At 44.9% G+C, this 119,418-nt stretch overlaps 3 protein-coding genes across 5 annotated transcripts; 2 read left to right on the top strand and 1 right to left on the bottom strand.

The window, feature by feature from the left end:
* The first annotated feature begins 22,432 nt into the window (after window positions 1-22,432).
* Window positions 22,433-93,677, top strand: LOC311148424 (C3 and PZP-like alpha-2-macroglobulin domain-containing protein 8). The gene is made up of 43 exons (XM_084185392.1): window positions 22,433-22,561; window positions 35,825-35,976; window positions 36,826-36,848; window positions 37,357-37,522; window positions 37,730-37,782; window positions 38,336-38,353; window positions 39,145-39,199; window positions 39,301-39,414; window positions 41,786-41,870; window positions 42,010-42,118; window positions 42,251-42,478; window positions 42,623-42,793; window positions 43,176-43,304; window positions 54,487-54,679; window positions 54,873-55,048; window positions 56,388-56,537; window positions 56,643-56,804; window positions 56,895-57,037; window positions 57,274-57,336; window positions 58,162-58,393; window positions 59,007-59,160; window positions 60,018-60,157; window positions 60,288-60,339; window positions 60,474-60,772; window positions 63,741-63,966; window positions 64,270-64,446; window positions 64,707-64,788; window positions 72,953-73,109; window positions 73,278-73,352; window positions 74,821-74,986; window positions 75,149-75,235; window positions 75,365-75,501; window positions 75,729-75,884; window positions 78,675-78,737; window positions 83,040-83,293; window positions 83,450-83,537; window positions 85,398-85,472; window positions 85,583-85,688; window positions 85,909-86,019; window positions 86,783-86,995; window positions 89,840-89,914; window positions 92,149-92,332; window positions 92,759-93,677. Coding segments are annotated over exons 1-43 (5,577 nt in total). The 5' UTR covers window positions 22,433-22,484; the 3' UTR covers window positions 92,760-93,677.
* Window positions 93,678-95,066: 1,389 nt separating this feature from the next.
* Window positions 95,067-97,469, top strand: LOC311148463 (protein CIMAP1D-like; the record flags this gene model as incomplete). 3 transcript variants are annotated; one of them, XM_084185438.1, is made up of 4 exons in its annotated part: window positions 95,067-95,250; window positions 96,042-96,152; window positions 96,459-96,629; window positions 96,982-97,469. In XM_084185438.1, the coding sequence occupies 4 exons, from the start codon at window positions 95,067-95,069 to the stop codon at window positions 97,467-97,469; spliced, it is 954 nt and encodes a 317-aa protein (XP_084041564.1). The 3 variants fall into 3 exon arrangements, with proteins under 3 accessions (XP_084041564.1, XP_084041565.1, XP_084041566.1); XM_084185439.1 differs by having other exon boundaries at window positions 95,202-95,250; window positions 96,459-96,575; XM_084185440.1 differs by having other exon boundaries at window positions 95,202-95,250; window positions 96,459-96,575; window positions 96,985-97,469.
* A 169-nt stretch (window positions 97,470-97,638) lies between these two features.
* Window positions 97,639-99,498, bottom strand: LOC311148934 (cyclin-dependent kinases regulatory subunit 1-like). Its single transcript, XM_084185969.1, has 3 exons — window positions 99,225-99,498; window positions 98,630-98,757; window positions 97,639-98,235 (listed from the first exon to the last, which is right to left on the bottom strand). The coding sequence occupies exons 1-3, from the start codon at window positions 99,281-99,283 to the stop codon at window positions 98,192-98,194; spliced, it is 231 nt and encodes a 76-aa protein (XP_084042095.1). The 5' UTR covers window positions 99,284-99,498; the 3' UTR covers window positions 97,639-98,191.
* Window positions 99,499-119,418: the final 19,920 nt, after the last annotated feature.

Raw genomic sequence — 119,418 nt, forward strand, 5'->3', positions numbered from 1 at the left:
GCTGTTTCGACTTAGGAGGTGCGCACACCACCCACCGCTTCCAAGTATACTACTCGCTAATGTTCTGTCTTTGGTTAACAAGATCAACGAACTCCGGGCAAGGATTTCTTTCCAGCGAGACATCAAGGCCTGTAACATACTTTGTTTCACGGAAACTTGGCTCTCTTGGGATATTCTGTCGAAATCGGTCCAGCCAGAGGGGTTCTCAGTTCATTGCGCAGACAGGAATAAATATCTCTCCGGGAAGCAAAGGGCGGAGGTGTGTGTTTCATGATTAACGACTCATGGTGTAATTGTAGTAACATACAGGATCTCGAGTCCTTTTGTTCACCCAACCTAGAATATCTCACAATCAAATGCAGACCGTATTATCTCCCAAGATAATTTTCTTCGGTTATAGTCACGGCCGTGTATATCCCCCCTCAAGCCGATACCACGACGGCCCTCAAAGAACTTCACTGGACTTTATGCAAACTGGAAACCACATATCCTGAGGCTGCATTTATTGTAGCCGGGGATTTTAACAAAGCAAATTTGAGGACTAGGCTGCCAAAGTTCTATCAACATATCGACTGTTGTACTCGCGCTGCCAAAATCCTCGACCATTGCTATTCGAACTTCCGGGATGGTAATACGGCCCTCCCCCATCCTCCTTTCGGCAAATCTGACCACGACTCCATTTTGCTCCTCCCTTCCTATAGGCAGAAACTCAAACAGGAAATACCAGTGCTAAGGACTATTCAACGCTGGTCTGACCAATCGGAATCCACGCTTCAAGATTGTTTTGATCACGCGGACTGGGATATGTTCTGGGTAGCTTCCGAAAATAATTTAGACGAATACACTGAAACGTTGACTGAGTTTATCAGGAAGTGTATAGGTGATGTTGTGCCCACTGTGACTATTAAAACCTACCCTAACCAGAAACCGTGGACAGATGGCAGCATTCGCGCCAATCTGAAAGCGCGAACCACCGCATTCAACCATGGCAAGGTGACTGGGAATATGGCAGAATACAAACAGTGTAGCTACTCACTCCGCAAGACAATTAAACTGGCAAAACATCAGTATAGAGACAAAGTGGAGTCGCATTTCAACGGCTCAGACACGAGACGTATGTGGCAGGGTCTACAGACAATCACAGACTACAAAAGGAAAACCAGCCACGTCGCCAACACCGCCGTCTCGCTTCCAGACAAGCTAAACACCATCTTCGCCCGCTTTGAGGATAACACAGTGCCACTGACGAGGCCCACAAGCAAGGACTGTAGCCTCTCCTTCTCCGTGGCCGACGTGATTAAGACATTTAAGCATGTTAACCCCCGCAAGGCTGACGGCCCTGTCGGTATCCCCTGCATGCGCAGACCAGCTGGCTGGTGTGTTTATGGACATATTCAATCTCTCCCTATCCCAGTCTGCTGTTCCCACATGCACAGAAAGCAAAGGTAACTGAACTAAATGACTATCGCCCTGTAGCACTCACCTCTGTCATCATGAAGTGCTTTGAGAGACTAGTCAAGGATCATATCACCTCTACCTTACCTGTCACCCTAGACCCACTTCAATTTGCTTACCGCCCCAATAGATCCACAGACGATGCAATCGCCATCACACTGCACACTGCTCTATCCCATCTGGACAAGAGGAATACCTATGAAAGAATGCTGTTCATTGACTATAGCTCAGTATTCAACACCATAGTACCCTCCAAGCTTATCATCAAGCTCGAGGTCCTGGGTTTGAACCCCGCCCTGTGCAACTGGGTACTGGACTTCCTGATGGGCCGCCCCCCAGGTGGTGAAGGTAGGAAACAACATCTCCACTTCGCTGATCCTCAACACTGGGGCCCTACAAGGGTGCGTGCTTAGCCCCCTCCTGTACTCCCTGTTCACCCATGACTGCGTGGCCAAGCACGCCTCCAACTCAATCATCAAGTTTGCAGACGACACAACTGTAGTAGGCTTGATTACCAATAATGACGAGACCGCCTACAGGGAGGAGGTGAGGGCTCTGGGAGTGTGGTGCCAGGAAAATAACCTCTCACTCAACGTCAACAAAACAAAGGAGATGATCGTGGACTTCAGGAAAAAGCAGAGGGTGCACCCCCCTATCCACATCGACGGGACCGCAGTGGAGAAGGTGGAAAGCTTAAAGTTCCTTAGCGTACACATCACAGACAAACTGAAATGGTCCACCCACGTAGACAGTGTGGTGAAGAAGATGCAACAGAGCCTCTTTAACATCAGGAGGCTGAAGAAATTTGGCTTGTCACCTAAAACCCTCACAAACTTTTACAGATGCACAATTGAGAGCATCCTGTCGGGCTGTATCACCACCTAGTACGGCAACTGCACTGCCCGCAACCGCAGGGCTCTCCAGAGGGTGGTGCGGTCTGCCGAACGCAATATTGGGGGCAAACTACCCACCCTCCAAGACACATACAGCACCCGATGTCACAGGAAGGCCAAAAAGATCATCAAGGACATCAACCACCCGAGCCACTGCCTGTTCACCCCGCTATCATCCAGAAAGCGAGGTCAGTACAGGTGCATCAAAGCTGGGACCGAGAGAATGAAAGAAGCTGTTTATCTCAAGGCCATCAGACTGTTAAATAGCCATCACTAGCACATTAGAGGCTGCTGCTGCCTATTGAAATCATTGGCCACTTTAAGAAATGGAACACTAGTCACTTTAATAATGTTTACATATCTTGCACTACTCATCTCATATGTATATACTGCATTCTATTCTATAATATTCTACTGTATCTTAGTCCATGCCGCTCTGTCATTGCTTGTCCATATACAGTGGGGAGAAAAAGTATTTGATACACTGCCGATTTTGCAGGTATTCCTACTTACAAAGCATGTAGAGGTCTGTAATTTTTATCATAGGTACACTTCAACTGTGAGAGACGGAATCTAAAACAAAAATCCAGAAAATCACATTGTATGATTTTTAAGTAATTAATTTGCATTTTATTGCATGACATAAGTATTTGATCACCTACCAACCAGTAAGAATTCCGGCTCTCACAGACCTGTTAGTTTTTCTTTAAGAAGCCCTCCTGTTCTCCACTCATTACCTGTATTAACTGCACCTGTTTGAACTCGTTACCTGTATAAAAGACACCTGTCCACACACTCAATCAAACAGACTCCAACCTCTCCACAATGGCCAAGACCAGAGAGCTGTGTAAGGACATCAGGGATGAAATTGTAGACCTGCACAAGGCTGGGATGGGCTACAGGACAATAGGCAAGCAGCTTGGTGAGAAGGCAACAACTGTTGGCGCAATTATTAGAAAATGGAAGAAGTTCAAGATGACGGTCAATCACCCTCGGTCTGGGGCTCCATGCAAGATCTCACCTCGTGGGGCATCAATGATCATGAGGAAGGTGAGGATCAGCCCAGAACTACACGGCAGGACCTGGTCAATGACCTGAAGAGAACTGGGACCACAGTCTCAAAGAAAACCATTAGTAACACACTACGCCGTCATGGATTAAAATCCTGCAGCGCACGCAAGGTCCCCCTGCTCAAGCCAGCGCATGTCCAGGCCTGTCTGAAGTTTGCCAATGACCATCTGGATGATCCAGAGAAGGAATGGGAGAAGGTCATGTGGTCTGATGAGACAAAAATATAGCATTTTGGTCTAAACTCCACTCGCCGTGTTTGGAGGAAGAAGAAGGATGAGTACAACCCCAAGAACACCATCCCAACCGTGAAGCATGGAGTTGGAAACATCATTCTTTGGGGATGCTTTTCTGCAAAGGGGACAGGACAACTGCACCGTATTTAGGGGAGGATGGATGGGGCCATGTATCGCGAGATCTTGGCCAACAACCTCCTTCCCTCAGTAAGAGCATTGAAGATGGGTCGTGGCTGGGTCTTCCAGAATGACAACGACCCGAAACACACAGCCAGGGCAACTAAGGAGTGGCTCCGTAAGAAGCATCTCAAGGTCCTGGAGTGGCCTAGCCAGTCTCCAGACCTGAACCCAATAGAAAATCTTTGGAGGGAGCTGAAAGTCCGTATTGCCCAGCGACAGCCCCGAAACCTGAAGAATCTGGAGAAGGTCTGTATGGAGGAGTGGGCCAAAATCCCTGCTGCAGTGTGTGCAAACCTGGTCAAGACCTACAGGAAACGTATGATCTCTGTAATTGCAAACAAAGGTTTCTGTACCAAATACTAAGTTCTGCTTTTCTGATGTATCAAATACTTATGTCATGCAATAAAATGCAAATTAATTACTTAAAAATCATACAATGTGATTTTCTGGATTTTTGTTTTAGATTCCGTCTCTCACAGTTGAAGTGTACCTATGATAAAAATTACAGACCTCTACATGCTTTGTAAGTAGGAAAACCTGCAAAATCGGCAGTGTATCAAATACTTGTTCTCCCCACTGTATGTATATTTTCTTAAATTCCATTCCTTACTAGTTTTGTGTGGATTAGGTATATGTTGTGAAATTGTTAGATATTACTTGTTAGATATTACTCCACTGTCGGAGCTAGAAGCACAAGCATTTCGCTACGCCCGCTATAACATCTGCTAAACACGTGTATGTGACAAATAACATTTGATTTGATTTAGTTAATTGCAGTGTTAATTCAGATAGCTGACATACAGAGCACGACTCTTAAATAGAATTGAATCACAAGAACATGAGCTCTCGCATATTTCACAGCAAAGAAAGAGCAAGCTAGCGAGGGAGAGAGAGATGGGAGGGGCACGGTCAGGCATAGGTAAGCATGTCGGCCACCAGGCAGACAGTCAGAACCATGCATCGTTAATCAAAAGATGTAGGCTATAGCTATCACAATGCTGTATTTTGCAATTTATTGGCTTGCAATGTCTTGCGCAATTTCACTAAAGGAGAGGCTATCGATGAGTAGGCTGAGCTATTCTACACTCAACAGACCGAACACCAAACATACTAGCATGTTTCATAGCGAAGAGAAAGAGGAGCAGGTGAGGAAGAGAGAGGATCGGGGCAGAGAGACAGTCAGAACCGTGTGCATAGGCTACAGTGCATTCGGAAAGTATTCAGACCCCTTGACTTTTTCCACATTCTGTTACGTTACATCCTTATTGTAAAATTGATTACATTGTTTTTTCCCCTCAACAATCTACACACAATACCACATAATGACAAAGCAAAAACAGGCTTTTTGAATAAAAACCTGAAATATGACACTTACATAAGTGTTTACAGCCTTGAGTCTTCTTGGGTATGACGCTACAAGCTTGGTACACCTGTATTTGGGGAGTTTCTCCCATTCTTCTCTGCAGATCCTCTCAAGCTCTGTCAGGTTGGATGGGGAGCGTTGCTGTACAACTATTTTCAGGTATCTCCAGATATGTTAGATCGGGTTCAAGTCCGGGCTCTGGCTGAGCCACTCAAGGACATTCAAAGACTTGTCCGGAAGCCACTCCTGCGCTGTCTTGGCTGTGTGCTTAGGGTCGTTGTCCTGTTGGAAGGTGAACCTTCGCCACAGTCTGAGGTCCTTAGCGCTCTGGAGCAGGTTTTCATCAAGGATCTCTCTATACTTTGCTCCGTTCATCTTTGCCTCGATCCTGACTAGTCTCCGAGTCCCTGCCGCTGAAAAACATCCACACAGCATGATGTTGCCACCACCATGCTTCACCGTAGGGATGGTGCCAGGTTTCCTCCAGACGTGACGCTTGGCATTCAGGCCAAAGAGTTCAATCTTGGTTTCATCAGACGAGAGAATCTTGTTTCTCATGGTCTGAGAGTCCTTTAGGTGCCTTTTGGCAAACTCCAAGCGGGCTGTCATGTGCCTTTTACTGAGGAGTGGCTTCCGTCTGGCCACTCTACCATAAAGGCCTGATTGGTGGAGTGCTGCAGAGATGGTTGTCTTTCTGGAAGGTTCTCCCATCTCCACAGAGGAACTCTAGAGCTCTGTCAGAGTGACCATTGGGTTCTTGGTCACCTCCCTGACCAAGGCCCTTCTCCACCAATTGCTCAGTTTGGCCGGGCGGCCAGCTCTAGGAAGAGTCTTGGGGGGTCCCAAACTTCTTCCATTTAAGAATGATGGAGGCCACTGTGTTCTTGGGGACCTTCAATGCTGCAGAAATGTTTTGGTACCCTTCCCCAGATCTGTGCCTCGATACAATCCTGTCTCGGAGCTCTACGGACAATTCCTTCGACCTCATGGCTTGGATTTTGCTCTGACATGCATTGTCAACTGTGGGACCTTTTATATAGACAGGTGTGTGCCTTTCCAAATCATGTCCAATCAATTGAATTGACCACAGGTGGACTCCAATCAAGTGGAGAAACATCTCAAGGATGATCAATGGAAATTTCGAGTCTCATCGCAAAGGATCTGAATACTTATGTAAATAAGGTATTTCTGTTTTTAATTTGTAATAAATGTGCAAGAATTTCTAAGAACCTGTTTTTGCTTTATCATTATGGGTTATTGTGTGTAGATTGCTGAGGATTTTTATTTAAGAAATTTTAGAATAAGGCTGTAATGTAACAAAATGTGGAAAAGGTCAAGGGGTCTGAATACTTTCCGAAGGCACTGTAGATCTTGGTAATCTGTATCTAGCAATGCCTCGTACATTCACCAAAAGTATATTAAAGTATATACAGTATTAGGCTATCAATGAGTATGGCTAAGCTTTTCTTCATTGTGCCAGTGTATTGAAGTTAAACATCGCCAAATGCGTCAGTTTAATTAGGCGTAAATGTGCAATAAAAAGTATTGCCTATAGCTTATTTAATGAAACCCTGGCTGGCTGTTGGTGTCCTAGGTCAGGGCTCTCCAAACATGTTCCTGGAGAGCTACCTTCCTGTAGTTCATATAAGGAAATCGGTCAATTGAAATAAATTCATTAGGCCCTAATCTATGGATTTCAAATGAATGGGCAGGGGTGCAGCCAAGGCCTGAGTGGGCCTACTGGGGAGCCAGGCCCAGCTTATCAGAATTAGTTTTTCCCCACAAAAGGGCTTTATTACAGACAGAAATACTCCTCAGATCCCACGGATGTGGAGGTCCTGGGCTGGCGTGGTTACACGTGGTCTGCGGTTCTGAGGCCGGTTGGATGTATTGCCAAATTATCTAAAATGACGTAAACGCAGCTGATGGTAGAGAAATTAACATTACATTCTCTGACAATAGCTCTGGTGGACATTCCTGCAGTCAGCATGCCAATTGCACGCTCCCTCAAAACTTAAGACATCTGTGGCATTGTGTTATGTGACAACTGCACATTTTCAAGTGGCCTTTTATTGTCCCCAGCACAAGGTGCACCTGTGTAATGATCATGCTGTTTAATCAGCTTCTTGTTATGCCACACCTGTCAGGTGGATGGATTATCTTGGCAAAGGAGAAATGCTCACTAACAGGGATATAAACACATTTGTGGACAAAATTTGAGAGAAATAATGTTTTTGTGAGTGAAACATTTCTGGGATTTTTTATTTCAGCTCATGAAACATGGGACCAACACTTTTGTTCAGTATAGAATGGTTTTGGATTTCTCCCTTACCCCATTCTGGAACTTTGAGGGTTTATGACATAGCCCCTATAGTAATTTTAATAGGATCTCTATTAGAGAAACTGACAGCAGAGTGTACTGAAAATCAACAGATTATCGCCCTCTAACCACAGAACATCGTATGACGATTCTACTGTGCAATACCTGCATTCGTTATGGTGTGTCTTCTCTCCAAGCAGACTTACATTTCTATACAATTCCTGTATCATCCATCCAGGTTCAGTCTATACCACAAAGCACACAATGGAGCTGCCAGAGCGGATCCGCTCCACCCTGCCGTGTGTCTGGCCCTATCAGTTAGCCGGTCCTTCATGGATCGCAACCATGTATGACTCCTCCAATTGGCCCACAGACTGGACTTCCTGCAGAGCTGTGCCCTGCGCCGGCACCTGGAGGCCTGTCGCATTGACCTGCTGCTACTCCACAGCCACAGCAGCAAGAACTGCAGCTTCCCCCTCCACAAGATGGCCTACATCCTGGCCCTGGATGTCCCCCTCAACACCCAGCTGTGCCAGGCCCACGGTGTGGACGTCAAAGGGGACTCGGTGGTATTCTCCAAGACCTTCATTGAGATCGAGGCTGGGTTACGGTGTCCACACTGTCATGTCATGAACTGTAGAACAATATATTTTTTATTAGAAAAAATATATAGATATTTTTTGAAATTTTGTTTGCTTTTCCACAGTTATTTTTATTTATTTAGTTATACATTTTTAATTTGGAGAAGACAGATTTTGGGCCGAGTTGGGCCTCTTTTTTAAAATTATAATATTCTTTTTGCAGAAACATCAGTATACATACAAGAAGTATACAAACAGACAATGATAACATATGCTCTGGGGTACAACAAAGTACAGATTATACAAAGACCTTAAAAGATACACATGCATTGATTGTTTTAACAGCTTTCTTATTGGAAGAATGTAGAATGGTCTTAATGTACTGCTCGAATTCCTTATAGAAAACATGGAAGAGGGTTTTTTTATTAGTGAATTTACATTTATGAATATACCATTTTACCATTAGCACAATTAGATTTATGAGGTAAAAAAATAAATATTTATCCTTATTATAGTTAAGGAAACCGAGCAGCACGTTGTCCCATAATAAACAAAAGTCATCAATAATATTTACAATTATAAAACTAGAAATATCTTGCCATAATTTCTTTACTTGTAGACAGCACCAAAATAAATGCAAAACTGTTTCTGGATGCTCAACACAAAAAGTACAGTTAATGTTAATGTATTTTTGGAGTTTCTTCAGGTAATGATTCGCAGGGTAATACTTATGGATAATTCTGAAAGAGACCTCTGACCTTGTTAACAAGCAGGTATTTGTGTGGTGATAACCAGGGTTTTTTCCAACAGATATTATTGACAAATGTATTCCAGTAAGTTGTGACATCATAAGCAATAGATACAATATCCCTTTGAAATAAAGCACGTATAGACCTGTTGTTCTGAGGGAGCATGGAGAAACAAATTTTTCCTATTGGAGTCAACTGGATTAAGTGAGGGTAGCTCAAGAATGTAGGTTCTGGTTACACCTCTAAACAACATGAGAGTTCCAGATGGAATAGCATCAGAGACTATTGCGAACTCTAGGTGTAACAGGGATATTGTAACGAGATAAAAATTCCTCATAATTGAGTAACAATCCTTCTGCATTAAAAAGTTGACTCACCAGCAGGATATGATTATTAAACCAGTTCTTAAAAAATAAAGACTTGTTTCTATACAAAATATCCTTATTGTTCCAAATGAAATACCTATACGTGGATTTGTTTTTATATACAGTTGAAGTCGGAAGTTTACATACACCTTAGCCAAATACATTTAAACTCAGTTTTAAAACAATTCCTGACATTTAATCCTAGTAAGAATTCCCTCTTTTAGGTCAGTTAGGACCACCACTTTATTTTAAGTAAGTGAAATGTCAGAATAATAGTAGAGAGAATGATTTATTTCAACTTTTATTTCTTTCATCACATTCCGAGTGGGTCAAAAGTTTACATACACTCAATTAGTATTTGGTAGCATTGCCTTTAAATTGTTTAACTTGGGTCAAATGTTTCGGCTAGCCTTCCACAAGCTTCCCACAATAAGTTGGGTGAATTTTGGCCCATTCCTCCTGACAGAGCTGGTGTAACTGAGTCAGGTTTGAAGGCCTCCTTGCTCACGCATGCTTTTTCAGTTCTGCCCACAAATGTTCTATAGGATTGAGGCCACTCCAATACCTTGACTTTGTTGTCCTTAAGCCATTTTGCCACAACTTTGGAAGTATGCTTGGTTCATTGTCCATTTGGAAGACCCATTTGCGACCAAGCTTTAACTTCCTGACTGATGTCTTGAGATGTTGCTTCAATATAATTGTCCTTCCTCATGATGCCATCTATTTTGTGAAATGCACCAGTCCCCCCTGCAGCAAAGTACCCCCACAGCATGAGGCTGCCACCCCTGTGCTTCAAGGTTGGGATGGTGTTTTTTCGGCTTGCAAGAGACCCCCTTTTTCCTCCAAACATAATGATGGTCATTATGGCCAAACGGTTATCTTTTTGTTTCATCAGACCAGAGGACATTTCTCCAAAAAGTACGATCTTTGTCCCCATGTGCAGTTGCAAACTGTAGTCTGTCGTTTTTATGGTGGTTTTGGAGCAGTGGCTTCTTCCTTGCTGAGCGGCCTTGCAGGTTATGTCGATAAAGGAATAATTTTACTGTGGATATAGATACTTTTGTACCTGTTTCCTCCAGCATCTTCACAAGGTCATTTGCTGTTGTTCTGGGATTGATTTGCACTTTTCGCTCCAAAGTACGTTCATCTCTAGGAGACAGAATGCGTCTCCTTCCTGAGCGGTATGACGGTTGCGTGGTCCCATGGTGTTTATGCTTGCGTACTATTGTTTGTACAGATGAACGTGGTACCTTCAGGCATTTGGAAATTGTTCCCAAGGATGAACCAGACTTGTGTAGGTCTACACTTTTTTTTCTGAGGTCTTGGCTGATTTCTTTTGATTTTCCCATGATGTCAAGCAAAGAAGCACTGAGTTTGAAGGTAGGCCTTGAAATACATCCACAGGTACACCTCCAATTGACTCAAATGATGTCAATTAGCCTATCAGAAGCTTCTAAAGCCATGACATCATTTTCTGGAATTTTCCAAGCTGTTTAAAGGCACAGTCAACTTAGTGTATGTAAACGTCTGACCCACTGGAATTGTGATACAGTGAATTATAAGTGAAATAATCTGTCTGTAAACAATTGTTGGTAAAATGACTTGTGTCATGCACAAAGTAGATGTCCTAACCGACTTGCCAAAACGATAGTTTGTTAACAAGAAATTTGTGGAGTGCTTGAAAAACAAGTTTTAATGACTCCAACCTAAGTGTATATAAACTTCCGACTTCAACTGTATTAATGACCACACTAAGAATACTTGTCTATGAAAAGCAGATCATTTTGTAGGAATCTTATCAATGTTATAGTTACAAAGTAACATAAAATTGAAGCCACCAAAACGGGAGAAGATATGAGGGATGAAATTCCAAATTGAAGTTGGATTCTTTAAGAAATGTTTAGCCCAATTTATCTTAAAAGTATTATTCAAAGTAGGAAAATCTAAAGAAATTGAGACCACCATATTCATACAGGTTGATGTAGGGACTGAGCTGCGTAAGTAAGTCTGGAGATACCTTCAGCTTTAAAAAGCAATACTCGACCTTTCAAGGATAAGTCCCTCTGCAACCAATGGTTCAACTTCTTTTTTTTTTTTTTTTTCAATAATAATGAGCATCTTTCCTGTTGATCCTTAGATACAGTGAGGGGAAAAAAGTATTTGATCCCCTGCTGATTTTGTATGTTTGCCCACTGACAAAGAAATGATCAGTCTATAATTTTAATGGTAGGTTTATTTGAACAGTGAGAGACAGAATAACAACAACAAAATTCCAGAAAAACACATGTCAAAAATGTTATAAATTAATTTGCATTTTAATGAGGGAAATAAGTATTTGACCCCTCTGCAAAACATGACTTAGTACTTGGTGGCAACACCCTTGTTGGCAATCACAGAGGTCAGAAGTTTCTTGTAGTTGGCCACCAGGTTGCACACATCTCAGGAGGGATTTTGTCCCACTCCTCTTTGCAGATCTTCTCCAAGTCATTAAGGTTTCGAGGCTGACGTTTGGCAACTCGAACCTTCAGCTCCCTCCACAGATTTTCTATGGGATTAAGGTCTGGAGATGGGCTAGGCCACTCCAGGACCTTAATGTGCTTCTTCTTGAGCCACTCCTTTGTTGCCTTGGCCGTGTGTTTTGGGTCATTGTCATGCTGGAATACCCATCCACGACCCATTTTCAATGCCCTGGCAGAGGGAAGGAGATTCTCACCCAAGATTTGACGGTACATGGCTCCGTCCATCATCCCTTTTGATGCGGTGAAGTTGTCCTGTCCCCTTAGCAGAAAACACCCCCAAAGCATAATGTTTCCACCTCCATGTTTGACGGTGGGGATGGTGTTCTTGGGGTCATAGGCAGCATTCCTCCTCCTCCAAACACGGCGAGTTGAGTTGATTCCAAAGAGCTCGATTTTGGTCTCATCTGACCACAACACTTTCACCCAGTTCTCCTCTGAATCATTCAGATGTTCATTGGCAAACTTCAGACGGCCTGTATATGTGCTTTATTGAGCAGGGGGACCTTGCGGGCGCTGCAGGATTTCAGTCCTTCACGGCATAGTGTGTTACCAATTGTTTTCTTGGTGACTATGGTCCCAGCTGCCTTGATCATTGACAAGATCCTCCCGTGTAGTTCTGGGCTGATTCGTCACCGTTCTCATGATCATTGCAACGCCACGAGGTGAGATCTTGCATGGAGCCCCAGGCCGAGGGAGATTGACAGTTATTTTGTGTTTCTTCCATTTGCGAATATTCGCACCAACTGTTGTCACCTTCTCACCAAGCTGCTTGGCAATGGTCTTGTAGCCCATTCCAGCCTTGTGTAGGTCTACAATCTTGTCCCTGACATCCTTAGAGAGCTCTTTGGTCTTGGCCATGGTGGAGAGTTTGGAATCTGATTGATTGATAGCTTCTGTGGACAGGTGTCTTTTATACAGGTAACAAGCTGAGGTTAAGAGCACTCCCTTTAAGAGTGTGCTCCTAATCTCAGCTCGTTACCTGTATAAAAGACACCTGGGAGCCAGAAAGCTTTCTGATTGAGAGGGGGTCAAATACTTATTTCCCTCATTAAAATGCAAATCAATTTATAACATTTTTGACATGTGTTTTTCTGGATTTTTTTGTTGTTATTCTGTCTCTCACTGTTCAAATAAACCTACCATTAAAATTATAGACTGATCATTTCTTTGTCAGTGGGCAAACATACAAAATCAGCAGGGGATCAAATACTTTTTTCCCTCACTGTATGGTAATCCCAAGGTATGTTACTTTTTCCTTGACTGGAATATTGCAGATAGAGGGTATCACAGTCTTTAACAGCAAACAATTCACACGTATTAAGGTTTAGGCAAAAACCAGATGCTTTGGAAAAGAGGGTGGTGTCATCTGCAAGCTGACTTATGATAATATCTCTGTCAGCAAAAGAGATCCCTCGTATATCGCTGGATTTAACAAAACTTGTAAGTTGGGTTGCAAGCAGGAAGAGATGTGGTGAAATTGGGCAACCTTGCCTAATTCCTCTTTTCAAATCAAATCTATGAGAAGTGCCATGCTTTAATTTAATGGAACTGTTCCCATTCATATAAAGTGTTTTAATAGTCCTACAAAAGAATTCTCCAAAACCAAATTTCTCAAGGGAGAGAAATAGAAAGTCATGTTCCACTGTATCGAAGGCTTTATAAAAGTCTAAGAAGACAATAAAACTATCTTTAAAGATTAGATCAGAATAGTCAATAAGGTCTAACACCAGTCGGATATTATTAGATATACAGTACCAGTCAAAAGTTTGGACACACATACTCATTCCAGGGTTTTTCTTACTTTTTATTATTTTCTACATTGTAGAATAATAGTGAAGACATCAAATCTATGAAATAACACATATGGAATCATGTAGTAACCCAAAAAGTGTTAAACAAAGCTAAATATATTTTATATTTGAGATTATTCAAAGTAGCCATCCTTTGCCTTGATGACAGCTTTGCACACTCTTGGCATTCTCTCAACCAGCTTCATGAGGTAGTCACTTGGGACGCATTTCAATTAACAGGTGTGCCTTGTTAAAAGTTAATTTGTGGAATTTATTTCCTTCTTAATGCGTTTGAGCCAATCAGTTGTGTTGTGACAAGGTAGAGGTGGTATACAGAAGATAGCCCTATTTGGAAAAAGACCAAGTCCATATTAATAATATGCCATTTAGCAGACGCTTTTATCCAAAGCGACTTACAGTCATGCGTGCATACATTTTTGTGTATGGGTGGTCCCGGGGATCGAACCCACTACCTTGGCGTTACAAGCGCCGTGCTCTACCAGCTGAGCTACAGAGGACCACATATTATGGCAAGAACAGCTCAAATAAGCAAAGAGAAACGGCAGTCCATCATTACTTTAAGACATGCTGCAGAGGATAAGTTCATTAGTTAACAGCCTCAGAAATTGCAGCCCAAATAAATGCTTCAGAGTTCAAGTAACAGACACATCTCAACATCAACTGTTCAGAGGAGACTGCATGAATCAGGCCTTCATGGTCGGATTGCTGCAAAGAAACCACTACTAAAGGACACCAATAATAAGAAGAGACTTGCTTGGGCCAAGAAACACGAGCAATGGACATTAGACCGGTGGAAATCTGTCCTTTGGTCTGATGAGTCCAACTGTGAGATTTTTGGTTCCAACCGCCGTGTCTTTGTGAGACGCAGAGTAGGTGAATGGATAATCTCTGCATGTGTAGTTCCCACCGTGAAGCATGGAGGAGGAGGTGTGGGGATGCTTTGCTGGTGACACATTTATTTAGAATTCAATGCTGTCATCAACACTTTTTTGGTTACTACATGATTCCATGTGTTATTTCATAGTTTTGATGTCTTCACTATTATTCTACAATGTAGAAAATAGTGAAAATAAATAAATAACCCTTGAATGAGTAGGTGTGTCCAAACCTTTGACTGGTACTGTATGTCTATTCCTTATGAAGCCAGATTGGGTCTCCTCTATAATTGAGTCCAATACTGCCTTCATTCTTTTTGCAAATATAGAGGCTAATATTTTGTAGTCGTTATTGAGCAGACAAATTGGACGCCAATTATCGAGGAGATGCGATTCTTTCTTAGGCTTAGGGATTCATGTAATCAGACCTTGAGTCAAACTGGTAGGGAGAGCATTACAGTGGGGAAAAAAGTATTTAGTCAGCCACCAATTGTGCAAGTTCTCCCACTTAAAAAGATGAGAGAGGCCTGTAATTTTCACCATAGGTACACGTCAACTATGACAGACAAAATGAGATTTTTTTTCTCCAGAAAATCACATTGTAGGATTTTTAATGAATTTATTTGCATATTATGGTGGAAATTAAGTATTTGGTCAATAACAAAAGTTTCTCAATACTTTGTTATATACCCTTTGTTGGCAATGACACAGGTCAAACATTTTCTGTAAGTCTTCACAAGGTTTTCACACACTGTTGCTGGTATTTTGGCCCATTCCTCCATGCAGATCTCCTCTAGAGCAGTGATGTTTTGGGGCTGTCGCTGGGCAACACGGACTTTCAACTCCCTCCAAAGATTTTCTATGGGGTTGAGATCTGGAGACTGGCTAGGCCACTCCAGGACCTTGAAATGCTTCTTACGAAGCCACTCCTTCGTTGCCCGGGTGGTGTGTTTGGGATCATTGTCATGCTGAAAGACCCAGCCACGTTTCATCTTCAATGCCCTTGTTGATGGAAGGAGGTTTTCACTCAAAATCTCACGATACATGGCCCCATTCATTCTTTCCTTTACACGGATCAGTCGTCCTGGTCCCTTTGCAGAAAAACAGCCCCAAAGCATGATGTTTCCACCCCCATGCTTCACAGTAGGTATGGTGTTCTTTGGATGCAACTCAGCATTCTTTGTCCTCCAAACACGACGAGTTGAGTTTTTACCAAAAAGTTATATTTTGGTTTCATCTGACCATATGACATTCTCCCAATCCTCTTCTGGATCATCCAAATGCACTCTAGCAAACTTCAGACGGGACATGTACTTAAGCAGGGGGACACGTCTTGCACTGCAGGATTTGAGTCCCTGGCGGCGTAGTGTGTTACTGATGGTAGGTTTTGTTACTTTGGTCCCAGCTCTCTGCAGGTCATTCACTAGGTCCCCCCGTGTGGTTCTGGGATTTTTGCTCACCGTTCTTGTGATCATTTTGACCCCACGGGGTGAGATCTTGCATGGAGCCCCAGATCGAGGGAGATTATCAGTGGTCTTGTATGTCTTCCATTTCCTAATAATTGCTCCCACAGTTGATTTCTTCAAACCAAGCTGCTTACCTATTGCAGAGTCAGTCTTCCCAGCCTGGTGCAGGTCTACAATTTTGTTTCTGGTGTCCTTTGACAGCTCTTTGGTCTTGGCCATAGTGGAGTTTGGAGTGTGACTGTTTGAGGTTGTGGACAGGTATCTTTTATACTGATAACAAGTTCAAACAGGTGCCATTAATACAGGTAACGAGTGGAGGACAGAGGAGCCTCTTAAAGAAGAAGTTACAGGTCTGTGAGAGCCAGAAATCTTGCTTGTTTGTAGGTGACCAAATACTTATTTTCCACCATAATTTGCAAATAAATTCTAAAACCTATGATGAAAATTACAGGCCTCTCTCATCTTTTTAAGTGGGAGAACTTGCACAATTGGTGGCTGACTAAATACTTTTTTCCCCCACTGTATTTGCAATGCTTTCATAAAAGACCTCCAACAGAAAAGGGGCTAACTGTTGAGAAAAGTTTTGTAAACCTCAGCAGATAAACCATCAGTCCCAGGAGACTTATTTTAAAGGTCTTCAATATAATAAATTATATATTCAACTATAATAGGGTCATCACACTTCCCTCTCAGCCTCCCCAATTGATTTCACATCCCCCAGAGAATACAAAAAAAAAAGAGTTGAGGACACCTCACAATAGTTAGAACTATATAAATTCCTGTAGAAGTTGCAACTAAAGATAGAGATTAATTTGGGATCATCTGTGATGAGACCATTTTGATATTTAATTGTTAAATTGTATTATTTGTAGTGGTATTTTTCTAACCTGAAAAATAAGATGAATTTTGTTCACTCTCTAGCCATTTCTTCCTAGATCTGACAAAGGCTCCTTCTGCTTTCAGTTTATACATGTCATCCAACTTGTGTTGTAGCTCAAACAGAACAGATTTGTCCTCCTCTAAAAGACTTTCAACATGCTTTTGAACAAGAGAGGTGATCTTTGCAATTACACCTTCTTCAGCTCTCCTTGTCTTGGCAGGAATACTCCCATATTTTCTTTAATATTTTCCAACCTCATATTTTAAAAGCTCCCAGTTTTACTCTATGAATTGTCATTTATAGCTTTGTTCCAGAAGTGTGTAATTAAATTGTTTATCTCCATCTTGACCAACTGTTTTAATTTAGAGCTATTAAGCTTTCAATAGGATGCTCTACCAAGGCCATTATCAGAGATAAAAAGTGTGTCAATATAAATAGCTCTATGATCAGTAAGGGGAGTGGCAAGGATGTTAACAGAAATACCCTGTTTACCAAAACATTTAGACACCAGCCAAAAATCTATGCGTGATTGTCTGGAGCGTGCCTTATTACTCCAAGTGAAAGACTTGTCATTAGGAAACTTTACTCTCCAAATATCTATAATATCAAACCTTTCCATAAACTGCCTCAAACTTGTATTCATAGAAGTGTACTGTCCCGGAGAAATATTAAAATCCCCACCTACTATAAGTAAAGCATTAGGGAACTTGGTTAGCCAATGGAGAATACGCTTTTCCAAAGATTCAAGTAACTGATCGTTTTCAAGTTTGGAATTGCACCCATAAATGTTGATGATAATAATAATAATAATAATAATAATAATAATAATAACGATGTTGTTACAGTTGATAACAAGACAAAGAACGTGACCAAAAGGGTCACAGTCAGAGTGCAAATTACTTCCATTTAAATTATGATTTAGTGATAACTCCAGCAGAGAGTTCAGAATCATGAGAGCCATAAATCATTTCCCCACTGAGATTTCCAGAAGTTGACGTCGGTAGAAATTGAGTGAGACTCTTGAAAAAAACATACATCTGTTTTAAGCTGTTTGGCAAATAAAAATAAGGCTTTGCGATTTACATTATTTATTAACACCCTAGCATTGAGTGAAACAAATATATAACAGAAAGTATTACGAGCTAAACAACAATAGCACATCGAGTAAAAATGAAAAGAAACCAGAGCTGCACACCACATAGATTTAAATGATTGAGTGAGAATAGTTTAAGCATAACAAAGATAACTGCCAGCCCAAGAAACAACAAAGAGCTTGCTCACTGCCTATACTGCAGGTAAAAATAAATACATAATACATATCCATTACTCCAGTAGTTAGCTGTGCAGTTAGAACGAAAGTTAAATCACCTTAGAACCGGGAGTGAGATCTGCTCACATCAGAGGTAACGTTAGCTATCTAGGTAGCCTATGTTGAGCATCAGGTAAAGTCTTTGACAGCCCTAAAGGAGGAAGGCTGATTTCGGATCCGTTGATGCAAGCGCGCCCTCGGATGAAGTAAGCCGCTTTCCCCTCTTTTCGTGCTTTTTCCACAGCTGGCCACAGCTTCTCTCTCCGCTTTCGAGAGGTCTTCAGCAAACCGCAGGTTGTTCTCGCGTAGGAAGATAGATTTATTTGCTGCTTTCCAAGTGGCATCCCTGTAGATCAGTGATGGGAACTGGAGAATGACACCTCTGGGTCGACAACATCTGCTAGTTTAGCCTTCTCCTCAGGTAGTACAGCTTGGCAGACACTGTTAGTGTCATAGTCTGTCAGGCCAGTATAGTTGTGGCAGTTGTCAACAAAGCATTTGCCTCCTGTATAACGATATTGGATGACGCCCGAGCATTGCTAGCTGAGGAGGTAGCCATAAGATTTACATTTACATTTTAGTCATTTAGCAGACGCTCTTATCCAGAGCGACTTACAGTTAGTGAATACATATTTTTTTATACTGGCCCCCCGTGGGAATCGAACCCACAACCCTGGCGTTGCAAACGCCATGCTCTATCAACGGAGCTACATCCCTGCCGGCCATTCCCTCCCCTACCCTGGACGACGCTGGGCCAATTGTGCGCCGCCCATGAGTCTCCCGGTCGCGGCCGGCTGCGACAGAACCTGGATTCGAACCAGGATCTAGTGGCACAGTTAGCACTGCGATGCAGTGCCTTAGACCACTGCGCCACTCAGGAGTACCACTGATTTGATTTCTCTTTATGTCAGCGCGCTGTGACATTTTGAAAAATACAATCTTAAATCATCAATTACCTGGTGTTTTTAGCAAGCGACGTATTCATTTGGTAGTTCAAAATAATACACTATTCACTATCTTTCAAAAGTTGGTATGCAGAGCTCTGTAGGAAGCGTGTGCTCAAGCTGCAATCTTGGAGCCACGCACTGTTGGACAAGAAGCAGAGTGATCTTTCTGTTGATGGTGTCATTCATGGCTGCGCTTGATTTGAACAGACATTGACTTTAGATAAACTGCGGCGTGCCTGCTCCAAGAGGGGTGCCAAGAATACTGAGATGTACTTGATTTGACAGAATTATTATTATTATTTATATAAAATTGGTTTAATGTGAATGATGAATGTTACAGTTGAATGGTGTTCCCATAACATTTTTACAGGTTACATTGTTACACATAACGTTATCATGTGTTTGATTATAAAGTTGCTATTTTGGACAAATCCAACATTTCATGGTCCTTGAAATGAAATAATTCACAGCACTGTAAATTCAGTATGACCGAGATCACCGATCATACAAGAGATTTGTTTCATGTACAGAACCAAAAAAAGTGTGTTTTACAGTGGGGGAAAAAAGTATTTAGTCAGCCAACAATTGTGCAAGTTCTCCCACTTAAAAAGATGAGAGAGGCCTGTAATTTTCATCATAGGTACACGTCAACTATGACAGACAAATTGAGAATTTTTTTATCCAGAAAATCACATTGTAGGATTTTTAATGAATTTATTTGCAAATTATGGTGGAAAATAAGTATTTGGTCACCTACAAACAAGCAAGATTTCTGGCTCTCACAGACCTGTAACTTCTTCTTTAAGAGGCTCCTCTGTCCTCCACTCGTTACCTGTATGGCACCTGTTTGAACTTGTTATCAGTATAAAAGACACCTGTCCACAACCTCAAACAGTCACACTCCAAACTCCACTATGGCCAAGACCAAAGAGCTGTCAAAGGAACCGGAAACAAAATTGTAGACCTGCACCAGCATGGGAAGACTGAATCTGCAATAGGTAAGCAGCTTGGTTTGAAGAAATCAACTGTGGGAGCAATTATTATGAAATGGAAGACACACAAGACCACTGATAATCTCCCTCGATCTGGGGCTCCACGCAAGATCTCACCCCGTGGGGTCAAAATGATCACAAGAACGGTGAGCAAAAATCCCAGAACCACACGGGGGGACCTAGTGAATGACCTGCAGAGAGCTGGGACCAAAGTAACAAAGCCTACCATCAGTAACACACTACACCGCCAGGGACTCAAATCCTGCAGTGCCAGACGTGTCCCCCTGCTTAAGCCAGTACATGTCCAGGCCCGTCTGAAGTTTGCTAGAGTGCATTTGGATGATCCAGAAGAGGATTGGGAGAATGTCATATGGTCAGATGAAACCAAAATATAACTTTTTGGTAAAAACTCAACTTGTCGTGTTTGGAGGACAAAGAATGCTGAGTTGCATCCAAAGAACACCATACCTACTGTGAAGCATGGGGGTGGAAACATCATGCTTTTGGGCTGTTTTTCTGCAAAGGGACCAGGACGACTGATCCGTGTAAAGGAAAGAATGAATGGGGCCATGTATCGTGAGATTTTGAGTGAAAACCTCCTTCCATCAGCAAGGGCATTGAAGATGAAACGTGGCTGGGTCTTTCAGCATGACAATGATCCCAAACACACCGCCCGGGCAACGAAGGAGTGGCTTCGTAAGAAGCATTTCAAGGTCCTGGAGTGGCCTAGCCAGTCTCCAGATCTCAACCCCATAGAAAATCTTTGGAGGGAGTTGAAAGTCCGTGTTGCCCAGCGACAGCCCCAAAACATCACTGCTCTAGAGGAGATCTGCATGGAGGAATGGGCCAAAATACCAGCAACAGTGTGTGAAAACCTTGTGAAGACTTACAGAAAACGTTTGACCTGTGTCATTGCCAACAAAGGGTATATAACAAAGTATTGAGTAACTTTTGTAATTGACCAAATACTTATTTTCCACCATAATTTGCAAATAAATTCATAAAAAATCCTACAATGTGATTTTCTGGATTTTTTTCTTCTCATTTTGTCTGTCATAGTTGACGTGTACCTATGATGAAAATTACAGGCCTCTCTCATCTTTTTAAGTGGGAGAACTTGCACAATTGGTGGCTGACTAAATACTTTTTTCCCCCACTGTATGTACCCTACCTATATACTGTTTTTTTTGTTACTTCTGCTGCCTATGGTTTTCAAATAAATCTACTATTTTTGAATAATTTAATCTGTTTTCTTTCATGCATTTTTAGTTCACTACTCTGCCAGCTCTATTGATATTTGAGTGTTGCCTCGGACGTCAGGCTTCTCACACTCGTCAACGAGACGACATTTGGAAGGATGAACACGCGAGGCTAGAGTGGGTGTGACAGGCTGCTTCCCTTTAATACAATCGGTGTTTCTCATTAATCGTTGTGAATTGTATGAAGCGCTGATCGAATGAATGGAAGTATGGAAGTGCTCATTCAGGGGAGATTATTGTACCGATTTCTATTACAGTTGTCAGTGCTGATAATTTGCCACTTGAGGGGGCCAAAGGTTTATCTGCACGGTGTGAGCACTCCACAAGCATTGAAACCCAGATTATGAATGTGACAGAGGTTAATTTGAAATACCCTGATATTTCTTTTAACACTATTTATTACACATCCCCAAGTTGATGTTTTTCATGCAATATTGCATGCAGGCAACGTTAAATCAAATTCATAGTTAGCTCTATTATTATTTCAGATTAATCAAAGATCATGCCTGGGGTAATTAGGCTGCTAAGTAAACTGAACACTGATTCGTACAAAATGTAATGCCAACTGCCAGGAGATTTTACTCCAGACAGGACACTTACATGATGGAAAGGAGTTTAGCTGTAATGTATTGGTGTTAAGGCCACCGAGGCCAGGGCTATGAGTGACTTGTCTGCATGAACTAGGCTACTAGGAGCTGTTCTGACTCGCACCAGCAGGAACAAAAGCTTTGAAAAGCAGGAACAAAAGCTTTGAACCTTCAAAGAGGCGAGGAGGCAAAATTGGAGACAAAAATGACAACAGTAGGCCAATAAATTGATAAACATGATATAACATCTATTTCTATCGTGCGACATTTCAGGTGGTGGGAGGACACTAATAATTTGTAATGCTGAAATATGAGAGAAGGGAATTGAGGCGGATGAATAAAGCACGCAAAAAGAGGACTGACTATGTGCGTTGAGGTCTGAAGAAAAAAGCCAATTGCCCCGAAACTGGATTTCTCGAAGTGGGACGATAACTTGATCCTCGCTTGCCGATTCGAGGCAAGAATTGGCGCTCACACATCAGAGTGCCTCAATGGATAGGCTACGCAAGAATGATAGCCTGTTCGAAGCTACTGTACATTTGAAGATTTGAGAGAAAGTTAAGTCTGAACTCTCGAGAGCGACTTTATAACCCACGCCATGGGAAACTGAATGTAGGCTACTATTGAAAATGTGGAGGTCCTATTGGACAGCGTTGAGTCTGTCGTGGACTTTATTCATCTGTAGAAGTTATGCACAAGAAAGACAGTAAGTGGTTGACCTAATTTTATTGTAAATGAACATATGTTGCCATTTTTACTGTAATAAGCAAAACCACCATGCTTCACCTCTGTTCACCCTAAGTTTAACAGACCAATCACTGCCTAGGGTATTGCACTATTTGTTACTTTTACAAATAGCATTGTTTTGTATTTGTATCGTTTTGTTCATTTAACGAATGGAATTACATGCATTTATAAAGGGTGTTTGTTCATTATGCCATGAATGTGAAACAATATATTAAACTCACTTTAGTGGTCCTCTGTAGCTCAGCTGGTAGAGCACGGCGCTTGTAACGCCAAGGTAGTGGGTTCGATCCCCGGGACCACCCATACACAAAAAAAATGTTTGCACGCATGACTGTAAGTCGCTTTGGATAAAAGCGTCTGCTAAATGGCATATTATTATTATTATTACTTTACACGTTCAGCTTCCTAGTTGCGGTTGGATTGATGGTGCTGTCCACGCGTTTTCACATGGAGTATGGGACCATCATTTCTTTAAAACAATTTATATTACAACGCTTTATTAATGATGCTCTGCAAAGTATGTCCAATAAGCAGACGACATTTGGGTTATGATGCAAATCAACATTTGGTAAATTTTTCAATTTTGGGGTAGGCTCATTTGTGGTACTTTGCAGAAAATATCAACCCTCATAAAAGTTGGTGTTTTTCTATTTAGTTTTCACCTATCCTATTTGCACAAACAACTGGATTTTAAACAGTTAAAAATAAAGTAGTTTGTATATGTCCCCCATGACTGCTCTTCTGCTGCAAGAAGTGTTTTAGAGCTCATTTACAAAAAGATCATCAGATTTGCAACTTTTCTGTTTAGGCTAGCCTTGGATGTGTTTTCACTAGTTACCGCAGCCACAAGTCAAAACGTGTTATATCCTAAAAATTCATGAAAACAAAAAGTATCTTTTTTTTTTTTTTAGGGTAGGGATTAGACATAATGTTAGCAGTGTGTTAGTCAGTGCTAGACTTGGACTGAAATAGGTGCCGGTACACATTTTCGGTGCCGGTACTGTTTATATTTAGGTGCAGGAACTCCACAATACTTTTGAGCTAATATTCTATAAGAGGAACAGGAGCTCAAGCAGTTTAACATTTGAGATGCCGGTACTCCACTCCTGTGAGCTCCTGCCCAAGTCGAGCACTGGAATTTAGGGTTAAGGTTAGGTTTAAAATTAGATTTTAAAAAGATAAAATTGCAGAAATAGGTTTAGCCATAATTATGACTTTGTGGCTATGGTAACTAGTGACGATCCTTGATGTGGTGTGGCCAAAGACTAATTCCTGCTTCATGTGAGTGCAGCTATTAGCATACCGTAAATACCATAGTATATAGACAAACAAAATAAGGATAGAAATTCTAACTATACAGGAGCTTCTCATCTTTAAACCATATTGCACAAAGTGTTGCACACTTGATTAATGCAATGATTCACAAATGTGTGGGTATTTTAAGCCTTTAATTTTCAATTTGGCTAACAGAGCAAAAATGATGTGTACTGGTATTGAAAAAATATGGGTTGTTTATGAATTTGAAGGACCAATAAAAAGGGATAAAAAACGTATGTGCTGGATTTTAGGCCGGTAGCAACCACCACAGGGTGTCCGTTCAGAACACTAGGAAGCAGTAGTTCCAGTTCAAGGTTTAATGAAGATCCACACACACACACATACAATACCACTCTCTCTGATACTAATTGTGGTTCTGTAAAGAAAAGAGGAGAACTTAGGCTATAGCACAGTATGGGAAAAATATGCCTATTTGCATGTCAACAAACTAAACAGGCTATGTGGACCCAAACACCTGCTAGATGCACAAAGAAACAATAGAGCACTGTAGAAATATGTACACATTATATAACATAATAAGCATGAGCGATCTACAACCGAAAATAGCCTAGCACCACAGACAAATGCTAATAAGCATGTTAAATTGTAATGCATTCCGGATGACAATGCTAATGCTAACGCTAGTGGGAGTACGCGAGCTAGCTAGCTAGCAAGTTTAACACAAATAGTACATATTTACAACAGACGCTATTTAGCTCCAAACAACAAGACATCAAGATTTTGGCACTTACATTTAGCTGCACACACAATAAAACATCAGAAAGAAAATAATTATTTTCTAAGGAGGTAGAATAAGCAGGAGAGAAAAACCTGGTGGTCATCAGACTGCCTGAGGCTCTGCCTGGTCGGGTATTATGCTAAGTCCCGGAAAAAAGGCTGCTGATTGACTAATAAGATTTAGATGATTGGCGTGACCTTATTTCAATAAGAAAACCAAAAGAATGTTGGGGTCTTGGAAAGGAGATGAGCTGGCCGTTTTTACAGCCGCCCTCAAATGTGTTGTACATATTTGCTTCAACTGACAAGCCAGCTATGGGTCAGTAGCTTCTTGAGGAAGGGTGGGCAGCTAGAGGAGTCGAGCAACAGGCCTGACGTAGGTTCTGTCCTTGACTTCGATCTCTGCTGTCCTCACTTTCCTGTCTGCTCCAGGGATAACTGACTTGACAGTTCCAACTTGCCATAGTGCCCTAGGAGACTGATCATCCACGATCATCACAACGGTCCCAAATACAAGGTCTTCCTTATCCTTGTGCTACTTATGGCGGCATTGAAGTGCAGGTAAGTAGTTCTGTGTGAAGCAGTGCCAGAAATGGTCGGCTAGAACCTGGCTGTGTCTCCATCTGTTGCGACTGAGCAGTTCAGACTCTGGGTAGACCACCTGTGGTAGTGAAGAGTCTGGCTGCCCCATGAGAAGAGAGTTAGGAGTGATTGGATCCGGATCCGCGATGTCTGACGACACATATCCCAAAGGCTTGGAGTTCAAGATCCCTTCTATTTCCATTAGGATAGTCCTCAGCACCTCTTCGGAGATGGTCTGCGCGCCAAGGGTGGTTTGCAGGACAGTCTTGATTGATCTGATTTCCCTCTCCCAGCATCCTCCAGTGTGGCACACTTGGTGGGTTGAAGGCGAAGCAAATCTTCTGACTGGCTAACTGTTCCTGGAGCTGTGGGTGGAGAGTCATCAAGGCCTCCTGTAGCTCTCTTTCCCCTCCCTTGAAATTTGTTCCTCGATCAGACAGGATCTCAAAGGGCTTTCCTCCTCGAGCGATGAAGCGTCTCAACGCCAGTAGGAACGAATCGGAATCCATGTTCGTCAGTAGATCCACATGTACAGCCCGGGTGGTCACGTACTTAAAGATGATGCCCCATCTCTTTTCATTTCTTTGGCCAATCTTTATGATATACGGTCCAAAGCAGTCCATGCCTGTAGAATAGAATGCAGACTTGTGGAGCCGCAGTCGGGCTGGAGGCAGGTCAGCCATCCTAGGCACAGCTGGCAGGCCTGACCACTAACCGCATTCGTTGCAACCAAGCTGAAAACGGCAAATAGCTGCCCTCCATCTCAGAATCCAGAACCTTCAACGTAACTCAGCAAACACCCTCTCTGGGCCCGGATGCCTCAGCTGCTCATCATATTTCCATGTCGGGGCTGACGTAACACCTTGGCAGTGTGACCTGAGACAGCTGTGGAAGTTTGTTCTCCCAAATAAGCCACGCTTGGAGAAGATCTTCAGGTAGGTCTGGGTCATCCCACCCTCTTTTCTTATTCCAGAGCCTCTGGACCACAACCTTGGCCCGTGTGGTGTATAGGACAATGAAGCCGAGTGGATCATACTGGCTGGTAAGGATCCGACATATGTTGCGCATGGTGGGTTCAACTTTCTCCATGTGACCGTGCTTGTATCCAAGAGTGTCAGTCAGACATTGCCATCGTAATCCAAGGGTGCGCTCTTGGGGTTCCACGCCATCCTGGGTAAACCACAGCTCACTGCTCTCCGACCTGGACTCTTGAGGTAGGTGTTCGATGACTGCTTGAAGTTTGCTGGCCCACTGGAGTAGCTTGAATCCTCCCTCAGCAAGAAGGTGCTTCAGCTTGTCCACCAGTTTCTTGTCTTCATCCGCAGACGGGAGGCTTTGTAGACAGTTGTCTACATAGAAACAGCATTCTACAGAGAAGTGCACATCTTCTTTGGCCTCACTGTGGTCGAACACATGCTTCTGAAGAGCAAACGTGGCGCAGCAGGGGCTACATGTCGTCCCAAAGGGAAGAACGTGCGACTCATAGACATCAGGGTAATCATCACGGTTTAGGTTTCGCCACAGAAACCGGAGAAGAGGCTGGTCTTTGGGTAGCATGCGGACTTGATGGAACATCCCCTTTATGTCACTGCTGATGGCCAGAGAGTGTTCCCGGAAACGGAGAAGGTCTCCAAGCAGAGTAGCTCCCAAGGTAGGTCCGGGAAAGAGTTGTTTGTTCAAGCTGTTGCCCCTGTAGTTGAAGGAACAGTTGAAGACGACTCTGTTTTTCCCATTCTGATGGACCATATGATGGGGAATGTACCAGCCTTGGTACTCTTCGACTGCTACTGGGGATACCTTCTGAACTTGGCCGGGCTCCACCAACTTGTGAACCTCTGCGTTGAACACTGCTGCTTTGTCTGGATCCTTGGACAGACGCTTCTCTGTCCCTCGCCAATGAGCCAGTACTGCCTCTTTCGGAGCTTCCAAGGGAGGAAGGTTCTTATTCCACAAAAGGGGAGTGGCGTACCTTTGAACCCCATCCACTTCGACCCTGACTGTCTTCTCCTCCAGTAGATGCCGTGTGACAAGCTTCTCACTCCTGTACGGCAGCGTATCCAACTGCCAGAGCTTCTCTACATGGCTGAAGAGCTCTGAAGATGGAGAGACAAGGGATGTATGAAGGCACTGTTATGGAGCAAGACTTTGCTGCAGGAACTTTGAAGGGCCTTGAAGGGTCAATACGAGCTGAGTTTTGATGTTGGCAGGTCCACCAGGGGGACCCAAACGCACTGGATCTGTTGGGGTGATTAGATGGGGATAGTCTGATCTGATGAGCAGTAGCGGCTGCGCCTGATCCAGCGGTTGAAGGGGAATGCCTTTGAGGTGCCCATACCTTTTCTGAAGGGCTTTAACAGGGTAGGTACAGTGGGGAAAAAAAGTATTTAGTCAGCCACCAATTGTGCAAGTTCTCCCACTTAAAAAGATGAGAGAGGCCTGTAATTTTCATCATAGGTACACGTCAACTATGACAGACAAAATGAGGAAAAAAATTCCAGAAAATCACATTGTAGGATTTTTTATGAATTTATTTGCAACTTATGGTGGAAAATAAGTATTTGGTCACCTACAAACAAGCAAGATTTCTGGCTCTCACAGACCTGTAACTTCTTCTTTAAGAGGCTCCTCTGTCCTCCACTCGTTACCTGTATTAATGGCACCTGTTTGAACTTGTTATCAGTATAAAAGACACCTGTCCACAACCTCAAACAGTCACACTCCAAACTCCACTATGGCCAAGACCAAAGAGCTGTCAAAGGACACCAGAAACAAAATTGTAGACCTGCACCAGGCTGGGAAGACTGAATCTGCAATAGGTAAGCAGCTTGGTTTGAAGAAATCAACTGTGGAAGCAATTATTAGGAAATGGAAGACATACAAGACCACTGATAATCTCCCTCGATCTGGGGCTCCACGCAAGATCTCACCCCGTGGGGTCAAAATGATCACAAGAACGGTGAGCAAAAATCCCAGAACCACACGGGGGGACCTAGTGAATGACCTGCAGAGAGCTGGGACCAAAGTAACAAAGCCTACCATCAGTAACACACTACGCTGCCAGGGACTCAAATCCTGCAGTGCCAGACGTGTCCCCCTGCTTAAGCCAGTACATGTCCAGGCCCGTCTGAAGTTTGCTAGAGTGCATTTGGATGATCCAGAAGAGGATTGGGAGAATGTCATATGGTCAGATGAAACCAAAATATAACTTTTTGGTAAAAACTCAACTCGTCGTGTTTGGAGGACAAAGAATGTTGAGTTGCATCCAAAGAACACCATACCTACTGTGAAGCATGGGGGTGGAAACATCATGCTTTGGGGCTGTTTTTCTGCAAAGGGACCAGGACGACTGATCCGTGTAAAGGAAAGAATGAATGGGGCCATGTATCATGAGATTTTGAGTGAAAGCCTCCTTCCATCAGCAAGGGCATTGAAGATGAAACGTGGCTGGGTCTTTCAGCATGACAATGATCCCAAACACACCGCCCGGGCAACGAAGGAGTGGCTTCGTAAGAAGCATTTCAAGGTCCTGGAGTGGCCTAGCCAGTCTCCAGATCTCAACCCCATGGAAAATCTTTGGAGGGAGTTGAAAGTCCGTGTTGCCCAGCGACAGCCCCAAAACATCACTGCTCTAGAGGAGATCTGCATGGAGGAATGGGCCAAAATACCAGCAACAGTGTGTGAAAACCTTGTGAAGACTTACAGAAAACGTTTGACCTGTGTCATTGCCAACAAAGGGTATATAACAAAGTATTGAGAAACTTTTGTTATTGACCAAATACTTATTTTCCACCATCATTTGCAAATAAATTCATAAAAAATCCTACAATGTGATTTTCTGGATTTTTTTCCCTAATTTTGTCTGTCATAGTTGACGTGTACCTATGATGAAAATTACAGGCCTCTCTCATCTTTTTAAGTGGGAGAACTTGCACAATTGGTGGCTGACTAAATACTTTCTTCCCCCACTGTATACAGTGAGGTAATTAAGTATTTGATCCCCTGCTAATTTTGTATGTTTACCCGCTGACAAAGACATGATCAGTCTATACATTTAATGGTAGGTTTATTTGAACAGTGAGAGACAGAATAACAACAAAAAAATCCAGAAAAACGCATGTAAAAATTTAATAAATTGATTTGCATTTTAATGAGAGAAATAAGTATTTGACCCCTCTGCAAAACATGACTTAGTACTTGGTGGCAAAACCCTTGTTGGCAATCACAGAGGTCAGACGTTTCTTGTAGTTGGCCACCAGGTTTGCACACATCTCAGGAGGGATTTTGTCCCACTCCTCTTTGCAGATCTTCTCCAAGTCATTAAGGTTTCGAGGCTGACGTTTGGCAACTCGAACCTTCAGTTCCCTCCACATATTTTCTATGTGATTAAGGTCTGGAGACTGGCTAGGCCACTCCAGGACCTTAATGTGCTTCTTCTTGAGCCACTCCTTTGTTGCCTTGGCCGTGTGTTTTGGGTCATTGTAATGCTGGAATACCCATCCACCCATTTTCAATGCCCTGGCTGAGGGAAGGAGGTTCTCACCCAAGATTTGATGTTACATGGCCCTGTCCATCATCCCTTTGATGTGGTGAAGTTGTCCTGTCCCCTTAGCAGAAAAACACCCCCAAAGCATAATGTTTCCACCATGTTTGACGGTGGGGATGGTGTTCTTGGGGTCATAGGCAGCATTCCTACTCCTCCAAACACGGCGAGTTGAGTTGATGCCAAAGAGCTCCATTTTGGTCTCATCTGACCACAACACTTTCACCCAGTTCTCCTCTGAATCATTCAGATGTTCATTGGCAAACTTCAGACGGGCCTGTATATGTGGTTTCTTGAGCAGGGGGACCTTGCGGGCGCTGCAGGATTTCAGTCCTTCACGGTGTTGTGTGTTACCAATTGTTTTCTTGGTGACTGTGGTCCCAGCTGCCTTGAGATCATTGACAAGATCCTCCCGTGTAGTTCTGGGCTGATTCCTCACCATTCTCATGATCATTGCAACTCCACGAGGTGAGATCTTGCATGGAGCCCCAGGCCGAGGGAGATTGACAGTTATTTTGTGTTTCTTCCATTTGCGAATAATCGCACCAACTGTTGTCACCTTCTCACCAAGCTGCTTGGCGATGGTCTTGTAGCCCATTCCAGCCTTGTGTAGGTCTACAATCTTGTCCCTGACATCCTTGGAGAGCTCTTTGATCTGGGACATGGTGGAGAGTTTGGAATCTGATTGATTGATTGCTTCTGTGGACAGGTGTCTTTTATACAGGTAACAAGCTGAGATTAGGAGCACTCCCTTTAAGAGTGTGCTCCTAATCTCAGCTCGTTACCTGCATAAAAGACACCTGGGAGCCAGAAATCTTTCTGATTGAGAGGGGGTCAAATACTTATTTCCCTCATTAAAATGTAAAATAAATTTACAACATTTTTGACATGCGTTTCTCTGGATTTTGTTGTTGTTATTCTGTCTCTCACTGTTCAAATAAACCTACCATTAAAATTATAGACTGATCATTTATATGTCAGTGGGCAAATGTAGAAAATCAGCAGGGGATCAAATACTTTTTTCCCACACTGTACGGTGCAAGGCCCAACTCTTCAGCTGTGAAGGCTCTGTGGATGTCAAAGGACCTGTTTGGTTGAGTAACAGGGGCCACAGAGAATGACACAGAAGCTCCATGGATGACTTGGATATCTTGACGCACCGCACGAAGTGCTAAGTCCTCAGGATTGCCTTGGAGGCCTAGCTGCTCTGCTGCTTCATGTAGAAGTATAGTGCGCTCCGACCCGTCGTCCAACAGGGTGTACGTGTCAAGTGACTTGTTGCCGCTCCGCTAGATGACTCGACTCATCTTCAGCAACACCTTGCTGCAAACGGAAGGTTGATCAACGTAGAGGGTCTCTTCAGTGGAGCTCACCAGGCAAATGCTCTCAGTTGGCGCCTTTGTGCTGGCGTTCTTTGAAGCAGTTGGGCTAGTGTTGACCTCGTGGAGAATCTGAAGATGCTTCTTCTCGCACTTCTTGCACTTAGCCTTGAGAGTACACTGAGCTGCTTGGTGTTCGCGTCCACACTTCCAACATCTTTTATTTGTCTTGATCCAGGATTCTTTCTGTTCTTTGGAAAGGAGCTGAAAGTTGGTGCATTGATTCATGTAATGCTGCGTGGTGTTGCAGAACAGACAATATTGATTTAGCTTCTCCCGTGACCTTTCCTCCGGAGACTGGTTCTGTGCAGAGACTTTGGCTTCATCCTTTCTCTGCTCACTTCCGTGGAGGATGGTGGTGGTCTTGGGGAAGGATTTGTCTTTACGCTGATCTCGGCGTGAGCTAAGGTGGTCTCTGCTTTGGTCACTACTGAACTGCGTGCCATCTACTTGCACTCTCACCTCGTACTCGAGCCACCCTGCCAGGTGAAGGAGGGTTGGAATGGGTGTCTTGATGGGGTTCAACATGCCAACCAAGGCACGCACGCTCAGAGCGAATCTTCGGAATGCCTTGGTGTCACCACTCTTGATGTTGGGGCCATCCATTAACCCAGCGATGCGTTGGAGGGCAAGCTGGTGAGGCTGGCCATACAGTTCTGTGAGGGACTCCATGGTGTCACTGTATGGATACCTGCTGTTGCTGTAGGAGTCGGCAATTAGCATAGCCTCTTCAAACTTCTGGTGGTCCACCAATATCTGAAACTTGGAGCACTCTGTTGCATTTACAGGCAGCACATTGTCGAGGGCCATGTTCAGCCTTGCAAACGCTCGTTGGGTCTTCATTGAGGAAGTTGGGGATGGTAGGAGTTGGTCCACGGTAGGCCCGCTCCCGGCTGGTTGGAGAAGGTGTGCGGTAGCGGACAGGTGAGTGCCGACGGCGATCAGGTGAGTAGGCCTGGCGGCGATGGTCAGGCGAGTAGTCGTAGTGGCGATGGTCAGGTGAGGGCTGACGACAACGGTCAGGTGAGTAGTCGCAATGGTCAGGCGTAGGTTGACAATGGCAGTTCAGGGCTTACGGCGGTAATCAGGAGTAGGCTGACCGTAGCGGTCAGGTGAGTAGTCGCGATGGCGTCGGTCAGGTGAGTAGTTGCGGCGGCGACAGTCAGGTGCGCGCTGACGACAGCCAAGGTAGTGATTTGAACTGTTGGGGATCCATTGAAGCGGATGAATTTAGGTCTTCCGATAGCTCCAGTATCTCCCATGTCAACTTCTCAGTTTCCTCTCCTATCAGCTTCAGGCACGTTACGACTGTTCTGGAAGAAGAACGGGTTTCTCTCTCATCTCGTGCAGGAGGGTAGCTGCTTCTGGTCTTGTTGTGAGAGTAATTAATTCCACTCACAGCGCCCTCTGCTCGTGGTCCCTCATTGGAGTGGTGTGTTGTTGTGTGTTGTGTGTGGTGTCTGCCTTGACTCGTAGCTTACCCCATAGTCGACCAGACGATGTGGGGGAGGAGTTTGACGGCGGGGACGAACCACAACTTCTGGAGCATCTTCTCTGGAGACTGGCATCCTTGGACATCCATGAAAAATATGGGTTGTTTATGAATTCGAAGGACCAATAAAAAGGGATAGAAAACGTAGGTGCTGGATTTTAGGCCGGTAGCAACCACCACAGGGTGTCCGTTCAGAACACGAGGAAGCAGTAGTTCCAGTTCAAGGGTTTAATAAAGATCCACACACACACACATACAATACCACTCTCTCTGATACTAATTGTGGTTCTGTAAAGAAAAGAGGAGAACTTAGGCTATAGCACAGTATGGGAAAAATATGCCTATTTGCATGTCAACAAACTAAACAGGCTATGTGGACCCAAACACATGCTAGATGCACAAAGAAACAATAGAGCACTATAGAAATATCTACACATTATAAAACATAATAAACCTCGATACAATCCTGTCTTCGACCTCATGGCTTGGTTTTTGCTCTGACATGCACTGTCAACTGTGGGAACTTATATAGACAGGTGTGTGCCTTTCCAAATCATATCCAATCAATTGAATTTACCACAGGTGGACTCCAATGAAGTTGTAGAAACATCTCAAGGATGATCAATAGAAACAGGATGCACCTGAGCTCAATTTCGAGTCTCATAGCAAAGGGTCTGAATACTTATGTAAATAAGGTATTTATTTATTTTATTTTTTTATTTTAATGTTTCTTCATCCTTATGGGGTATTGTGTGTAGATTGATGAGGAAAACATTTATTTAATTAATTTTAGAATAAGGCTGTAACGTAACAAAATGTGCAAAAAGTGAAGGGGTCTGAATACTTTCCGAATGCACTGTACGTAGTGGGTGAAGTGACCAGTGTTCAATGACTCAATAGGAATTAATGGAATTCTACAGTATTTCAATAAAATGTTTCAAGGACAAAATTACATGTATTTAAGTATTTTTGTTGTTGCAGTGGGGACAGTAACTTTAGTACTTTCAAAAAAAGATACTTTAAGGTAAAATAAATTATATATTTTTTAAATGTTTATGTTTAGCTAACATAATATCATTTAAGATTGCATTAAGGTGTCTGTAATAGAATAAACGTGTCAAAAACAAATGTAGACATTAATAAATGATTTTTTTTGCTTATAACATATTTTTTACAACAGTGGGGGAGTGCCGAGATGGAGCCGCGGTGGCTTCAAAACATGGTCCCCTGTCAGTCATCTAGTGTATATATTAATCATTGGGTGTGGGAGAGCCATTGTCTGTACACTCTACCACTCAGAGGGGGCTACATAGTGTTGATGTCACCCACACTACCTCCGGAGGTACTGTAGTGTGGGAGACATCTCTTAAAGAGAGATTTGAATCTAGATCCGTCTCTTTACACTACACAAGTATCTCTCCTGGACCTAGTTTGTGCCGTCAAATTAATCTAGTGTAAAGAGGCCCTAAGGATGCTATCTGTCGGGCTGCTGTCAACAGTATGTCAGAGCCTAACTGTAGAGAATTCTGCTGTGTTAATAGTTTCAAAGGGTTACAAGCTGTGCTGCCAAATGCTCCAGAGGGGAGCCCAGCCCATTACACCATAGAGATCGCTATGGGACTAATACCAGCTTTCTTAACAAAAGAACATCAGTCCACAAGCACTTGAGACTGAGCTCTGAGAGGCAGGCAGAAACCACTGTGACATTCAATGCATCTGCCCGTGTGATTAAAATGAGCATGGTCCTCAGCACCTGACGCAGGCTTATCAAAGAGCTGGTTGAACTTGCTGCAGATCAAACACTGAGAGTCAATTTCCTCCTATTATTTTTCTATTACCAAAGCCCCATTTTCCAAGGGATTTTCTCATGACTCTCTGGGATTTAGATTGCCTCTGGCCCCCAAGCACTGTAATACTAACCACCTGATCTGATATTAAGACATGCAATTGTGTTGGTGGATTCAGTGCTCATTCTAATTTGGTTGATCTCAAGGAAACTTTAAGATGGGAGCTCCCAGGTCTGGAAAAAAACAATCACCTGAATGACACAGATAACTTATTGTGCAAGTTCTCCCACTTAAACTCAGCATTCTTTGTCCTCCAAACACGACGAGTTGAGTTTTTACCAAAAAGTTCTATTTTGGTTTCATCTGACCATATGACATTCTACCAATCCTCTTCTGGATCATCCAAATGCACTCTAGCAAACTTCAGACAGGTCTGTGAGAGCCAGAAATCTTGCTTGTTTGTAGGTGACCAAATACTTATTTTCCACCATAATTTGCAAATAAATTCATTAAAAATCCTACAATGTGATTTTCTGGAATTTTTTTTCTCATTTTGTCTGTCATAGTTGACATGTACCTATGATGAAAATTACAGGCCTCTCTCATCTTTTTAAGTGGGAGAACTTGCACAATTGGTGGCTGACTAAATACTTTTTTCCCCCACTGTATCTGTTCAGTTTAACTCATGAAAAAAGTGAAATGAGCATGTGATAACACTGTAGTAATAGTCATGTAATAGTGTGATTAAAGTACCATATGGAACCTTAGTATGCCTCCAAACTAAGGTTGGTGAACTTCTGGAACTCTTTATGCCGCTCTCATTTATAGTGGTCCTTTGCCAACCAGTGGTAAAAGTTTAATTGGACTTTCAGAATGTTTATGTGCTTCTGCGGATGACCTTTGGCCTCCGACCCTTCTGACAGCCGTCTTCCCTCAACTAAATGTCAGAGTGACTGTTTTTAATCTTGGTCATTATGTTTAAAAAACAACTACTATTAGGTTACATCAGAAGTTGTGCCAGACCACCCAATGAGAACACTAGAGCAGAGCTCTTTTGGCTGACAGGTACAGTGTCCCTGCTATCCTCGCAATTAAACCTGATCTCACTTTGCAAATCCCTTGAGGACTTTGTGTGTGTGTGTATATTAATACTGCCTTGCGTAACATCATAAACAGCCATATTTGGAGGCCAGGAGGAGGGTGAAGTTGGGGCCGCTGGTGTGTTGATATTTGGTGCTGCTGCTTGCTGGAAGCATACTGGGATAAGAATAATCTGTCTATCAGAACATGGAAAAAAACGGCAAACACCAAAGTTGTGAACCCCTGGCTGAAAGTTTCCATGGCGCACTGTCTGTTGACCAACACCCCTCTCTTTCCTGGACACTAGGGGTTACCTAATCGCTGCTCCTTCAGTGTTCCGTGCTGGTGTGGAGGAGGCCTTGAGTGTCACTATCTTCAACGCTGTGGAGGAGACGCACGTCCAGGTCCAGCTCTCTGTGAAGGGTGAGACAGTGGCACACAGCCATGGCACTGTGCTAGGTGAGGACCCACACACACACACACACACACACACGCTGACATAGGAACACACACCACCGTTTCTTACACACACTGAGTGCACACACACTTACAGGGGAACACACAGCGTGAGGCTGATTGACCTGTCGGGTGAAGTGTATACTACTGACCTCACAGGGCCCTTAACAGATGTCGCTTTTGAATGGGGGTTTATTGTTAAGCCTGGCTTGTCTAACCAGGCTATTGTGTATCTATGTGGGATTTGTTTGACAGCTGTACTAATTGATGGGACTTCAGCGCTTAATTGAAAGAGCCTGCAGCTGTATTTCCTGCAAAGAGTGCATCACTCCAGTTCCACTGGTTTTCCTTTACTCTGGCAATTAATTGATATCCTTGATTGGGTTGTCACTAGTTACGACAGCCACAAAGGCTATATCGTAAAAATTCATGATTTTTTGTTTTTGTTTTTTGGTCTTACTTTAAGGTTAGGATTAGGCATAAGGTTAGCAGTGTGGTTATGGTTAGGTTTAAAATCAGATTTTTATGAATAGAAATTGTAGAAATAGGCGGGGTTTAGCCATAATTATGAATCTGTGGCTGTGGTAACTAGTGTCGACCCCTTGATTGGCCAGAGATTCCACAGAACTGGTTATTGTGATGTATCTAAGGTTTAACCAGTATATAACTAAAATTCTTGATTACTGTAAAATGCAAGGACAGAAACCAGTATACATTGTGGCCCTCAAGGACCGGTGTTGACACAAGTTAATGTTCCTTGAATCCAACCACACAATCACAAGAACTCAATCATGAAAGATCAGAATATTTTGCTTTGTTATGTGTGATTTTATTCATATTTTTCAATTTCAGACAAAGGCACAATCAAATTAAAGGTGAGAGCAACGTCATTGTGTTTAACAGCATTTCTATCTATCGTTTGTTAATAGTTTTTTTTATCTTTGTTGTGTAGTGTTATGAATAAAAACATAATTGTTGTTTCAAGAGTGTAAAATGGTTGTGGCTCCAGCTGCACAGTAGTGAGATCCCAGTCAGTTTGTCCATATTCCACAGATGACATGCAAAACAACACTAACATCATTTGTATGTGAACATCTGCCTTTTTGCACATTCATTTGGAATAAGGTAACAGCCTCAATATAATATGCAACAGCTGTTGATGTGCATGTATGGGTCTGCAGCCCCCAAAGGCTGGAATGGATCAATCCAACATGCACAACTTGATTCCTCCCCTCCCTCTAACCCCCACCCCTGTCTTTATCAAATATAGTATTGTATTGTCCACTGTGGTCGCTATGCACTTCTGCATCTGGTTTGCCACTGGTCTTTGTGGTTTTGTGTTAGGTACCGCATCCTGAAGATATGTGTCCTTCCTGGTTTCAGGTCCCTCCTGGTCTGAGAGGTCAGGCCCAGTTAAAGGTGTGGGGGAATCGCCAAATCACTGAGGGGGGATATATCTTCCACAACTACACCACTGTCACTGTGGACAGCAAGGGCACAGCCGTCTTCATCCAGACGGATAAGCCAGTCTACAAGCCCAAACACAAAGGTCTCAGCCTTCCAGGCCCTTCAGTAGCAGTCATTGACCTAATCATAAACTTCTACAGTAGATAGATTTATTCATAGGCCATTGTGTGTTGTAAGAAGCCAGTCTTAATAGCAGCCCAGGAGAAAAGCTCATGACATGGATTGTTTATTGCACTCTACATTAGAAATGCATTGAAATGGGTAATAATCTGTGCCTCTCTCAATCCAGTGCTCATCAACGTGTACTCTGTCACTCCGGATCTGAGGCCGGCCAATGACAAGGTAATGCACCCAGTCTCCACATCAAAGCCAAGACATCACACCCATTTACAGGAAATGAATGGGATATGAAATATGAGAATCAGGTGTGTTGACCTAATGTGTATCAGTGGGCCTTGATTCCAAGCAGCTGGCCTCCTCTCCTTTGATGTGTAACGGCTTCAAATGAAGGGTGGCAAGCTAGTTTTTACAAACCAATTTTTCCAACATCCCGTCAGAGGGTAATGAAGTGGGGGGAAACCTGGCCTGAGCCTGAATGCACACTAAATGTACAGTAACCTATTTACCTCCACAAACCTTGTCATTTCTGCTTGAATGTTTAGAAATGGCTCCAAATATATAGTTGCCGCTGTGTAGACAGTGTGTTTATTGATGGCTGGAGCTATAAAGGTCTGCTGCTGGCAAAGGCTAACGCTCTCACTCACAGATGGATGATTGTTGGAGAGGGGGGAGGAGGTGGATATATTTTGCCATGTGGCTGTGCAGTTTGCAGTTTGTCTAATATGTGTGCTGTCCTTGACTCATTTTTTTACTCTTCTTCTTCCCATGGTTGCAGATTGAGGCCTACGTTGTGGTAAGTGGAGGGAGAGGGACCACCCGGGCCTAGAGGGAGGGCAACGGGACACTGGGGGTTTAGTTTACCAACCCCAGGCAGGAGATTACAGGGCAGGGAAGAACTCACTTTGATAACAGGCCTGGGCTCTGAGCTCCAGCCTGGCCCCTACAGCAGGCCCAGCTAATGCTGCACATGAAAGGAACCGCTCTCGCTGCCTCAGCTGCTCTCTCCTGCTGTTACTAACTCCTCAATCCCTCCCTCCCTCTGTCTCCCCCTCTCCCTCTCTCTGTCTGTCACTTCCTCTCTCCTCCCCTCTCTCTTCTCCCTCTCCTTCTGTCCCTCTCACATCCTCTTGTGCTCTGTCTGCGGTATCTTTGCAGGGCAAATATGCTGCTTGGTGTTAAGATGCCAGAGGAAGCTGTGTAAACGAGCTCAGCTCAGTGACTAAGAAACTGTGTAGCTGTTTGTGTTATTCTGTCACCTGCAGCCTGCAGTCCCGTGGCCCTCTTGGTCAGGGAAGTGTCTATGAGAGTGGCTGTAATTAACTGATTGACAGACATTAGTGTTAGTCTTTCCCCTTGAGTCAGAGCCAGGTCAGTGTATGTAAGAAGTAGCTTACTGTAGGATATGGAGTCTAGACATCACGCAGGGGTTACCCCCAATATATTTATTTGCACAACCCTTATATAACTTCACTCATGAGTACTTATGTAAGTTCACAGCTTTCATGTCGGGAGAAACAGAGTGATGCGTGTTTTGATGAAAGTAGAATCTCTTGATCAACTGTGTATTCATACTTTGGATTGCAGGACCCAAGAGGATCTCGGATGGTCCAGTGGAAAGGGCTTAAACCCCTCTGCTGTGGTGAGAAACTCCCTATGTTATCATTATCATCACCTACTGTGTAGTGACTGCTGTAGCTCATGTGGCGTTGATCGTTTTTTGACCACTGCTTCTCTCCTCAGGGGTCGTCAACATGAGTTTCCCTCTCTCAGACCAGCCCGTATTTGGAGAGTGGTTAATCTTTGTAGAGATGCAGGGGCACACCTACAACAAGTCATTTGAAGTGCAGAAGTATGGTGAGTTGCTACTTGCTACCATTGATCAAATCAAACAACATTTTATTTGTCGCATGCGCCGAATACAACAGGTGTAGACTCTTTCCCAACAATTCAGAGTTTAAAAGTACGCATATTTTTTTCTCTCGCAAATAACAAGAGAAAAAAGGAAATAGTAACAGAATAAAATAACAATAGCGACGCTGTATACAAGGAGTACCAGTACTGAGTCAATGTGTAGAGGTACGAGGTAGTTGAGGTAATATGTACATGTAGGTAGGGGTAAAAGTGACTAGGCAATCAGGATAGATAATAAACAGAATAGCAGCAGCAGCGTGTGTCTATGTGTGAGTGTGTGTGTGGCGTCAATATGCATGTGTGTGTTTTGTGTGTGTGAGCGTATGTAGTGTGTGTGTGTGTTGGAGTGTCAGTGTAGTATGTGTGTGGGTAGAGTCCAGTGAGTGTGGGTAGTGTCCAGTGAGAATGACAGTACCCAATGCAAATAGTCCGGGTAGCCATTTGATTAACTGTTCAGCAGTCTTACGGCTTGGGGGTAGAGGCTGTTCAGGAGCCTTTTGGTCCCAGACTTGGAGCTCCGGTACTGCTTGCCGTGTGGTAGCAGAGAGAACAGTCTATGGCTTGGATGGCTGAAGTCTTTGACAATTTTTAGGGCCTTCCTCTGACACCGCCTGCTATAGAGGTGGATGTCTGGGAGCTCGGCCCCAGTGATGTACTGGGCCGTACGCACTACCCTCTGTAGCACCTTGCGGTCAGATGCCAAGCAGTTACCATACATAAGCGGTGATGCAGCCAGTCAAGATGCTCTCAATGTTGCAGCTGTAGAACCTTTTGAGAATCTGAGGGCCCATACCAAATATTTTCTGCCTCCTCAGGGGGAAGAGGTGTTGTCGTGCCCTCTTCACAACTGTGTTGGTGTGTTTGGCCAATGATAGGTCCTTAGTGATGTAGACACTGAGGAACTTGAAGCTCTCGACCCGCTCCACTACAGCCCTGTCGATGTGAATGGGGGCGTGCTCGGCCCTTGGTTTCCTGTAGTCCATGATCAGCCCCTTTGTCTTGCTGACGTTGAGGGAGAGGTTGTTGTCCTGGCACCACACTGCCAGGTCTCTGACCTCCTCCCTGTAGGCTGTCTCATTGTTGTCGGTGATCAGGCCTACCACCGTCGTGTCATTGGCAAACTTAATGATGGTGTTGGTCGTGCGCGGCAACGCTATCATGGGTGAACAGGGAGTACAGGAAGGGACTAAGCATGCACCCCCGAGCGGCCCACATGTTGAGGGTCAGCGTGGTGGATGTGTTGTTGCCTACCCTCGCCACCGACCCGTCAGGAAGTCCAGGATCCAGTTGCAGAAGGAGATGTTTAATCCCAGGGTCTTTAGCTTAGTGATGAGCTTGGAGGGCGCTATGGTGTTGAACGCTGAGCTGTAGTTAATGAACAGCATTCTCACGCAGGTGTTCCTTTTGTCCAGGTGGAAAAGTGGAGTACAATAGAGATTGTGACATCTGTGGGTCTGTTGGGGTGTTATGCGAATTGGAGTGGGTCCAGGGTGTCTGGGATGATGGTGTTGATCTGCAACTTTTAAAGCATTTCATGGCTACAGATGTGAGTGCTACGGGGCGATAGTCATTTAGACAGGTTACCTTGGCGTTCTTGGGTACAGGGACTATGATGGTCTGCTTGAAACATGTAGGTATTACAGACTGGGTCAGGGAGAGGTTGAAAATGTCAGTGAAGACACTTGCCAGCTGGTCAGCGCATGTTCTGAGTACGCATCTTGGTAATCCGTCTGCCGCCCTGCGGCCTTGTGAATGTTAACCTGTTTAAAGGTCTTAGTCACATCGGCTACGGAGAGCATGATCACACAGTCGTCTGGAACAGCTAGTGCTCTCATGCATAGTTCAGTTTTACTTTCCTCGAAGTGAGCATAGAAGGTGCACTACATGACCAAAAGTATGTGGACACCTGCTTGTCCAAAATCATGGGCATTAATATGGAGTTGGCCCCCCCTTTGCTGCTATAACAGCCTCCACTCTTCTGGGAAGGCTTTCCACTAGATGTTGGAACATTGCTGCGGGGACTTGCTTCCATTCAGCCACGAGCATAAGTGAGGTCGGGCACTGATGTTGGGCGATTAGGCCTGGCTCGCAGTCGGCGTTCCAATTAATCCCAAAGGTGTTTGATGGGGTTGAGGTCAGGGCTCTGTGCATGCCAGTCAAGTTCTTCCACACCGATCTCGACAAACCATTTCTGTATGGACCTCACTTTGTGCATGGGGGCATTGTCATGTTGAAACAGGAAAGGGCCTTCCCCAAACTGTTGCCACAAAGTTGGAAGCACAGAATCGTCTACCTCTCCCTCTACTCCACACAGTGATGCCCAAGTTTGAGCTGGTGATAGACCCTCCACGGTACATCCGGGACCTCAACACATGTGAACAGGCCACTGTGAAGGCCAGGTGAGTGACTGACTCACAGCATTCACCTCATCCTAACATGGTCAATGTGATGCCCTAACACATACTGTTCTTTGAGCATTAGAGAGGCAAAGTAGCACCTCTACTCCTGTTTGAACACAAACTACTTTTCTGTCTTTAGGTATACCTTTGGGAAGCCAGTGACCGGGAAGATGACACTGAACATGACTGTGAATGGAGTTGGGTACTACCGACATGAGGTGGGCCATCCTGTGGTCAAGACCATGGAGGTGAGTCAACCCAGCTGTAGTGTTGAAGAATCTGAAACAGGAAAATGGAATCACATTCAAATCTGCTGAGTTTCCCCCTTTTAGGATTAAATTCAGATATTGAAGTCTGTCTGTTTCCTCCCCTATGATTAGATCAAAGGCTCAGCGACCTTCAGCCTGTGTGTCAAAGACATGATGCCCCTGGACGTGGCTGATCACTTCCGGGGCACGGTGAGCATGTGGGTGTCAGTGACCAGTGTGGACGGAGGGCGGCAGACCATGTTCGATGATTCCACCCCAGTTCACAAGCAGCGTATCGACATAAAATACTCAAAGGACACTCGTAAACAGTTCAAGCCTGGTCTGCCATACAAGGGAAAGGTAAGAGACAGCCAAAGGTATTCATACCACTGACTTCACATGGCCTCTATCAAGGGAAGCTGGACTGTACAAGACTTGGGTTCACTTATGCGTCTCCATGCGAGAGACTTGACTGTCTGTCCCCCCTGTCTTTCTGTCCACCAGGTAGAGGTAACCTATCCTGATGGTAGCCCAGCGGATGGGGTGCGGGTGCGTGTCAAGGCGGAGCTGACCCCTAAGGACAACGTGTACACCAGCGAACTGACGTCCAGGGACGGCCAGGCCACGTTCGAGATCCCCTCCATCCCCACTGCTGCCCAATACGTCTGGCTGGAGGTCAGTAGGCCGTGGAGGTGGAGAGTTAGAGCGAGAGAGAGGTGTAAATGAACATGGTTAGGGCTTAGTTAGCTTCTCATAAGAGCTATTCATAAAACCGAGCCAGCCAGCTAGCTAGCTGGAGAGTTGGTTATGGTTTGCGAGAATAGAGCTTTGTGAAATGAAGATACAGTAAAAGGTCCTTGCACTTGGCAAAATAAATAACCATTAAAATGTTTGTAAATGGGTGCTAGTCAACAAAGTTGAACAATTTATCAGATAAGCTTAGTGGGCTGAGGCTGTTAGGCGCTATCAGGATTTTGCTTGATAGGATTTAGCTTGATGTCGTAGTCCAGAGAGTGGAGTGTATTGGTGGGTTAAATCCTGTGGTGTTGTGCCCCAGACCAAGGTGACAGCCATAGATGGCCGTCCGGCTGGAGACCAGTACCTCCCCAGCTACCTGTCCATCAGCAGCTGGTACTCCCCCAGCAAGTGTCACATCCAGATCCAGAGCCTCAGTGCTCCTCTCAAGGTAGGCACTCCACTCACTCTGCTATCATTACTTTACTATCCACTCTGCTATCATTACTTTACTATCCACTCTACTATCATTACTTTACTATCCACTCTACTATCATTACTTTACTATCCACTCTGTTATCATTACTTTACTATCCACTATACTATCATTACTTTACTATCCACTCTGCTATCATTACTTTACTATCCACTCTACTATCATTACTTTACTATCCACTCTACTATCATTACTTTACTATCCACTCTGCTATCATTACTTTACTATCCACTCTGCTATCATTACTTTACTATCCACTCTACTATCATTACTTTACTATCCACTCTGCTATCATTACTTTACTATCCACTCTACTATCATTACTTTACTATCCACTCTGTTATCATTACTTTACTATCCACTCTACTATCATTACTTTACTATCCACTCTGCTATCATTACTTTACTATCCACTCTACTATCATTACTTTACTATCCACTCTGCTATCATTACTTTACTATCCACTCTACTATCATTACTTTACTATCCACTCTACTATCATTACTTTACTATCCACTCTTTTATTTTATTTATTTAACCTTTATTTAACCAGGAAGGGCTCATTGAGATTTAAAATCTCTTTTTCAAGAGCGTCCTGGCCAAGATAGGCAGCACCAAGTCATTACAAAAGATTACAGACAGACAACATGAAAAACTACAAGTAATCTAGTAAAAAACCATTCATGAATTCACAAGAGTATAACAATATCAAAAACAGCAAATTAAAAACATTGACAGGTCAGGGAATCAGCCTCAAAATCCTTCATCAGAGATTTAAAAACACCAATCGGGACAAGTTCTTCCAGTTTAAAATTATTTTGTAAGGTGTTCCAAGACGATGGCGCTGTCACGGACAGAAGAGGACCCAAGAGCGCAAGTTCAAATTCAGAGTTCTTTATTGAAGGTTTCAGGCGGGAAGAGGAGTGCCAGGGGTGTCAGGGGTTCCAGGGGTGCTTGGGGCTCTGGGGTTTTACAGGGTCCTGTGGGTACCTGTGCTCCGGGGGTCACCAAATGTCCGGGGGTGTCCAGTCCAAGTGCTTAGTGTGTGTGTTCCCCAGTGATGGAGCGGCGTATCGGGCTGAGGGTGGTGAAGCGTCTGGGCACGCTCATCTGGTGGTCGGAGACCTGGGGGAACACACACACAACAGCAATATGAATGGCAGGCAGAAGTACAGATCAGGGCTGGGCAAATATCGTGGTGAGAGACAGAAGGCAGAATCGAGTTACCGGAGGGGCTGAAGATCGGAGAGTAGTCGAGGTCCAGAAGGCAGGTCGGGATAGACGGGGCAGTAGAACAAGGAGGCAGTCAAGAAAGGATCGGTATCACAAACAGGAGTCAGAGCGCAGACAGGCAGGTTACTGGTCCGGGTTTGAAGACGATCTGACAGGGCTTGGCTGAAAAACAGGGCTTGATATACTGGGAGAGGTTAGTGGGGAAATGCAGTTCAGCTGGCAGAGTAATTAGAACAGAGTGAGGCAAGGTGAGGATGGTGAGTGGGAAATGCAGTGCAGCTGGCCAGGTAACAAGAGCAGAGCAGGGCGGAGCCAGGTGGAGCTCGTTAGGCAGAGTAGGGAGAGAGTGAGCAGAGTGGCAGAGAATTGAATGCAATTAATGTTGCTACCAGGGAGAGAGAGTGCTCATGACAGGACCCCCCCTCCAAGGGACGGCCCCAGAAGTCCCAAGAACAACATCATGCCGGGAGGGTGGAGGGGAGCAGGCGGCGGGTCAGAACTCCTCCGAGCGGTCCGAGTGAATCTCCTCATCCTCAGAAGGAGCTGGAGGGTCACGGTCGGGAGACAGGACAGGCACTGAGACAGGAGCAGGGTCAGGCACAGGACAGGAAGCAGGGCGGGCAGGACGGCTAGGAACCCCTCTTGGACGGCCCCTACGGATTGCAGGCTGATCAGGATGTAGTCGGTGGAAGTCAGTGATAAGGGTCCGGTCCACTATCCTCCTGGCCGGGATCCAGGTCCTCTCCTCTGGACCATATCCCTCCCAGTCAACGAGGTACTGGAGACCCCTACCCCTTCGCCTAGAGCGGAGCAGCCGCCGGACGGTGAAGACAGGACCGCCATCTACGAGGCGCGGAGGAGGTGGCGCCGGAGCTGCAGGGACCAGGGGACTTTCATGGACCGGCTTGACCTTGGAGACGTGGAAGGTGGGGTGGACCCGCATGGAAGCGGGCAACTGAAGTCGGACCGCCGTTGGACTGATGACTTTCTGCACAGGAAAAGGACCAATGAAGCGAGGGGCCAGCTTTCGTGATTCAACCCGCAGCGGCAGATCCCGGGCAGACAGCCAGACCTTCTGACCAACCCGGTAAGTAGGTGCTGGGGTCCTCCGTCGGTTGGCACCGACGGCGTAGCTGGTTCCAGACTTCAGGAGCACAGTGCGAGCCTGGGCCCAAGTGCGGCGGCAGCGGCGGGCATACGCAAGAGCAGACGGACAGGTGGCATCCGCCTCCTGGCTGGCAAACAGTGGAGGTTGATACCCGTAGACACACTGAAAGGGGGAGAGCCCGGTGGAGGAACTGGTGAGTGAATTATGGGCATATTCCACCCAGAGCAGGTGTTGAGCCCAGGCCCGGGGATTTTGGGAAGCCACACACCTCAGTGCCTTCTCCAGCTCCTGGTTCATGCGTTCAGTCTGGCCGTTTGACTGCGGGTGGAATCCAGACGATAGGCTGGCGGTGGCCCCAAGGAGATGACAGAACTCCTTCCAAAAGGTTGCTGAGAATTGCGGGCCCCGGTCTGACACTATATCCTGGGGTAGGCCATGGATACGAAACACATGTTCCAGGACCACCTGGGAGGTCTCCTTAGCAGAGGGTAGTTTGGGAAGGGGCACGAAGTGGGTCATCTTACTAAAGCGGTCAACAATGGTAAGGATGACTGTGTGTCCGTCAGAGGGCGGAAGGCCCGTAACAAAGTCCAGTGAAACGTGGGACCAGGGCCTCTTGGGTATGAGTAGGGGTTGCAGCAACCCAGCAGGAGGCTGGTTGGGGGTCTTGTTTCGGTTACAAGTGGGACAAGCTCGGATGAATTCTCGGACATCCCGTCTCATCCGCCGCCACCAGAACCGCTGGCGGACCAGATGAAGGGTGCGAGTGATGCCGGGATGACAGGCCAGACGGGATTCGTGCCCCCACTGAATCACAGGTGACCTGAGATTTGCTGGAACAAACAGACGGTTGGGGGCGCTGGTGCTTGGACCTGGCTGGTCCCGAAGAGCCTCCATGACCTGCTTCTCGATCTCCCAGGTGAGGGCCGCTACGACCAAGTGGCTGGGAAGAATGGGGGCTGTCATGGCGGTGGTCTCGTCCTTCTGAAACATCCGGGAAAGAGCATCAGGTTTGATGTTGCGAGATCCCGGGCGGTAGGAGAGCGTGAAATTGAAGCGCGTAAAGAACAGAGACCACCGCTGTTGACGGGAGTTCAGCCTCCTGGCTGTTTGGATATACTCCAGGTTCTTGTGGTCTGTCCACACTACGAATGGTTCCTTTGACCCCTCTAACCAGTGCCGCCATTCTTCAAGGGCGAGCTTGACAGCCAACAGCTCGCGGTTCCCAATGTCGTAGTTGCATTCGGCAGGGGTTAGCCGACGGGAGTAGAAGGCACAGGGGTGCATCTTGCCATCCTCAGCTGCTCTTTGAGAAAGCACTGCACCCACTCCCACGTCCGAAGCATCTACCTCCACCACAAACTGCCTTGCTGCATCTGGCATCTGGAGGATGGGAGCAGAAGTGAAACATGTCTTGAGGATATTGAAGGCCTTATCAGCAGCTGATGTCCATTGGTACGGTTGTTTAGTGCTGGTTAGCGCCGTGAGGGGTGCAGCCACTGTGCTATAGTTTCTGATGAATCTCCTATAAAAGTTGGCAAAGCCCAGGAACTGTTGCAACTTTTTCCGAGACTCAGGAACTGGCCAGGAAGTGACAGCCGACACCTTCGTGAGATCCATCTGAATGCTGCCCTCGGTCACCACATACCCCAGGAATGAAACGGTTTTGGCATGGAACTCGCACTTCTCTGCCTTCACGAAAAGAGAGTTCTCCAGCAGGCGGCGCAGGACCAACTGGACGTGGTGCGTGTGTTCTGACAGAGTCTTTGAGAATATTAAAATATCGTCAAGGTACACAAATACGAACGTATTTAGCATGTCCCTGAGGATATCATTCACTAGGGCTTGAAAAACTGCTGGGGCATTGGTGAGGCCGAAGGGCATGACGAGATATTCATAGTGGCCGGTTGGTGTGTTGAACGCTGTCTTCCATTCGTCTCCCTCCCTCATCCGCACCAGATGGTAGGCATTGCGAAGGTCCAGCTTTGTGAATACAGTGGCTCCCTGCAGCAGTTCGAAGGCAGACGAAAGTAAGGGCAGTGGGTAGCGATTCTTAACCGTGATGTCGTTCAGACCCCGGTAATCTATGCATGGACGAAGAGAACCGTCCTTCTTGCCGACAAAGAAGAATCCCGCTCCTGCGGGGGAAGATGACGGTCTAATTATCCCGGCGGCAAGAGAGTCATTAATGTAGTCCTCCATGGCCTTTCTTTCCGGGGCTGACAGTGAATACAGACGACCCTTGGGAGGTGCTGTGCCAGGCAGGAGATCAATCGCGCAGTCATAGGGTCTGTGTGGGGGTAGAGATGTCGCCTTGGATTTGTTGAACACCTCTTTCAGGCTGTGGTAACAGGCCGGAACATTGGATATGTCGGGGGTAGCGCTAGATCTTTCCCGGTGAACGGGCAGGGTGGCCCCCCTTAAACAGGTCTGGTGACAACTCCTTCCCCACTCACGGACTGTTCCTGTCTCCCAGTCGATGTGGGGGTTGTGCTGACGGAGCCACGGGTATCCAAGAATGAGTGGTTGGCCAGGTGAGTGTAGGAGGTGAAACTGGATGGACTCCTGGTGGTTTCCTGACAGCAGGATTGTCACAGGGGCGGAGATATGAGTGACAGTGCCAAGATGATGCCCATCCAGGGCTCGTGCAGGAATGGGTTGTGTCAGTTGATGATGGTTCACGCCCAGTTGCTGTGCAAGCTCAGGGTCCATGATGTTTGCTTCGGCTCCGGAATCCACAAGGGCGGCCAATGTATGAGTCTTGTCAGAAAGCTGAAGGCGGAGATGAAGCAGGGTCTTTCGGATGGAGGGAGACTGAAGGCTTGTTGAGCTCACCCGGATCTCCCCTACACCTGGTGAGCTGCGGCTTTTGCCGGACAAGTGGCGACACGGTGATTTTCGCCACCACAGTAGAGGCAAAGGTTGGAGCTTAGACGGCGCCGACGCTCCTCGGGAGTCAGAGAGGCACGGCCAATCTCCATGGGCTCAGGCTGATTGAGTTGGCTATGGGACTTGACAGGCAGGGGCTGGACAGAAGCGGTATCGACCCGAGTGCGGATGGCAGGTTGACTGAGACGGCCCTTCTCCCTCCTCCGGGTCTGTATACGGCGGTCAATGCGGACGGCAAGGTCAATGGCGGCATCAAGCGTTGAGGGCGGGTCATGGGAAACAAGCTCGTCTTTGATATAGTCCGCCAGGCTATGGAGGAAGGCTTGCACCAGTGCCTCTGGGTTAAACGAGCTTTGACTGGCCAGGGTACGAAAGTCAATGGAGAAGTCTGCCACTGTCCGATTGCCCTGACGGATGGTGAGCAGAGCTTGTGACGCTTCGGCTGTTGGCGAGCCTAGGTCAAAGACCTTTAACATCTCCTCCTCAAAGGCACTGAAGGAGGCACAGGCTGGGGTTTGCCGGTCGAATTCCGCCGTTCCCCACAACCGAGCTCGACCGGTGAGATGTGTGATGACATACCCCACCTTGGCTCCCTCTGTTGAGAAAGTCCTGGGCTGTAGTGCAAACTGGATTCGGCAGCTGCTCAAGAATGGTCTTACTTGCTTCTGGTTGCCATCAAAACGTTCCGGGTTCCCAATCTTTGGTTCAGGAGCGTGGGGATCTGGTGGCAGCACTGCCGGGCCTGCAGCATTGGGACCTCCAGCGGAGGGATGAAGGAGTGTCGGTGGTACAGGAACAGAAGGACCAGGGGGGGGTGCAGGTGGAGTAGCCGGGTTTGAGAGTAGTTGCAGGGCTTGGGCTAGCTGTTGTTGCTGCAGTTGGAACTGTTGTTGCTGCTGGTTGAATAGCTGGAGAAGGGAAGCGATGTCGCCAGCCATCCGATTTATGTCTCCCTCAGAGCGTTCCAGTCGCTGTAGGGCAGTCATCTCTGGCTCTTCTTCCATCGTGGTCAGGGAGTGCGCTGGGTCCATGATGGTCAGATCGTTCTGTCACGGACAGAAGAGGACCCAAGAGCGCAAGTTCAAATTCAGAGTTCTTTATTGAAGGTTTCAGGCGGGAAGAGGAGTGCCAGGGGTGTCAGGGGTTCCAGGGGTGCTTGGGGCTCTGGGGTTTTACAGGGTCCTGTGGGTACCTGTGCTCCGGGGGTCACCAAATGTCCGGGGGTGTCCAGTCCAAGTGCTTAGTGTGTGTGTTCCCCAGTGATGGAGCGGCGTATCGGGCTGAGGGTGGTGAAGCGTCTGGGCACGCTCATCTGGTGGTCGGAGACCTGGGGGAACACACACACAACAGCAATATGAATGGCAGGCAGAAGTACAGATCAGGGCTGGGCAAATATCGTGGTGAGAGACAGAAGGCAGAATCGAGTTACCGGAGGGGCTGAAGATCGGAGAGTAGTCGAGGTCCAGAAGGCAGGTCGGGATAGACGGGGCAGTAGAACAAGGAGGCAGTCAAGAAAGGATCGGTATCACAAACAGGAGTCAGAGCGCAGACAGGCAGGTTACTGGTCCGGGTTTGAAGACGATCTGACAGGGCTTGGCTGAAAAACAGGGCTTGATATACTGGGAGAGGTTAGTGGGGAAATGCAGTTCAGCTGGCAGAGTAATTAGAACAGAGTGAGGCAAGGTGAGGATGGTGAGTGGGAAATGCAGTGCAGCTGGCCAGGTAACAAGAGCAGAGCAGGGCGGAGCCAGGTGGAGCTCGTTAGGCAGAGTAGGGAGAGAGTGAGCAGAGTGGCAGAGAATTGAATGCAATTAATGTTGCTACCAGGGAGAGAGAGTGCTCATGACAGGCGCAGAGTACATAAAAGACCTTTTACCAAATTCAGTTCTGACATTTGGAACAGTTAGCAGGATAAAGTCCAGTGAACGAAGAGAGTACCCACCACATTTCTGAACAATAAAAATGCCCAAATAAAAAGGTAGTAAACCCAAAATGGCTTTGTAAATAAAAGTATACCAGTGACTGAGCCTACGAGTGACTAGAGAAGGCCAGCCAACCCTGGTATACAAAGTACAGTGGTGCGTAAGGGTTTTGCAGTTTAAAATAAATCTCAAAGTACCATGATAAAGAGTGTCAATTGATCTCAAACACTGAGCGGAAGCATTCATATATAAAATATCCCCATAATCTAGTAAAGGCATAAATGTAGCTGATACTAGCCTCCTTCTGGCTTCAAAAGAAAAACAGGCCTTATTCCTAAAATAAAATCCCAATTTCAGCTTCAATTTTTTTGTAAGTTGTTGAATATGCAATTTAAAAGAGAGGCCGTCATCAATTAGAATTCCAAGATATTTATATGAGGTTACAACCTCAATCTCCTTGCCCTGACAGGTAATAACAGGTGAAAGGTTCAGAGGTCTATTTCTTGCATTAGAAAACACCATTAGTTTAGTTTTGTCAGTGTTGAGGATAAGCTTCAATTGACACAAGGTATGTTGAACAGTATAAAAAGCAGTTTGCAAGTTCTGGAAAGCTTTTGTAAGAGATGAGGCACAACAGTAAATAACAGTATCATCAGCATAAAAATGAAGTTGTGCATTTTGGACATTTTTGTCTAAATCATTAATATAAATAGTGAATAAGAGAGGACCAAGTACAGAGCCCTGGGGCACACCATTCAGGACAGACAATTTAACAGACATAAGCCCATCAAATTGAGTGCACTGAGTTCTATCAGACAGATAGTTAGCAAACCATGCAACTGCATGCTCCGAAAGACCTACACTCAACAATCTCTGCCTTAGTATAGCATGATCAACTGTATCAAAAGCCTTAGAGAGATCAATAAAAAGTGAGACACAGTGCTGTTTTTTGTCAAGGGCTTCAGTGATATCATTTAAAACCTTCATGGCTGCTGTAATTGTGCTATGCTTCTTCCTGAAGCCCGATTGATACATTGATAAAATAGAGTTAGTAAATAAAAACTATTTTAGCTGTTCACTTACAAGGGTTTCAAGTATTTTCACCAGGGGTGACAGCTTTGAGATTGGCCTATAATTATTTAAAAGAGTTGGATCTCCCCCTTTTAAAAGTGGTAGGACAAATGCTGATTTCCAGATCTTTGGAATTTCATTACATTCCAGGGTTAGATTGAACAGATATGTAAGTGGTTCAGCTATGAAATCAGCTGCCAGATTTAAAAAGCAGGGATCCAAAAGATCAGGACCTGCAGGCTTTCTTTGATCTAAGGATTTCAGGGCTTTATGTACCACCTGCACTGAGAATGGCAGAAAACTAAAAGTTTGACCAGCTCTCACTGGTTCATCCACACAGGGTTGTACAGAGACAGAGGACACTGGTTCATCCACACAGGGTTGTACAGAGACAGAGGACACTGAATCAAACAGCCTACCAGATGATACAAAGTGCTCATTGAAACAATTCAGCATTTCAGTTTTGTCATATATAGCAACAGAGTCCTTCAAAACACATGACGGTAATTCATTAACATTACTGTTACCAGACATAGACTTAATAGCATTCCAAAACTTTCTAGGGTCATTCAGGTTATCAGTGGTAACAGACATAAAATATTCAGACTTGGCCTTCCTGAGAAGAAAAGAACACTTGTTTCTTAACTGCCTAAAAATAAGCCAATCAGCATCAGAACAAGATTTCCTTGCTTTAGCCCAGGCTAGATTACGGTCGTGAATAATACAAGACAGCTCAGAAGAAAACCATGGATTATCCCGCCCTTTAACCCTGAACCTGCGGAATGGTGCATGTTTGTTTACTATTTGGAAAAAACCATCATGAAAGAATATCCAGGCAGTTTCCACATCAGGGATAAGCTCAATCTTGCTCCAGTCAAAATAAAACAAATCATGAAAGAAAGCCTGCTCATTAAAACACTTCAAATTTCTCTTACGAATAAAACGTGGATTTGTCTTTGGAACCTTAGTATTTCTAACAGCAACAACAGCACAATGGTCACTTAAATCATTACAAAAAACACCAACCGCAGAATATTTATGTGGAACATTTGTCAATATCAAATCAATCAGGGTAGATTTATCAGGGCATTTAAGATTTGGGCGAGTGGGTGAATTAATCAACTGGGTAAGATTCATAGAATTACAAAACATTTTTAAATCATCAGACACCGGCTTTAACCAACACCAGTTGAGATCACCAATCAAGATCATTTCACTGTAAAGAAGTTTAGACATAAGGTGCGTCAAAGAAGAAAATGCATCACCAAGAGCAGAGGGGGGTCTATAACAGCCAATCACAGTTATAGAGAGGCCCTTTGAAACCTCAATATTCAAAGCAAGAAATTCCAACTGTTTACAAATAGTTTCAGACTTTGCCACACTTACATGGAATTTAGATTTTACATATATAGCCACACCCCCACCTTTCTTAACCCGATCTGTACGATAAACATTGTAACCACTTATACAAATATCCTTATCAAAAATAGACTTGCTGAGCCAGGTTTCCGAAAACACAATTACATCAGCATCAGTTGATTTAGCCCAAATCCTAACCCCATCAATTTTTGACAACAGGCTGCGTACATTTAAATGAAAAATACCAAAACCAGATCTAGATTTAAAATCAGAGGGGGTTTGGAGACATTGCATATCAGGGCCAGGGTTAGGTTGCACGTTACCTGATATCAACAACAGAAGAATAACTAGGCACCTCTGTTTAATAACCTTGCACGGCTTCTCTTTTTTAAGAGACCTACTGCAAGCGAATTCTACAAGTGAGTTTCCAGACAATACAAAACAGTCATTTAAAACCATTAGACTTTGGTAGTGACACAAATTCGTACTGTTCACATCATGCCACAAATACATCGGCACTTGGACGAGTGGACCGAGTGAAAAAGAGCGAGTTCCTGCAGACAAAATGTCTAATGGACGCGAGAGTACATTTTCAGATGTACTCACCCTGCGACAATGTTCGTTTTCTCCAGAGTTCAATAAAGTCAGTGCACAAAGCAATACCACGTAAATTGTCATTTTCTCTGACCAAAAAACAAGAGGCCAACGAAGGTAAGTGGAGAGAGGGACAGCGTGTATGTGAGTCAATGTGAGTGTTTGCGCGTGTGAGTAGATTGGGTGTTGAGGGCGATAGAGAGAACGGGTTGAGCTGCCACTGACAGCCAGGCGAAGAGCAAGGAGCAGCTCGGACAAGACACTCCGCGGACTAACGAGGAACTCAGGCCAGCCAGAGATAGGGTTACTTTGGTAAACTTCAAGTAATGAAGTTCCGAGTTGAGGAGGACCCGTGATCTTTACACCAGCAAAAATAAAATAGTTTGCACTACGCAACAACGAAGTTACGCAACCATAAATAAATAGATTATTAGTAGGTTAAAATGTACTAGTCACAAACAAACGACTTGACATGCTGCCATCTTGGAATGTGATGTTCTATGTTCTCCTGTGTTCTCTCTCTAGCAGCCTGACAGACAGACATCTACTATCATTACTTTACTATTCACTCTACTATCATTACTTTACTATCCACTCCACTCACTCTGCTATCATTACTCTACTATCATTACTTTACCATCCACTTTACCCCACTCTACTATCATTACTCTACTATCATTACTCTACTATCATTACTTTACCATCCACTTTACCTACCCCACTCTACTATCATTACTTTACCATCCACTTTACCCCACTCTACTATCATTACTTTACCATCCACTTTACTAGCATTATACATAATCAGGTCTCCAACACCATCATTGAAACATGGGACACATATCATATATGGATTGTATGTAAAGAGTAATAACAGAGTACTACTTATACTATTATAATCATTATGATGTCCATAGAGTAAAGGTTTATTCTGAATGGTGTGTTTGTCTGTGTGTTTAGATCGGTGAGGAGGCTGAGGTCACTTTGAAGTCCACCTGTCCCTGTAACTTCACCCTCCACTATGAGATTGCCTCCAGAGGGAACATCGTCCAGTCTGGCCAGCAGCAGCCCAACGCTACAGCCCACAGAAGCAAGAGGGCAGCGGTCACTTTCGACAAGAACGTCCACACAACCCAGCCGCCCAGTGGCTCTGGTCAGTATTAGAGTCCCAGATGAGAAGTCTATTTTGTTCCATAATGAAGAGCAGAGAATTTTGACCAATTGGCACCATGTTTGCACCAAATGTCCAATACATTCTGCTAAGAAAACATAGAGGATAGTTTGTCAAACTCTGTACATATATGGCTCTGAATCACCCCTCTCTGTCTCTTCCCACGCCTCTCCAGATCCGGCAGCCTCCTCCCCACAGGACGAGACAGACAGCTGTATGTCGGTGCTGCGTTTCCCGGTGACCCACGCCATGGCGCCCCTCAGCCGCCTCCTGGTCTACTACGTGAGGGAGAACAGAGAGGGCGTCACTGACAGTCTACAGATCCCTGTACAGCCCAGCTTTGAGAACCAGGTACCGTAACAAGACCTCCACGTCTCTCTGAGTCCTTGCATCCCTCACTGTGCACTGCACACACTCCTGCCTGTACACACAGTCCTGCCTGTACACCCAGTCCTACCTGTACACCTAGTCCTCCCTGTACACACATTCCTCCCTGTACACCCAGTCCTACCTGTACACCTAGTCCTCCCTGTACACCCAGTCCTCCCTGTACACCCAGTCCTCCCTGTACACCCAGTCCTCCCTGTACACCCAGTCCTCCCTGTACACACATTCCTCCCTGTACACCCAGTCCTCCCTGTACACCCAGTCCTCCCTGTACACCCAGTCCTCCCTGTACACCCAGTCCTCCCTGTACACCCAGTCCTCCCTGTACACCCAGTCCACCCTGTACACACAGTCCACCCTGTACACACAGTCCTCCCTGTACACACAGTCCTCCCTGTACACACAGTCCTCCCTGTACACACAGTCCTCCCTGTACACACAGTCCCTGTCAGAATGATAGGTAGGTCTATCATGGTTGCCAGTCTGCCTAACCCTAACCCCAACTCATGCCAGACAACAAAGGAGTTGGCTAAAGCAGAAACACACTGGCAACCAGACCACGTTCAGTTTGGGATGATTCTTGTGCAGGCTTCCAGTTGACTTGAGTACCATAGTTGACTGAAGTCCCATGCTATACTACAGTGGGATCCCCAGTGCCAGTGAGTCCCTGTAAACAACCAGCTGGGTTGGCCCATGAGCTCCCCAGTTGCTGGCTGCATTAGGCGGGGTGTGTTAAGTCCTTCCCTGGAGTTTTTACTGCTTCCTGGAATGCAATCAGTGAGGTAGGGGGAGGTAGTTGTGTGTGTGGCTACCTGCATGGACATGATGAGACAGAGACTGTGTGTGTGTGTGTGTGTGTGTGTGTGTGTGTGTGTGTGTGTGTGTGTGTGTGTGTGTGTGTGTGTGTGTGTGTGTGTGTGTGGAGCTGAGTGGGGTCATGACAGGCAGGATGATGAGGGGTTAGGTTTGGAGCTGAAAAAAGGAGGCCAGTGGAACACATTAACAGGGCTAAATTGGGCTTGTGTGTGAAAACCGGTTTGGGGTGTGAAAGTTTAGGGCTGTTCTGTCTTCAGGCCCTGCGTTTAACTGTTGACTCCTGACCATAAATACATCATGGCTTCAGCTACGGTTCTCACAGGAGCGCTCACAGTTCAGTTGAAAGGCTCTGTGGATGATGTCCCCAATCAAACCTGATTCATCTTGAGTTTGAGTTTGCAATAACGGCATTTCACTGTACTTGTGCATGTGATATTAAAACTTGTAACTTGATCTGTATATTTTCTGTGTCACCTATTTTCTGTAGGTGTCTGTCTCTCTGTCCACCAATGAGTCGATGCCAGGTGACCCTATCAGTCTGCGTGTCAGTGGTGAGAAGGGCTCCTGCGTGTGTGTCGCCACCGTGGACAAGAGCCTCTATCTTCTCAAGCCAGACTTCCAACTCAGTCCAGACAAGGTCTGTCTCCCTCCATCTTACCTTGTTTCTAATCTATAGTACCACTAATCTATATTCGGACAGGAAATGAATGTAAGCCATCCATGTCCACTGTTCGTTCTGTAGGTGTTTAAAGAACTGGCTGAATTTGACGTGTCCGATGCCTTCGGAGTCCCCAAAGACGACGGGCATTTCTGGTGGCCGGGGCTGTCGTCTAGGCGACGGAGGCGTTCTTCAGTGTTCCCATGGCACTGGGACATCACTAAAGATGCCCGCTTCGCCTTCACGGTGAGGACAATACTCCGTCACCAATCAATCACCTGACGTGGCATAAGATCTTCAGTGTAGATCGTTTTACAATGTGTGTCTGTGTAACAGGAGACTGGGCTGGTGGTGATGACTGACATGGTGAGCCTGAACCACAGACAGAGGGGAGGGATGTACACAGACGAGGCCGTTCCTGCCTTCCAGCCTCACACATCCACACTGGTGGCAGCCATGCACTCTCGCACCATGCCCAGGTAGCTACAGGCACAGAGCCAGGTTTCTGCCCACTGAAGCTAGCCACTGTGCCCCACTAGTATCTGAAATGGACCTATAACTTTAATCCTCGAGATAAACATTATACACATGGTATGCCTTAACAAATGTCAGCAAGGATTTAGAGACAATCCATTGTCCAATTACGGGTTATTGCATCCAGATCCATAATGGAAGGCCTTTATTGATGTCAGGTTGTGTTGTGTTTTGGTTGCAGAGCAGAGAAGCGCAGACGGACATTCTTCCCGGAGACGTGGGTGTGGCACTGCGTCAATGTCAGGTACTGGAATACCTACATCATCTGTGTGTGTTTTCGCGCTTGTGTGTGTGTGTGTGTGTGTGTGTGTGTGTGTGTGTTTGAGTGAGTGGGTGGAGATGGTCTCAGCTGCATCAGATTGTGGGGATTTGGTGGCGTTCCAGATCTGTAAGCATGGAAGATGGAGGAGTGGGTGGGGTAGGAGGGATAAGGGAGCACATATTTGAGAGGGGGATATTTCACCACTCGTTGACTGTCCAGCATTTTCTCCCAGTGGGTGTGAATGTGGCTCATTTAAGCAGGGTTGTCTTGGAACACGCACCGGCTTTCTCAACAGCTCCTTCCATTCATTTCCAGCCAATATAAATTAACTGGCCATATGTTTCCATATGCTTGATTCCTTTGGGCAGAGTTGTGTTCTGCCTAATTTCCTATTCAATCCAAAGCTTTGATTTCACTTATTGAGTGTATCAAAGTAGTTTTTGGGTGACTTTCATCAAAAGGAAGGGCGTTAGTAATTTCCGAAAACGTTTATTATGCTCTGTGAAGCCGGCCAAAACCAACGTCAGAACGAGTAGCCAACAATGATCTCACCCATCTATACCGAACACCTACCTGCCTGTGTTTAAACCTATGTAGTGCTATGGGCAGAATATTACTTAGTTACAGCTGTTCCCCTAATAAGACACATACTGAATTAGATCAATCCCATTCATCCCATAATGTTCTTGTTCCAAACATTGGTCTGAAACACTATTTACTATGGGGTCATGGTTAGAGAACATTGCTTTGTTGGAATCGTGCATTAGCTTCTGTGTTTCAGTTTTTCCACAAAATCTATTTTGACAGTGATGTCACTGGGGAAGCTGAGTTGCTATTGGACGTTCCAGACTCCATTACCACCTGGGTGACGGAGGCCATTGGCTTGTCAGAGGAGAAGGGGTTGGGCCTTGCCAAGAGGGTGGAGCTTCGTACCTTCAAGCCCTTCTTCGTAGACTTCACCCTCCCCTACAGTGTGATACGTGGGGAGCAGACCAAAGTACCGCTGACCGTTTACAACTACCTGTCTAGCTGCACAGAGGTGAGGGGGTGAGGAAAGGGGCGGACAGGGGGAGCAATTCTAAACCATGACGATCAAATATAAATATTTACGCTCGGAGCAGAGCAATCCAGTCCTAACATGACCATAAGTGTGTCCATCCTCCAGTTAACAGAGATGACATCATGGTGTTGGCAGATGAGCCTGTTAAAGGGCTGTGCGTGCTGCGCTTTAATGTCATGTTAGGTGATTATGCAGGCCAATGGAGCCCTCCCTTTGATGTCTGCCTGAACATGTGATTCTTATATTTCCTGGAAAGTTATTTACGACTTGTGGCTTGTGGATAAAGAACAGTGAAACGATCTGACTGCATTACCAAGTCCTCTGTGAAATTTGGACAATGAGTAGAACTTAATCCTTCAGGGAGCCTGAGAGCAATGAGTCAGTCTGCATGGAAAATGTGCAATGTGATTCAGAAATTCCCCAAAATCCTTTAAGAGCTTTGAGGAGGTCACACTGCATGAAAGAACGGAGTGCAGAGCAGATATGATGTAATCATGTCCTGTCAGAAGAAATCCATCTCTGTTGTGTTAACACAGGACCTTCGTGTGTGTTTGTGTGTGTGTATGTCTCTCTCTCTCTCGGTCTTACTCAGGTCCATGTCAAAGTCACCGTTCCCAAAGGCATCAAGTTTGTGGGCCACCCTGGAAAGCATCACCTGACCAGAAAGAAGTGTGTGGCTCCTGGAGAAGCCACACCCACATCCATAGTGTTGTCCTTCACTGAGCTGGGTGCTGCCAACATCACAGGTTATTCCAGCTAGTTACTGGGGAACCCCCGGGGAAGAGTTCCAAGTTGTCTCATAGTTCTTAAAGTTCCTGAAATCCTCAACGTTTTCTGATGTTTTAGGCGTATTGCTAATAGCTCTTGAAGTTTTGGTTTTTAATTCTAGGATATTGCAGGTTGGTATGGTACACTGCCCTGTTGTTCCATGGTGTAGGAGTAGCATCTGCTTTTTGGCTCTCCTATCCAGCCGTCCCTAAGTCCATGAGGCCTTTATAGTCTAAACTGTATGTCCAAGAGGTTCCATGCTGCTAAAAGACCTGATGCGTATGTGATCTGGTCATCCAGCGATACAAACAGTCCCCTCAAAAGTACATCTGGGAACAAAGTGGGCCACCAGCAGGGGAGCAGCCGGGGCCTTGCACTGACACTCAGTGGCATGTTGATGAGTTTTCAGGTCACTGGCGGTCAATGGGCCCCCCGCGGCTATGTCCCCTGGCCCCTAGTCTTTCCCTCTCACTACACACACACAAAGAGAACACATTGGCTCACAGCCACGACTCCAATGTACTCCTCTGCAAAGGGAACTACATGTTCTTTGACAAACATGTTTTGTGTTGTGCAGCGTGAGATTGTGTTGTTGATAGATGTGATGTGTGTTTACAGAACTATTGGTGGTTTTATATGTACTTTAAAAAACATATTCTTGAAATAGTATTCTTAACATTATACTCTCTAGGTTGCTTGTTCAATGTATTTTATACAGTGAGTTTGTACTTGAAATCTATTAAATAAAAGTTCTGCTTAATGGGAACTTACAAGCAAATAAAAACAATGCTGATATATGGTGAGGTGAAGTGTATCTCTGTTTTTTCTGCCATAGCGCGGGCCATTGCATATAGTGAACCGGGCTGCTGCTCAGATGGACTCCAGTCAATGAAAACAGGCAAAAACACAGATGACCTAGAGGATCGGAGGACCCCCACTGGCCTTGACTATGTCCGGAGGAGTGTCCTGGTGGAGGTATGAGAAATGGGAGAGAGACTGCCTAGGGAGAGAGCTGAGATGGGGAGCAGATGCTTGCTGTATTTTGTACTGTCATTAGTAGAGTGATGTCAGCTCTAACATGTTTCTCTCTTTCTCCCCCCTACAGCCAGAGGGCCTGCCCAGACATTACACCTACAGTGTCTTCTTCTGCCCCAACGGTCAGTATATACTTCTATGTTGTATTATAGTACTGCACAGGTATAAGAGCAAATACATTTTGAGTGTTACCTAATACCGGTCTGCCTCAATACAGTCTGATTTATTTTCCTTAATCTGACATTTCCATTTTCAGAGCGGATCCACATCTCTACACCCAACAAGTATGAGTACCAGTACGTGAAGAAGCCGGCCAAGATGACCCACTTTGAGGTGGCAGTGAAGACCCACAACGACGCCCACTTTGCCCTTTCACCCAGTCCCCATGACAGTGCTGAGATGCTGGAGATTGTGCTGGGGGGCAGACAGAACACCGGCTCCTGGATCTCCCTGGGCAAGATGGGCGAGCCAGTGGTCAGCGCCCCCACTCCGGGCATCCTCTCCTGGGATGAGTTCCGCAGTTTCTGGGTCAGCTGGAAGGGTGGTGTGGTACAGGTAAGAGGAGGAGGATGGGCAAACCTAGTTCTCTTTTGGGTTTTGGAGCATCTATTCTACATAATGAGTTCTGGGATTTGTGTCGTCTTATGAATCCTATACAGATCCACTGTGGCATCTTCAACATAGAGCCCCAGTCAATAAGTCAGTCAGTCAGTCAGGGCATGAGGTAGAGTATAGTAGTGAGTTGGGGTAGTGACTGAGAGTTAAACAGGGAGCATTAGACTGGGCAGGCACAGGGGCTGTGTAGTCAAGAGGACTGGCGCCACTTTTAATGACATGCCTGTGAGGTCACGCTTAACTGGCTGATGTCAGCGAGGACACTCAGTGATCCGTGGCGTCCGCATGGCGCTGCCTGGCACACAGGCCTGAACCCTGCATTAGCCTCGCACCATTCACCAAAGGGAGCAATTAAAAGCCTGCTCTAGAACCCAGTATGGCCCAATAAGATTCATTTATTTTTCTAGTGACTGATTGCATTTTGGTTTGATGAGCCATGTTTAGCTCTGCATGGTCTTTGGTTTAATGTGATTACAAAATGCCTAGAAATACCCAGGGGGAAATCTGTTCATTTGCAACCACGGATCGAGTGGATGTTGAATAAATTTGATGAAGACTGCTCTTGCCAACTCTTGGTAATGGACTTTATGTGTGCCTCGGATTTCTACATGCAAAATCAACCCAAACAGCTCTTTAAGTAGAATCGTATTGTGTTCTAGTATTTTCCTATTGACTTTAAGTCACAAGGTCTTCCTCTGTACAGCATGAGCGAACACCTTTTTCGACCATTTTCTCATTAGATCAGTCTTCTGATCAGTGTGAAATTCAGGACCACATTTATATCGTATCAGGCTTTTATTGGAACCTGGCAAAACCCAAGGCACATTCTTTATTTTTTTTGTAATCTTTTATTTTACTTTTTTTGACAATAAACAAAAAACATACATAGAAAAAAACAATAGACAACTTAACATATACAGTGAGGGAAAAAAGTATTTGATCGCCTGCTCGTTTGCCCACTGACATGAATTGATCAGTCTATACTTTTAATGGTAGGTTTATTTGAAAAATGAGAGACAGAATAACAACAAAAAAATCCAGAAAAACGCATGTCAAAAATGTTATATATTGATTTGCATTTTAATGAGGTAAATAAGTATTTGACCCCCTCTCAATCAGAAAGATTTCTGGCTCCCAGGTGTCTTTTATACAGGTAATGAGCTGAGATTAGGAGCACACTCTTAAAGGGACTGCTCCTAATCTCAGTGTGTTACCTGTATAAAAGACACCTGTCCACAGAAGCAATCAATCAATCAGATTCCAAACTCTCCACAATGGCCAAGACCAAAGAGCTCTCCAAGGATGTCAGGGACAAGATTGTAGACCTACACAAGGCTGGAATGGGCTACAAGACCATCGCCAAGCAGCTTGGTGAGAAGGTGACAACAGTTGGTGCGATTATTCGCAAATGGAAGAAACACAAAATAAATGTCAATCTCCCTCGGCCTGGGGCTCCATGCAATGGATCATGAGAACGGTGAGGAATCAGCCCAGAACTACACGGGAAGATCTTGTCAATGATCTCAAGGCAGCTGGGACCATAGTCACCAAGAAAACAATTGGTAACACACTACGCCGTGAAGGACTGAAATCCTGCAGCGCCCACAAGGTCCCCCTGCTCAAGAAAGCACATATACAGGCCCATCTGAAGTTTGCCAATGAACAGAACTGAGTGAAAGTGTTGTGGTCAGATGAGACCAAAATGGAGCTCTTTGGCATCAACTCAACTCGCCGTGTTTGGAGGAGGAGGAATGCTGCCTATGACCCCAAGAACACCATACCCACCGTCAAACATGGAGGTGGAAACATTATGCTTTGGGGGCGTTTTTCTGCTAAGGGGACAGGACAACTTCACCACATCAAAGGGACGATGGACGGCGCCATGTACCGTCAAGTCTTGGGTGAGAACCTCCTTCCCTCAGCCAGGGCATTGAAAATGGGTCGTGGATGGGTATTCCAGCATGACAATGACCCAAAACACACAGCCAAGGCAACAAAGGAGTGGCTCAAGAAGAAGCACATTAAGGTCCTGGAGTGGCCTAGCCAGTCTCCAGACCTTAATCCCATAGAAAATCTGTGGAGGGAGCTGAAGGTTCGAGTTGCCAAACATCAGCCTCGAAACCTTAATGACTTGGAGAAGATCTGCAAAGAGAAGTGGAACAAAATCCCTCCTGAGATGTGTGCAAACCTGGTGGCCAACTACAAGAAACGTCTGACCTCTGTGATTGCCAACAAGGGTTTTGCCACCAAGTACTAAGTCATGTTTTGCAGAGGGGTCAAATACTTATTTCCCTCATTAAAATGCAAATCAATTTATAACATTTTTGACATGCATTTTTCTGGATTTTTGTTGTTGTTATTCTGTCTCTCACTGTTCAAATAAACCTACCATTAAAATTATAGACTGATCATGTCTTTGTCAGTGGGCATACGTACAAAATCAGCAGGGGATGAAATACTTTTTTCCCTCAATGTACATGGAAGAATCAAATGCTTTATTATTTAAATATTGAACAAAATCTGGCTACAGACAGAAACAATATAATATATAATACAGTCTGAAGCCATATGGGGCAGAGTCTTACAAGCATTGAAAACAACATTGGGTGTGGATACAGTGGGAATGTGAGTCTGAGCAAGTGTGATGTCATTAATGTTTGTTGAAATGTATGTATGTAAATGTTAAGCACTGCTCATTGTTTTAACTACTATAAATGAGAACGACAAAGTGCTGGGTCTATTTCTCTAACCAGCACTCGAGTTGCCACAGATCTCAAATCACATACCCTACTTCTGATCGTAATTGCAACCATTAGGTCAATGAAAGGCATCTGACCCTGTATCAGTGGTTACGGACAACTTCACCAATTTACTCTAGTCAAAAACCTCTCATATCGATCTCTGATAGGTCGGACATGGCTTGCAGCCATCTAATGAGTCGGTGATCCTGCAGTGGTCCAGCCCCCTCCCTGGACAGGTGCGTCACATTGGTTTCTCCACGGGATGGGGCTCGGTGGGTGAGTTTAAGATCTGGAGGAAGGAGGACTCTGATGAAAACCACAACGAGGCCTTTACACTAGGCGTTCCTCACAATGTGGTGCCTGGCTCTGAGACCGCCACCGCATCCATGATAGGTGAGGAGGGACACTTCTCTTCCACTTCTTTTTCATTATCTGAAGGTCTGCTGCTCCTCTTCACCCACGCACTCTGTATACATCCTATTCACTTTGACATACAGTACCTTGTCCATGTGGTTAATAAGAGTATGCATCGCCAATTTCTCTCTAAATGATATTTGATGATATGGTCATAGTCTATTGTAATACTGTTGATCCTGCAGCTAATCAGTTTTGAAAAAGAGATTGTAACTCAATAAAACAACCTTTATGTGAGGCGGTGTTGCTGATCTGTTTCTGCGCTGTGTTTTGTGATGTCAGGGGACGTGATGGGCCCCACCCTCAACAACCTGGACAAGCTGCTACGGCTGCCCTTCGGCTGTGGGGAGCAGAACATGATCCACTTCGCCCCCAACGTCTTTGTCCTCAAGTACCTGCAGAAGACTAGGCAGCTCAGCCCTGAGGTGGAGGCTGAGGCCACAGACTACCTGCTGCAAGGTAAACCACTGGTTCAAATGGTTCAAGGGCTTTGAGAACTGTCTTGAGATACTTTAGATTTTCCTGCATGTCTCCCATTGAAATCAATGCATGCTCTGAGTTATGAATCAGATCTCAAGTGACCCATAGTGAAGATCACTATACAAAATCAATCCATTACTATCCACTTAGTTCTAAATCCACAGTGTAGACTTTCTTTGATATTCACCTGGTCTAGATAGCATCCACCCACTGATACCCTCTCCCCTGTACCTTCCCAGGGTACCAGAGACAACTGACCTATAAGCGCCAGGATGGATCCTACAGTGCCTTTGGAGAGAGGGACTCCTCTGGGAGCATGTGGTAAGTCCTCTACTCTTAATTTAGAATTACATCCCTCAGTAAGTAATCTAGTCTTCCCTTAGAATTACATCCCTCAGTAAGTCATCTACTCTTCCCTTAGGATTACATCCCTCAGTAAGTCATTTACATTTTAGTCATTTAGCAGACGCTCTTATCCAGAGCGACTTACAGTTAGTGAGTGCATATATTTTCATACTGGACCCACGTGGGAATCGAACCCACAACCCTGGCGTTGCAAACGCCATGCTCTACCAACTGAGCTACACAGGACCTGTCATCTTCTCTTCCCTTAGGATTACATCCCTCAGTAAGTCATCTACTCTTCCCTTAGAATTACATCCCTCAGTAAGTCATCTACTCTTCCCTTGGAATTACATCCCTCAGTAAATCATCTACTCTTCCCTTAGAATTACATCCCTCAGTAAATCATCTACTCTTCCCTTAGAATTACATCCCCAGTAAGTCATCTACTCTTCCCTTAGAATTACATCCCTCAGTAAGTCATCTACTCTTCTCTTAGAATTACATCCCTCAGTATGTCATCTACTCTTCCCTTAGAATTACATCCCACAGTAAGTCATCTTCTCTTCCCTTAGGATTACTTCCCTCAGTAAGTCATCTTCTCTTCCCTTAGGATTACATCCCTCAGTAAGTCATCTTCTCTTCCCTTAGGATTACATCCCTCAGTAAGTCATCTTCTCTTCCCTTAGTATTACATCCCTCAGTAAGTCATCTTCTCTTCCCTTAGGATTACATCCCTCAGTAAGTCATCTTCTCTTCCCTTAGGATTACATCCCTCAGTAAGTCATCTTCTCTTCCCTTAGGATTACATTCCACGTCAGTTCACTCCGTATGGTACATAGATTAAAACTGCATACGGCATCTTCACTTACCCTGGCCTGCGTGTTATTGACAGAAACAATGAAGCTCTTATCAGTAACTTTGTATACACATGGTCAACATTCATACCCTCATAACCCTGTGTTTAATTCGGCTGAGATATACTCGCTGAGTGTTTATTTAATGTTTATACATCCCTGGAGGCAGGCAAGAGGCCACCACCATGTCATAATATTTGGAATAGTGAATATGGAGTGTATGAGAGGCTCCAATGTTCCGCTTGCATATTCGGGCCGCTTGCATACCTTTAGGGTGATTTATTAGTTGATGTGGGTATTGTGATATTTAATATAGCTCAGACGGTGAAACAGTAGGTTAAATATACCCAGGAGAATCAAACACAAACTCATAATTGGTTCCCCCAGGCAGCCATGTGGCTCCAGTGAGTTATTTGCTGTTAAAGCGGGTTAATGCACACAGCACAGAATGGCCCCTGGTTGTTTTGGCCCCATGGGCGAGGCCCCACCTCTGTATGTAGGCTACATTACACCCCCTCCCTCCTCACACCTACACTACCACTGGAGACACAGGAGCTTGCTAGGCTCCAGGCCACTTAAAGGGCAATTCCGCCACTTTTCAACCTCATATTCATTATCTCCAGCACCAAACCATTGTCTACATATGTGGCAATGTAGCATTTCAATGATCTGTGGTGAAAAAGATAAAGGTCCTAAAAAATGCTTCTCTGTGACATCAGAGGATTCAAAGTTTTTTTTAATGTGTTTTTTAAAACCTGCAATGCATTTCTAGCCAGAGGGAGAGTATTTTATTGCTCCCCACGTCACTGCGAATCTCATAGTGTTTGAAAAGCACTGTTTGTGAAATGTTTAAACTTTTGATGGTGGCAGGTAGCCTACTGAATATGAGCATTGGGCCAGTAACCGAAAGGTCTCTGATCCAAATCCCCTAGCCAACTAGGTGAAAAATCTGTCTGTGCCAGTCCTTAATTTGAGCCGCTCAGGATCCGGTACCTCTCATGGCATGAAACATAATTTTCACCGTTTGCAATGTAAAAATCAGAATAAAAGCGATCAAAGTTCATTCGAGTTGCCTCCACTGTAATTGTCCTGCCCCCTAAAAAAAACGTATATTATATTTTAAGAATTGATTGAGTTTGGGCCAGCCCGGGTTTATGATTTGCACAACATGGTAACCTAGATACCAACTCGTGGCAGTTGCTGTGGTGCGAGAGAGAAGCGTGCCTGTAGCCTATCTCTCACAGAACCAGAATGAGATTAACTTTCTATGATGTCTTTCCCTCTCTCTGCTCTGATAGATATGAGCCTGCAACTATCATCTCTCCTGAGTTGTACTTCATCATTTGTTTCCTTAGAATCATAGGGTGCTGGTGGTGCTGCAGCACCTCTGATAAATTGAAATAAATTATACAATAACTGCCGTCTGTTCAGAAATAAATGAAATAATTCAGAATACTACACCAGGACTAGGCCTATAATTTAGTCACAGAGGATCAATAGCTTTAAACAAAACAAAAAAAGTTGTATTGCCTAGCTGTGGATTGTGTGTAGCCCAATTACAAGGCATTGCCTACAGTCAGAAACGCGTGGCAAATCTGTCAGTGAACAGCATTCAGCCAAAACAGGCCTTTCGCAATATTTCAAATACAATCTTGGGATAGCACAGGTTTGAAAGCAAATGGCTCCTGCTGAACAAAAATACTTATCTGTCTGTAGGCTGCAAAAATATTTTATCAACTTCCAAACAGGCCTATTGAGCGAACAGCATTGTTTTTACAAACTAAAATGAGAGAGAGGCTTTTGGCACGAGCGCATCGACCATCGCCGGTGAGTGAGCTGCGCATCATTATGTGAGTCAGGTGAAACTGGAAAGCTTTTTTAGGACTTCCTCATATTGTACAATATGTGTGTCTCCTCCACACACCTAGGCCTAGGCTATTGATGGATTCAAGACAAGGTCGTTTTTAATGATCTCACATTCTCAGTTTGTCAGTGTCAAAGTAGCCTGACATTTCAATCATTTGTGCGGTATAAAAAAAGATTCTGCTAAAGTCTCTAGTCATGTAAAATGCCATAGAATTGCATGAAATTAATTTATAAAAGGCCCAAAAAAATAAAATAAAATGTCTGCTCTAGTCTAGACCACTATGCAAATGTGATGATATGCATGCAATGCTGTACTATAAAGGTGATTTTCCGGTAGCTCAGAGATCCCAGGTCACCCCCCTCTCGCGCTCACTTTTTGTTCCGGCACCTCCCAATTTACAAATTAAGCACTGCTGCCCTTGAGCAAGGCACTTAACCCTAATTGGTCCTGTATGTCGCTCTGGATAAGAGCGTCTGCTAAATGACTAAAATGTAAATGTAATGTCATCGTGTAGAACTTTTTACTTTATCTATTTTTCTACAAAACATAGAAATGCACAATTTTCACATACAGTGGGGGAAAAAAGTATTTAGTCAGCCACCAATTGTGCAAGTTCTCCCACTTAAAAAGATGAGAGAGGCCTGTAATTTTCATCATAGGTACACGTCAACTATGACAGACAAAATGAGAAAAGAAAATCCAGAAAATCACATTGTAGGATTTTTTATGAATTTATTTGCAAATGATGGTGGAAAATAAGTATTTGGTCAATAACAAAAGTTTCTCAATACTTTGTTATATACCCTTTGTTGGCAATGACACAGGTCAAACGTTTTCTGTAAGTCTTCACAAGGTTTTCACACACTGTTGCTGGTATTTTGGCCCATTCCTCCATGCAGATCTCCTCTAGAGCAGTGATGTTTTGGGGCTGTCGCTGGGCAACACGGACTTTCAACTCCCTCCAAAGATTTTCTATGGGGTTGAGATCTGGAGACTGGCTAGGCCACTCCAGGACCTTGAAATGCTTCTTACGAAGCCACTCCTTCGTTGCCCGGGCGGTGTGTTTGGGATCATTGTCATGCTGAAAGACCCAGCCACGTTTCATCTTCAATGCCCTTGCTGATGGAAGGAGGTTTTCACTCAAAATCTCACGATACATGGCCCCATTCATTCTTTCCTTTACACGGATCAGTCGTCCTGGTCCCTTTGCAGAAAAACAGCCCCAAAGCATGATGTTTCCACCCCCATGCTTCACAGTAGGTATGGTGTTCTTTGGATGCAACTCAGCATTCTTTGTCCTCCAAACACGACAAGTTGAGTTTTTACCAAAAAGTTATATTTTGGTTTCATCTGACCATATGACATTCTCCCAATCCTCTTCTGGATCATCCAAATGCACTCTAGCAAACTTCAGACGGGCCTGGACATGTACTGGCTTAAGCAGGGGGACACGTCTGGCACTGCAGGATTTGAGTCCCTGGCGGCGTAGTGTGTTACTGATGGTAGGCTTTGTTACTTTGGTCCCAGCTCTCTGCAGGTCATTCACTAGGTCCCCCCGTGTGGTTCTGGGATTTTTGCTCACCGTTCTTGTGATCATTTTGACCCCACGGGGTGAGATCTTGCGTGGAGCCCCAGATCGAGGGAGATTATCAGTGGTCTTGTATGTCTTCCATTTCCTAATAATTGCTCCCACAGTTGATTTCTTCAAACCAAGCTGCTTACCTATTGCAGATTCAGTCTTCCCAGCCTGGTGCAGGTCTACAATTTTGTTTCTGGTGTCCTTTGACAGCTCTTTGGTCTTGGCCATAGTGGAGTTTGGAGTGTGACTGTTTGAGGTTGTGGACAGGTGTCTTTTATACTGATAACAAGTTCAAACAGGTGCCATTAATACAGGTAACGAGTGGAGGACAGAGGAGCCTCTTAATGAAGAAGTTACAGGTCTGTGAGAGCCAGAAATCTTGCTTGTTTGTAGGTGACCAAATACTTATTTTCCACCATAATTTGCAAATAAATTCATTAAAAATCCTACAATGTGATTTTCTGGAGAAAAAAAATCTCAATTTGTCTGTCATAGTTGACGTGTACCTATGATGAAAATTACAGGCCTCTCTCATCTTTTTAAGTGGGAGAACTTGCACAATTGGTGGCTGACTAAATACTTTTTTCCCCAGTGTATGTATACACTGTTATTGTGCTGGAGGTAATGAAAATGAGGTTGAAAAGTGGTGGAATTGCCCTTTAACGGAAAAAGTGTTGTGCTTTTCGACATGCCCTACAAACTGGAACTTGGGCATGTCTTGTCCAAAGCAATTTAATTACTGCTCCGGTGTAATTAGTAATACCATTAAACTTTTGCATGAAAACCCTTCAAACCTCTGTATGCGGAAAGAGGATATTAAGAAGATATGAAGTGTAACGGTTATAGTAGTGTAGGCGTTGGTTCTGGAGCCATGGGCAACACGGCAGCACCCAGATGTTAAACCTTATGTAAACCTGTAGCAACAAACACTTTTTTAATCCATCAGCTTGGTGCTTATATGTCAGAACAACCCACTTTTTATTTGGGCTCCAGAGTTAATCATTAGCACAGGTCATTTAAGGGCAGGTTAACAGTGCTCTTAATGCAGTGTTAATGTATTCCAGCTTGTAAAAATGTATCTGAGTGGAAATTACAGGGCCTAATGAAAAGATTGTACATAATGACACAGGCTCTGTCCGGTAATACCGGGTCTGGGTGATGCCAAGGCTTTTAGCCCTACTTTGCTCTGGTCTCTGTGGGTTGAACCTTGGGACACAGAGCTAAGGATGAGGATGGGCTGGTTCTCATCACTACCCCCTGCCTGCCTCTCAGGCAGATACAGATGCTCTGTGTGTGTGTGATTGTGATTGTGTGTGTGATTGTGAGTGTTTGTGTGTGTGTCTCTGTGTGTTAAGGGGGGTGGTGTTGGGATATGTCAAGATGCCTTTGCAGGGGTGGGGGTGCTGTGGTGGGCCCTGGACCGGACCTGGCAGCCCCTCTTCCGGCATCGCTCGCATACCTGCCTCCGTCTGGATCCAATGAGAGCCACATGCTGGTGTAATCTGCAGAAACCCCGCCACCACCACCGCCCCTTCAATCCCTGTAGCCTACTTAATACCCTGGCCTGGGGTAAATATGCAGCCTAATGGAAGCTCCATACTCTGGGCCTGTTAGTGGTGCCTGGTTAGATACAGACAGGACATGTTAAGGCTGGCATGAAGTGGAACAGATAGCAGAGAACTAACTAATACTGTGTTGTGTTAAACCATTTATTTCCACTCCAATGCCAAACAGGCATGGTGCGGAACGAGGGTGAATATAGCAGGAATGTGGTGTTTGTATCAAGCCAGATCTTAGATAACTGGGTGCTTGGTTGATAGATGTTTACATGTTGAATGGTTGTTATCGCTTTGTGCTTGGACGTGGTAACCCCTTCTCTTCCATTTACATATTACAGACACTCTTATCCAGAGCGACTTACAGTTAGTGAGTGCATACATTATTTTGTAATTATATATATATTTTTTTTCATACTGGCCCCCCGTGGGAAACAAACCCACAACCCTGGCGTTGCAAACGCCATGCTCTACCAACTGAGCTACATCCCTGCCGGCCATTCCCTCCCCTACCCTGGACGACGCTGGGCCAATTGTGCGCCGCCCCATGGGTCTCCCGGTCGAGGCCGGCTACGACAGAGCCTGGATTCGAACCAGGATCTCTAGTGGCACAGCTAGCACTGCGATGCAGTGCCTTAGACCACTGCGCCACTCTCACACACACTGCTATTAAAGCCCTGGTGTGTGTCCATATAGTTTTACCACAAACAGAGCACTCTATCATTCATCCAAACTAAAACTGACTGCAGAAACAACTGGAAGAGAACCAGGGCCATCTGTTGCCTTTAAGACTTTGAGGAACCGGAACGATACATTTGTATCTATCTTTACTTTGAAGATTTAACATCTTCTGTTTGGACTTCTATAGAAAACCTCTGTCTATTTATGACCAACTTTTTGCAAGTACTACTCAAACAATAAATCCGTTATAAAACCTGCATTAAAATAACCAGTAGCCAGGGAATTTATCATGTTGTGGCGTTGTTAACATGGGACTTATTTGTCAGTAAGTCTTGGTCGTTCCTATAGGCAATTATAAAAACCTTGGTTCCAACTTCTATTGACGTTCCAGGATCCAGCTCCAATGTGCTGTTCTGAATGACCTCTGTGTGCCATCCATAACAACATGTCAACAACTTCCCCAAACTCCAATAAGGGAGTGGAAGCCCGCAGAGATGGAGGGAGGTAGGGAGTGACTTCAGCAGGCCAGTGGAGGAAGCAGCCCGGTCTCTGGCGTTTACTCGCCCACTAAATCATCTTTACGCTACCCAGCACCTCTTCCTGGGGCCTGGCAGTTAAAGCCGGTGACACAATATTACTTAACATTATAAAAATTCCTGCTGGCTTAAGGCTCCATCCCTGCTGCCTCTCTGGGGAGACATAACTTCCAGGGCACAGCAAGGGAAGATTTAATACCGTGGTTTATGGGAGAGATTTTTTTCTTACTCTCTCTTGGCTTGTTCCTTGAGTTACGGCCCAAATGTATGTTTGAGAAAAAAAAAACATGGTTTATTTATTTATTTCCACACTTTTTATGGTAAGCAGCTTGTCTCATCATTTGGCTGCTCTGGGGAGGATGCTGTAATGGAATGGCGGTCTGTAATTAAAGGGCATTGGCCGGAGTGTGCAGTTTTCACGGAGGGCAGTTGTTTATGTATGACCGTGTGTTTATTAGCCTAGACGGGTCCCTCAGCCATCACCATTGGCCTCTCTGTGGGTCTGGGGTCTGATTCCCGCTGTGATTCCAGTTCAGAAACTCCAGGTCACACACTGTTGCTGGACATTAGGAATACCAACCCTGGGGATGGCTGTTTGTAGAAGTTCTGAATGTTTTCGGGATATTTCAGCATGCAGAAAAATACTTGATTTGGCTTTGTGAAAGTCTTCGTTCTTGAGACTAAGAAGCTGCTGGATCCTGTGGTGACAATCAGCATTTTGCCCACTCCTCCTCCATCTTCCCATCTTTCATCTTCATCTGCTCTCCCTCGCTCTGTACCCCCCCATCAGTCTGTCTGTTTTTGCCTGACAGGGTTTTAAAGTAGTTTGATCTTCTCAGCATGATGTGGCATGTAACAGCTGCCATCTCACTCATCCTTGTTTCTGTTTAGAGATTTAAAATATGTGACTGGTTGGGGAATATTTCACCACATTTAAATGGTTTATGTGAACTCTGATGTGAAGTTTGATAAGTATTTTTGAACGATATGTCAGCACATGCTTGAAAGAGACCCAATCCCTCCCTCCCTCCCTCTCTGTCTCTTCCCTTTTTCTCACTCCTCTCCAGGCTGACAGCGTTTGTGTTGAAATCCTTTGCTCAGTCTCGTGGGTTCATCTTCATTGACCCAGAGGAGCTGCGTGCTGCCAAGGCCTGGCTCATCAACCACCAGAGAGAGGAGGGCTCCTTCCCTGCCATGGGACGCATTCTCAACAAAGACTTGCAGGTGCGTGCGTAGGTGTGTGTGTGTGTCTGTATTGTGTAACAGGAGACTGGTCTGGTGGTGATGCCTGACATGGTGACCCAGAACCATAGACAGAGTGGAGGGATGTACACGGACCAGATGTGTGTGTGTCCATAGGCACCATTAACCAGTGTTATTCTCCATGTAAAGGGAGGAATCCATGGAAAGATCTCGTTGACGGCGTACGTGGTTGCAGCCCTACTGGAGACAGGAATATCTACAGAGGTAAGAGGATCAGTGGGGGGGACAGTATTCCTCAAGGGGTGAATCCTAACCTGACATTTATATGTGGATGTAAATCAGACTTTCAGTGAATATTTCAGGCTCAGACCTAATAACAGGCTGTGTGTGTGTGTGTCAGAGAAGGCTAGTGGGAGGAGCTATAGGAGGACAGGCTCATCGTAATGGCTGGAATGGAATAAATGGAACGGAGTAAAACATGTGGTTTCTATATGTTTGATGTGGTTGATACTATTCCTTTCCAGCCAATACAATGAGCCCGTCCTTCTATAGCTCCTCCCACCAGCTTCCTCTGGTGTGTGTGTGTGTATGCGTGCGCGTGCGTAACTGTGTGTTTGCCGGTACATTCCCATCAGCACCAAAGATAGAAGTTCTGGCACGGCGCCCCCTCATATTTGTTATGCTCCAGTGGCGGTAATCTAATATCTAATCCCTGGCTGACTGCATCAAGAGATTTATGAGGAGGACATGCAGAGACAATGATGCCTGTGGAAGGTAGGACACCCCGGCCACATTCCTGTCACTGTGTACCTCGCCATGCTCTTTCCCTGGTGCTGAACCCGAGACGACGTGTTCACCGGCCTGTTAAACCCTCTGTAATGTTCTTTGAAGCAACACCTTCGGACACACTGGCAGTTGAACATTTTGTCATGGTCGCTCTTGTAAAAAGAGATCTTTGGCTATTGAAAGGTAGCAGTGTCCTTTATTTTAAGTGCGGTAGGTCCTTTATCTGCCAAATACATTGTTGCAGAAGAATGTTGCTGTTTATGTGGACAGGGAGTGAGTCCATGTAATGTTTATGCTTCTCCTACAGTGAGTGTGTTGCCAATACCAATGTTAAACCCCAGATTGTTATTGTGTCAGCTCTCAATTCATTCATGCACAGTATTTCTTCACTCTGGCTCCCTTCCATCCATCTCCCTCCCCCTTCACCAAACCCCCCTCTTCTCTTCCAGTCTTCCTATCCTTCCCTATCTATCCTGAAGGGCTCTCCAGAGAATCAGGCCGCTAAAACTGATACCAAGTATAAAAGGATACTTGACATCAAAGCAAAACTCCTTCCTCCTTACAAATTCAGTTAATTAAAAGATGACTAGACGGACTAAAGTGAGTGGCTGTTGAAGTCTCTTCTGAGTGCGCTCAGGAAAAGGGCACATCTGGAAAAGATGAAAGTGCTCCTACCTTTAATGGCTAAGATCATGTTTATTTGCCTTTTGATAAGCAGCACAACTGAGTTGGGGAGTATGAGTTGGAACAGTACAGATCTTGAAGATTCAGCAAAGATCAAATATGCCTGACTTAAGCGAAAGATGAATACGGATGGAGGGAAGGTGTTGTGGAGAGAGGTGTATCCATTACTCTTACCAAGGTTTGGTCTGTGTGCGCACACATGTGCGACATGTGTTAGCACACGTGTGTGTGTGTGTATATAATTGTGTGTACTCTTCCCCAGGAGGAGAAGATTGCTGTGGCCAAGGCAATGGGATTCCTGGAGAGTAACACATACTCAGCTGATGACCCGTACACCACAGCCCTGTCTTCCTACGCCCTGGCCCTGTTACGAAGCCCCTACGCTTCCCTCGCCCTCCGACGCCTCAACCACATGGCCATCACACAAGGTACTCAGCTGTAAGGAACTGATCTCATATCAGTTTGTTTGCCTACCAATTCATATTAAACACTAAACTGACATGACAGCTCCACTGTTCTTTCTCACACTGTTTCTTACACTTTTCTCTCTCTCCATTTCCTTCTTTCTCTTTCTTCTCTCTTTCAATCAGACGGCTTCACCCACTGGAGTCTGACAGGCAGCACGGTGACAGATGAGGACACCTTCATGGGCTTTAGTGACGGTCTTTCTCAGTCAGGTAGACTGTCTCGCCTGCTGTGGCCAAAGCAAGACTATCCTCTATGACTGATTATGAATTTTAGTATTAGTGTGAGTGTCTGGTGGCTGTCTAGTGTTTTGCATGCTAATAGTCTCCTCCGTGTCCCAGTGGTGTCAGCGGAGGTGGAGATGACAGCATACGGCCTGCTGACCTACACCCTACTGGGTGACGTGGCCTCCGCCCTGCCTGTGGTCAAGTGGCTCTCCCAGCAGAGGAACGCCCTCGGGGGTTTCTCCTCCACACAGGTACCCCTCACAAGCCTCTCCGCCTCTTTGTCCAAAGCATTCTCCAAAATGTGGTTGTATTTTTCCTTTATTTTACCAGGTTACCCTCACTGACATTTCAATTATCTTTTAGAAGAGAGAACTAGCTCACCAAAGTATATCTGAAACAACTGGTAACTAACTGGTCATCTGGTCAGTCTGTGTCCATAGCCTCCTTCTAATAACTGTCTGTCTATCCTCTTTCCTAGGACACGTGTGTAGCTCTTCAGGCGTTGTCTGAGTACGCCATCCTGTCATACGTGGGAGGAGTCAACCTGACCATCTCTCTGGCCTCTACCAACCTGGACTTCCAGGAGAGCTTTGAACTGCACCGCGACAACCAAAAGATCCTGCAGAGCGCCTCGGTAAAGAGTAGGGTCATGTTGCTCTTAGACTCCCATAATGGTTAAGGTTTGGATTGGAGGAAGGTAATCTGATCCTAGATCTGTGCCTAAGGGCATCTTCTTTCTGAGGTAAACACTCTTGCTCAGGTAGTTAAGGGACCCCTACTTGACCAGAATACACACTACACACATAAACTAAAGTTACACAATTGTCCATTTTCAATTATGAAAGGTATCTTAAATAACATCCACAAAGTCAATGCAGTTGAGGATAACAAGGAGACTTTATCTAAGCAATGGAATGTGTTTCCCAGTGAATGAACCAGTGAGTGTGTTCAGGCTGTGCGTCGACATTTCCTTCTCCTCCCCACAGTGAGGGAGTAGCTCAGGTAAGGGCTTGAACTTCTGTTCCCTCTGCCAGGCATGTAATTATCTGCCCTAATCAGCTGTGTCAGTTTAATTGGGGGTAATTTAGCTGTGCTGGTTAGTGGCTAGGCTATTTGACTGCTGCTGCTTAGATCTACAGCATTCAAATAAAATAAAATTGTATTTGTCACATGCGCCGAATACAACAGGTGTAGAGCTTACTGTGAAATATTTACTTACAAGCCCTTAACCAACAATGCAGTTAAGAAAATAGAGTTAAGAAAATATTTACTAAATAAACTCAAGTTTTAAAAAACGGAAGCAAACGAAATGGGGATAAAAATACCTGAATTTGTCCAATAGAAACTTGTTTGCAACTGTTGGACTAATGTTCTCACCCTAGATAATCTAGATGCAGGCAAGAGTGTGCAAGGCGGTATTGAATGTGTCACTGTCTGTCCATGTGTCACTGTCTTCTCTCGACCTGTGTGCACCTACGTTGTAAACATAAATTCATAGGCTAGGTTGTAGAAACCTCATGATGGGTATAGGGAAAATTCGAATATCATGTAGTAGCCTAAACCTATCGATGTTACATTGAACTGGGTGAATGGAATATGAATGACAGTCATCGAATATGCTGTAATAGAAATAAGGCCATGATCCTGAAAGAGTCCTCCCTCATCATAAACGGCACTGACTGCCACTGTGCTAAGTACAGGGGGTACTGGTACCGAGTCAATGTGCGGGGGTACAGGTTAGTCAAGGTCATTTGTACATGTAGGTAGGGGTAAAGTGACTATGCATAGATAATAAACAGTGAGTAGCAACAGTGTAAAATGTAAATAGTCCGGGTGGCCATTTGATTAATTGTTCAGCAGTCTTATGGCTTGGGGGTAGAAGCTGTTAAGGAGCCTTTTGGACGTAGACTTGGCGCTCCGGTACTGCTTGCCATGCGGTAGAAGAGAGAACAGTCTATGACTTGGGTGACTGGAGTCTTTGACAATTTTTTGGGCCTTCCTCTGACAACGCCTAGTATATAGGTCCTGGATGGCAGGAAGCTTGGTCCCAGTGATGTACTGGGCCGTACGCACTACCCTCTGTAGTGCCTTACGGTCGGATGCCGAGCAGTTGCCATACCAGGCGGTGATGCAACCGGTCAGGATGCTCTCGATGGTGCAGCTGTAGAACTTTTTAAGGATCTGGAGACCCATGCCAAATCTTTTCAGTCTCCTGAGGGGGAAAAGGCATTGTCGTGCCCTCTTCACGACTTTCTTGGTGTGTATGGACCATTATAGTTTGTTGGTGATTTGGACACCAAGGAACTTGAAACTCTCAACCCGCTCCACTACAGCCCCGTCGATGTGAATGGGGGCGTATTCGGCCCTCCCACCACACTGCCAGGTCTCTGATCTCCTCCCTATAAGCTGTCTCATCATTGTCGGTGATCAGGCCTACGACCGTTGTGTCGTCAGCAAACTTAATGATGGTGTTGGAGTCGTGCTTGGCCATGCAGTCAAGATGTGTTGTTGCCTTACCCCCTGGGGGCGGCCCGTCAGGAAGTCCAGGATCCAGTTGCAGAGGGAGGTGATTAGTCCTAGGGTCCTAAGCTTAGTGATGAGCTTTGTGGACACTATGTTGTTGAACGCTGAGCTGTAGTCAATGAACAGCATTCTCACATAGGTGTTCCTTTTGTCCAGGTGGGAAAGGGCAGTGTGGAGGGCGATAGAGATTGTGTCATCTGTGGATCTGTTGCGGCGGTATGCGAATTGGAATGGGTCAAGGGTTTCCAGGATGATGGTGTTGATGTGACCCATGACCAGCCTTTCAAAGCACTTCATGGCTACCGACGTGAGTGCTACTTTACCTTCACTTTCTTGGGCACAGGGACTATGGTGGTCTGCTTGAAACAAACATGTAGGTATTACAGACTCGGTCAGGGAGAGGTTGAAAATGTCAGTGAAGACACTTGCCAGTTGGTCCGTGCATGCTCAGAGTACACGTCCTGGTAATCCGTCTGGCCCCGCCTTGTGAATGTTGACCTGTTTAAAGGTCTTGCTCACATCGGCTACGGAGAGTGTGATCACACAGTCGTCCGGAACAGCTGGTGCTCTCATGCATGCTTCAGTGTTGCTTGCCTCGAAGCGAGCATAAAAGGCATTTAGCCCATCAGGTAGGCTTGCGTCACTGGGCAGCTTGTGGCTGGGTTTCCTTTTGTAGTCCGTAATAGTTTGCAAGCCCTGACACATCTGACGAGCGTCAGAGCTGGTGTAGTAGGATTCAATCTTAGTCCTGTATTGACGATTTGCCTGTTTATGGTTTGTCTCTCTAACCCACTCTCTCTCACCCCACTCCCACCCCTTCTCTCTCTCAACCCCAATCTCCCTTTCTTCCTCTCTCTCTCTCTCGCTCTGTCTCTCTCTCCCTTCCCTCCTCTCTCTGCAGATTCCCAGTATTCCCACAGGGCTGTTTGTCAGTGCTAAAGGCGAGGGCTGCTGTCTCATGCAGGTACGTTACTCCCCCTTCTATAATTTTATCCTTCACTCACACTGTGAATCCTCCAGAGGGGAAAAGCCAGTGCATTCCCATGACTCATTGCTCTAATGCCCAAATTCCTGTCTGTAAATCGGAATGATCTGGTAAAACGTAGGGAATTATTCAGCAGGGACTGTTCGTTCCTCAATTACACTGGATAAGATGCTGTTTTCCCTGTACCTTGTCACTAAAACAGAAGGCTATTTGAGGCCAGGGTGCATAAACAACTACTGGGGGGAGTTTCCTTGTTCAGCTTCCTGCTCTAGATAGAACACAGCGTTCCTCCTCTCCTCACTTCGCCTCTCCTGCATGTTTAGAAGAGCCTGTCAACCTTAACCCTCTTCACATGACAGGTGATCATTATACTGGTCTCAAATGGGTTCTGTGATCCTTCAGATAACTGACTAACAGTTATTGGATCCTTTGAAAAAGGACAGAAAGCTTATAAGCGTAATGCTGCAGTGTAATCCGTGCAGCAGGTAGCCTAGCGGTTAGAGCGTTAGGCCAGTAACCGAAAGGTCGCTAATTCGAATCCCTGAGCCGACAAGGTGAAAAATCTGTTGATGTGCCCTTGAGCAAGGCACTTAATTGCTCCAGGATAATGATAATGGCAGGCCCTGGCTGTGACCCCACTCTCCAAGGGTGTCTCAGGGAGAGTTGGGATATGCAAAAAAAACATATTTCCAATTCACACATGCATATTAATACACGTGTAAAACAGGACAGATATAAGCACCCAGCAAATGATGATTATTACATATATAGACTGAGTATATCAAACATTAGGAACACTTTCCTAATATTGAGTTCCACCCAGCCCCCCCCCTCCCCCTTTGCCCTCAGAACAATTTGTGGGGCATGGACTCTACAAGGTGTCGAAAGCGTTCCACAGGGATGCTGGCCCATGTTAACTCCAATGCTTCCCACAGTTGAGTGAAGTTAGCTGGATGTCCTTTGGGTGGTGGACCATTCTTGATACACATGGGAAACTGTTGAGGATGAAAACCCCAGCAGCGTTGCAGTTGTTGACACAAACCTGTGCGCCTGGCATCTACACTATATATATAAAAAGTATGTGGGCACCCCGTGAAATTAGTGGATTCAGCTACTTCAGCCACACCCATTGCTGACAGGTGTATAAAATCGAGCACACAGCCATGCAATCTCCACAGACAAACATTGGCAGTAGAATGGCCTTACTGAGGAGCTCAGTGACTTTCAACGTGGCACCGTCATAAGGATGCCACCTTTCCAACAAGTCAGTTCGTCACATTTCTGCCCTGCTAGTGCTGTTATTGTGAAGTGGAAATGTCTAGGAGCAACAACGGCTCAGCCGCGAAGTGGTAGGCCAAACAAGCTCACATAACGGGACCGCAGAGCGCTGAAGCGTGTAGCGCGTAAAAATAATCTGTCCTCGGTTGCAACACTCAATACCGAGTTCCAAACTGCCTATGGAAGCAATGTCAGCACAATAGCCGTTCGTCGGGAGCTTCATGAAATGGGTTTCCATGGCCGAGCAGCCGCACACAAGCCTAAGATCCCCATGCGCAATGCCAAGCGTCGGATGCCAGGAGAACGCTACCTGCCTGAATGCATAGTGCCAACTGTAAAGTTTGGTGGAGAAGGAATAATGGTCTGGGGCTGTTTTTCATGATTCGGGCTAGGCCCCTTAGTTCCAGTGAAGGGAAATCTTAACGCTACAGCATACAATGACATTCTAGATGATTCTGTTCTTCTAACTTTGTGGCAACAAAGGCCCTTTCTGTTTCAGCATGACAATGCCCCCGTGCACGACTCCTGTAGCTCAGTTGGTAGAGCATGGCGCTTGCAACACCAGGGTTGTGGGTTCGTTTCCCACGGGGGGCCAGTATGAAAAATGTATGCACTCACTAACTGTAAGTCGCTCTGGATAAGAGCGTCTGCTAAATGACTAAAATGTAAAATGTGCACAAAGCGAGGTCCATACAGAAATGGTTTGTCGAGATCGGTGTGGAAGAACTTGACTGGCCTGCACAGAGCCCTGACTTCAACCCCATTGAACACCTTTGGGATTAATTGGAACGCCGACTGCGAGCCAGGCCTAACCGCCCAACATCAGTGCTCGACCTCACTAATGCTCTTGTGGCTGAATGGAAGCAAGTCCCCGCAGCAATGTTCCAACATCTAGTGGAAAGCCTTCACAGAAGAGTGGAGGCTGTTATAGCCGCAAAGGGGGGACCAACTCCATTCGATGAGCAGGTGTCCACATACTTTTGGTCATGTAGTGTACTACCTTACCCTGTTCAAAGGCACTTAAATATTTTGTCTTGACATTCATTCTCTGAATGGCACATGTACACAAACCATGAGAGGAACCAGCTTCTGAGGGGTGGCCAGTCCTCTTCTAGCTGTGCCGGTGGAGATTATAAGAGTACACTGCAATTAAGTCTAGATCGTTCTTCAAGATGTTAAAACGTTCATAGATGACCAGCAGGGTAAAATAATAATCACAGTGGTTATAGAGGGTGCAGCAGGTCAGCACCTCAGGAGTAAATGTCAGTTGGCTTTTAATAGCCGAGCATTGAGAGTGAGAGTGAGAGTGAGAGAGAGAGAAATTTAGACTCTGCATGCAGAATTCTGCAAAAATATCCTCAGTGTACAACAAAAAACACCAAATAATGCATGCAGAGCAGAATTAGGCCGATATCCGCTAATTATCAAAATCCAGAAAAGAGCTGTTAAATTCTATAACCACTTAAAAGGAAGCGATTCCCAAACCTTCCATAACAAAGCCATCACCTACAGAGAGATTAACTTGGAGAAGAGTCCCCTAAGCAAGCTGATCCTGGGGCTCTGTTCACAAACACAAACAGACCCCACAGAGCCCCAGGACAACAACAACAACACAATTAGACCCAACCAAATCATGAGATAACAAAAAGAGAATTGCTTGACATAGAGCAAACTAGAATGCTATTTGGCTCTAAACAGAGAGTACACAGTGGCAGACCCAAACTTAAGGAAAGCTTTGACTATGTACAGACTCAGTGAGCATAGCCTTGCTATTGAGAAAGGCCGCCGTAGGCAGACCTGGCTCTCAAGAGAAGACAGGCTATGTGCACACTGCCCACAAAATGAGGTGGAAACTGAGCTGCACTTCCTAACCTCCTGCTAAATGTATGACCATATTAGAGACACATATTTCCCTCAGATTACAGAGATCCAGAAAGAATTTGAAAACAAACCCAATTTTGATAAACTCCCATATCTACTGGGTGAAAAAACACAGTGTGCCATCACAGCAGCAAGATTTGTGACCTGTTGCCACAAGAAAAGGGCAACCAGTGAAGAACAAACACCATTGTAAATATAACCCATATTTATGTTTATTTATTTTCCCATTTGTACATTAACTATTTGCACATTGTTACAACACTGTATATATATATATATATATATATATATATATATATATATATATATATATACATAATATGACATTTGAAATGTCTTTATTCTTTTGGAACTTCTGAGTGTAATGTTTACTGTTAATATTTATTGTTTATTTCACTTTTGTTTACTATCTACTTCAGGCTTTGGCAATGTTAACATTTGTTTCCCATGCCAATAAAGCCCATAAATTGAAATTGAATTGAAATTGAGTCGAAACAGCAGGTCCGGGATAAGGTAGCAGGTCCGGTGAACAGGTCAGGGTTCCATAGCCGCAGGCAGAACAGCAGAAACTGGATCAGCAGCACGACCAGGTGGACTGGTGGCGGGGACAGACAGGAGTCGTCAGGCCAGGTAGTCCTGAGGCATGGTCCTAGGGCTCAGGTCCTCTGGGAGGGGAGAGAGGGAGAAATGGGAGAATTAGAGTGAGCAGCCTATCTCTGTCCCCCTTCCACTCCACACATTCCTCTCTCCCTCTATACACACACCACTTTTCCTGCTTTAAAACCTCTATCCCTCCATCCACACCTCTCTACCTCCCTCAGCACATCCCTCTCTCCGGTCTGCCAGTGCCTGAGGCCTGGAACACCTGGGCTGTAATGAGATGACAAGATAGGCATGATTAAAGAGAGAGCGTGCGTGTGCAAACCATGCGTACATACGTGCAGAAGTGCACGCTTGCATGTGTCTGTGTGTATGCTTATGTACGTGCAGGAGCACGTGCGCGCGTGTGTGTACTAGCTTCCACACTCAATGGGTTTGCTCTGCAACACAGGTTCTCTGCACTTTCTACTACATCCGGAATACATTCTGTCTCTCCAAGCTCTGCTTGTGTTCTCGCCTCAGATTGATGTATCCTACAACGTGCCTGACCCCGTGGCCAAACCAGCCTTCCAGCTCAAGGTGGACCTGAAGGAGCCCAGGCAGGAGCGTCACCCGCCAGCCCCGCCCTCCCCCCGCCACGCCAGCCCTCGCTCGCGTTCCCGTGCCGACAACCGCTCCGAGCTGAGCCGCAAACGCCGGGCTGCCACTGACGATGAAGACCCCGCAGCCCACCAAGACAACCTAGACTACCGCATCACCCTGGAAGCCTGCGCCAGGTACGCCTTTTAGCCTAGCATTGAGCCTAGTAGTTTCCCTAGTTCTGCTAGCATCTAGCCTGGTAGTTGGCCTAGTTCTGCTAGCATTTAGCCTGATAGTTGGCCTAGTTCTGCTAGCATTTAGTTTATCATCTAACTCTGTTTCTCTCTCTTCAGGTGGCTCCACACAGGTTCTTCCAACATGGCTGTCTTGGAGGTCCCTCTGCTGTCAGGTTTCCGTGCCGATGTGGAAAGTTTGGAGAGGGTAGGACATGAACATACACACACATTACAATGTTGTACAGACAGACGGCAGGTAGCCTAGCGGTTAGAGCGTTGGGCCAGTAACCGAAAGGTCACTGGTTCGAATTTCGACAATCTGAGTCTGTCTATGTGCCCTAGAGCAAGGTACTTAACACTAATTTGCTCCGGGGTGCCATACTACTATGGCTGGCCCTGTAAAAACACACATTTCAATGTGTATGTGACAATAAAACAAAACAACCCTCCCCCACCAAAAAAGACAGACACGGTTCACATTTGAAGGCCATTTCAGAGGTGGGGCGTGGAATTGATCAGTCCCCTTCTGTTTTCTGCTCAGTCCCCTGTGCTGCTCGTGCTTCTTCCCCTGTCTCAGAGAGGTGTTTGTGGATGTGTCTTTATTAATGGAGGAAGACGTTGAGTAGCTCTGCCATTGTGCTGGTACTCTTGGCAGACATAGACAAAACATTTGCGCCACAGTACTGAGTACTCTGCTCTGCCTCCCTTGTAAACACAGGGGTCATGCTGAATGTTACTGGGAATCGTGTACTGTGTGTGTTTATACAGCAGTAGGGTAATTACTATTGAGAGGGTATTTTTACTGCAGTGTGTCTGGATGAGGGCCAGCTCTGGCCCAGTGATGTTACTGTGTCTCTGGGGCTCCACAGGGAGCAAGGGCAGGGGGCACAAACCCTCACAGACCCTCTCTGGGCCTATAACCCAGCTGCCAGGCCAGGGAAGGGCTGGGCCACTGGGGGTTGCCATTGTTTATCCCAACTACCCCGCTCTGAGAGCCAGAGGAGAGGGACCCAGGGACGCATGGCAGCCATCTGATGGAGGGGGGTGAGAGGTTAGTTGAGGTCACCTCCCCAGGCCCTCTTCAAACACTTTTCTCCCTCATTACTGCAGAGTTATGGGCCCCAGAATCAAACTATCCACCTTCGTAAAGACCTACCTACCTGGGGGGACAGATTCACACCCACTCACACACACACTATCTCCCTGAGACTTGAGGGAGTCGGTGCTGACCTGTGTGTTGAAGTGGCTTACAAGCTCAGTTTACAGAGCCAGCCCTGCCCACCTCCCTGCTGTACGACTGCCTGACTGCCCTGACCAGCAGCATTCCTCACTTCACGAGACGGAGCCTCGCTTATGCAGTCATGTCTTGTTGTTTTCATAGATGTTACTTGGAATCCTTACACCACATACTTTGGCTTACGCCTCTATTGCTCTTTTTATCCATATAATGAGCTGAGCTGAATGGAGCAAAATGCCTTTCACGCTACGCTACGCTACCTATTTTTATGTTACTTTAAGTGCTAAGAGAAAGTGAATGGAATACATTTAAAGTTGTTACTATAATTATAGTTATTGTCAAAGGAGAAAACAACACAGCCTTCTCTCTCTCTCTCTCTCTCTCTCTGTGTCCCAGTGGCGCCAGCTACGGCTGAGCACCTCATAAACATCATCTGTCCGTAGGACTGCCACCTTTTAGAGAGCCCTGTGGGAGGAATTAACCCTCGCCCCAACACCCACCGCCTTAGGCAGTAAACAGCAACTCCCTCATAGACAGTCGACACTGGTACTGTTATTGGAAGCTGGCTCCCTCCCTTTGGCTTGTAAACAGGCTTGACCTACCTACAACTGGACTGAAAGGTCACCAGAATACTCACTGGCCATCAGTGAGACAACAGAAAAGCTTAGCATTGAGCCAGACTCTGGGTTCTGTCCCTGGTTCTGTACTATAATTCGATACTTGTATAAGGGTGTTTGTTGAAAGAGGTATTTTACCTAATGACCTAATGTTTGGTTGAGAAGTTCAGAATATGTAGTGACCATCTATCCCCCTTTTCCTATCATAAAGCTGCTGCTGGACAAGAGGGTTGGTCTGAAGAGGTACGAAGTGGATGGAAGGAAGGTCCTCTTCTACTTTGATGAGGTGAGTTAGCCATACTGGTATATCACCATTGTAATCTGGTGTACTGTACTGTGATCAGTTCTAACTGTTTTACATGTTTGCCCTGTCTCTGTGCTTGTCCCACAACGCAGATCTCCAGTCAGTGTATGACGTGTGTGGCCTTCCAGGCTGTCAGGGAGTACATCATGGGCAAGACAGCGCCTGTTCCGGTCAAGGTGTACGACTACTACGAACCAGGTGTGCCTCGGATAGGATGAATATTTTTAACAGCCCCTCACTTTGCGAGCAGGAAAACCCTCCTCTCTCTTCACAATGATTTACTGACCGCCTTCTCTCGGAGGAAATTGGAATTCTCTGGTCTGTGGTTTAAAATACAAGTACAGAGTTGTTTTGTGGAGAGGCGTGTCCACTACTCCTACAAAGCTGTGTGTTTCTGTCTCTCTCTCTCTCTATACAGCATTTCAGGCCACTCGCTTTTACAATGTGAGCGAGAGCAGTCCCCTGGCCCGCGAGCTGTGTGACGGCACCACGTGCAACGAGGTGGAGAGCTCAACCAATCAGTGGATAGGTAAGAGTTACAGCACTCTACTGTATGTCCATAACGGAACTACCACATTATAGTTGTGTTAGTGCCCATTAAGCCCAGCTAATGAAACAGTGAGAGAGAGCGCGAAGGTGTGACTTATGTCTGACGGGGCTCCTCTGTAAACCTCCATTTCCTGTCCCTTTACTTTCTAAGAGTGTGTGTGTCGTGCCTAAACTGTTATTGGCACGGGCCGATGTTGGGAAGGGAAGAAACAGAAAAGCAGGCCCACACAGGAATGTCCACTGTCCTGGTTGTCATCGTTTCAGCGACACATACACACACTCTCATTAGCGGGGATTGATGTTGCTACAACAAATGGCAAAGTTTGGCCCTGTCACCGTGGTGACGGGTGGATGACCCTGTTTGTGTTGATGCTGTGTTTTGCCGGCCTGGCTGAGAGAGAAAGGCTGAGGGGCTGGGACCCCTGTGCAGCTGGAACCAAGGCCATGCCCAGACCCTGGGGAACAGCTCAAATCAACACACACATCCTCTTACACACACTTCCTTTTTCTCTCTCTCTCCTGACACTTTCCCTCCTATGAAAGATGTAATCTCTTTATTTGCCTGACCCATGGTTGGAATATTTTTTGGTCCTGTGCATTTTACTATAAACTAACATTATGATGGTTGAATTCCACAGCTAAAGTCACACAATGTTGATACACATTGTTAGAAAAAAGTAAAAGATCCCCAAAGTTGAAAAAATATATAATTTCTCCTATCCTTTGTTTTTTCTTTGACCCAGGTTTTGTCCAGGGGAACCAATGTAACAACGTGTTTGGCTGTCTGGAGGAGGAGCAGTTTGAGCGTTGCACCTGCTACAGGGACTGTGGCTACGACGGAGAGCTGGTGTGTGGCTCAGACGGACATCTCTACCAGAACCAGTGCCAGATGGAGGTCTTCGCCTGCCGCAACGGGACCCGCATAGAACAAGTGCCCATGTCCCAGTGTCCTCAGAGTAAGACTACTCTACCAGGAATGGGCTCCATTCCATTTGAAATTCAGTTCATGAAAAATCCTCAATGACCGTAATGGACAATTAATCAATTCATGAGTTTGATGTCAATTCATCCTCTGAATGGATTGAAATAAAAGCTGCTACAGCTGTGGCACCACACCCACTGACTGCTCTTAACACTAGCATGCCAGGCTCTGTACCCCTCCCAGTGGCTCTGCCAGCCAGGCCCACATATGGCTCTGATTTATCGGTCAGCTGCCACACATTGAAGAGCTAAAAACACGATCTAGTTCATAGTCAAACATTACATCCACCGAAAATATGTCTCCAAAATATTTTGATTATGAGAAACACCCTTTGAAGAATTGAAGAGAGGATGTGCTGGGAAGAGGGTGCAGGGTAGCCCAACATGCACGTGCACATACTCTCTTTCTCACACACACACACATACATACACATGTGCACGCACACAAACAAGTAGGAGAAGAAAGAGTGAGGTGTGGCTGTGGTAACAGCTGTTCAGGTGCAGGCTGACTGCTGGATGAAGTTTGTGAGGAGAGCTTCTCTCCCCCCTCTCTGCCCAGCGCTACTACAGTGAGGGAAAAAAGTATTTGATCCCCTGCTGATTTTGTACGTTTGCCCGCTGACAAAGAAATGATCAGTCTATAATTTTAATGGTAGGTTTATTTGAACAGTGAGAGAAAGAATAACAACAAACAAATCCTGAAAAACGCATGTCAAAAATGTTATAAATTGATTTGCATTTTAATGAGGGAAATAAGTATTTGACCCCCTCTCAATCAGAAAGATTTCTGGCTCCCAGGTGTCTTTTATACAGGTAACGAGCTGAGATTAGGAGCACACTCTTAAAGGGAGTGCTCCTAATCTCAGCTTGTTACCTGTATAAAAGACACATGTCCACAGAAGCTATCAATCAATCAGATTCCAAACTCTCCACCATGGCCAAGACCAAAGAGCTCTCCAAGGATGTCAGGGACAAGATTGTAGACCTACACAAGGATGGAATGGGCTACAAGACCATTGCCAAGCAGCTTGGTGAGAAGGTGACAACAGTTGGTGCGATTATTCGCAAATGGAAGAAACACAAAATAACTGTCAGTCTCCCTCGGCCTGGGGCTCCATGCAAGATCTCAAATCAAATTTTATTGGCCACATGCGCCGAATACAACAGGTGCAGACATTACAGTGAAATACTTACAGCCATTAACCAACAGTGCATTTATTTTTTATAAAAAAGTAGAATAAAACAAAAAAGTGTTGAGAAAAAAAGAGCAGAAGTAAAATAAAATAACAGTAGGGAGGCTATATATACAGGGGGGTACCAGTGCAGAGTCAATGTGCGGGGGCACCGGCTAGTTGAGGTAGTTGAAGTAATATGTACATGTGGGTAGAGTTAAAGTGACTATGCATAAATAATTAACAGAGTAGCAGCAACTCACCTCGTGGAGTTGCAATGATCATGAGAACGGTGAGGAATCAGCCCAGAACTACACGGGAGGATCTTGTCAATGATCAAGGCAGCTGGGACCATAGTCACCAAGAAACAATTGGGAACACACTATGCCGTGAAGGACTGAAATCCTGCAGCGCCCGCAAGGTCCCCCTGCTCAAGAAAGCACATACAGGGCCGTCTGAAGTTTGCCAATGAACATCTGAATGATTCAGACGAGAACTGGGTGAAAGTGTTGTGGTCAGATGAGACCAAAATTGAGCTTTTTGGCATCAACTCAACTCGCCGTGTTTGGAGGAGGAGGAATGCTGCCTATGACCCCAAGAACACCATCCCCACCGTCAAACATGGAGGTGGAAACATTATGCTTTGGGGGTGTTTTTCTGCTAAGGGGACAGGACAACTTCACTGCATCAAAGGGACGATGGACGGGGCCATGTACCATCAAATCTTGGGTGAGAACCTCCTTCCCTCAGCCAGGGCATTGAAAATGGGTTGTAGATGGGTATTGCAGCATGACAATGATCCAAAACACACGGCCAAGGCGACAAAGGAGCGGCTCAAGAAGAAGCACATTAAGGTCCTGGAGTGGCCTAGCCCATTTCCAGACCTTAATCCCATAGAAAATCTGTGGAGGGTGCTGAAGGTTCGAGTTGCCAAACGTCAGCCTCGAAACCTTAATGACTTGGAGAAGATCTGCAAAGAGGAGTGGGACAAAATCCCTCCTGAGATGTGTGCAAACCTGGTGGCCAACTACAAGAAACTTCTGACCTCTGTGATTGCCAACAAGGGTGTTGCCACCAAGTACTAAGTCATGTTTTGCAGAGGGGTCAAATACTTATTTCCCTCATTAAAATGAAAATCAATTGATAACATTTTTGACGTGTTTTTCTGGATTTTTCTGTTGTTATTCTGTCTCTCACTGTTCAAATAAACCTACCATTAAAATTAGTGGGCAAACGTACAAAATCAGCAGGGGATCAAATACTTTTTTCCCTCACTGTATATTACAGGGAACCCCAAATGACAGAGTGTTTTTGTCCAGGCCTTTGAAGAAAACCCTGTCACATTCCTTTCCGACGCACAAACCAACAACAAAGGAGCCTTCTTGTTGTGGATTGGGAAAAAGCACATACCAAAACCTGTGTGGGAAAACTAGGCTGCCTGCGCCAAGTTTACAGTAGATTATCAAAAGGACTGGATCCTTGTTTACACCTTCCTCTCATTGTTTGTTTGTGTATGGCTGGTTTGGAAATAAGCACCCACATTGGAAATACGGGAAAATATATCATGCTTTTACCGTAACCATACAGTACAATATGTGGTCTGTGTAACATTGGCTTGTTGTCATTGTGTTGTCTTTGCTCACACAGTGGAATCCACCACGGAGGACGGAGAGAACGCAACAGGCGAGGAACCTGAGCGAACTCCTGTGCCTGTACACACAGGTAAATACAGTGCATGGGAAAACACATCTCTTCCCCTCTCTACCCTCACTCCAACCCCTATCTTCCCATCTCTCATTGGATGCCAGCTGTTCCCAGCTGCAGTAGTGTGTGTGTGAGAGTGCCAGCCAAAGGCAAGGGCTGGAGAGTTCAGGTGTATCACCTCTGAGTGAAGCTGGCATTGACGTGCAGGCATGTGAGGAGGTGCATGCACTGTGTATCAAAGAACCCTGCTCTGCGCCGTTCCCACTCTGAGACACTGTATACAAGCCTGACAGATGAAGACCAGACCTCTAGTGCCAAATGTAAATACATCCATGGATCTGTATTATACACATTCAACCCTCTGAGAACATCCACATACAAAATCAAATCAAATTGTATTTGTCACATGCGACGAATACAACAGGTGTAGACCTTACAGTGAAATACTTATTTATAAGCCCTTAACCAACAAAAATAAGTGTTAAGTAAAAAATAAGGGGTGGGGGGGGGGGACAATGCAAATAGTCCGGGTAGCCATTTGATTAGCTGTTCAGGAGTCGTATGGCTTGGGGTTAGAAGCTGTTAAGAAGCCTTTTGGACCTAGACTTGGCGCTCCGGTACCGCTTGCCGTTCGGTAGCAGAGAGAACAGTCTATGACTAGGGTGGCTGGAGTCTGACTGCCTCCAATAGTTTGCAATAACCTATACCCACTGTAAGGTCCATCACCATGCATCGGCCTCTTCTTGCTTGTCTGGATATATGCAAATAAGTATAAAGAGTTTGATCAGTGTTGTAGATGAGTTAGCGGTGTAGATGAAAGAGTTCCTGTCCTCCAGGTCTGATCATTCTGTCTGCCTGCAGTGTGCTGGGGGCTGCTGGGACTTTTCCCGGCCGTCTGCAGTAGAGGAGAGGAGAAGGGGGAGTAGAGCACTGACTCCTCAGCGGATCACGTCTACAGGCTACTCTCACATTCTGATAAACAGGAGGATAGGCTTTCCTTAGGGGGGATAGTTTTGCTTGAAGAGGATATTTGTTGCTCCACCACAGGGTTCACTTATGTTATGCTTAAATAACTTGTTACAGAACTCCAGGTAAGTTGTATCACTCTTTATGTTGGTTTGTAGCAGGAGTCGTGGGCTGTGGTAGAGTAGACTCACATCCATGCGTGTGTATTTACGCGCGTGTGTTTGATGTGGTCTATGCCTGCGCTGACTTGTTCCCAGCCTGCAGCTATAATGGAGTTCCACAAAGGTCAAAGGTCTCCTCAGTACAAAGACTGATGCTTCACAGTGGAAAAGACCTCACCCCAGGAATGCCATTAAAACTCGACTGCGGTACACACATAGAGAAAACATGTATCATACCAGATTATACACTCAACGAACAGCTGTGTAATTCTGAGCTAATAAATGTTGTTGAGCTGAGCTCCACTGAGAGTTTGGTTAGGTAGATTGTGATGGATGTGATTTTGTGTGCCAAGAATCTGACAGCATTCTCAACAGCTTTAGTAAAACATTGAGGCTTTTGAATCAGTTTCTCTGTAGACATGTCCCTTAGTGGTGAAACGGCATCAGAGCTGAGGGCATGATTAATTCAACAAAACACACTGATGAAAATAAATGGAGTGTAGTGTGTGTATTCATCTGCAATGAATGATTTCCAAAAGGAGCAGTGTGCATGCAGTGCTTAACATTAAAAAGGACATAGTGACCCCTACTGGCAACCTTGTACAATTAACTATTTTGGTAGATACTCTGTGGAAACATACTGTTATGCCCCTTGACTTAAAACTATTTTTTTGTGAACAATTGTCTCATATCTTATTTTTAAGGATATTTCTCACCATCCCACCTGCCCTCTTCCTCTCTCTTGTCTCTGTCCCTCTCTCACTCTCTGTCCCTCTCTCTCTCTCTCTCTGTCCCTCTCTCTCTGTCCCTCTCTCACTCTCTGTCCCTCTCTCACTCTCTGTGTCCCTCTCTCTTGTCTCTGTCCCTCTCTCACTCTCTGTCCCTCTCTCTGTGTCCCTCTCTCTTGTCTCTGTCCCTCTCTCACTCTGTGTCCCTCTCTCTGTGTCCCTCTCTCTTGTCTCTGTCCCTCTCTCACTCTCTGTCCCTCTCTCACTCTCTGTCCCTCTCTCTTGTCTCTGTCCCTCTCTCACTCTCTGTGTCCCTCTCTCACTCTCTGTCCCTCTCTCTGTGTCCCTCTCTCTTGTCTCTGTCCCTCTCTCTGTGTCCCTCTCTCTTGTGCTGTAGGTGAGGAAGAGCAGGGTTCCATGGCTGAGGTGTCCTACTACTCCTATGAGTATGACCCTGAACCCTTCCCTGCCGAGGGAGAGGACCATTTGGAGCTGGAGGCAGGGGAGCAGGGGGGAGAGCAGGAGAGTCCATCAGATATCCAGTTACCCACACTGGACACAAATGACCCCCCTGAGCGATGGTACGGCTCTCTGTCTCTCTGCACAACAACACTGAGTTTGAACCACAGGAGGCTGCTGAGGGGAGAACGGCTCATAATAATGTTCGGAACGGCGCTAATGGAATGGCATCAAACACCTGGAAACCATGTTTGATACCATTCCACTGATTCCGCTCCAGTCATTACCACGAGCCCGTTCTCCCCAATTAAGGTGCCACCAACCTCCTGTGGTTTGAACCATTAACATGGTGGTAACGTGAATAGGGCTTGAAATGAACTCAACTGTGACTTTGTAACATCAAACCTGTGTCAGTCTATATCCACTGTAATAACAAAGTGTATTCAGATACCTCTACATCAAAGATAGCATATCTGTACCTTTCTACCCGATTGCAATGAAGAACCTTAGAGATCTTATTCAGTGTCCTGTTCTCCTCTCCTCCACAGAAACTGCCCCTGACTGCATCACCAGCCAGATCTCCAAATTGTACATTGTTTGTGAATATGTTAGTGAGTGGAGAGAGAAGGAAGAGTGGGGACTGCAGCCTGAAAGGAAGTGATTGTGTGTGTGTGTGTGTGTGTGTGTGTGTGTGTGTACGTTAATGACTTAAGGACTGTGTGTCACTAAGCTAGTCCCCCTCTAGCCCGCTTTGTTTCTCTCTCTTATATCTCCAGTCTCCTATTCACCAGTAGACACCACAGCCATAGCGTCTTTGATATTCACTGTAGTGCCTTTACATTGTTTTTCTGTAATCTCTAGATTGAATAATCAAGTATTTATGTTTGTAATTACACCTGAGTTAAAACAATTGTTTTGTTGTTTTTTCTATCTGTGGTATTTATTTGTAGCTAGTGCTTTTGTTTTGTTTTATTTGTTCCAATGCCACCCCCTATTGCCTTCTTGTCCTGTCACCTACACCAGTGTCTTCATTTCATTCATCAACAATGACATGATGTGATGCACCTATTATTCTTATTCGGAGGAAGCCTTAGGTCAAACACTGAGGTGTACAGTTGATATCTTTATATACTTATTTGGTGTTTAACCTGCTAGAGATCGAGATTGCATTTCTGCAGCCTTAAACTGGAGGATAAGAAGCTCAATTATTCTAGACATCTTTACCAAGCTACCAATATCTTCACATAAGTCCTATTTGGGTAGAGCTGTCACCTTACTGTTGAACACACAGGGATTTTATTGTACAGTACATAAGCTATTTTGTTTTGTTAAATGTTGACTCTTGATAGCATAAAACAAGAATAAAGGTTTGGAATTACTGTAAATTTACCAAATTTAAACCAGTCTAACCCCACATCCATTTCCAATACAGTTGCTTTTGAAAAAGAATAAACTTTGTATACAATCCATGTCTCTGTTTGCAGGTAACTTTACATGCTAATGTAACTCTATTCCCTATATGTATAGGCCTATATGTTACATAGGAAATGAGGAGCAGACCTGGTGGTTAAGGAGTTGTTGGTCCATTTCCTTTGCAACTGTAGTTTAGCCTGAGGAGAATTTCCTGTCATCCTGTAAGCAGTGAGCTGTGTTATTGTCAAGCGCTGTGGCCCTTCAGAATGCCCTCTGCTTTGAAGGCTGTGACTGTGACCCCTGGCATGGCTGTGTGCAGCGGGGCTAACCTGTGTGTTTGTCCCTGTTAACAACACACTCTGGTTACCTAAACAGCAGCCAGGAGAGAGTTAGAGCCTGTAAATGTTTAATGTTTGTTTTCGGCAGACCATGGTTAAGGCACTTGTCAACATTCTCAGTTACCGTATAGCTTCTGGCAACTTTCAGTGTGTGCTTCTGTTGCTGTTTAAAAGGACTACCTGTTCCAAACGGCACATGGATATGTTTCAATGTAGAGGTTATTAAGAGGGCAATGAGTCCACTATGATCAAACTACAGGAATGGTGGTGGAAAACTGTCAGATAACGTGTCTTACATGTCTTATAATATGCATAGTCTCTCACTTTCAGTGTATTATCATATACTGCACTATGTCAAGAAGGAGAATATATCACTCCACGGCTTTGTTGGTCTCTGTAAGGGATACTGTTAGTTCTGATATACAGTATGAATGGGATTTGTACAATATGAGTGGAAGGTCTGTTGTATGAATGGGGAAGGTACTGTAGGGACAGAGAGAACACGCTTCGCTGACCGAGCGATGCGGGAGACCTGGTTGCTGAGACTGAATATCCTGGAACGTCTCCCTGGCAACTGCATGCATGGTTGAAGTGTGATATTCTGCCTCCACGCTACGATGAACAGAGAAAGGAGGGAGAGGGGGGATCTTGGTTTCATGGATTGCTCTGTGGAGATATTGTTACATGAGAGTGAATCCGAGTAATGACATTGTTTCTAAGCACCAGCGGAGTGAGCCCCTCTGGCTGAGCTGCTATTTAACTGGCTGAGATGATGGACTAGTTGGACCCAGTTGGAGTGAGATCAAACATTGTCATTTTAAAGGGCCCTTCTAAACAAGATGCTACATTTTTATGATCTTCATGGGTCTTTGATGGTAGTGGTTCTTATTTTGGAGTGAGTAACTGCGCAGACTTAAGGTATGCATCACTGAATAGGCAAACTCCAAACTGAATTTCACTCAGGACGGATAAAGGAGGGCCATGCTGCTAAGTGAGCGCTGGCATCCATCTGACGCAGATCACCTCTACCATCTCACTAAGGAGAGAGGAACCTGCTGGCTGCGATGCATTGCTAGAGCCTGTTTGTGTCCACATCTACAGTAGTATGCTTCCTACCTGTGTTTTTGTACATACTGTATTGTCAAATTCCCTCTTACTATTGATTGAATTGAGCAGTTTGTGTAATGATTTGGAGGATGTTTTTGTAGGAGGACTTTTAGGACCATACATTTCTTTGACCATGGGGGAGGAGGTGAAAAAGCGCCCCATCATTGCCGGCAGAGAGAAAGGTGAGCTTCCTGAATGGAACAAACCTTGCGATACTTATTCAATACAGATAGATCACTCATGTATTCTGAATTGAGCAAATGTAACACGTAAACGTAACATGTCTAGTTAGTAATTTAATGCATTATCATGTCAGAGAGGGAACATTGACTGGAGGAGTTCATCATTTCTCAGAGCTTGGACTTGCCAGAACTCGCAGTAGTGGCTTTGCTTGTTCAGTGTGCACACGCATCTGAACATTTGTATGCTGATGTAATGTCAAATCAAATCTTGAAAAATTACATGCGCCGAATATAACCGGTGTAGACTTTACCATTAAATGCTTACTAACGAGCCATTTCCCAACAATGCAGAGTTAAAAAGCACAAAAAAGCTAAATAAGGCAATAGTAACACAATAAAATAACAAATAACGTGAAAGTGTGTGTGTGTGAACGTATGTTGTGTGTGCGTTGGTAGTCCAGTGAGTGTGCATAGAGCCAGTGCAAGAGAGTCGGTGCAAAACAAATCCTTTCCAAAAAAGTCATTTCCCAGGTTGTACCTTAAGTGTACTGTCTGCCGCAATGTCTGTCTCTAGCTGTGAAAGTCAGCTGTTTGGATGACCTAGCGTGTCTAATTTGCACCAGCCAGATGTAAATATGTGGTTTATATCCTCAGGCACGTCTTTATGAACTTTTTCAGCTTATTCGTCACTACACCATACTGTATATCATGTAATATGAATGAAGTAGACCAAATCCTTTCGTGCGCACACACAGGTCCTCAACCTATTGTGTAAAATATCTACCCCACAGGGCCAGGACCTGGGCGTTACGCTCTGCCACCGACTATTGGTTTCATCGGCCATGACTTCACCAAGCCAACCAGCCCTGCTTACTCCTTCCACGGCAGAATGAGCAACAACAGTGAGTGCTACAGCGGTCATTAAAGAGCCCCCAAGCTTTAAACATGACATGCTACTCTAATGGTCAATGGAAAACTACCTCAACTAGTATTAGTTGATCATGAAAGGGAATATTGAATGTTGTAATGTCAATGTAAAGCCACTGGGGGGAGACACCACATACCTGTCACAAGTTCTGAACCCTGTACTACAGTCCAGTATACCACTTACCAGCCAAATGTGACACTGTCCTTAGGATACTGGCAAACTTACTACAGTATTGTATATCAGTTATTTATTTGATAGTTTCTCTTGTTTGGCTGTGTAGTGTACGGTGTTGACTCCAGTCCTGGGCCTCAGTATTACATTGATGCAAAAATCACCCGTTTCGGCAGGGATGGCAACCCTGCATACTCCATGTTGGGCAGAGTGAGAGGATCATCAAGTAAGTTCCCACCAACTTCAGGGAAATACACTTTCAATTCAGAGCTGATCACATGTTTTAATGTGCCTATAAAGTTGTAATAAAGTATAACCGTGTTTTTATTTGTCAAAGACCAAAAGCTCATTACTAGATGTGAAAAGGTTGATTTTCCTAAAATATATGTTAATTACATAAGGACCTTGTTGAGTGTGGCAGTTTGTAAGCTACTTACAGCAGTAAGGCAACAAGATACAGCTGGATATGACAGCTCAAGCCTTGCCTTCTGCTGTCAGCTGTTGCAACTGAATTTCATGAACACACTCCACAAATATGCATACACTCTAAATTGACAATGAATCTATTGCATTCCACTTATCAATCTTGCTTGTTCACATAAAGCCAAAGCTAATTACAGCTTTTCCACCAGCAGGGCTTTTCCAGACTCCTGGACCAGGGGCATACAGCCCTGAGAATGCTCCTCCATGCAACACCCAGCGCAGACCCCCATCATACACCATGGGCTCCCGCACTCGCTACCGTACCATCGACTCAGTGCCTGCCCCCAACAAGTACTGTCTCCCTGCACTCATGGGCCCCCAGGTCCCCACCAAGCCAGCCAGTGCCAGCTACACCATCTCAGGGCACTGCAAGTCAGGGGGTCCCTCAGAGGACCTGTCCAAGACCCCAGGCCCTGGTAGATACAACAGTACAGATCCAAGTGTCTACCTTCCCAGGCAACCAGCTTTCTCCATGCTAGGTCGCCATGGCTTCCCCAATGATGCCACTCTGAAGCCTGGCCCTGGAACTCATAACCCTGAGAAGGTGACTGTCCACAAGCCCCGGGCCCCTGCCTTCTCTCTGGGCATCAGACACTCTGAGTTTGTCACCCCACTGGTGGTCAATGTAGCTGACTGAAAAGCACTTCCCACAACTATGTTCCTCTGTCATATGGAACTAGGTTGGATTAATCTGCAAAACCAAGAACTTGAGATGACAATAGAGAACCATTTCTACTGCTGTGCTGGCATAATATAAAATTAAGGACATTTAGATACAGAACATATAGAAACTTCCACACAGAAAGTAAAGAAATATTTTATTTACGTTCTGTCCAGCAACAAGTGTTGTTTAGAATTAACCGAAATATGACTATTCAGTCCAAATGTATACTGTCTGACAAGAGAATATATATATATATATACACACACAAAATAAAAACATTTTCAGAACACGCAAAGTTCTTTCTTTTGAATAAAATATTCCACGTTCAAGAAAGAAAACTAAATTTGACCACTGTTCATTAATACAACATATATTGGCAAGTAAGTAAACATCAATAAAAGTGTAGCAAGTGTTATTCAAGCTCGGTAAAGTCTCATGAATGAGAAATTTAATATTCATATTGTATCAATAAAAGCAGAACTGCTCACCATCTGGTAGTGGGGGCTGAGCCATCAACACTCCTCGGGCTGCCTCTATCATACATCCAACATTTTGGGGAGGGAGTTGTTAAAAATAAAACTTAAAGGTCTATTCTATACACCAAAACACATGGAGAGATGTACATCTTGTTTAATCAACAAAGACCATACAATTAAACTAAGGTGGCTTTCGGGGACGTGGAAGATGATTTTCACTCAATCCTTTGGAAGCGGTCTTCTGAAAAGCAATATATGCGGCTCTAGAAGTAAAACAAAAAGTAGCTAATTCAATACTGACTTCAAGCTAGTAGAGATGGCTATTATTTTCAAACATGCAGCTGGCATAACAATGGCTTTATATCTGTAGGGATGTGATCAGGACAACATAGAAAATTGGGGAAAATAGGTCATTGGTTGGGGAAAAGCCATGTAATAGGCAATACAATATATGGCCTAGAACAGAAAGCTAGCAAGTACATTTAAATGATGTATGAAAGAGGATATCAGATGTATCTTTTCATAACCAGTCATGAGAAGACTTGTGACATAAGTAAAGTTAATGCTTTAGAAAAGATGTTGCTCGTATGAAACGTCAGTTCTTGGTCACTATAAGTTAAGTCAGACTGGTTAGCTAACTTTCGGTCAATAGCTCACCTGGCTTGTGGATCATGTAGTGGATCCAGCCCTGGCTCTGCTGCACCCCCAGACCCCTCCATTCATCTTCTGTCATCAAGTGAGAGGTTGGCACCAGCTTTGATAACTGTTTCGGGAGCATAACATGCCTGTGTAGGAAAGGGATTTTGAATTCACCCAATTAACGTAGCTTGCTAGTTACTAACTGGAAAGTACTTGGTGTTTACTAGTACATGTAACGATAGCTAACTAGCTCGCTAGCAAGCACCAGTAGGCCAAATAACTTTGAACATGTTGTGGCAACACCAGCTGATATTATTAGCTAACGTTAGCGGTCGTTAACCAAGTCACATGATACAGTTCGCTAGCTAGCTAAACAAATGATTCCAGCCTCCAGTCGCCAGCCAACAAATGTAATAACAGTATCATTATTATTTTGACAAATACAGTATTATGGCTGGCTGGCTCGCTAACTAGCAAGTTGGCTAGCTAACCAACCTGGGGAGCTGGGTGCATTTGCTCGCGGTAGCAAAGCAAGTTAACTAACGTTAGCTAGTAAGCAAGCATGTTAACAGTATACAGTACCGTAGTAGCTAGCGTTACAACTTCAACCTACCTGTACTCAAATGCTTCATCTGTGTACTTGTCAGAGTAGTAAATTTGTTTCTTCGACATGTTTAATCGAACAGAAGTATATAACACAATCTTCTGGATAGGTTTTCGTATTTTCAGACAGCTGTCAGTTTCGATAAGCGATAGCTGGCTAGATTTGAATGGGCGCAACGCAAATTGTAATCTGCAGTGTATCCGCAAATTTTGAACTCAAACGGTTCCACTCTTGGCCGGGATTGGTGAAGGCGCGCGTGGGCAAAACAAACTAAATGCGCGGCGCCCCGCCCCCACCTTCTGACGTTGACAGCTGTACACATGGTGAGATATTTCTAAAATGTTAGACTTTTATGATTTTTCCATTGTTTTTTTCGTCGAGTAAATGTCAATATACATTTATCGTGCTTCTTTAGTCCTACAATCGTGAATATTCGTTGACAAATGCCTGAATGCCACACAAAAAATGGTATATAGCCATATTCTACGGGATTAGTTTTACTGGGGGTGGTCGTGTAACGTAATTATGTGTACGAGCACAAAAGACTATATCTGTAATTTAGTTCCGAATCTGCAATGGCAGTGATTTTTACATTGCTGGAGAGTAACAATTCCAGACAGAATAACCCACTGTTTTTTGGCAAACTCCAAGGTCCTCTGATAATATTAGTACAGTGCGAATCAACATCCCTGTGTTTTGAGAGAAATGTCTGAGTTTGACAGGTGTTGCTCACGGTTTGAGCAAGAAAACAATAACTGATTCGATAAATTGAACGAAGTAATGCGCATAGCCTATATATTTACATTTTAGTCATTTAGCAGACGCTCTTATCCAGAGCGACTTACAGTTAGTGAGTGCATACATTTTTTCCCCCCATACTGGTCCCCCGTGGAAATCGAACCCACAACCCTGGCGTTGCAAGCGCCATGCTCTACCAATTGAGCTACGGGACATATATGAAGGGCCTACATGTAGCCTATCAACTTTCAAAGTGAATGATTTTATTTATATGTTTTGTTCGTATGAATTGAATATTGCCAAATGCATCAGTAAAAAAATAGTGCGCCTATGTAATAACCCTTGCTGTTAATAGATGGCAAAGCAGCATACAACTGGCCTAAACTTTTGGAAATGATAAGTTCACTTTCTCATCCATAGCCTTAAAACGCATCTCAAGTGCAAGTGCACTGTTTAGCTCACATCTGAACGCATTACTGGGGGCAAACTACCCGCCCTCCAAGACACATACAACACCCGATGTCACAGGAAGGCCAAAAAGATCATCAAGGACATCAACCACCCGAGCGACTGCCTGTTCACCCCGCTATCATCCAGAAAGCGAGGTCAGTACAGGTGCATCAAAGCTGGGACCGAGAGAATGAAAAACAGCTTCTATCTCAAGGCCATCAGACTGTTAAATAGCCATCACTAGCACATTAGAGGCTGCTGCCTATTGAAATCACTGGCCACTTTAAGAAATGGAACACTAGTCACTTTAATAATGTTTACATATCTTGCACTACTCATCTCATATGTATATACTGCATTCTATTCTATAATATTCTACTGTATTTTAGTCCATGCCGCTCTTTCATTGCTTGGCCATATGTATATATTCTTAAAACCCATTCCTTACTAGTTTTGTGTGTATTGGATATATGTTGTGAAATTGTTAGATATTACTGCACTGTCGTAGCTAGAAGCACAAGCATTTCGCTACACCCGCTATAACATATGCTAAACACGTGTATGTGACAAATACATTTCGATTTGATTTGATTTGAAGGCTGGGGGCAGGCCCGGCGGCAGGAACTCCGCAAGGGGGCATCAGAAATGACTAAGGGGACAACTATTTTCGCTTGCTGATAACACAGGATGGATAGTAATCGATAGTACAATTACATAAAATGTATTTGCAGCCACGCACGGCTGTCTTGCCGCAAGAATACAGGCTACTGCACCGCTTTACAAACATGGACAATTCATAACCGGCTCGAGAAATTGCAAGTTATGACAACGCTACATAGCTACATGCACAATACCCATCAATCCAATGCAAAACAGTTGCTAATTACCGTAATAACACTTCCGCATGCCAATACAATGCATTTCCAATCGCGGAAAAGCAAACAATAATGTACAATGCACTACTACGACTTATCGGGACAATGCAGCTTGGACGCAGCTACCAAGCTGTCTTCGCACAAGAGTGTTGTACTACGCTGCGTATGATAACAGATAAATTAGTATTCCATAGCAACGAGTTGTTTATGGCAACACTATAGCTACATCGTTACTCAACCATTGGTTAAGGTCTGCCCATCCTCATCAATGTAATGAAAAGCACCTCTTCTACCATATAAAACAACATTAAAAACAATCCGATTATATTATAAACCAAACATTTCCAATCCAATCACATCACAGAAATCAAGCAGTAGACTTGGCAGTAACGCCAATAAAGAAAATCACGTCTACGCCTATTTCTGACATTTGCCACGCATTTCCAAAAGCTAGCAAATAACAAAATAATACAAGCCCAGCCAGGCTGCCTGTTCTTACTCAGATTCAAAAGAGTTGTAGCCGCCTTGATGCTGTGTTGAACCTCCTCAGCAGTCTCTCGTTCCACTCCCCACGGAATTTGCTTGTAAGATCCCTCTCAAATGCCAGTTGAATCAGCTGCGCTTTGCTCCTGTGCAACACGCTCCGTCTGTGCTCACTGAATATGTTTTTCAATGTTGAAAAAAACTTCTCGCAAATTGCCGTGGATGCTCCAAATGTTAATCCTAGTTTCAATGCCATTATCACAGTAGGCATTGCTGTTAGAGGCCCGGAGTATCTATCCAAAATGCTCTGCGTAGTCCATTTTTCTTCTCCAGATCGGGCGATTTCAGTCTGTAGAACCTGGCGTGCGACAGTAAACTCAGTTTCCACAAAGTCTCCTGAGATTAAGTCCAGCAGTGATTTCACCTTTTCCACATCCATAAAGGTTTCATTCTCTGGGTACAGGGCCTCAACACGTTGGCTGTTTTGTTCGTTAAATCTTGCTGACATTTCTCCCAATACAGCATCCAGAATGCAGAAAAATAGTATTTTGCACTCCCTCTCATTATCCTCTTCTTTGCTGGCCATTGTTGTTTCGACCACATATTCATTCAGATTACTACTCACTACACTTTGCCGTTTGCTTGGAGTGGTGTGTCGGTGTGTTTGTATTTCTCCCATAACTCATCAAACTCACTGTCACTTGCAGTTTTTTCACGCAATTGTGGGCACCGGGGATGACTCGGATGCCAGTGAACAGATCAGTTGCTTCAGCCTGAAGTAACTTGTTAAGGGGGTCGAACAGGCTGAGGACTCGGCTCGGAAACAGCTTTCAATAGGCCCACAGCCTCAAGTCGCACCTCTGTACCGTAGGTGCGGGTACTCTCGATTTCTCTGAGCAGGTGGATGATGCTGTCCAGAGATTTTATAATGACACTCCCCATGGCTAGATGACCAGTCCATCGCTGCTTAAGCAGCCATTTCAGTTTCTCTCCAGTATATTGGGAAGCCACAGTTGGTTTCCTGAGAAACTTGTAAAGGGAATTACACACATTAAACATTTCCTCCAATGCACCCTCAGAGGACATAGCGTGCACTATGACTAAATGCAGCTGGTGGTTAAAGCAATGCACATATGGCACTTCCCGATTCAGCTTGTCCTGCACTACCCTTTGCATGCCCCCATGTTTACCAGACATCACACTGGCCCCATCATAACATTGACTAAGAATCTTCTTGGTGCTAAGGCCAAGATTTGTTAGCTCTGACAGGACCAAGTTAGTCAGCTAAAAAGCATCACATTCTTTACTCTTTGCCATCACAAACACGATTGTTTTCGCCCACATATCAGAGTACAATTGAAATGTTCTCGCACCCGGTTGGGTCTTTAGTCCCATCCACTTTAATTGTGTACCATGAATCACTTACTTCCTTTACAATTTCCTCTGTGACTACCTCACTCATGAGCCCAATTATTTCTTTCTGAATGTCATGAGATGTGTATGTGGCATTGCAGGGAATTGTGCTTAAGGCACTAGCAAGTTCCTTGTCTTTCCTGAGCATATAATCTAACATCGCCAGGAATAGACCACCGCCCCCCTCCCCTCTTGCATCCATCACATCCAAAGTTCCCCTGAGAAGAAGCTTGTTGACAGCAAGAAATTCCACAATGTCCACAATCGATGACAAATACATACGATTTCTTGCAAGCTGTGCAGAATTCACAAGTGTTGAAATCTCAGCTCCCTGTGCATTCCTTGCTTGTCTTTTTGTCCAAAGTACCATGCATTTCAAATGTTTTTTGCTTGATGCGTGCCTCCCCAGTCCCTTGTTGCTATCAATGGCATGTTGGCAGTTATTATATCCAGTTTGGGTGAATGCCTTATGGGCGTTAGCATTGGAGCCGATGTTAAATTTTCGACAAGGATAGCAGAAAGCTAGGAATATTCCAGCCACTCTCTGCCTTTGAACCACACGCTACAAAATGCACGTTTTCTCCCACAGTACAGGCTGGTTGGGTATTTCCCCAGACAAACCTGCGCTGGCTCCTCATCACTGAGGTGGTCAGGCACTAATGGAGGTGTCGGTGCTTGTAATATCCTGGCGGTGCTGCTGCTAAGTTCGGTCTTGGCGGCTGCAGGCCCCTCCTCGGGTTGGTTACCTCCTATGTCACCAGGCTGCAAGACCGTTGCGCAGGTGCCTTTGCTGCTGGGCTTGGCGGCCTTGGCCTCGGTGATTAGCATCGGCTCAGTGGCCTTGGCCTCTGTGGCAGGGAGGGCCTACGCTTTGATCCGATGCTGCCGTTGTGCCCTGGCAAAGCCACTTTCTTGGCATGGGTCCTCAGATCCTCAAAAAATTCTACAGCTGCACCATCGAGAGCATCCTGACTGGTTGCATCACCGCCTGGTATGGCAACTGCTTGGCCTCCGACCGCAAGGCACTACAGAGGGTAGTGCGTACGGCCCAGTACATCACTGGGGCCAAGCTTCCTGCCATCCAGGACCTCTATACCAGGCGGTGTCAGAGGAAGGCCCTCAAAATTGTCAAAGACTCCAGCCACCCTAGTCATAGACTGTTCTCTCTGCTACCGCACGGCAAGCGGTACCGGAGTGCCAAGTCTAGGTCCAAAAGACTTCTCAACAGCTTCTACCCCCAAGCCATAAGACTCCTGAACAGCTAATCATGGCTACCCGGACTATTTGCACTGCCCCCCCACCCCATCCTTTTTACGCTGCTGCTACTCTGTTAATTATTTATGCATAGTCACTTTAACTCTACCCACATGTACATATTACTTCAACTACCTCAACTAGCCGGTGCCCCCGCACATTGACTCTGCACCGGTACCCCCCTGTATATATAGCCTCCCTACTGTTATTTTATTTTACTTCTGCTCTTTTTTTTCTCAACACTTTTTTTGTTGTTGTTTTATTTTTACTTTTTTTGTTAAAAATAAATGCACTGTTGGTTAAGGGCTGTAAGTAAGCATTTCACTGTAATGTCTGCACCTGTTGTATTCGGCGCATGTGAACAATTTGATTTGATTTGATTTGATATCCATCATGGTACCTAACTGTTAACATTAGCTAAATTCCATCCAGCTGCGCTGTGAAACATTTTTTTTTTGTACTACATAACTTTGAAAGTAAACCTAAATGGTCAAATTGACCCCACCCTTCTACTCTGAAGACCAATCAAAATGTGTTTTTTTTCAACTGGTAAAATGTGTATGATGTACGTATGATGCGTGCAAGGGAGTTGCATGAATGAAGCATACACAACAAATTGTTTGGGCATGACGGAGGGGGCAGATTGTGGGACAGAAGAGGGATACAAAACTGAGGGGGCACAATATTCAAACTAAGGGGGCATGTCCCCCTTTTGCACCCTCGTTGCGCCGGGCCTGGCTGGGGGCATAGACGTCTACTGCGGATCACTAAAATATCCTAATGATTATAATCACACTTCCTCAATTCAAATATTATAGCGACACTATACCAAAGATGGTTTGGTATAGTTTCTAAACTTGGGAACCAAGCTCGAGTTATCAGCCATGTTATCGCCTGGACTTATTGAAATATCTTTACACTAGAAAAAAAACCTCCATAACTGTCAGTTTATTGAACAAAATTAAGAATTACAGGGGATAGTTTTGAAAAAACTAATTCAGTCCGAATTGTCCTCTGGAATAACGGACATTCTGGGGTAATAATTACATAATCAACTTTCTCTAGTAATACTAGTCCAGTGAGTAAGTTCAATGTCCCCTGCCCTGTCAGGCCCTGAGTTTCCTGCCCTGCTAGACCCTCAGCCCCCTGACCTGGGGGACCCACCGTTCCCTGACCCGGGGGGCCTGCTGTCTCCAGTTCTGAGGGGCCGCCCGCCTCCTGCAATGGAAGACCCACCGACCCTCGCACCTGGGGAACCACCTGACCTCGTCTCTGGGGCCCAGCCGGGCCCTGCCTCCAGATCCCTGACGAGCCTCACCCAGGGGTCCCCACCTGCTCCACCATGGGAGACATTGCTTTCAGCAGTGGTGAAAGAGTCACCAACCTCCGCAGTAGCCAGGAGCTGCCAAAGACAGTTGTGGCTGTTGTGCCACATTCCTCCGCCGCAGTAGGCGAGCCATCTCCTTCAGCCGTGGCCAGCCTCCGGCATTGTCCTCAGCGCCCACGGATAGGCCCAAGCGGCCCTGCACCAGCTGAGTTTGAGGATCTTCCGCCACACTCTTGACATCCCATGGGGTGAGCAGACACTGTTCCCGCAATGCTGTGCACTCTCCTCACCGGGTGGCCCCTAAGCCCTTTATGTGCATTAGAGCCTGCACCCTCCTGGCTCCCATGGTTCTTTAAAGTGACACTGGCTATCAGCTGCCTCTCTAGTTTGGTCAGAGGCACACGAGGACTTGATCCTGTCTAGTCCCTTAGCTGCTCTGCCCCTCTACCCTGCCTGTCCTGCCTGATAGGACTAGGTGCTTAAGGCCAGGCACCACAGGCAAAAATTGTGATTTGCTTCCATCTGTCAATTTTCAGATTTTGGGATATTTTGCAACTTTCATAAAATGTACAAATATATCTGCAATAATGTATTTAAATGCTTGATTTGTATCATTTTATCCCATCTCCGTCAACTACAACTAGCATAAATTACGTTCTTGTTAGAATGTTTCATGTAGAACAGGGGTGTCAAACGTCCGGCCCCCGGGCCGGATCAGGCCCGCAAACGGGTTTAATCCGGCCCGCGAGATGATTTTGTAAAGTATAAAAATGCGCTGCAATTTTTCAATAAAGTAAACTGCTGTTCCAATTGCGTCCACTGGATGGCGCAACAGCAATTGTGTTAAGCAAGCAAACTGTTTATACCGGGGCAGAGCAAGTAGGTCAAGTCTGTGTTTACTCACAGCCGAGACATCAGTGACGCTGCAGTGAAAGCTAGCTACCTCATTGCTAATGAAATCGCAGTGGCTTCAAAACCATTTAGTGAGGGTGAATTTGTAAAAACATGCATGATGAAGGCAGCGGAGATTGTGTGCCCTGAAAAGCGTCAGGCTTTTGTAAATATCAGCCTGACAAGAAACACAGTTGCAGACAGGATTTCCGATCTTTCAGCGGATTTGGACAGCCAGTTGAAGCAAAAAGTAAAGTCATTTATTGCGTTTTCGGTTGCAATTGATGAAAGCACGGACATTACAGATGTTGCACAACTGGCCATTTTCATCCGCGGAGTTGATGACACATTGACCGTCACCGAGGAGTTTGTGGAGTTGGTGCCGATGACAGATACAACGACAGCAGCTGATATTTTTACCGCACTCGTCGGCGCGCTGGACAGGGTCGGAGTGGACTGGTCCCGCGCTGTCAGCCTGGCTACAGATGGTGCGCCCTCAATGATCGGGAAAAAAGCAGGCGTTGTGACAAAGTTCAGAGAGAAAGTGCAATCTGCAAATGGAGGACGTGATTTTTTGACTTTTCACTGTATTTTGCACCAGGAGGCTTTGTGTTGCAAGTCATTAAAGATGGATAACGTCATGAAGGTGGTCATCCAAACTGTTAATTTCATCCGATCCAGAAGCCTGAATCACCGTCAGTTTGACAGCCTTCTCAGAGAGAAAGACCACATCTATGGCCTGCCATACCACACTGAGGTAAGATGGTTAAGCCGAGGTGCTGTGCTGAGGCGTTTCTTTGATTTACGAGAAGAAATTGAACAGTTCATGGAAGAAAAGGGCAAACCAGTGTTAGAATTCCATTCCGCAGAATGGATGCAGGACCTTGCATTTATGGTGGATGTTACAGAGCACCTGAATAACTTGAACAAACAGCTGCAAGGGCGCAACAAAGTTGTCACGCAGTATTATGACAGCATACGTTCTTTCAAGTTGAAGCTGTCATTGTGGGAGACGCAACTTGCCGGTGGTGATGCAGCTCACTTCCCCTGTCTGAAAAATGTGTGCGCGACCCAACATGTGGCAGACATGAAGCGGTTCAAAGATAAAATAACGGGACTGTTACGGGAGTTTGAGCAACGCTTTCAGATTTTTGGTGAACTGGAGAAAGACTTCAACGTTTTTTGCTCGCCATTCACCGTGAATCCCTTTGATCTGCCCGTCAGCATCCAACTTGAAATAATAGACTTGCAGTGTGACTCGGATTTGAAGGGCAAATTTGCCGCAGCTGGCTTGGACACATTTAATCAGAATCTCTTGCCAGGTTACCCCAACTTGACAGCCCTCGCTGCAAAACTGTTGTGCATGTTTGGAACCACATATCTTTGTGAGCAAGTTTTCTCTGTAATGAGCATAAATAAAACAAAGCTGCGCTCAAGGCTCACGCACAAGCACTTGAATCACATCCTGAAGTTGGCTGCCACTCAGGATGTGACGCCTGATATTGATGCGCTGGTGAAAGCTAAAAGATGCCAGGTATCAGGAGTCAAATAAACTATGCAACCCCACTTAAAGTGCTACATGAGACACCCTGATATAGTTCTGTGATCTGTGATATACTTCTGTGAATCACTGAGGCATTGTGTGTTTGTGTGTTCTTTGTCCTCAGAACTTTCAAATAACTTGAGGTGTTTTATGATTAATAGTGATGTTGTGCTTTTGGACACACTGTCCTCAAGCTCCAGCTTTATGTTTATATGTTTTTATGTTGATGTGCTATTGTTTTTAATTGATTTTATTTTATTTGTATATTTAACCTATTCTTGACTCTGTGGTTCTTGCACTTGTTTGGGGAACAGGATTTTATTCTTTTTATCTACATTTCTGCCTGAGAAATGACCCCCTGATATAGTTCTGTGATATGTGAAACAGTTCTGTTAATCACTGAGGCATTGTGTGTTTGTGTTCTTTTTCTTTAGAATTTTCAAATAAACTTGACGTGTTTTATGATTAATAGTGATGTTGTGCTTGTACTATTTTGGACACACTGTCCTCAGGCTCCAGCTTTATTTTGTATGTTGATCGTATTAAAACAAAGAAAACAATCTGAAGTTGTTGTTTTTAAGTTATATATACCATGATTTTTCCGGTCCGGCCCACTTGGGAATAGATTTTCCTCCATGTGGCCCCTGAGCTAAAATGAGTTTGACACCCCTGATGTAGAACTTCAACCGCTATTTTTAAAACTCCTTGTTGTGTGTGTTCGTGCCGTGAAAGGAGGGGTTCTTCTTTGTCTGAAAGCAATGGCTAGCTAGTTTGCTAACGATTCTAGCTAACTAACTGGCTGAATAAGTTGACGAAGGACTCGCTCAAGCTGTCGGGACTAACCCACAACGTTAGACACGGACACGAACGATCTGCTTGCGTGTTGATACACTGGTGGTTTGTTGTGGCCGAGTATTGGCGCTAAACCGTGTTGTTGGAGTCCGGCATGCTAGCTGGCTGTGGCGTCTTATGACTAGGTGCCCGGACGATTTTCACGGAATAATACTGTACCTAGTTAGCTAGCTGAATAAACTAAGTTAGTCTATTCCTAGAAAACATTGAACCGCTGTAGTTTACAACAATTATAGTTTCTGAGGTGGAAGTTGGGAGAGTTATATTTGGGAGTTGTGGTGAGGGAGGCCCCGCTCTCTCCTTTCCCAGATGTTTAGTTCATTTCATTCCGATCTCCTCTGCATTATTGTAGCCATTTGCTGCAGCCTGTCAACTATGCCTCTGCCTATCCCTGTTCTCTCCTCTCCGCACAGGCTATACAAACGCCTCACACCGCGTGGCTGCTGCCTCTCTAACCTGGTGGTCCCTGCACGCACCACCCACGAGTTCCAGGTCTCAGGCAGCCTCTGGAACTGCCGTTCTGCTGCCAACAAGGCAGAGTTCATCTCAGCCTATGCTACCCTCCAGTCCCTCGACTTCTTGGCGCTGACGGAAACATGGATTACCACTGAAAACACTGCTACTCCTACTGCTCTCTCCTCGTCTGACCATGTGTTCTCGCATACCCCGAGGGCATCTGGTCAGCGGGGTGGTGGCACAGGAATCCTCATCTCTCCCAAGTGGACATTCTCAATTTTTCCCCTGACCCATCTGTCTATCTCCTCATTTGAATTCCATGCTGTCACAGTCACTAGCCCATTTAAGCTTAATATCCTTGTCATCTATCGCCCTCCAGGTTCCCTTGGAGAGTTCATCAATGAGCTTGACGCCTTGATAAGTTCCTTTCCTGAGGATGGCTCACCCCTCACAGTTCTGGGGGATTTCAACCTCCCTACGTCTACATTTGACTCATTTCTCTCTGCCTCCTTCTTTCCACTCCTCTCCTCTTTTGACCTCACCCTCTCACCGTCCCCCCCTACTCACAAGGCAGGCAATACGCTTGACCTCATCTTTACTAGATGCTGTTGTTCTACTAATCTCACTGCAACTCCTGATTCTGCCTCCTCAACCCTCCTCTCCTCCCTTTCTGCATCCTTTGACTCTCTATGTCCCCTATCCTCCCGGCCGGCTCGGTCCTCCCCTCCAGCTCCGTGGCTTGATGACTCATTGCGAGCTCACAGAACAGAGCTCCGGGCAGCTGAGCGGAAATGGAAGAAAACTAGACTCCCTGCGGACCTGGCATCTTTTCACTCCCTCCTCTCTACATTTTCTTCATCTGTTTCTGCTGCTAAGGCCACTTTCTACCACTCTAAATTCCAAGCATCTGCCTCTAACCCTAGGAAGCTCTTTGCCACATTCTCCTCCCTGCTGAATCCCCCCCCCCTCCTCCCTCTCTGTGGATGACTTCGTCAACCATTTTGAAAAGAAGGTTGACGACATCCGATCCTCGTTTGTTAAGTCAAATGACACTGCTGGTCCTGCTCACACTGCCCTACCCTATGCTTTGACTTCTTTCTCCCCTCTCTCTCCAGATAAAATCTTGCGACTTGTGACGGCAGGCCGCCCAACAACCTGCCCGCTTGACCCTATCCCCTCCTCTCTTCTCCAGACCATCTCCGGTGACCTTCTCCCTTACCTCACCTCGCTGATCAACTCATCCTTGACCGCTGGCTATGTCCCTTCCGTCTTCAAGAGAGCGAGAGTTGCACCCCTTCTCAAAAAACCAACACTCGATCCCTCTGATGTCAACAACTACAGACCAGTATCCCTTCTTTCTTTTCTCTCCAAAACTCTTGAGCGTGCCTTCTCTAGACAACTCTCCTGCTATCTCTCTCAGAATGACCTTCTTGATCCAAACCAGTCAGGTTTCAAGACTGGTCATTCAACTGAGACTGCTCTTCTCTGTGTCACGGAGGCTCTCCGCACTGCTAAAGCTAACTCTCTCTCCTCTGCTCTTGTCCTTCTAGACCTGTCTGCTGCCTTTGATACTGTGAACCATCAGATCCTCCTCTCCACCCTCTCCGAGCTGGGCATCTCCGGCGCGGCTCACTCTTGGATTGCGTCCTACCTGACCGGTCGCTCCTACCAAGTGGCGTGGCGAGAAGCTGTCTCCGCACCACGTGCTCTCACCACTGGTGTCCCCCAGGGCTCAGTTCTAGGCCCTCTCCTATTCTCGCTATACACCAAGTCACTTGGCTCTGTCATATCCTCACATGGCCTCTCCTATCATTGCTACGCAGACGACACACAACTAATCTTCTCCTTTCCCCCTTCTGATATCCAGGTGGCTAATCGCATCTCTGCATGTCTGGCAGACATATCAGTATGGATGACGGATCACCACCTCAAGCTGAACCTTGGCAAGACGGAGCTGCTCTTCCTCCCGGGGAAGGACTGCCCGTTCCATGATCTCGCCATCACGGTTGACAACTCCGTTGTGTCCTCCTCCCAGAGTGCGAAGAGCCTTGGCGTGACCCTGGACAACACCCTGTCGTTCTCCGCTAACATCAAGGCGGTGACCCGATCCTGTAGGTTCATGCTCTACAACATTCGGAGAGTACGACCCTGCCTTACACAGGAAGCGGCACAGGTCCTAATCCAGGCACTTGTCATCTCCCGTCTGGATTACTGCAACTCTCTGTTGGCTGGGCTCCCTGCCTGTGCCATTAAACCCCTACAACTCATCCAGAATGCCGCAGCCTGTCTGGTGTTCAACCTTCCCAAGTTCTCTCACGTCACCCCGCTCCTCCGCACACTCCACTGGCTTCCAGTTGAAGCTCGCATCTGCTACAAGACCATGGTGCTTGCCTACGGAGCTGTGAGGGGAACGGCACCTCCGTACCTTCAGGCTCTGATCAGTCCCTACACCCAAACGAGGGCATTGCGTTCATCCACCTCTGGCCTGCTGGCTCCCCTACCTCTGCGGAAGCATAGTTCCCACTCAGCCCAGTCAAAACTGTTCGCTGCTCTGGCACCCCAATGGTGGAACAAGCTCCCTCACGACGCCAGGACAGCGGAGTCACTCACCACCTTCCGGAGACATTTCAAACCCCACCTCTTTAAGGAATACCTGGGATAGGATAAAGTAATCCTTCTACCCCCCCCTTACCCCAACCCCCCCCCCCAAAAATGTTTTAAATAAAAAATAAACAATAAATACATAAAAATACAAATAAAATACTAAACAAAAATAATAATAAAAATTAAATAAAAAGTATTATTTAAAAAAAATATTAAATAAAATACGATATAAAATTACAAATTAATTATTTTTTTTGTAAAGTGGTTATCCTAATGGCTATAAGGTGAATGCACCAATTTGTAAGTCGCTCTGGATAAGAGCGTCTGCTAAATGACGTAAATGTAAATGTAATGTAACATGTAAATGAATCATATATCATTCAAAAGCTTGTTTTCCGGAGCATATCGTTAGCTAGTCCATACATGGCTATATCCTTTGTAGACATAGTGCTTCGTGCTGAAAGATGAGTCATTTCCTGACATCCGATTGGTTACTGGCATTTAAAGGCTCTTTCCGGCAACCTGATTGGTTAAAATGCGCAGCACTTCCTTTTTTGAAAATATCTCCCGCGAAAAATCCACGTAAAGAGAGACAAAATGAGTAAATCTCGAAGAATATACCTACAGTATGTGAATAAAAATAGGCGATCTCAGATAACCAATGCGAGAAAAGCAGTGAATGAAATAAATAATTATCCTGATCAGCCGATCGAGGCAGTAGCAGTACAGGTGGTCCTCTGTAGCTCAATTGGTAGAGCACGGCGCTTGTAACGCCAGGGTAGTGGGTTCGGTCCCCGGGACCACCCATACACAAAATGTATGCACGCATGACTGTAAGTCGCTTTGGATAAAAGCGTCTGCTAAATGGCATATTATTATTATTATTATTAGGTAGAGGAGGAAAAGGAGGTAGCCGGAAGCAGCGCGTCGAGACGCAAATTAGTTGAGATGAAGATGACAGCTAGCAGCGATCAACCAGACAGCAGCCAGACAGCCAACAGTGGCTTTTATTCCACATGTCACAAATAAACAAATTTGTACATGATTTGATTTTCCCTAAGTGTCTAAACACTGGACTGAAAATCACCATAGACCCCACCAAACAGGGATTCTGTCATGATAGAATGTGCACACTGTGAAGGTGATCGTGATGCATTTAGGAGCAGTGTTTACACTTCCTCCAGGCTGCAGGAGTGCTCCATGGGAGATGTGGCATTTTATATAAATGTGAGGATGGTTCTTCTAGCCCAAGAACTTGGACTTCTAAAGAAAACAAGCAAAGTCCTAGGGATTCCTTCATTGCTTCTCAGCTCATATCAGAGACATGACAGGAGAGTGACAGGTAAATAAAAAGGGAGAGTAGCCCATTATTGTCAGGTGACTTGCTGTGTGTAAATAATATTTATTTCCTTGCTCCGGCAAATATATTCAAAGTGAATAAACAGAGTGATAGGAAAACATAACTATACAACAAGACTGTCACATAGGCCTACAGTGTCATAGGGCTGTAGCCTACTGTCATTACTGAGAAATTAGCTTTACATAAAGTAAATACATGCTGATATGCTCAAATTTACATAGGGTAACATGCTGATATTTAGTCCTGCAGTTATGACTGTAATGTCGACAGACATAATAAGTACTTTTCCCCCCCACTTTAGTAGCAGAGATTCAGAGAGGGCTACAGTCAATGGAGAGTGCTGCAAAGCTAACTAGAAGAGCATACACAGAAATAGACACAGACATATCAGAGTTGCTGAAGGAGGATGATGCCATCATAGACATTCATGTATCCTTTGATGGTACTTTGCACAAGAGAGGATTCTCTTCCAACTACGGGATAGGTGTGTGTGCATTGGTGCTGGTACCAGCGAGCCCTAGAAAATTGTGAAGATCCACCCAGTCACAAAAACCATGGAGGCCATACATTTTTGAATAGAGAGGTTACCTCCTCAAAGTAATGTAACACGGAGGAACCCAGTTCTTCATTGACCTAGCCAATGCTTTTGACTCTGTCAATCACCGCATTCTTATTGGCAGACTAAATAGCCTTGGTTTCTCAAATGACTGCCTCGCCTGGTTCACCAACTACTTCTCAGATAGAGTTCAATGTGTCAAATCGGAGGGCCTGTTGTCTGGACCTCTGGCAGTCTCTATGGGGGTGCCACAGGGTTCAATTCTCGGGCCGACTCTATTCTCTGTGTATATCAATGATGTCGCTCTTGCTGCTGGTGACTCTCAGATCCACCTCTACGCAGACGACACCATTTTGTATACATCTGGCCCTTCATTGGACACTGTGTTAATAAACCTCCAAACGAGCTTCAATGCCATACAACACTCCTTCCGTGACCTCCAACTGCTCTTAAACGCTAATAAAACTAAATGCATGCTCTTCAATCGAACGCTGCTTGCACCCGCCCGCCCGACTAGAATCACTACTCTCGGCGGGTCTGACTTAGAATATGTGGACAACTACAAATACCTAGGTGTCTGGTTAGACCGTAAACTCTCCTTCCAGACTCACATTAAGCATCTCCAATCCAAAGTTAAATCTACAATCGGCTTCCTATTTCGCAACAAAGCCTCCTTCACTCATGCTGCTAAACATTTCCTCGTATTACTGACTATCCTACCGATCCTTGACTTCGGCGATGTCATTTACAAAATAGCTTCCAACACTCTACTCAGCTAATTGGATGTAGTCTATCACAGTGCCATCCGTTTTGTCACCAAAGCCCCATATACTACCCACCATTGTGACCTGTATGCTCTCGTTGGCTGCCCCTCACTACATATTCGTCGCCAAACCCACTGGCTCCAGGTCATCTATAAATCACTTCTAGGCAAATCCCCGCCTTATCTTAGATCATTGGTCACCATAGCAACACCCACCCATAGTATGCGTTCCAGCAGGTATATCTCACTGGTCATCCCCAAAGCCAACACCTCCTTTGGCCGCCATTCCTTCCAGTTCTCTGCTGCAAATGACTGGAACGACCTGCAAAAGTCTCTGAAGCTGGAGACACTTATCTCCCTCACTAACTTTAAGCATCAGTTGTCAGAGCAGCTTACCGATTACTGCACCTGTACACAGCCCATCTGTAATTAGCCCACCCAACTACCTCATCCCCACATTGTTATTTACATTGTTATTTATTTTGCTCATTTGCACCCCAGTATCTCTATTTGCACATCATCTTCTGCACATCTATCACTCCAGTGTTAATACTAAATTGTAATTATTTTGCACTATGGCCTATTTATTGCCTTACCTCCATAACTTACTACATTTGCACACACTGTATATAGATTTTCTGTTGTGTTATTGACTGTACGTTTTGTTTATTCAATATGTAATTCTGTGTTGTTGTTGTTTTTATCGCACTGCTTTGCTTTATCTTGGCCAGGTCGCAATTGTAAATGAGAACTTGTTTTCAACTGGCTTACCTGGTTAAATAAAGGTTAAATAAAAAAATTACAACATTTAAATGCAAATGAATGCCCCAAAACTGTATTCGTGGGCAAAAACCTTGTAAATCGAACATGTGACAAATTGAGCAAAATTATATGAGAATTTGCCCAAAACTGCATATTTGCCCAATAGACCAGTATTCAAAGCATATGCTCTATTGCTTGAAACAAATGTATTAAACGTGCTGATGTATTTGTAGAAGGTATATTTTATGTTTATTTGTCAGTTTAGAAGTGATATATGAATAAGAGATTAATTCATGTGAAAAACGGTCATATTTATGGAAAGTACATTTTAATTGCATCAGCCATTTTCTCAAAATGACATATTCCCTGTGTGACAATTAATTTTTCTCAGTCTTCAAAGGATGTACATTCACATTATTCCACACACTGTAATAGAGGATGTTAACCTTTCGAACCATACCCTGTTTATGTTTCAACTCCTCAAATTTCGAGCAGAGCAGACACTAAAACGGATGTACCAATGAACATTCATTCTTGAAAATGAATGCTCAGTTTGTTGTGATTGCATTACAGTACCACGTATCGCTAGCAGCATTTTTGTCAAAAAAGCAGGTACAACTATTTTGATAAAATAATTAAATTAGTGGGTCTTATGGTTGTGGAAGGCATATATTCAGCCTAGGTATAATTTCACAAGCTCTGAATTCATTAGATGATTGCTGATTGTTTTAAATGCAGTGTATTTTACCTTTAAATTATTGCTGATTGTTTTAAATGCAGTGTATTTTACCTTTAATTGTACAACAAAGCTTATTTAAAGATCGAGATATACAGTACCAGTCAAAAGTTGGGACACACCTACTCATTCAAGGGTTTTTCTTTATTTTTACTATTTTCTACATTGTATGTAGAATAATAGTGAAGACATCAAAACTATGAAATAACACATGGAATCATGTAGTAACCAAAAAAGTGTTAAACAAATCAAAATATATTTTAGATTCTTCAAAGTAGCCACCTTTTGCCTTGATGACAGCTTTGAACACTCTTGGCATTCTCTCAACCAGCTTCACCTGGAATGCTTTTCCAACAGTCTTGAAGGAGTTCCCACATATTCTGAGCACTTGTTGGCTGCTTTTCCTTCATTCTGCCGTCCAACTCATCCCAAACCATCTCAATTGGGTTGAGGTTGGGTGATTGTGGAGGCCAGGTCATCTGATGCTGCACTCCATCACTCTCCTTCTTGGTCAAATAGCCGTTACACAGCCTGGAGGTGTTTTTGGGGTCATTGTCCTGTTGAAAAACAAATGATAGACCCACTAAGCGCAAACCAGATGGGATGGCATATCACTGCAGAATGCTGTGGTAGCCATGCTGGTTAAGTCTGCCTTGAATTCTAAATAAATCACAGACAGTGTCACCAGCAAAGCCCCCCCACACCATCACACCTCCTCCTCCATGCTTCATGGTGGGAACCACACACGCGGACATCATCCGTTCACCTACTCTGCGGCTCACAAAGACACGGCGGTTGTAACCAAAAATCTTACATTTGGACTCATCAGACCAAAGGACATATTTCCACTGGTCTAATGTCCATTGCTTGTGTTTCTTGGCCCAAACAAGTCTCTTCTTCTTATTGGTGTCCTTTAGTAGTGGTTTCTTTGCAATTCGACCATGAAGGCCTGATTCACGCAGTCTCCTCTGAACAGTTGATGTTGAGATATGTCTGTTACTTGAACTCTGTGAAGCATTTATTTGGGCTACAATCTGAGGTGCAGTTAACTCTAATGAATTTATCCTCTGCAGCAGAGGTAAGTCTGGGTCTTCCTTTCCTGTGGCGGTCCTCATGAGAGCCAGTTTCATCATAGCGCTTGATGGTTTTTGCAACTGCACTTGAAGAAACTTTGAAAGTTCTTAAAATGTTCTGGATTGACTGACCTTCATGTCTTAAAGTAATGATGGACTGTCATTTCTCTTTGCCTATTTGAGCTGTTCTTGCCATAATATGGACTTGGTCTTTTACCAAATAGGGCTATCTTCTGTATACCACCCCTACCTTGTCACAACACAACTGATTGGCTCAAACGCATTAAGAAGGAAAGAAATTCCACAAATTCACTTTTAACAAATCACACCTGTTCATTGAAATGCATTCCAGGTGACTACCTCATGAAGCTGGTTGGGAGAATGCCGAGAGTGTGCAAAGCTGTTATCAAGGCAAAGGGTGGCTACTTTGAAGAATCTAAAATCTAAAATATATTTTGATTTGTTTAACACTTTTTTGGTTACTACATGATTCCATATGTGTTATTTCAGAGTTTTGATGTCTTCACTATTATTCTATAATGTAGAAAATAGTAAAAATAAAGAAAAACCCTTGAATGAGTAGGTGTGTCCAAACTTTTGACTGGTACTGTATATCTCGATCTTTAAATAAGCTGTGTTGTACAATTAAAGGTAAAATACACTGCATTTAAAACAATCAGCAATAATTTAAAGGTAAAATACAAAGCATTTAAAACAATCAGCAATCATCTAATGAATTCAGAGCTTGTGAAATTATACCTAGGCTGAATATATGCCTTCCACAACCATAAGACCCACTAATTTAATTATTTTATCAAAATAGTTGTACCTGCTTTTTTGACAAAAATGCTGCTAGCGATACGTGGTACCGTAATGCAATCGCAACAAACTGAGCATTCATTTTCCAGAATGAATGTTCATTGGTACATCCGTTTTAGTGTCTGCTCTGCTCGAAATTTGAGGAGTTGAAACATAAACAGGGTATGGTTCGAAAGGTTAACATCCTCTATTACAGTAAAATAATCTTTCCGGTGTCCATATCACCGATTCTGTTGGACCAAACCTCAAATGCAAATAGCGAGTTGACACTGTTTGTCAGAGAGGAAGAAGTGATCTCTAATCTTTGTTGTTGTGAGTGGTAGGCGGAGGGGTTTTGGAGAAAGAGGCGAAGCGAGAGGTTTCACTCTCGCCTAAATCTGTCCAAAATAAGCCCAAATGCGTTTCGATTCGCTTATTTTGAAACTAAGCTTCTCGCCTGCCTTTCCACATTTGGGACAACGACTCCCATTGTTAGGGCGGAGACATTAGCATCTCTTCATTATATACAGATCTCTGGTGTAAATGGTAAAGTGCACAGCACAGAAGGAGCGAACGAGACGAGACCAAAAATACAATATGAGAACAAGCGGACATAAATGTTAATAAAAATGAAAAATACAAAAATAACTTGATTCTGCGATACAGCCATTTGGAATATCGTGCAAAAACATTATTTCGAATTAATCAAATTAGTTCGATATATCGCCCAGCCTTAGTTCAGAGATTGTGCTGGGGGTTCGCCTGATTGGCTGACCAGGTCACATGACACAGGTCAGGAGAGAGTTGCCCCTAGCAACGGAGTTTGCCAGAAGCAGAGGTGTGAAAGTTGGATGTCTGTAAACAATGGAAAGCCCATCCCCCAGCACCTCTGCTCTCTGCAAAGTGAAAAGGTGTCCCAGAGTTTGTGAGTTAGACAGGGCTGAGAGAAAATGTCCAGGAGCACTGTAAGGAATTTCTACATTGATTATGTAAGGAATCCTAGTTTTTCCACTGATAACATCAGTCACACTCTTCATAAAGTCAACAGTGTGTTTTGAGTTGCTAAATAACACTGTTAAATGTCAAATGTTTGTTGTTCTTACCACATTGTTCCTGTGACATTTGAGAGTTAGAGAGAGAGAGTGCTGGATAAACAAATATTCTACTGTAATTTTACTTCTGCACTCCATCACCTATGCAATAATATTAACTTTAGATAGTGTACATGCACATACATTGTCTTATTTATAATTATAAACTGGTTTCGAG

The sequence above is a fragment of the Coregonus lavaretus genome (assembly GCF_964263955.1).
Source record: "Coregonus lavaretus genome assembly, chromosome: 21".
Classification (NCBI taxonomy): Eukaryota; Metazoa; Chordata; class Actinopteri; order Salmoniformes; family Salmonidae; genus Coregonus; species Coregonus lavaretus.

What these genes read in the sequence shown, in the direction of transcription:
- LOC311148424 (XM_084185392.1), top strand. Translation starts at nt 22,485, where the DNA reads ATGTGGAGGTCCTATTGGACAGCGTTGAGTCTGTCGTGGACTTTATTC. An exon ending in TCCAACTCAGTCCAGACAAG is followed by an intron (nt 56,538 to 56,642) that starts GTCTGTCTCCCT and finishes TTCGTTCTGTAG; the next exon opens with GTGTTTAAAGAACTGGCTGA. An exon ending in TTCTCAACAAAGACTTGCAG is followed by an intron (nt 73,110 to 73,277) that starts GTGCGTGCGTAG and finishes CTCCATGTAAAG; the next exon opens with GGAGGAATCCATGGAAAGAT.
- LOC311148934 (XM_084185969.1), bottom strand. Translation starts at nt 99,283, where the DNA reads ATGTCGAAGAAACAAATTTACTACTCTGACAAGTACACAGATGAAGCA. An exon ending in GATGAAGCATTTGAGTACAG is followed by an intron (nt 98,758 to 99,224) that starts GTAGGTTGAAGT and finishes TTTCCTACACAG; the next exon opens with GCATGTTATGCTCCCGAAAC. An exon ending in CTACATGATCCACAAGCCAG is followed by an intron (nt 98,236 to 98,629) that starts GTGAGCTATTGA and finishes TTTTACTTCTAG; the next exon opens with AGCCGCATATATTGCTTTTC.